This window comes from Pezoporus occidentalis, unplaced genomic scaffold, assembly GCF_034315485.1.
Source record: "Pezoporus occidentalis ecotype Australia unplaced genomic scaffold, CSIRO_AGI_Poc_V1 ctg200, whole genome shotgun sequence".
NCBI lineage: Eukaryota > Metazoa > Chordata > Aves > Psittaciformes > Psittacidae > Pezoporus > Pezoporus occidentalis.
The window spans coordinates 1-124,065 of record NW_026913857.1 but is presented as its reverse complement, the minus strand read 5'-3'; the positions used below and the strand labels follow the sequence as shown (position 1 = coordinate 124,065).

The window sequence follows — 124,065 nt, the reverse complement described above, 5'->3', positions numbered from 1 at the left end:
TATCCATCTCCTCCTCCCTTAAACACAAACCACCTCCTTCAGTTTGTAGTGGAGTTCACATCTATGGCTGAATCTCCATTCAATCTGCATGACACTAACCCCACAGGAAAGGTGCAATGACTACAGCAGCATCTACAAGCTTTAGGTGATGAGCCAACAGTTGCAAACAATGACATAAAAAGAACAGAGACAGCATCCTTGCTCAGCATACCCAGCACATCCCCCAGATTCACATTTGACCAACTTAGATGAGAGTTACTAAGCTAGAGAGCAAGGAATAATCAAACATCATTGGGCAGACAGCCTCTGAGAAAGCTGCTGCATCCTCTGGAAGACTGGTGTAAAATGGTGCTTTTTAAAAGAAGGCTGCAGCTGCTAAAACATTTCTCCAGCTGCCACATATTACTCTGTAAGAAAACCTATTCTTCTGCTCATAAATGGCCAAACGTGGTAGATCAGGACTTTCAAGATGCTCTGCATAAACAGAAAAAACACCTTAAAGTCTCTTTCAAAGAGGTGGAATGCCAAGTTTTGCTGAGAAACTCTGTGATCATACTTGGACTTGGCCAACACTTGAAACTTGCACAAGTATGAAGTACTTCAGGCTCCATGCTGACAAGGGCATGTTATGCTCCATAGGGCCAAGACTGTGCAAAGCTCACAAGGAGCAGCATCTCTGAAAGGTTAACACTACTACTCTCCAACAAAAGGAATGGAAACCCACTTCCATGCAAGAACTGGGTTAATTGCAGTCTGAACAGTTCACGCAAATATTAAAGTGCTGTATCCTTCAGGTTCAAGATTTTCAGCAACTTGCTCAACCTTCCTTTCCCTACAGGAAGGAGGTTTTAGTGGTTAGAGCCCATACTGACAGTGATACAACCTGAGCTCAGCCTCCTTCCCTCATTCCAGCTTCCTGTGGAAGTAATGCAGTGCTATGGATTCACAATCTTTACACATTTAACCACAGTGGGTTTTGTGGGTGGGTTTGGTTTCTTTCTTTGATTAGTTTTGTTTTGACTGTTACCAGCTCTGGCAATCTCCACCTTTCTGTAACTCAGGTCTCCACTTGTATTCCTCTTTCAGAACACAAGGCAAGGCAGTTAATGCATCTGTTATCCCACTAACAAGGACAACCCACACTGGCACCACTGACGCTCCACTGCCATCACATTTTGCCTCCGAGAAAAAAGCCTGTTAAAGCCTAAAACCCCCAAACCAGCACTACCCACCATCAACTTTTCTCACCCATATAAGCACCATGTGATACAGTTCAGATGGTGAGAAGTATTACTCAGCAAGACACTTTTTCCTGTGAAAAATGATGAGACAGCTATTTCATTTATGAAAATGTGGCTTGTTTTGGAGTATCTGAAATAATCCAGTTTTAAGATACAGAAAAATGAACTGTCAACTACGTTAACTGCATAAAGCTGTAACTGGGCAATAAATCTGGCAACAAAGATACCTCTAAGCAATAAAAATCTGCACTATGCCTCAAGTGCAACCTTCCTTGGGCTGATGCACACCCAAAGCAGCTAGCAAGTTTTCAGACATGCTGTTGTCTCACAGGAACAGGAGATCATAAGCAGGGCATTTCATAAGACATGTTTCAAATTAAACACCTTTCAACAAGGCCCTCAAAGGAACCATCCCATTAGTTCCCCCATGAGCTCTGCTACAACTGAGCTAATAAAGAACAAAGGAGATCAAGAAGGGTAAAAGGAAAGCTCATGGTTTTGGTTTCTCTAAGTGCCTGCAGAAGCAGGTACTCTGCAGCATGGGTGCTTCATGCTTGCTGAGAGATGGCATTAGAAGCCAGAACCAGCACAGGGTACATGCATAGGAATAAATTGTGTCTGAGGTGCTATAAATTCAAAACTGCCAAGTCCGGACCTAACAGAGACTTTTAAATAAGCAGCGACTTCAGCCTGAAGGTACAATCAACTAAGTGTTACTTTTGGAGCAAATAAAGCTGCCAGTGTGTTAAAGTATGCTTACCTGCCCACCCCCTACCCTACAGAGTTTTACTGCAGTCAGCATTTCCCTGGCAATACAGGTCAAATTAAATTTCACTGGAGTTAACAGTTGCAATCCTATCTTTCACTCCAGATATTTCTCAGAAATTATTATGCTCCTCTATTGGTTCATGTAGCTGTAATACTGATTTTGGGCACTAAGAAACAGGACACATCTTCATCTAGAACATAAGGTTCTGCAAGTCTGCTCAGGAAGTTAAGCCTGTGCCTGGTTTTCAGCACAGTTATGCACAACAGTGATGGTGCTGTATGTTACAAAATCCTCAGGCAATACTGTGGATTGTTCAGAAACAGAGAAAAAAGTTCAGACAGTCTTGAAACAGCCAAAGCAAGGTCCCAGTGCAATGACCCTTCACTGCTAAAAGAATCATAGAATGGTTCAGGTTAGAAGGGATCTTAAAGATCACTGCATGTTCTGGCTACGAAATGTATTTGCTTCTTGAAATCACCCAGAAACCCAAAAGTTTCCAAAGTAGGTCAGCAAAAAGTACTATGTTTTAAGTGACTACATGGGTCAGAGGGGTATCAGTCTCATGTTCAGGTTCCCTCTCTATTCTGGGTCAGCTTAGTGGACTTGAGGAATAGGAGTCCTTTGTGAAAGGCTGTGTCCATCTCAGTAAGAAGCTGGAAAAGCAAATTCCCAAGGGTTTTTTTCTGGTAAATCTAATACCAATGCTCACATCTCAAAGGCCAAAAACTAAAGAGACAATCAGTTTCCCTAGCCTTAAAGCATAATTAGGTACAAAGGTGCCCTGGCAAGGCAATATGAAGGAATTTTGCAAGTGATGCTGGGTTTTCACCTTCTTCACTAACAAGTGGTGGGCATCAGGCTTCAGCAGTATGAAGCCACCAACTTTCAAACATAAACAAGAAAAAGGAAGAACATTTCCACTGGATGTTGGCAACAACCCTCAGCTCTTCCAGCTCTCCTTTGTAACTCCAAAGTTCACTTTTTTTCCTGTTTACAAACTCTGAAGTGCCTCTTTAGAAGAGGTACTTTGGCCTTTCACTCAGAAATCTATCATTAGCCAGAGCCAACAGTGCAAATCTTCATCTAGCAACAATTAAGTCTTACAAAACTTGACATAGTACTAAAAAAGAGGTGCAGCTGCTTTTAATGGAGAAGACTTTGTATGCTCCACGTTATGAAAGAGTCAACAGCAACCAGGACACTGTGACATTACCTCTCCAAGACCAGAAGCTGTGACTGAGTTGCATGGTTAGCCTGCATCTAAAGCTGTAAGTAAGCTTTAGTTATCATCAACAGAACATTTGCACAACCTGGTCTTGGCTACAGAACATTTATGTATTTATCAAAGGGATGAGACAGCCTGAAAACATGGCTCCAAGCCTGATGACAGTGTCTCAGATACCTTTTCATTAGCAGAAAGTACATACATTATTATCCTAATGCCAGTAACCATGAAGACTTTAGAAGAAAGACTGCAAATAATATACAGGTGAACCACCATGCAGAAAAGCAGGGTTCTCCATCAGAAGAGGCTCTGTTCCAGGTTCAGTGCGCCAGTTCACAGGGATGATGTCACTGCCACTAGGCACCACTGAAAAGAGCACTCTCCCTTCAGGTATTTATATACACTGAAAAGATCCCCATGAGCCAGGGCTGAGCAGTCCCAGCTCTCTCAGCTTTTCTTCATAGAAGAGTTTCCCAGAACAGAAGTTGCTACTTCTGCTCAAGATCAAATTCAAGAACAGAAGCTTCTGTGTGGCCTTCAAAGGCATACACTCCACCATCAGGTGGGAGGTAGTCTTCAGTCACACCACTTACACTTCTTGTTCCTAAAGGAGCTCTGCATAGCAGTACCATTTTGAGACAATGCAGGAGCTGCTGCTCTTGCAAACAAGGTCATTTCCAGGCATGGAAAGCATCTGAGATACATCAGGATTTACAGTTCTACATCAGCCTAAGCAAATACTGTACAGGCACAACATCATCTGTATCACAAACTATGATTATCCCAGAAAGAAACCTCACATATAAAAAGAAACTGGAAAGATTAAATATTGTAAAGCATTTTGTAAAGCTCTAGATAATTAGGATTCATTAATAAAAAGGACTAATAATAACTAAATAAAAAAATAGCTTGAGGAGGGAGTGTGTTTGCTCATTTCAAAGATGGTCTCAAGTTTTCACACTCAGACTTCAGACCAGCTAGTCACGCCTACAGTTGTCCCTGCACCTTCCATCATGCTCATAAATGAGACATTTTCCAAACAAAATACTTTAAAAAAATTAAACCAGGGTATAGAATATTTTCTTTTAGAGGAGGGAGAGCCGCTTTGCTCCTTTTTGTAAGCCTCATCAAGTCAGCATGTCAGAAATTCACACTGAAGTTTCACATAAATAGCTGTGAAATCCTAGTGACAGCATCATCTTTTCAGATCAGCTATGATAGGAAGAGTTTTAGAAATGGGAAGAAATGACAACTTGAAAGAAAACTGGTCTCAGCAGGAAAAGAAACTTGATCAGCACAGCTGAGAAATGCCAAAAAAAAATTATAGCAATACTTATTAAGTTACCAAATAGACTAACACCCATTTACTGCAGGTAAAGAACTAGGGAGTAAATACCCTTTGCTTGGACATAGAATATTTCAATTCATCATAGGGCATTTCTCACCCACCAGATACTCCCATCCTTAACGTCCTTAATAAGCCAATCTCTTGCTTATCTTACAGCAAAAACAAATAGCTTTTTTCTTTTTTCTCTTTTTTCTTTTACCATGCTCTCCTTTTTAAATTAGATATGGGAACATAAGTCCAGATGCCACTGCTAGCAAGATGACACACTAATGATAAAGTTTCATCAAAAGGATGATGATGTAAAGGAGCTCTGCTGACATAAATACATCAGGCCAACCTTTGTAACACAGGTCAGTCCATAGCACAACATGGCATAGGTTCAAAAGAGCAGAGTGTAGGTAAGATAGACCAACCCTCCCTCATCTCATAGGGTGGAAAAAGAAGTGCAAGAAGACTTGAGCCATTTGTGTATGGCTATAGAAGGAACTGGTCAGAGTTGCAAATGAAAACTGAGTCTCTTGAAATCCAGCTTAGTGCCTGAGCTACAAGACAGTCTACTTTTAATATGAAAGCATATATTTAGTAAGTGTGTCATGAAAAACATCTCAGGAATACCCAGAAATACCTCCTGTGGGATTTTTCTTTTCTGAAGGACAGGGGCAAAAGGAGTGTTCCTATAACATATATCACATACAAACCAAGAATAACCAATAGTTAAGATCCAGAGGATTATGTACATTGAGAAGTGAGGAAGGGAAGAGATAGCACAAACACATGAAATAGCCTCTTCTCCAATTAATGGCTTGCCTGACCTTAAATGGATCCCAAATATTTCCATTCAACCAGTTTGCATTGATAACACTTCTACCTTTATAGAATCATAGAATAGTTAGCGTTGGAAAGGACCTTAAGATCATCCAGTTCCAACTGGGACTGTGAGGGACACCTCACACTAAACCATGTCACCCAAGGCTCTGTCCAACCTGGCCTTGAACACCGCCAGGGATGGAGCATTCACAACTAGGGATGAATTTTGCCCTCACCCATCTGCTCAGTTTCTGCCAACTTCCACAAATTTTCACTTTACCAATGGACTTGTTTCACAGCAGTTTCAAATCTGTCCAGAGGGAGCAAAAGAAAAATAATAATTTTGAGTGTGGAAACTTACCAGGCAAACCCTTGTAATTGTTTTCTCACTGCCAGGACTTACTGCACCTTTAGGGGACACAAAAGCCAGTAAAAGCCTGGGTACAGTAGGACAAGAGCTGAAAGCATTAAAAAAAAAAAAAAAAAATAATTTAAATATTGTTGTATGCAACCAGAGAGCCACTTCTCTGATACAGTCAAAGTATTTTCACAAAGAGATGGAAGAGTGGAAAGGTTTATCCTTTTTAATACAGAGAAGCCAAACAAAAAAAGACAGAGAAGAAAACTCCACAAAATAACATGTTCTGTCCTATTGAAATTAAATTAAATCCTGCTGTCCACACACAAGTTGTACTGGGGTTTAACTTAAGTGGATTTAAACCCAAATTTAGTTAGCGCTGCAAAGTCTCCTCAAGCCAAACAAATACAAATCCAACACAAATAAATAAGCAAAATTCAATGCTAATGTCATCAAATCCCTTTTTTCTACCCCCCCCCCCCCTTTTTTAATATATATATTTAAAACAAATTTAAACACCAGTGCATATTCCCTGTCTGACATATCCGCCCAAGTGTTTTGCTGAATTATTGCTTAGGCAGTTCTCCATCCTGGTACCAAGTCAGCTGGAGCTCAGGGAAGACAATCCCACTGCCCTCCTGAACAGTGTGGTGGTTTAAATACAGCCAGCAACCAAGTACCACGCACAGGAGGAGCTGTGCTTCAGTGCCAATCACTTCTGAAGCAGCTTGAACCCCTTCATAGGCTGCCAGTATCTCTTTTTCAGATGGGGTACAGCTGGCCTCAGATTCTTTGTATCCCCAAATCCAAAAGCCGAGGGGTCAACCTCGAGTCTCCCCTGGAGCTTTCTGCCAGAGGCTCCAGGTAGGACCGTTCTCCCCAGCTGCAGTGTACAGTACATTCTTTACATCTGGCCCGGTCCGGACTGGACCAAGGGCTACTGCATGAACCATCTCTCCTTTAATTTGCTCAAAGGCTGCTTGTTGCTCAGGGCCCCATTTGAAATCATTCTTATTCCAAGTCTGTAATCCAGGATGTGCATTCTCCAGAACCCCACAATACTTAACAAAGAAATACAAGCTTTCTTATTAGTTGGTGAAAACATTGCTGTTATCTTGTTGATCACATCTGTGGGGATCTGTCTATGTCCATCTTGCCATTTTATGCCCCAAAATTGAATCTCCTGTGCAGGTCCCTTGACCTTACTCCATTTTATGGCAAAACTGGCTTTCAGCAAGATTTGGATGATTTTCCTCCCTTTCTCAAAGACTTCTTCCACTGTATCGCCCCACACAATAATGTTGTCAATGTACTGCAGGTGTTCTGGAGCTTGCCCCTGTTCCAGTGCAGTCTGGATCAGTCCGTGGCAAATGGTAGGGCTGTGTTTCCACCCCTGGGGCAGTCAGTTCCAAGTGAACTGGACACCCCTCCAAGTAAAAGCAAACTGTGGCCTGCGCTCTGCTGCCAAAGGAATTGAGAAAAAGGCATTGGCAACATCAGGCGTGGCATACCACTTGGCTGCCTTTGACTCCAGTTCATACTGAAGCTCTAGCATGTCCAGTACAGCAGCACTCAATGGTGGTGTGACTTCATTCAGGCCACGATAGTCTACTGTTAGTCTCCATTCTCCATTAGACTTTCACACTGGCCATATGGGGCTATTAAAGGGCGAGCGGGTCCTGCTGATCACCCCCTGACTCTCCAGTCTACGGATCAGCTGATGGATGGGAATCAGGGAGTCTCAGCTGGTATGATACTGCCGCCGGTGCACTGTTGTGGTCGAGACTGGCACTTGTTCTTTGACTTTCAGCAACCCCACAACAGAAAGATCCTCTGAGAGACCAGGCAAGGTGGACAGCTGCGCAATTTCCAAGGCAGTAATACCAAAAGCCCATCAGTACCCTTTTGAGTCCTTCAAGTAAACTCTCCTGAGACAATCTATGCCAATGACACAAGAAGCCTCTGGACCACTCACAATGGGGTGCTTTTGCCACTCCTTCCCAGTCTGGCTGATTTCAGTACAGTCAACTGTTGTGATCCCCTGTTACTCCAGAAATACAAACAGGATTTGCCTCTTGATGGCATCAGGGTACACTGTGCACCGGTGTCTACTAGAGCTTTATACTCCTGCGGGACTGATGTGTCAGGCCATCTGAGCCACACAGTCCACTAAGCCTGGCTGTCCTTTTCCTCCACCTAGCTGGAGGCAGGGGCCCTTTAATAATGGCCATATGATTTTTCACTTACTTCTTGTACAAAGGGATTGTAATCCCTTTGCATAGGAGCTGGAGCAAAAAAATCAGCTTTTCCACTCCATCTAGAAAAGTGCCCACCAGAGACTGGAACAGCACTCATCACAGGAATTAAAGTGGCTGCAGTGCCTGTTGCCAAAGTCTGAACAGCTACCATAGTTGTCGCTGGAGTTTGAGTGGCTGCAGTGTTTCTTATGGGGGTAAAAGTAGCTGCGGTGCCCGTTGCTGGAGTCTGAGTAGCCACAGTACTGGTCATCAGAGTATGGGTAGCTACAGTGCTTGTTGTGAAGACTGAAGAGGCTGCAGTGCTTGTCGCCAGGGTTTGAGTAGCCACAGCATGTGCTGCAGGGGTTGAAGTAGCCAAATTCCTTGCCACTGGGGCTTGAGTAGCCACAGTGCCTGTCAGTAGAGTCTCGAGTCCTGCTCCTGCAAGTTGCAGTGTTTTTCATGAGGGTTGCAGTAGCCACAGGCAGCTATTTAACCCTGAGCAGGATCTGAACTATATTCAGCAACATGCTGGTTCCTAGCAAAAGAACCAGGCTGGTTTCAAGAGTTCAAAGAATATTCAAAAGTTTTAAACTTCTCAGATACTACTGTAATTATCCTGGAGAAGAATGAGGATATTGGATGGAAAGTAGTGGTAGGAAGAGGTTTCTGTTACCAGCCGGCTCCCCCAGAAAAGGCCAAAGGTGCAATTGTTCACAGTTGTCACCAGATGGCTCTCGAGGAACAACGGTGACGACAACACCGAGCACACAGACCAGATGAGTCGCATGACCTGCAAGTCTATCATATCATAACCCAGCTCCCAAGTACAACAGAATGACAACCTTAGCCCAAGTCCCACAGATGAACACCACCACAGGGAACACATACCATAGAACTACAGAATGCTATGGGCTGGAAGGGACCTTAAAGATCATCTATTTCCAACCCCCCTGCTACTGGCAGAGACACCTTTCACTAGATCAGGTTGGTCAAAGACCCATTGAACCTGGCCTTGAACACTGCCAGGAATGGCAGACATGACGAGAACCGTAGCCACTGCACAGCAGCTGAGGCTCTACCTGCAAATGCCAGTGAATTGACAGAAGCTTTCTCCTCTGTCTTTTCCAATGTGTAACGGCTCTTGCTATTAGAAGTTTGCATAAAACACAAAGCAACAATTAAAATGCAAGAATAATCTAAACATAAAACTGACATTAACAGTGCCTGAACACTCCTGTATGTGGGGTCCAGCAATGAGAACAGAACCAGGTCGAAGCAGATGAATCTGAGCTGTTCAGCACACACATGCAGGCAATGTACAAAATCTCCATATAGAGATGAGGGCTGCAAGGAAACACGTGTGCATGACACGCAGCTATGTGCACCACTGCTCTGAGCCGTAAACCCAGCATCAATCAGAACATGCATGTCAGCCGGGATGAAGAAGCCACTGCAATATACCTGGTTTGCGGGTAAAAGTGGAGCAAAAAGTTCATTCCTCCTACATCTTGCTACACTGCAATTATGGTGGCATAAAGTCTTGCTTGACCTGCTTGAAGGCACTTTCAGATTATAAAACCGTGTTAAAGCTTGGATAATGACGTGCTCAGTTAACATTGTGTATTAGAGCATAGGGAGACATCAGCAGAACTGTATACTAAAAGCTTCATGGAGTTTAATCCATGTCTTAAAAATAAATCAAAACCAATAAAACAAAAAGAGGCAAGAAACTCTACCCAAACAAATCAATTCTTCATGGTTTCTTCAAGCAAAGTTTTGGACATTTCGAGCATGCACTGCTTTAAACAAACATCCCCATTACTTAATGTCTCTGCAACATTTTCTCTTGCAAATTTAGTCACTGAAAAAGCTACCACATTTAAAAGCAGGTACATTACCTAAGCCTGTAATTCAGGGTATGCAGGCAGACATTTCAAATACATTACCAGGTCTTCAGAACGAATGTTTTTCACTACTAAAGCTTGAAATTTTGCTTGCACATTATTCCCATTGCCTTGGAGAAGTGTGTGCCAGGAGACTTCCCTTAGAAGGCAGAGGCTGCAGGGTTGCATGGATGTGCCAATTAGAATTTCAAGAGAAAATAACCAGATACAAAGTCTGTTTTCTGGCAGATGGGTTTATAAATCCAGCAGCGAATTTGCCATTAAAACAAAAAACAAAGAGGTCTGCACCAGTGTGTTAAGAGGCATGTAATCTTGAATTTATCCCTGAAACTTACTAAAATAATACACGCATGTATACATACATTATGTTTATATACATATAAACTAGAACCAAGCAGTAAACATGCACAGCAAGAGCATTAATCTAGTACAGATGTAAAAGCTAATAAAAATGTATAGATTCCTTCTAAATTAGCCACTATCATGCAATGGCCTGCATTAACACGTATAGTAGTGGATAATTACAGTAGATAAGTAAGATTAACACAGAAATTCATGCACTTTTTTGAGACAGACACTGCATCAATATGCATCTTACAGCCTAGTTTTCAAAGGTACTGATCAACCACAAACCCTGTGAGGTCTAAAGGGCACGAACTGCTCACTATCAGTGAGTTTACCTCACTCAGCAAGGCTGGAACTTGGCTCAATGTGCAGAAAATTAATATTTCTATGGGTTTGCCCCTCCAGTAAGCAGTCATTTGACTCACTTTATCAGGAAACAGGAGTGCTGTTGCATGACCAAGCCTGGTAGTGATTCAGTCAGCTAACATGTAGGACATCAAGGCACCTTACTTAGCAGGATTTTAATTTGCCAATCCTAGAAGACAAAGTTTGGGAGACAGCAGAAGGGAAAGTTAAGGGATTTGATGAATCCACCAGAACAAGATCCACTGTGATAGGATATCCCTACAGTTTGCCGTATTCAAGAGCCTGAGCAAAGGACAGTACTTATTCTTCCCACCAACTTCCAGATTCTAGCTGACACCTTGCTAACATTGCCCAGGGTACAGCGAGACCTACTGGTACGATGCGACAGATTTCACTCTTTCCACTTACGCTCCATTTACAAAGGTGATCTCAACTGTACGCATTTGGCATTATTTATTCAGACACAAGTTATGTGTACACATCTGTGATGCCATGCATAAGGGTGATCTGCTACCAGGCACCGTATTTCTGAGGTGGCCCATAGGGCCTAAAAATGCTACATTTCAGGCAAAGAATTACTTGCTGAGTCAATTAGCTTTCCTCCCCACAACGAAACCGAGTTTCCTCCCCAAGAACACGATCACCTACGAGCACACACACATCGCACTGCGGGCGAGCAGCGGGTGAGCGCAAACCACCACTGCCACGACTGCTATGGGGAGGGGAGTTGCAACTTTATTAGCAACTTCCGTGGGGCATTCATGGGAGAGACTGCCGAGCCCCTGCTCCCCTCCCAGGCCATGGTCACGACCCGCAACGCTTCAAACCGACACTCGCTCCGCGAAACCCCTACCTCCGAGACCCGACCCCGCCGCTCCTCCGCCCATCTCCCTCAGGCCCAGGACAAACCACAGCCCGCCCACCCGCAGCCACTCCGTCACGACGCGGCTCACCCCGGCGCAAACCACGGCCTGGGCCAGCGGGACGGAAGCGGCGCTTACCCCGGCAGAGGCGGCACGCCCCGCGCCTGGGCGGCCCCACGAGAACGGCGGCAGACTGCACCCCGCGCCGCGCCACATGCCACGGCCAAGCCCCGCCCCAGACACGCCCCCTCCGTCGCTCATTGGTCCATGCTCACATATCCCCGCCCCAACGCTGAGGCCCCTCCCCCTCCCCTCTAGCCCCGCCCCTCCGAAGCGTTCCCGCCGCGCAGGCAGCTTTTCACCCCGGAAACACCGGTGGGGATGGTGACGTAAACGCGGAAGTGAGGTGGGGTTTGAACGGGGCGGAAGTGGTTCGAGGGTGATGGCGGTGGGATGCAGCTGCCCTGTCTCCGCGGTGTCAAAGCCGGGCTCGTGTGGCGGCTGGTCCCGCCAGGTGGCACTGCGAGCTCAGCGCTGACCGTCCGTCACCAGCTGCCACCTGCCCGAGGTACGGTATGGGCCGCCCGTGCACCAGGGGGAGCGTCGCAGCCTTCGCCTGGCTCCGAGCGGCACGGCTGGCTGTGCTGCGCTGCGCTGTGCTTTCTCTGCCCTTACATCAGGCCGCCAGTGGGCCCGGCTACTGTCACAGTGTATTTAGAGGTTTGCGACGAGTTCGGTCTGGGATATGAGTCTGAGCAGCTGTAGGCCGATGAAGTATATTCATTGTCCGTTGTCCATTATCTAGAATATTCATTGTCCTGAATGTTCACAACGCGGCCTCCAGCAGGCACCATCTCCTGCAAGTTGCGGTGTAGCAGTGGAGTGTTCCAGCAAAGCTCAATTTAAGACTAACGCGTTTCACCCATGTTGTCTGCAGTAAACCTAACAGGATTTCTTGGTATGAGTAGAGGAACAGTGGCTAAATTAGTTGGGTCCAAACTTCAATACTTGCCACCAAGGAGGAAAAATGCACAGGCTAACAGCTTCTTGCTACCCTGGACTGTGAAAAACACATATTCCACCGTAATCTAGGAATAACTTTTCTTGTGTAATCCTTAAAATATGCAAATCTCTGGTTTACTAGATGTAGTAAAACATCTAGTGAAACAGTCCACTGGCAACAGCATTGTGTGAGTAGAGACTGCTGCTGAACTAAGTACTGAATCAAATAGTCAAAAATCAGCTCCTTGTTGATTGTTTTGCTATTTCTAGTGCTGCTGCATCTACTAAAAGGTTGCACATCAGCAGCTCACAGCTGCTTGGGCAGACCCTAGCAGCAGTGGAGCTTTGAAGCTTTTATATACCACACTGTGTACCTGTATATACACTCGTATATATTCAAGCTGCATTCTGAAGTGTGGAGCCAGCCCCATGAAACAGCAGCAGGTGCAGGATTTCCTTTAAGCCATGGGTGCCTATTTTAGAACAAGCACATTATCTCCTGAATGCAGCTCCTCTGGGTTATTTCCAGATCACCCAAAGAAGAGTCATCAAAAAAATCACTTCAGGATTTCAGGTGATAACTGCTAATCTGGCCATAGGTGAAAGTGATGCTGAAATCATTCACACATCCCAGTGTAATTTTAGAACACACAGACCTGCTTTTTAAATGAGCAATGAGGAGGAGGAGTTGATACACTGGTCCATCAGTTGATTAAAAGCAGACAAAATCCAGAGCTGACCAATACTCCACGTTAAGGACTCAAAGCATGTCTGTATTGTATTATAATACATTAATATATTACCTGTAATAATGTATATTACATTAATAGAATACCTTAATATATTACATTAATAGAATACATGTCATATATTGTATTGATGTATCATTCCATCTTTCATGTAGGATAGTGACATTTACTGAAATATTCCCTCCTTTCCAGAGATGGAGGAAGGAAGAAGGAAACTCTGCAATTTAAGAGAATTAGAAGAGACAGTTAAAGGAGGGAGGAGAACTGTGCTGTAGAACAGATTATCTGGTAGGACCAAGCACAAAGATGGAGGAAATATTGTGAAGCTATTCAGTAAGGCAGGCGGCCCTAGGATTGGCATAGCAGGGAACATGTGCATTTCTGGGAAAAACGGCCTCAGGAGATAAAAAAGAAAATGCTCATGGAGAAGTCTGGGTGTAGGATGGGAAGATACAGGCACTGAAAGAAATAAAGCTGTGATCAGGCAAACAGAATATGGGATGTCATGAATGTTCCCTCTCATTTCATTCCCTGTGATGCACAGGGAATGTCAGTCAGGCTGTTTCCTCTGAGAATCCCAGAGGACGTAATTTTGAAGTGTTAAGAGTTCTCTGCACTTTTGCATACCTCGTGTAAAAAGCTGGGTGCTAAGTCATGCTTGCAATAGCAGAATTTTCACAGAATATAAATGAGGGCTAAGCCACCATTGAGCTTTCAGTTGGTTTGTATTTATGCCAGGTTGTCAGGGGAGCAGAGGTTATGGGAAGTAATGAAATTCTATCAAGGGGGATTGGGCTGGAAGTTCAGGAAAGGGGATTTTAGGATATTAGTTTAAACAGAATGGCTCCAATATTGTCAAGCTATGTCCCAGACATTAACCCATTCAGGGATTTTGCACTGACTGAGCTAGAGACCAAAAGGTAGGTCTGCATTTAAGAAATAATACATTTCTGTTTCAAGAACAGATTGGGGTAGGGAATATTTGCTCTTCTGGACTATTCAAATAAAAGTAGCTAGTTGATTCAATGAAGAGAATAGCCACAGGTTTCCTGTCCATTATGTTCAAGAAAAGATGGAACTACATCTTTTAAAACATGGAAAGTTTAAACTCCCTGCCATGCACTGTAATCACCCTTTCATCCAGTGCCAAGAGAGGTTTCCAGTGTGTCTGGTAGAGCTGTCATCCTAGAAGCATCACCTCTCCAACTCTTCATGTGTTAGGTACAAGCTCCTATAAGAGTGCTTTAACTTGATGTAGGCCAGATTCACCTGTGGTATAATTCACGTCTACTTAAGCCAAGAAGCTATTTAGCCTGTTATCATTTTTCTCCATAACCATCCTTTCACAGAGGACGTGCCTCTGCCAACTCTGAGGCTGTGATTAGGGAAGAGTCTGTATGGAACTGTTGACAGTATGTTTGCAGAGTACTAAATACCAGTGAATGTGATCTGTAAATATTTACACTTGGAGGAAGAGATTTGCTCTTTGCATAGTTTGCATGCTGGCATCTGCTAGGCTGAGTAAATTACTAATAAAAATCACATTGTGAAAATAACATAGCCCATATTGATTCTTTGGAAATATTTTATTAAAGACATGGAACTATTTTATTAAAGACAATGGCATGATAAGGAAATAACACTCCTTGGAAATTATATTCTCTCCAAGATTTCAATGCTGGAATAGGCACTATTGTTCTGTGCAGCTGAGGCAGCACATGCTGCAGGAGGGCAGGTTTTCCTAGTGAGGAACCCTAGCAAGGCTGACACAAGGGACATTTTGGCTGAGGAAGTACAGCCCTTCTCCTTCACTAGTCCTTCAGCAGGACTAGTGCCTGCACCTAACTGTACAATGGGCAGACAGGCTTTGTCTCCCCTAATGGGGATGGAAAAGGAGAAGGGACATGTTTCCAGGGCATTAACTGATGAATTTTTCCTAACAGAAAGTGAAACATACTCTGACTGGTCAAACACAAAGATTTTAAGCACACTTCTGGCATAGTTGTGGCCATAGAGGAAGTAGAAGGGTCGGGAGAAAGATCAGAAGTGCCATGCCAGGGATATAGGTAAATTCTCATGAGAGCTAGTGTTGACTTTGTTTCTGCTCTGCTGCATTTAGCTCATCCATAAGGATTTCTGACTCACACCAGAATGCACTCCAGTGGCTGCTTCCCCTTTTGAAGGACAACCCAAGCTGATGTAAAGGATCTGGGGATGAGAGAGAACCCTTTCAGAAAGTAAAGGTGGAAAAACAACATAAGCAAGAATCCAAATAGTGGAAAAAGTGGGTTCCTGAGCAGGATGGAAGAGAACGAGGAACTGCCATCATGAAAAAAAGAGTAGTCACCAAATCCCATCTTTGCCTAGAGCTGTGTCAGAAGGATTTTTAAGTGAGAGATTACGAGTGCTTAAAAATAATCACCTGGAACCTAACCCTGTATCCTTTATTCTGAAATCAGAGTTTGTCATGCTTGAAGAGATCAGCCACAATAAGGAATCAAGCTCAAATGCTATTCCGAATCAAATAGGCAGCACTTTGCACCACACCTCATTTTGAGTGTAATGTATTCAAATCAAATACAGGGCTTCCTGCTTCAGTCCTCCTCCCTTCCTCCTCACACCATAAACCAGGACTTTGATCCTATGCCAAGAACACCTGACAACTATATGCAGCTGAAGCCGGAACTGACCAAATGCTCTGCAAATGTTGCTGTCGATTTGCTTTTCAGCCTCTGTGTGTGTGCAACAATGGATTTGCCAATGGATTTTGCATTGTTTTATCTGTACTTGCTGCCTTAACAGTAGCATCCATTGAACCATCACCTTTCTGGCCTTCAATAGGAACAGAGGGAAGTGGCTGTAGCTATTTACACAACTCAAAGAAACAAGGATCATTACATCAGTGCTTGGCAGTGCTGCTGTCAGCCTCCTGCCTGGTGGCATTTCTGAAAGACAGCATTCTGCCCACCACCTTTCCACTCCAGGATTTATAGCTTTGATATTAAAATATGAGGTGAACAGAAACCTGCACAAATGGACTCAGCATGGAGCAGACATGATTTTTGTTTGTTGTGATACAAAACCCAAGCTAGTTATTTTAAAAGAAAGCCTTCTGCCTGGATTCAGACAAGTTCTGAGGCATCCATATGTAGAAAGAGGCACTGTATCATTAAGAAGCCATCAGAGTCCACACTTGTAGATGTCTTTAAAAAAAAAACAAACAATCAAGTCACATAAGTCTTAACAGTGGAAGCACTGGTGGAAGAACATGGTAGCTGCTCTTACAGTACAGCATGTGCACAAATGCCTACATCTTTTCAAATAGGGGTTGATGCAGTATCCACAGAAGCTGGAGGACAGCAATATGTGGTGCCATTCTGAGATCAGGTACAGCCAGGGCAAGAGAGGTCAGTTAACCAGTAACATGCTTTCTGGTGCTTAGTTTCCTAAATAACTATCTGTTTAACATTAACTGAGCTGATTATGGATTTCTTTTTCTTTCCATGTGGGGGGGGCATACCTCAGCCAAGGGATTCAGAAACTTCATCAGGGCTGGCAGGGGAAAGGGCAGCAAGAGGCAGCAGTCTCGGGGGGGAAACTCTTGGTGGTATATCAGAGTTTCTTCTTGAGCCTGTTCAGGTCACTGTAAGTTTTCCAGCCTCCACCCAGGAAACCCCAGGACTGCCAAAACCCTCAAAGGAATGTGGTGGTGAAAGGTGATTGCCCGAACGCCACTGGAGAGTGGGACTGACTGGAAAGACAAAAAAGTGCATCCTTACACCCAAGGATGGCTTAGGATCTGCCTCCCCTTTCCAGAGCCTGCAAAGAAGCAAAGATGGGTTAAAGCTTCTTTTCTTCACTACTTTTCCTGTTTGATTAACTTACTGCCATCCTGTCAGCCAAAATGAATGGTTTTGATATAAACACATCCTCATGCCACTTCAGCCACAGAGCAGCAGTCACTCTGTAAAGGCCCAAGATCAGCGCTCAGCCAGATCCTTTCAGGCTTTCTTTGACATTCTTTTCTGGACTTGACCCCATCCCAGAAGCAGAGCAACCACGTTCGATCATGCGCATGTCACCCCACACTCCACAAGCACACTCATCAGCTGGCTAAGAAGCATTTGCCTTCACACCAGCATCCATTGGCAGGAAATACGCCCTCTGCCAGGCAGTAAAGCTACAACACTCTGCGTGCTCCAGGCTGGAGCTGAGCCTCCCCAACACACGCACACGCACATGCACACAAACACAGGCGGGAAGGTGTACACTGGATGCGGTAGAAATGAGCAGCAGAAATGATGGAGCAGGGCTCCACACCACCACCATCTCCTCCCACTACACGAAGTCTCCTGCACAGATTGGGAAAGCAGCTGCTAAGGAACACCAGGATGTCAGAGGGAACAGTATAATGCGGGAGCATGCTGGCAGGGGAGCCTTGCTTCATTACCCCATGAACTGTTGCACATATCTGTGTGCATAAGCTGGGATGTTTTGTGCACGTCCAACCCCAGCTCTGCAACAGTTGCAAAGCAATCCCACTTTCAGACTGCAAGCTGGGCTTTTTGTGATGTTCCCCAGCCCACTCCTGTCATCTGTTACAGACCACCTGATCAAGGAGAACCCGTGGATGAAACACTCTGTAGACAGGTAGAAAAAGCCTCACGCTCACAGGCCCTTGTTCTCATGGGTGACTTCAACCACCCTCATGTCTGTTGGAATGATGGTATGGCCCAGCACAAGCAATCCAGGAGGTTCCTCAATTGTGTGGAAGACAACTTCCTTCTGCAAGTAATAGAGGAGCCAACAAGGAGAGGTGCCATGCTTGACCTCGTGCTCACCAACAGGGAAGGGCTCGTTGGAAATGTGACGCCCCAGGGCAGCCTTGGATGCAGCGATCATGAGATGGTCGAGTTTGAGATCCTCAGGACAGTCAGAAGAGCGTGCAGCAAGCTCACTGCCCTGGACTTCAAAAGAGCAGACTTTGGCCTCTTCAGGAACCTGCTTAGGAAGGTTCCATGGGATATAGCCCTAGAGGGCAGGGGGGCCCAAGACTCTTGGTTGATACTCAAGGATCACCTGCTACAAGCTCAGGAGTGTTGCATCCCAACTAAAAGGAAGTGCAGCAGGAGGGCCAGGAGACCTCCTTGGATGGATAAGGGGCTGCTGAGGAAAATTCAAATGAAAAAAGAGGCTTATAAAAAGTGGAAGCAAGGACAGGCAGCCTGGGAAGAATACAGGGATGTTGTCCAGGAAGCTAGGGACCAGGTTAGGAAAGCTAAGGCCCAGTTAGAATTAAACTTGGCTAGGGATGTTAAGGATAACAGGAAGGGATTCTACAGGTACATAGCAAATAAAAAAACAGACTAGGGAGAACGTAGGCCCCCTCAGGAAGCTCTCGGAAGAACTGGCTACACAGGATTTGGAGAAGGCTGAGGTTCTGAATGACTTCTTTGCCTCGGTCTTCACTGGCAAAGGCTCTGACCAAACCACCCAAGTCTTGGAAGGCAGACGCAGGGACTGTGAGAATGAAGACCTTGGGCCCACTGTAGGGGAGGATCTGGTTCGAGACCATCTTAAAAATCTGAATGTGCACAAGTCCGTGGGACCTGATGAAATCCATCTGTGGGTCCTGAAGGAGCTGGCGAATGAATTTGCTAAGCCGCTGGCCATCATATTTGAGAAATCATGGCAGTCGGGTGAAGTTCCTGATGACTGGAAAAGGGGAAATATAACCCCCATTTTCAAGAAGGGGAAAATGGATGACCCGGGGAATTACAGACCAGTCAGTCTCACCTCTGTGCCTGGCAAAATCTTGGAGCAGATTCTCCTGGATGGCATGCTAAGGCACATGGAAATCAACAAGGTGCTTGGTGACAGCCAGCATGGCTTCACTAAGGGGAAATCCTGCCTGACCAATGTGGTGGCCTTCTATGATGGGGCTACAGAACTGATGGACAGGGGTAGAGCAGTTGATGTCATCTACCTGGACTTGTGTAAAGCGTTCGACACTGTCCCACACAACATCCTTGTCTCTAAATTGGAGAGACATCAATTTGATGGATGGACCACTCGGTGGATAAAGAACTGGCTGGATGGCTGCACACAAAGAGTTGCGGTCAATGGCTCAATGTCCATTTGGAGACCAGTAATGAGTGGTGTCCCTCAGGGATCAGTGTTGGGACCGGTCTTACTTAACATCTTTGTCAGTGACATGGACAGGGATTGAGTGCACCCTCAGCAAGTTTGCTGATGACATCAGGCTGTGTGGTTCGGTTGGTACCCTGGAGGGAAGGAATGCCATCCAGAGGGACCTCGACATTCTTGTGAGGTGGGCTGATGCCAACCCTATGAAGTTTAACCATGCCAAGTGCAAGGTCCTACACCTGGGTTGGAACAATCCCAGGCACAGCTACAGGTTGGGCAGAGAAGAGATTCAGAGCAGCCCTGAGGACAAGGACTTGGGGGTGTTGGTTGATGAGAAAATGAACGTGGGCCGGCTTCAGTGTGTGCTTGCAGCCCAGAAAGCCAACTGTATCCTGGGCTGCATCAAAAGGAGCGTGACCAGCAGGTCGAAGGAGGTGATCCTGCCCCTCTACTCTGCTCTCGTGAGACCTCACCTGGAGTATTGTGTGCAGTTCTGGTGTCCTCATCATAAAAAGGACATGGAACTGTTGGAACAAGTCCAGAGGAGGGCCACGCGGATGATCAGGGGACTGGAGCAGCTCCCGTATGAAGATAAGCTGAGGAAGTTGGGGCTGTCCAGCCTGGAGAAGAGAAGGCTGCGTGGAGACCTCATAGCAGCCTTCCAGTATCTGAAGGGGGCCTATAGAGATGCTGGGGAGGGACTCTTCATTAGAGACTGTAGTGATAGGACAAGTGGTAATGGGTTAAAACTTAAACAGGGCAAGTTTAGATTGGATATAAGGAGGAAATTCTTTCCTGTTAGGGTGGTGAGGCACTGGAATGGGTTGCCCAGGGAGGTTGTGAATGTTCCACTCCTGGCAGTGTTCAAGACCAGGCTGGACGAGGCCTTGGGTGATATGATTTAACGTAAGGTGTCCCTGCCCACAGGAGGGGGGTTGGAACTAGATGATCTTAAGGTCCTTTCCAACCCTAACTATTCTATGATTCTATGGCAAATGGACCTCCCTTGATGTGTATGCCCCCAAAGACCACTTCACAAAGTGCAGGCAACACACTGTCATAAGCTGCTGCTTGTATCCATTACCTTTCCTTCAGCTCTGGTATGTCCTTCTGCTCCTGTGCTCCACCATGATGCCTTACAAACTAGTGAAGTGCTTTTCAATTGACTTCAAAGTGCTCTTCAGATTACTTAGTCTTACAGCTTCACTATTATCTCTGATGATAGCAGTGTCTCTTATGCCTCTTTAAGGCTGGCAGGTGTGCATTGCCTCCATCCTTAGAACTGCATCGTGTTAACTCTGAAACCTGATGATAATCACTTTAAAGTATCAGTTGTTTACAGGTAGCGCCCTGCTGCTCAAACCTAAAAAGTCACTACTCTTCCCTTCCCGTGTAAATGCACACCTACATAGTAAGGGGAGAAATAGAAGTGTCTTCAAAAATATATAGACACAAAAATACATCCATGTCCCTGAATCGTCAGTGTACAGATATTTGCTTTCCCTGGCTGCACATGCTTTACTTTCTTTAAGATGATAGTCCAAATGTGAATGCGAACAGAAAAAACACCAAACAACAAAATCAAACCCCAACAGCCCTCTATTTTATCATACTGCATTGCTGTTACAATCCTTCATGGCAGGCTGTTGCTGCACTGGTAACTGCTTTCTACACAATGCTGGCAGATTTCTTGCTACATATTAGGTTTGCAGCCATGGCCTGTGAACAAGAATTGTTATAATTACCCTGCCCAGGGAGTCAAAATGTATGTTTTTCATAAAAGTATGCTATCCAATATTCAGGTCACTGAGGATAAAGCGCCATATTCATCCAAACTACACTGAGGGGAGGGAGCCTTCTGCATTTATTGTTTCTAAAAGCAGCAGGACTTGCAGAACTATGTAATTTTTCCACTAAAAAAGGCAAAACTACTCCCAACCATGTGAATGCAGTGCCCACACACACATAAATGCTGGTAAGTTACAGACTGGTAGCCAAGAATTAATGTACACTATTCACAGAACAGGAAACCCTTCACCAGTAGCCAGGAACTAAAGGCTGGCCTGGCTGAGGTTTTCTGAGGCATGCTGCTGAATCTTTGAGGAGGATGACACTAATTTCTTTAGTAGCATTATTAAAAGGTAGAATGATCCTTTAACCTCTCTTTAACCACCTTGAAATTTGCTTACTTTTTATAAACCAATTATATATATGGAAAAAGAGACATGAGTTACACAAACAGAAACCATACCATCCTGGCTGCTGCTTTTGTCTTCCTCCCTGAGTTTTTATCCGTAAGTGCACCTGGGTTGTTTAGATTTTCCTCTAATATGCACAGGTACTTAGGGTAGAATCACGGAATGATTTGGGTTGGAAAGGACCTTAATGCTCATCCAGTTCCACCCTCCTGACACAGGCAGGGACACCTTCCCTAGAGCAGGTTGCTCCAAGCCCCATCCAACCTAGCCTTGAATGCTGCCATGGATAGGGCAGGCACAGCTTCTCTGGGCACCCTGTGCCAGGGCCTCACCACCCTCAAAGGGAAGAGCTTCTTCCTTATATCTAACCTAAATCTCCTTATTTAAGTTTGAACCCATTGATACGCCGATAGACTCCACAGCTCATTAAAGTTGTAAAGTAGGTATGCTTTGTTCAGCACTGAGGTGCATGGGGGATTGCTCCTCCAAAGGCATGCACACCTTTCCTTCTCCACTCAGTTTGTTTGTATTACATATAATGATTATATAAACATGAAGATTGCTTCACACCTAATACATATGCAAAACCTATTCCCCTCTAGTATTATAATTAGTTTTCTGGCATTTGTCCCATTGATGTGCTTGCATGCCTCCTGGTGGTGGTCATTAGGGGGTCGTGAGGATGAAGGCCTGTAGTTCCTCTTCATCACCGCGAGTAACCTCTTGCTTTCACACACACTCAATATGGTTTCAGCTCCTATCCAAACCTCAGGTTTGGTACAAGCCAGTTTTATGTATCTTAAAGTAGAAACTTGTCAAGTTTGCAAATTTTGTTACTCTGATTATCTTTTGTTCCTTTTCTTTCTATGGATACTATTTAAACAAGAATGTCTTAAATGTTAAGCTATGAATCTTATCTACTACAATTCTGCCTAGCAGCTGTAACTCCTACAATTCTGCTTCACCATTCTAGCAACTTTGACTCCTATGGTTCTGCTTCACCAAGCACAGTGACGGCTTAAGCAAGCAGGCATAATATTAACCTTTTATTCCCAGTTATCACCATTATCCCTTGTCCTACCACTAAAGTCCCTAATGAAGATAATTTTGTTTCATTCCTTTGACTTTATTCATTGTTTCTAACCTCAACTATTCGAAAAGTTATGCCTCACCTATCACTTTGCTCACAACTGTAACTATAACTTATCAACTGGTTTAACTCAAATCCTTTCCATTTACTCAGACGCATACGTTATCAGACGATCAGATCTGTTGAAAAGCTAATGTCAGACAAACGCATGAGCAGCGTTTTAAAGCCAAAACACCACTCCGCCTCCCCTCACTCCTCCCCGGGAGCACAGCAAGGCTCTTCCTGCAGCTCCCTACAAGCGTGGCAGGCGGCCGCACCGTCCCTCTCCTCCCCCAGTCACCAGGAATGAATCGCCTGTTGTTGCGACACCAATGCGGACCATCCCCGTAGTGCACCGGCCTCACACTGCCCCACAGCGTCCGACGGGGCCTGCGCCCTGCCACCTCCCGTCGTGCACCGGAGGGCGCCGGCCCCGGCAGCAGGCCGCTCGCCCCGCCGGGGTGGGGCCTGGCCCCGGCCGCGCCTCCTTCCTGGCGCCAGTGCATTCCCTGCGGTGCTCGCCAGCAGAGGGACCTCCAAGGCCACCATATGGCCCCTCAGGAGGCTCGGACCCCGCTCCTCCCCACGGGCCCTCGGGCCCGGTTCGGCGATTCCGGCGGGGGCCGGGTCTGCCGCCACATGGCTCCTGCGGCGCGGCAACGTGCGCGGGAAGCCGGGTTCCGATCGCTGCGGTGCCGGCTGCGCGCCCCGGGGCGCGTCTGGAGCGGGAGTCGGTTTGGGCAGAGCCGGGCTGCGTTTTCCTTCAGTGTTATTCCCTATCCCAACCGCAGCGGCCCTCAAAACACCTTCCCAAAACAAAGCTGGCTGCAACACTAATGGACAGTCTGTGTCTGGGATTTATAGCCGGTAGGCGTTCATTCCTGCTAGCAGTTAAAAGTGCAGTGCTATCCACTCGCACACCGCTGAGCGGCAGCCACATGCACAGCGGTGGAGCACTGACATGCTAGAGGTAAGGGCACATACTCTCCAGGCATGGGCGGCGATGTTTTCACGTGTTACGATAGCGAAAGGTTCTGCCACGTTCAGGTAGCCTGTGGCAATAGCTGTGAGAAAAAGTGCTTTTAAATGCTTCCTGAGTCACTACAGCCTTTGCACAACCCAAACCATTGCTTGATGGGGAGCACAGCAAGGACAGAGTGGAACAGGGCACCAGCTGCCTCAAGATAGTGATTTTAAACCATTTGAAAATGAAACACAATAACTTGCTTTGGTTTTCTCCATTAATCGCATTGAAGAATTGGTGGAGGTACTTTACTTTAAGCCACCACTGACATACAAACTAAAATGAGCAAATCAAACACATATAATAAGGATAAGCTAACATTATTGCAATCCAGTGGCCACTAACTTGTTCTGAGAGCCTCTTCAGGGTAGAGACAAATAAGCAGAACTGAAGCAGGAAATGACTGCTTCTTGAGTTCATCAGTAGCACGAAGGCAACATCAGTCTGAATTCCAGTAACACAAACTCTCAGCTGGGAGTATTGAGAGCAAGAGAATAGTTCTGTGTCCATCCCCACGCTGTGCTGAGACTAGAAATGACCTCACCACAGAGCACAGGCTCATTGCTGGGGAACCTGCTCACCCAGAGCCTCTGAAAGAGCAAATGCCCCTTTTAAACTTTGTTTGGAAGATATACACCTCAAATCACAGACTCCGGAAGAGGAGACCAAGAATAATGGCCTGAAATTGAGAGCTGCTATTATAGAAAGAAGTGGTGAATGCTCCAACCCTGGCAGTGTTCAAGGCCAGGCTGGACAGCACCTTGGGTGACATGGTGTAGTGTGAGGTGTCGCTGCCCATGGCAGGGGGGTTGGAACTGGGTGATCTTAAGGTCCTTTCCAATCCAAACCACTCTATGTTTCCATACAGATGTGCTCAGAAGAGAGGTTCTCACTTCTCTCTTAACCCACCGCTGCTGATGCCCATGTACAGAGTTGGTGTCATCTCTTTCTAACTTTCAAAACAGCATCAGAAGTCCTGGCAGTAAGAAGAAGGGTTAAGAGTTTGTGCCAGTGCCATGGGGTGCTCTTGCTAATGTTCATAAACTGCTCTTTTGTTTTCATTGATAAGTGATAACTTATCAATAACCTAAAACTTTCCCCATTGTGTTATGCTCAAAAACAGCAAGAGAACGTGTAACTAAATACAAATATGATATAATCATATAACAACAATTACTTTGTAATAATTGGAAGTGTAAGAAAAGTGCCTAAAATAAGCATGCTGTGCCAGAGATGAATGGTAAGTTAGGCTTTTAAAATGTCTTCATGTTTAATAATCTAAAATGCTGTTAAATTACAGAGGTAAAGCTTTCATCAATATATATTTTATTTCCACAGTGTCCCTTTGTTCTTGTCATTGTTGGTTGGTCACTTTGAACAGGGAGGAGTGGGGAGAAATGCTTTTGAAGTTTGGAATATATTCTGGTTTTGATTTACAGCAGAGGTTTGATGCCTCCTTGATGTGACCCCTACTGCCATAAACAGACAGACAAGCGTAACAGTAGATGAACAAACATCTGGGGTGTATGACATTGCCAGCTTGCCCAAGTGTTCTTCCCAGTACTTCAAGCACATATTCATGTCCCTAAGGATGCTGAATGTAGCTTTCTTGTCCAGGTTACCATACAGTGAGTTAAGCATTTTTTACTTTGGGAAATACGGTGAGAAGGTTTTCCATGTGGAACATGCCCCTGGAGCCCTAGTTGTCTCCTAGATATATGCATGGTACTTTATCTAGAGCTCAGGGTGAGGGCTGGCTGGCTTTTGTCACATCAGGAACTGGATGTTTCTGACTGCAGTTTCCCTGACCTGGACAAAAACTCACTTTTCTCCAGGGAAGGACCTAAAAGGAGATATTAAAATTCACTGCACGTAATGTGCTGTTGGCTATTGGCAGGCACCCTGGGAACTTCAGACAAATGAAGCCTGCACTGCTGGTTTAGGCAGCAATGACCATGACTTCAGGGAATACAGAGTGCAACAGTACATTGTGTAATGTGGTTTCCAGTCAGCAGGATGGAAATCTTATTAAATATCCCTGGACAAGCAAGGGTAATCAAGATTGGTGCTGGACTGAATACCAGGAGCTGCAGAATTGCTCACAATTTAGTACTGGCTGTGAATAACTAAGGTTAATAAAAAACATGACTTCAGTTCAGTACAGAACTTGCAGCAATTTGTTCAGAGGATGAAAATGAGAGGCATATTGTAAAGGTTTTGTTGCCCAAATGTGCATCACTTCGGGAGGCAGTGAAGTGAGGCCATCCTGTGAGTTATATTTCCATCCATGCATCTCTCCACAGCCCTCTGCTGTGGAGAGTGTGAACATGCAACAACCATTAAGCACTTTCTGTGCAGACATGATGTACATCATAGCCAAGACCATCAGCCCTGAAAGCACACACTTCTGTATACCTGAGCTAAAGAAACAGCTGGTTGGACTTAGCATGCTATTGCGACCAATAAAAGGAAACAGCCACCCATTTTAAGAGCTTGCAGTTCTTTCTTGGTGGAGGATGGAAGCCCTGACTTGGTAATAGCTGTTGAAAACAGGATTTCTAAAATGGCAACCCCCTTTCAACACTGTGCCTGTTCCTTTTTCATCCTCCTTTGTGTAGCCAAGAGGAGTTGCAAGGGGGAGAACGAGGCCTGGATTTCCTCTTTGATTCTCTCATCCATCTTGTGACTAGAACTCCTAGTGAGGTAACTGAGTGGAAGAGTTGGGATACTTGTCCTTTCCTCCTCCTCTGCTTTCTCATCAGCTGTCAGAGTGAACATAAATATATGCAAGGACCAGATTATTGTCAAGAGCCAGCCTGGAGAGGCCAGTGCCCATTTTCCATGCCACTGAAATAGTGCACACATGGAAAGCACCATGGTGCCCCATGCATTGGAAGGGTCATCCATGCTTTCCAGATGTGCCCTTAAGTTTCCCCCTCCACCTCCAAAAAGGGAGGAGAAGGAAACAGTTGACATTCTTTGGGTTCACTGCTTTTATTTTATCTTCTTGGGTTGGCTCGAAAATAGACTAGGGAAGGGTGGTTCTGAGACAAGTTTTAGGTCTGTGGGTGCAGGAGGAAAAGCTGAAGGAAATACTTTCCCAACAGATACTCTCTCCTCCTCTGGCCCAAGGACAGCCAGCATATGTCAGCTAGAAGAGAGATTCCCCAGGGAATCTGGGGGGAAATTCTGCCTAGAATTAGGGGAAATGAGAGGAGTCTGTGCCAGAAAGCACCAATATGGTCAAAAGTCATCTCTGCAAGTATTTAGTAGCTGCCTCTAAGCACTAGCCCCATCCTCTTTTTGAACCCAAAGAAAAGCCATGGTAACGCATTCATTTTCTAGGTTCTTTGTTATTATTTTCAAGAGCAGGACAGTCATTCAAGCTCTTAAACTTGAGTACTGAAAACTGGTGGCTGTAGAACAGCAGCACCTTCCATTTGTCCTTCACATGAGTTAGAAACCTGATAATTACAAAGTGGATGGGGCTGAGTGGAGCTTGTTGCTGGTCTAAGAGATGAGCAGGTAGAGTTCTGGCTCTGCTTCCTTCACTGGGTGTGGGCAGGAGATTTGTCATAAGGGAATGGCAAGCCCAGCCAAAACAGGGAGGAGGCTGCTGGGCTCACATGGGTGGGGAAAGACATAAAAAGATAAAACAGTTCCAGAGAAGGAACATCACAGTATGGTGCCCCCTTGCCCGTATGCATGCCTTTATGCCCAAGAGAGCCAGCAGTTCTCTGTTGATCAAGGAGCATGATCAAGGAACGCTGGGAAGAGAATCCAGTTTAGTTGCCATGCTCCTCAGTTCAGCACTGGGGTTCACAGTCATTTTGCTGAGCAACTATAGTGGAAACCCTTGGAAAAGGGACTGAAGCTTCACCTCCATAATAGAAAGGGTCTTCCCACTCCTGTGTTGTCCGTTGGAGAAGAGAGAAACCAAGGTGTGCAAAAGGGTGTGAGAAAGAAATAGTACAAGAGAAAGAAGGGTGTTAATTTGAGGGCATATGGGGCACAGTTTAGACCCGGGTATGTCTACAGGTTCTCGATGTGCCTGAGGCTGAGGGGGCTGTGGAGGTGGAGGGGGACTCCTCATCCGTTGTGTCTTCCTGCTCCTCCTTATGGAGGCCGAGGCTGATGTGGCTCTGCAGGGCTGCTGGGGTCAGCCACTCCTTGGGGAGGCAGCTCTGGAGGAAGGGGATGCACGAGCTGAAGTAGGCCAGGCGGTTCACCCAGCGGGGGATCTCTTTCCCGCATAGTATCTGTGGAGCAAGCCAAAAAGGACCATGGTTAATAGTACCACAGCACATGCATAGTGGGAGGGCCATCCCCATCTGCACCAGTAGCTCAGCAGGAATTCCCTGTTGCTCAGAAGAGAGCTATTTGAAACATAGGGAGCACCTTCTGCAGTCAGAAACATGCACATCTGCAAGTGACTACACAACTGCTTGACAAGCACAAAGAGCCCTGCTAGACATAACCCTTGTCAGCGTCATAGCAGAGAACAGGGAAGACATTCATAGCCCTCAAAGGCTTTGACCGTTCTGTTCTCCAGGCAGTCCTTGGGTAAATGGACAGGCCTGCTGGTGCTTTTCTACCAAGACCTCCTCATATGGCATTTCCTAAATGTGGGAAAGCAAGCAGCAAACAAAAATACTAACTTCTCACTAGGCCTGTATTTCATTGTAGATTCTTATGGCATACTTGGATTATGCTCTGCTAGCGCAGATGCTGTTTTTCCAAGGTCGTATCATATTCAGCACAATGAAGCAACCTTGCTATGTACAGCAGACCCTTTCTTCTGTAGCATTTGACCACACATACATTCAGGTGCCAGGTTTTAATGGCGGTATCTGGCTTAGGTTGCATAAGGAAAGTTTCTGTTTTACCATTTCCCTTACCAGACACAGAAAAGCCACATGGACCTGACTAACTGAGGTGCCTCAAGAGCTTGTCTTTAGTAAATATAATGTCGGTGTGACCCCACACCAGTGTACTTGAGCCTGAAGGCTGTAGCAGGTACAGTAGTCATAGTACCCAAATTCTCCTTCCCTCCCAGCGCCATCTCCCATGGAGCAAGACAGGCAGGGACAAACTCCTCCCCACAGACCTTGTCTCACAATTTATGTGAATTAGTGGTTCCAGGGTTGTCCATACTGAACCTTCTGCCAATACTAAATTCCTCTGGTCTTCCTCCTACCCTCTTCTCATCTAAAACTACACTGAATTTAATACTAATTACTGCAAAAACTAAGAGGGTGTTTGTCTGTAATCCAGTAAGGAGATTATTTGGCGAGATGTCTGTTGCTGACAAGGGAAATGCAGTACTTAAGAGTTTTGAGAGATTTTCAGGGAACATGTCTGGAGCAGTTGCTAGAGGATGGGCTGTGCTGCGTTATAGTTCTAATAGCTGATGACCAGCTGGTACTTCATATGTGTGTCGTGGGCAGAGTGATCTAAGCCCCATTGCAACAGTCACCTTGAGGATAATGGAATTAGCTTGCTCCAAGAGTGTGGAGTTTCCAATGAGGTGTAGAGAAGGTGGCAGATCTGTGACTGTGCTAATTTGACTACGGAACTCACTTTATTTTGACATGCATTGTTTAAAAATCAGTGTGTGAAATTGAAGACATTATCATTAGGTATTAGAGAATGAGCTGAGCCATTTAACTGCTAAAACTAGTTGCAAGCATAGACTGTTCTTCCTAATACACCCCAAGGACTTTTATTTCAGTTCTTACCAGTGCTGCATTCTACTTAACCTCAAATACAGCAATATGAATCTGTATTTTCCAAATTTTTAATGTGGGGTCAATTACTTTGTTAGTAATTCTTTGTTTCCATCCAGATCCCTGGTTTCCATTGCTAGAGCTATTGGCTGAGCTTATAAACAGATGACCTCTCCAGCTGCACTTAAGAGTCATTCATAGAACATTTGCTGATCCATTTGATTTTCTTACCAGACATATCTGACCATTTTCACAAGAATACTGCTCGATTTTTTTAATTGTATTCCATATGTTCTACTCAAACACTGAACCTGGGCCAAAACCAAAAAGTGCAGCACAATTGCCTCTAGATTTTGTAGCGGTTCTCTTTCTTCCTCTCCAGGAACTTAGGCAACATATTGACTCAGTTTGGGCTCCTTGTGGTATATGCATGCATCCAAGTTCAGTTCTCAAGCAGTCTTAAGTCCCAATAAAGGCTTCCCCTCAATATTAATAGAAAAACAAAACCAGGGTATGATTCTTCAGAAAATTAGGTGAAACAACATATAAGAACAAGGTAAGACTGTTTGAAATGGAAATGCCATTCTTAAGAGTTGGCTTTATTTTCTAAGCAGATCCCCTAGCAACTGAAATAGCACTTCCCAATGTGCAAGCAATGCTGAGATGTATGCCTTTTGTATATGGGAGGTTCTTCACCCAGAATGAATCAGCAAGGCAAGACAGAGCCAGAAAAAGAACAGAGATGAGTGGCATCAGGTCATCAGTCAGCAAAGAGCAGTTTGTGGAGCTTAAGGATATGAAGTCAAAGCGGTTTCCCTATCCTCAGTCATGCTTGTCCTCGCCTCTTGTCAGTGAAGGCTTGTTACTATTCCACAGAAAAACAGAATGCTCAATAGGAGCAAAAGGGCAATGGTGGGGAATACTGCTAATGCTACAGCCTGCTCCTGTGGTTTTCATTCCTTACCATAAAGCATATTGTGCTGGAGCATCCAGCAGTGCTTAGCTAATAAAGAAACATTAAATAAACCTGACTGCAATGGGACTAAGCTAACTGAATTTAAATAAAGCAGCACAAGCAAGATGAAGTGTGTTTTCCAATTGTGTATGGAGCCACAGGAAAATCTACCTACTGCAGCTCATTAGGGCAATTCTGAACTCAAAACCACACACTGGAATGATAAACTCACAGAACCCTGTTACCACCCATTGCTTCCACCAACAGAACTCTTTTTTAGATGTTTTTAGAGTTTAGGATTTTGCTGGATTTTTTTCTTCCTTGCCAAAGTGGGGTTTCTCTTTTGAAGAGAGTAAATTTCTCTGTGATGGGTCACGTACTTGTTCTGTCAGAATTAAACTGTTATGGATCAGAAATACTGGTCCTGACCATCATACCAAATTGTCCTGCTACCATCCCTTCAGGAAACTTGACATACCTGTAGTGGAGCCTGAGCTTGACATTGGACAAGAAAGTAGCTGAGGCTTTTGATATGTAACTGACCAGAGAGGAACTTCAAAGGAACAGTCACAGAAGGGCTAAGCCTATACAGGATACAAGCCTGAGATGTAAGTTCAGTGGCTAGTTACAGTTTATCTGAGGCATAAGAGTGGGATGGGAAACCCTTTGGAGTACATACTGGCAGCAATGCCTGGAAAACCTCAGCCCATGTAGGGCTTCCCTAACCTTTGCAAACCTCTTGTGAACAGTGCCCAGCTATCATTGCTGAGCATAGCACTTCACCTTTTTCTCACTGTCAGGTCCTTGAAGGTATGAGTTATTCTCAACTCACAGAGGCTGCCAGTGCCTGTCACAGACTGAAATCCAGCACTTGGGATAGCAAGTGCAGCTTCTGATTGCCCACCAAGAAACCAGTCCTCCTTTCAGATAGAAGCTTCATCAAGGGCTGCATGTACTTGCAGCTTCCACTGACCGGCACCTTGTGATAGAAGCCAAGTCTTCCATAGCTGCAGCTGCTTCTGGGGACTCTGTAAGAACTGCAAACGACTCAGCTGGCATCTGCAGAGTCAAATGGAAACAGTAGTATAGACATCCATGGCTGAAGCCAAACCTACAGGAGAAATGGGACCTGACAGTTCGGGTGCTATTTCTAGGCAACTGTCAAATCCACACTGGGTTTTAAGCTCATCGAGAAGCAAGTAATCTGGGATACAGAAGGATCCTCTGGACATCTTAAGCTGTGTCAATTTGCTCTAAACAGTCCCTGGTTAAAATGTACAGACTGCCCTGAGAGAGAGGACTGCACCCCATTACTCTTCCCTCGTCTATGTGCCCTAAGAACTAGGTGTTGCTGCTCAGCAAAGCCTTAGTGCTTCCCTGTAAGGCCTTACTGTGGGCACGGGAGCAGCCTAGCAGCTAGGAAACAGGGGTTTAAATGCCATCCAGCGATGGAAGCAGCAGTCTCCTGCCTTCTAGAGGACAATGCTATGAACATGCTGCATTTTCTGAGGGCTTTGGGTCTTTAGGCATATACTAGACAACATCTGAGATAGGCTAACAGGCTGAGCACCTTTCAAAATGAAGTGAAGGTCTGGTTAGTTGTAGATCCTAAAAGAAAGCTCTCAAATGCAATAGGTTCTGTGATGTGCTGAATGGTGTAATTGGGGCAATTCAGGCTATGCAATGAAGTATAACTCAAGGCACTCAGGAGTTTTTCCAGAGTGAGCCCTCCCAAAGGCACCATGTAGTGCTCTGATCCATGAAAATGAAGATAAGCAGAGGCAACATTACATTCTTCAAACAATACATGCTAATTCAATTCTTGTCTTCAAACTGTGGCTTGAAGAGTTCAGCATTGAACATCTGCTGAACCACCCACTGCCACTTCCACTTAGCCTTGCTAGAAATACGGTGGTATCCCCATGGGGCATGTATCCGTTTGAGCTGCTCTACAGTATTCCCCTTGGAGTGTCTGAGAGAATTCAAAGGGCTTTTATTGGTGCCTGAGGATTATAACACACACCCCAGAGCACTTCAGGAGCAAAGCCTTTAGATCCTAAGGGGAATCTTTACAGTGTTCACAGAAGCTGGCTCCTATAAGGCCTAAACATTATAGCATAGATGATGCTTATCAGAATTTCAGAATAAAGCAATTAGATACAAACCAGCACATCTGCCCAGGCAAAGCTTTCAGGCTGTGCTAGGGCAGCCAAAGATCCAATGCAGAAAGAGAAATGTGGCAATGCAATGAATATTTAGACACATCTGGAATAAACCATTAACCCAATGACAGGGACATCTTTTTTGCCACCTTGAATAAACTAAAGTGCTAGCATACCTATAGGAGTTTGAGCGCATCAACAAGGAACATACTTCTAGCTCTGCATTCCTGATCTGCTGCTGCACATGGTGCATATACTGAAAAGAACATTGCTGAAAGAGAATGGAGGTACAGCCTTCACAACACACCTAGCACAACATGTGGTGCTAGGATTGATTGCTTGAAACAGATTTATTGTAGAAGTCATCATTTGTACACAGTAACTATACTCTAGGGAATATAACTAGCCTGTGGGAATCAAGAGAATAGATGAGGGGGCACTAGGCCAGGAAGCTGCATGCAGCACACATTCAGCAGAGCCAGAAACAGCCTGCATCTTGCAGAGGAAAGGGTACAGCTGAGAAACTGTAGATAAGGATGAATGAGCTCAGTGAGGCTGCTTTCTAGGAGGCATCAACCTGAGTCAAAGGCAAGAAGGGAAAAACCTTTTAAATGAATTTAAGCAACTGTCTAAAATGTCCCCATTCTTCTATGCAATTCCTTTTTGTCCCACAGCAGCCACTCCTATAGGTCCTCTCCAGGGCTGCAGGTGTTTCCCTCATGTAAAGCAAAAGAAGAATCTGTACTGTCTGCCTGAGTCTAGCCAGGAGTTTCATCAGGAGATGAAAAAGGAACACACTGAAAGGAGGGACTGATACCCAGAGTCTTGCTTACTCCATATGATGCTAGCTGGGACATGTCAGTCACCTCAGTGGTCCTGTGGTGGAAGGACAGAGTTGCCTCTATGCAGGAGTTTGCATGCAGAGAGATGCTAAGAACAGACGCAATGGGGTCTCTGGGAGTTTGACCCAGCTCTAAGTCAAATGAGACAGCTGGCGTCAGAACTCACAGCACTCTTCCAGCTTCACTGGCCAGGCAACAGTGGAGTGGCATGGTGGCTGCAAATGTGGCATCTTGATGAACAACATTCAGAGCTGAATTCTGAGGGGCATTGCTGTTTAGTTATGTACCAACAATGGAGCATGGCAATACCCGCTTTGAGGATGAAGGTCCTTGTATGCAGCACTTACAAGTGCAGCCAGCAGCTGCAGGGTAACAAGATAGACAGCAAGTGGCCTTGTAACAGAGGACCATTTTGGGAATTCAAAGTATAATTAAGTCTGGGCTTGTTTGCATTTAAAATAATGAATCTCCCACCAAATGAACGAACTGCAATTAATTTGCATTATCATGATCTCATGAAGAGGAACTACTTTCTGTCAGGTGCTGTTTTGAGACCATTGTCTGAGAGCAGCTGTTGCCTAATAGGGTCTTCTTTTCAAGTGTTATGAAATGCTGAACATGACCAGGCCAACCCACATCAAGAGCATCTTTTTTTTTTTTCCTGAATAGCTACCCAAGAAAATCCTGTGTTTCAGTCTCAAACCTTGTTTATTACCATTAGGAAGCAGCAGGTTACTACGGATTCTCTCAGAAGAGAGAATACAAGAACTCATAGGAACAGGTTAAGACCACCTGTCTCTCAGTGTTGGCAGGACTCCTAAACAAAAGGTTCCAGTCTTATGGGTATCAACACACTTAACTCCTGACACTTTATCAACAGGCAGTGGTGAAAAGGACAGGGATTTTCCTTACTGTCTTCATCTGTGGAAAGGTTGCATCTGTTCTCAGCCATTTGCACACACAAAGGCTCAAAGGTTCCATGATGGTCTGTCTAGAGATGAATTCCCCAGATAGTGTGAACCAACTTAGCTCCAAGGTGTTATGCTTATTTATAACAGATAAGGAAACTGGGGTTTTGGTTTGGTAAGACGGATGCAGAAATCAGATAAAATCTTTTTGGCTAGATAGATCACATTAATGGGAAAACCTGAAATAAGTGCAGAGGCACACGTGACAAAATCAACCCTTTCTAAAAAATGATTGAAATTATGTGCTAAGAGCTTGCCATTTAGAGGTGGTTGATTTTGGTTTAAATTACTTGCCATCTCCTACCATTTCCCTGCACAAGCAGGTAGATAAGGAAAACAAAATGGACTGAGAGCTGGAAGGTGCTTGTAAGAGTTATCCCACTAATCATTTTTGTTGGGCTAGAGGACTCATTCAGAATAGCAAGGCTAGAAAGTTTAACAATGGAAAAAGAAGTTTACACTTCTGTAGCAGCCTTCATTCTAAGTACATACCAAACACTTCATAGATTTAAACTAACATGCAAAGTACATCTAGAAATATCATTTAATGTTGGTTCTCTGCATTGGCAGAGAAGCCACAGCCGGAATGCAATGTAGCGGTTTATTAACTCCATGCAGTCAAAATTGTGCATGCATACAGAAAAAAGACAAAAAAATTACATCCCTCTGAAACCGTGAGGATAAATTTATGGGTGCAGGATGTCTTTATTAGTAAGCTTTTTCTAAATGTACAGAAAACAAAGACAGCCTGTTCCCCATAGAGCTAACAACGTTCAAAGGCTGCTGTAATGAAGCAAGTCGTTCCATCAGCTTCAGCGAGAAGTGGCTCAGGTGCCAGGACATAAAACCTTCCTAATGTTCTTTCATGTCCTGTGGTTGGTTGTCTGCTTGTTTCTTCATTTCCTTCTCTCCCTTCTGTCTGTTGGGAGCATTGTGCCCCCTGCCATTAACAATTGCATGTAGGCTTTTATGCAACAAAACACTGATATCCTCCTCCACAACAGAAGAAACTGAAAAGCAATTTTTGACTAAGGAAAACATGAGTATTACTTGTCTACTTAGGATCTGCTGAAGACTCATTTATTATAAAGCAAAAGATTTGCACTTTTGACAGTGACTCAAATGCCACCTGAAGCTCCTTTCTCTGGTGTTTAATCCTTTCTGATAGCTTTAAGGCTAAGGGGAGCTTCCTAGTTTTTAATAATATTTTTATGAGAACTCATATGTGCCTGGGGATGGACCCAAAAAGCTTTAGGCTTGAATTATTCACTGTCAGAAAAAAATGCCCTCATTTGGTCCTCGATTCAGCAAACCTGCCTTTTTCAGAGAATTTGCTGAAAGTCAAGCTCCTCTATGGAAAGCAGGATTCTGATGTAAGTTTGCTACATGCGTCAGCTATGCCTTGGCTTGCGAAAGGATGAGTAAATAGCCAGAGAAAATAATATGTGCTGACTGCCATCTCCTGTCACTTCAACACAACTCCACACCCTCTAATCAGCAGAGTAAGATCCCTCTGTTTACCAGAGCTTCAGCCATGTTGACAAAGGACAACCAAGACAGCTACACTGTCAGGGAAGTATACATCAGACATAGCTCTAAAGCCAATCACAGAGATATTTTATGCTGCTATTCAGCCACGAGATGTATGTATTCCCTCTATCACACTGATATGCAATGACAAAGCCCCTCTCTGCTACTAGAAGTAGGACAGAGCTTTACCAATAATACAAAGAAAAAGGGAGAGAAGCCCCAGCATCCAGCCTAGAGGTGATCTGCATGCAAGCAAGATCATTGTGAGATCATCCACTGCCTCCCAAGGAGATTCAGATTGTGTGACTTCACCAAGCGTTTCCATCCCATCTGGAATGCAGGTTTAATATCACTGTGATATCAGCATCAATAGTGGGTAAGCTAGGTGCCTACTTAATCCTCTGTAACCATTAGGTTGCAGGATTCACTGTGCAGGCTCCATCTGTTAATCTTCAAGGTAATTCCTATTGGAGACCATCCTTCTAGGCTGATCTGAGAGTCCTACTGACTTCAGGAGACTGAGAGCTATTTACCACCCAAGTTGAGCACTGAAGTCCTGCAGCTCTGAAACTCTGACTGCAAAGCATTCAATTGTGATAGGGGCCATAATCCCTGCCCTGTAGGAGCCAGCTTCACCTAGGATGCTAACAGATTTTCCAAGGCTGATCTAAGCCACCTCAGATGCTTAGGAGACTCTTTCCTGTGTCAACAAAGAATGAGCCAAGCTCACCTCATTAAGCTCCAGCTGCATTTTCCAAGGCTTCTTCAGCCCAAGAAAAAGACTCCCAGTTCCCCAAGGAACTCTCTCTCTGGAAACTTCTGCAAATTCCACAACTTCAAAATGAGCTTCTAAAACCACAAGCACACAAATTCTGATTTAGGCCTCTCTCTTCTCCTGCTGAAATGTGTTATTTCCTTGTTTACATAAATAATTAAAGTAGGACAGTTCCCACAGGAGAGGCTGAGTGTCTCCCTGCTCCAGAACATCTTGTGGCTGATATTCAGGAGAACTTATCATGGAATCACAGAATGGTTTGGGTTGGAAAGGCCCTTAAAGCTCATCCAGTTCCAACCCCCTGCCACAGGCAGGGACACCTTCCACTAGAGCAGGTTGCTCCAAGCCCCATCCAACCGGCCTTGAACACTTCCAGGGATGTGGCACCCACAGCTTCTCTGGGCAGCCTGTGCCAGTGCCTCACCACCCTCTAAGGGAAGAATTTCTTACTTAGATCTAATCTAAATCGCCCCTCTGTCAGTTTAAAGCCTGTCACTACAGGCCCTTTTAAAAAAATTGCTGAAATATCAGAGAAAAGGTAAATAAATCTTTAGTCCACCTTGCTCTCCCAGACATCAGGAAGCTTCTCTCTACCCAGGAAGCCCTCAGTTAGTGGGTATGTCTCTCTTGAAGTTCTCTTTGAACCTACAAATTGTCCTAGCAAAAGTTTTACTAAAACTATCAGATCCCTCTAAAAGGCTCTGCTTTTGATGACGTAGTTTAATCCGAAAATCCTGGTTTAACTCAAATAATTAGTTAAAATTTTAGCTGTTTATCCAGATGGCATCTCTGAGCATTCTCCCCTGGATCTAATCCTTTGGATCAGGAAATCCTGAGCAATAAGGAAACAGATTCTCTAATATTTAAAGGAATAAAGGGGTGGGAAGGATCAGTGGGTGCTCAAAAGAAGGCTGGATAATGAGTTACCAATCTGTTTTCCTGAATGGTTTTTAATTCCTCAAATCCAAATGACCTTAAAGAGCCTTCTGAAGAATGAATGGTCACATGGATGTGAACTATGGATACTAACTTCACAGTTGGTTCTAGTCTTCAATAAATTTCTCTATTTTGAGAATAGCAGGGAAACTGCTACAAAATACACATGGTATTGATATTTTCCGGTCCTTACAATAAATTACACATATAAATCAGAAAGAAATCACTCCTTGTCGAGAAGAGGGAGAAAAGACAGAAATGAATAAGATCTTCTGTCACTGCTGTTCTCAGGTAAAGTTCCAATATAAACAATTTTTAAGGTAAATCAAATCAATACCTCTCAGTTAATTTCCTAATTATGAAGATCAACTTCATATCTTACCAAAAGGGACCATAAGATCCACTGATTTTGTTACTGTTCCACCACTGGTATGGAACAGTATGGAACACTACTGGGGAATAAAAGGGACTATCTTCCCTGCTGCTACAAAGCCACACTTCTTCATTAATTGTATGTCATACGTCCTATAGCAAAATGCTAAAGAGTTTCCTTAAATAGGGATCATTCCGGTTGCTTGGCAGTAATCACACTGTTGAAAGGAGGAATGGTTTCCTTGAGTCATTCCACTTATCTTCCAGTTCTGGTGCTGATTCAAAACTGTTTTCTCCCTTCCCGTGGTGGTTTGCCCTTTTCTGAGACATGCTGTAGCAACTCTCATCACTCTGGTAAGAACAGAGCTCCATAGCTTATCTTAGGAAACTTCAGAAGCACAGAAAATTGCTGGTGGGAAGTCAAATAAGTCATCTTCTGTTTGTGAATGGGCTAAGCAGCAAAAGCTTTTTCGGAGTCTTTAAGGTGCAGTGACGTGGTGTGATCCTTATACTCAACACTGAGACATATCGCCAGACTGGAGAAGAATCTTAAAGCAGAAAACCTTCACCCTCCCTCTGGCCATCTAGTTACTGCTGTCTTCTCTGAAGAAGCTGCCCTCAGGCACTGTACACTCACCATATGGCTACACATCAAGCAGGACTCCTATTCTTACATGGCCACATTTGAACCCATGGCAGCCAACCTTGTACCTTTACGTGTGTTTGGGGAACAAGCAAAGTATGCTTTTGCCTTGTCTAGTATCTGCCTTCCACAGTCCAAATCATATTGCAGACTTGCAGGGCAGCAGCAAGCCATGCTGTCACATTGAAAAGAGCCCTCTGACAGCAATTTCACAATTCCCTGTAATCTGCATGCACCTACCTTTATCTATGGCCAAAGAACAGTCTTGGTGACAAAGTGACTGCATGTATGTCTTGGCACCTCATGGCATACTTTCTTGTGGCCCACTGCTGCAGTGACAAGTGCTCCTGCAAAGCAATGGCATGGCTGGGACCTCAAACCTGCAGGTCTTTGTAGGGGAACTTACAGCCCAGGAATTACTTTGAGTTTGGCTTTTTCCTGAAACCACAGATTGTGTTCCTCTTTTTTTATGTCTGCTTTACAGCAATTTGTAACGTCTGTCATTTTGCTATCTCACATGTCCTTGTTCTGAAATATCAGGAAATTCAATAAATCACACTGTGGAAAGAACTATTTTAGCCTTTCTTTCTGTTTTAAAAGGTTTTTCTAATGTTCATCTTCCGAAGTTTAAATATCCTTTTTCATCAGCCAGAACAACTCAAAGACCAAATGTTTTGCAATTCCTTGAAGGGCCATTTGAACGTATTGCTGTAACTATACATGGGGGATTGTTAGGAACACAATGACTTAACAACAGATGATCAAACAGATGGGCTTTACCCAATATCAACGTGGTCCTAACTGAATTCCCCACACATGCGTAACCTCATCAGAATGATAGAATCTCCCTGCTGTGTGCCAGCAGTATTACCTGCCTGGAGTACTGGCATGCAGAAAGGCACATAACCTCAGAATAGGACAGGAAGTTTGGACCTGGTGCTGATGGCCTGACTGGCTTTTCCTTGTGGAAATTGCAAGCATAAATCTCTCTGAAATGATAACCCATCCTCCTGGACAGTATCTTCAGAGAGTATGGTATTGATACTACTTGATTTTGGGCACTGTCAGCACAAGCAGTCTGAAAGGAATAAGGTTCTTGCAGCAAATCTCTAATCCCAGTTTGATGAACCTTGGCATTTTAACCCACAAACAAATTAAATGGTTTATAAATACAGGAACCATGGGACCATGTTGCAGGAGTCAGAGTGGTTAAGGCAGTCCTAACCAGGTTTTCTCTGCTCAGATCAAGCTCACCTCACTTTCCCACACTGATGGTAAGGGAGACCACGAAGGGATATTAAGTGGTATGTGTACCAACCTTAAATTGAAGCTGGGCAAATGCACAGGGAGTGCATCCAGTTTCTTTCTCATGACTATCAGCTAGGAAATCCTGTTCTGCTTTACATCAGAACTTCCTTCAAAACAACTAAAATAGTGTGCGAGATTTACTAGGCAGAGACTTACGCTCTGTGGTAGTTCTTCATTTCTTAAATAACCCAAAGCTCCCTGATGAAGAATTTCTCAGGAAATCCACAAGAAGAGACTACTGATCATGCAGCATATGCACTGAATCACTTACTGAGAAGGCTGCCATGAAATGGCATTGGAGAAGATGAAGTCTGAACTGCTGCTGCTGCTGAAACCAGGGCATTCTCTGTTTTCTTCCCACAGGAGCTGCTTTGTGAGTAGACCCAGCTAAGCCTCTTTGATCCAGTAGCTGCTTGTTAGAAGTCCGTAGGGAACTGGCAAAGCAGGGAGAGATCTAAGTTTTGAGCAATTGCGATTATGCTTGGCAATCTGCAGGTAGGGAGTAATGAAAATTCAGAGCTAAGTGCCATTGAGGAAGTAATAAAACCCCTTGCAGCTTACAGGTGAACACGGGCAGGAAGATCAGAGGACTCAGAAGAGATGCATGGCATTGTAGGGAGATGCTCAGTGCCACAGCATTACGGAATTAAGCTGCAGTCTCACTGCAAAAGGAGTTTTTCCAGAGGTATGTAGCAGGTCAAAGGCATACCCAGTGGTTAAGTAGAGCTTATCTGCCTGTGCTGGACAGATAGACCAGGGATTTTTCAAGATGCATGGGCAAATGCAGAGTCATAAATATAGGCCTGGACATGCCCCTAACCATCAGAAGTCAGCCTTTTAAAAGTAACAGTTATGAATCATTATAGAAAGACCTGAGGCATCACCGTATGAAACAGGAATTTGAGAGAAAAATCATTCATAAACAGATGTAGACGGACAATTTCTGAATGGATGTTCTATTCGGTGAGAACACTCTGGTAAAAGACAGGAAAACAAAATTTGGAAAATAAAGCATGACTCCTGTGGCTTCAGCAACCCTTCTGAGGATGGGGAACCTTGCTTACAAGTCCTGGCAATTGGACGTGCGGCCATTGTCTCACAGTGTGACCTCAAGAAAGCTGATCTGGGAGGGAGAGCCAGCCTTATACCTCCTTCCCATTCCCCCTGCAGAATCGTGACCTCAGCCAGCAGGACACAAGCCTGAAGGGCAATACAAACACTAAACAGACTCATCACAGAATTAGTTTTAGGGTACAAATACCAGTTTTGTTTTCTGCCTTCTATGGTGACACGTATCTACACAGTCTTGAGAGCCACTCATCATGTAGACAGCACATTCTGCATGCTATAGGGCTGCACCTTATAGCTGTATATGATAGCGCTTGACGCTTCCTTTTTGGTTTAGTTTTAGTGGAAATTACAGCAAGATAAAATAAAAAAGACACTAAATCTGTAAAGCTAAGCAAGTATTCAAATATTGAATAGAAAGTTTCATTGCTTTCAGGTTCTATCTCAAAAGATTTCAGGCAGTCTTTCCTCAAAGAGGTCAGAAGTGTCCTGAGATAAGCTGTGCTTCCTCTCAGCTCCAAAATGCAGTGATTAACAAATCATTCTCTTTACGAGAAGTGATGGAGACATTTGTCTTAAGGAAGCCACACGTATTCCTCATGTTGCTGACTGAGGAACGTTGACACTAAACTTTTGTTTAGTGTCTTAAGACCAGCTATTTATTTAAGAATCTCAGCTCCCATTTTCTGTATCTTGATGCTAGAGACCATCAAGGGCTTTCTGCCCCTGGGCCTGAAGAGCACCTGTTCTGGGTTTGCATTTGTAATACTTTCAAGAGGAGCAATAAACACAGGTATAAGTGAAGAGCAACAACCAAAAAAATTCTGCTTGCCTATGAATAGTTTATCTAAACTGATCAAAATTCTGAGTAAATTCTGCTCCTGGGAGAACTAGCCATTTAGGCTTTTGTTTTATTACCTGGCCAGGTTATAGGACAGTGAATGAGCACACAGAATCCACCAAGAAAGCTCTTGCAGCAAACTTAACCCTAAACTCCACTGTTGTTAAGATGTTCATTGAAGGCATATTGAAAGCAAAATTTAAAATACCTTATTTGACTTGTGTTTGGAAGGTTGGACAAGGAAGGGACACTGAAGGGTTCACTGATATATAGCAGCAGAATCAAGGAAGGATGACTTATGGCTTGGACACGAGAGAAAAATTTACATATCAAAGTATGTAATAAGCAATGACCTTATTTTACTGCTGCAGGAAAGGGGAGGAAGGGGGGAGTTAGCTTTTGCTAATAATCACACAGCTTTCTCCTGGGTTTCCTTCATAATTTTTAAAGATCCCATTTTCTGTCATAGTAATTTGTTTATCTAACACCAAAACAGTAGCATGGGTAACATTGATTTGATCACTGTACCACTTCAAACTTCATCATACAATTCCTTCCTGCTTACTTTTTTTTGCTAACATTACTTTTATTTGCTAACATTACTTTTATTTGCTAACATTACTTTTATTTGCTAACATTGACAAGAACTCATTTTCTGTTTCTGTAATTAGCAAGGATGAAACTAATAGAGAACGGGTTTTCCCAAGAGTCTAAGCAGCTACCTTGTAAGCAAATTCCTGGTTCTTGGATTCACTAGGAATTTTCTTACAAAATCATACAGTATGTTTTGTACAGAATCTCATCTCACTCAGGATCCATGATGGGCCTGTTTGGGGATGAACAGACACTTGTGGCAAAAGAGGTCGTTGGCGTAGGACTCTCGTCCCATAGTATGAAGAGAGGTGAGAGGCATATAATGAATGAGGATGAGGGCTCCAGAAAGAGAAATGAAAGTTTCACTATTAAAGCAGTTGAACTCAGTTGTGAAGAATTATATTCTCTCCTTATGTTTGCCGTAAACACCTACTGGAAAGCACAGAAACAGTTTTTAGCAGCAAAATACACAATGGCAACAAAACAACTGTGCCCACCTCAGCCAGAGCAGCAGAGAAGTGATTACAGTTCTTGTGCATCAGGTGGTATGCATTTCCCTTGTACTCCTTGCCCAGCTCTTCCATTATCTTATCCACATCCTCTTCTGTGAAGTCTGTGGTGCCCAAGGCAATGGATTCTCTAGTTAAAAACAAAACACACAACAGGAAACATGGGAAGATACAGTGACGAGAGTGATACATACCCAGGGAGAAGGAAATTGTCAGACACTGGGAAGAGGACAGGCTTAAAACATGGACATGCATACCTGGGTTTATCAGAGACTCTCACTAACAAAATGGCACAGTAATACTCCCACCTTATCCACAAAACAGGTTACAGCACAGGCAACAGCCCTGAAAGCTTCCTGCTCACCACCAGGGAAGTTTCAGCTCTGGGGGTCTTATCCCACTCTGCCCATCATCCCACGACAGAAGTTTCTAATAGGAGAGAACAGATGCTTCTTTCATGTTTGAGAAGGTTTCCATAACGTGGGCCAGGAAGGAGCAGACTGAAAACTTGATGCAGAAACCTACTGCCTTTCCCAGTATTCACTCAGTAGAGCTCGTTCTTCTAAGAGTCTCCAATGACCCTCAATGTAGACTGGCAGTTTGGGAAGGTCAAGCCCCATCTGCCATGGGCAGTTCCTTGACCCACAGCCCCACAGCCTGAGCACCTTGAAGTAGGCATCAATGCAGCATCCTATCAGACTCCTCTAGCAGCTGCTCTGTCCATTCTGACAGAGCAGCAATAAACACAGGAGATAACTTCTGGTACTCTGTACAGTATCCACAAATAGGTGATACTCATTTTATCCACCTCCAAAATCTCTGCAGGGCTGCCTTTACACCAGGAGCATGTGAAGGATGCAGTGACAGTGCTTGTGAGGAGAGAGAAAGGGAGACCCAGAGGACAGGACTTTCCCTGCTTCCCCTACACCAATGGCTTCTGGGGCAGAGAGGAAGATGTAGAAAAGGGCCCTTACTTGAACTTAAAGGTCTCGCCAAGTTCTACCGCACTGCCAGGTGTGATCTCAAAAATCCCACTGAAAGGGTAGGGATGCCCTCCATAGGCAAACTCTGACAAGGAAAGAAACAGACTGTGAGTAATTGAATGAATGCAATGTCAGGAAAAAGTCTATGGCAGCTGTCTGCCCAGCTCAACATCAGCACCAGGGGCTGGGCTATTGCCAAAATCTCCAACCAGACTGAAAGGCATTTTCTCTATCTGGTTACCTATCAGCCTGAGGATGCCCTTAAAGCCACCCTCCATGCTAACACTACTGCTTTGCCACAGTGCCAGGAGAGCTCTCAGACTCTGTGCCCATCCAGATGGCTTCCTCTCAGTGGGAAGTTTTGGGGTGGAGGCAACTAGATAAACTATGAGAGGCTGTCAGTGGTGAGCTGGAAGAAGTCTTCTCTAGAGTAGGGAGAAAACAAGCCTTCTTCCAGAGGGATTTACAAGCAGTGAGTGGGAATTCTTTGCAGAAAGCCAAGCTGATTGCACTCAGCATGCGGGTCAAGCCACAAGGTCCTTCCATGTCATACATGCGATCTTGCATAGCCTGTGAAAGGTGCTGTGCTCAAAATCGAACATGGCACCCCAGGGATTTTGTCTACTGCATAGCACTGAATAAAAATACCATGAGTAGCCTGAGACAATCCCATTTAATGCTGAAGAAGGAAAGGGAAAGTGTGATGCTGATCTGTCCTTCACTGCTCTACAGATGTTTTCCCAGATCCCTTGACTGCACTTTTTGCAATGAGTGCTCTATCACCTTCATCCCCATCCAGACCTTGTAACTCTGCTGTTTTCAAAGAACAGTTTCCAAGATTTCCAGACCATAGATATTCATAAAGAATTACTGCAAAACAAATATACCCTACCAGGAAATTAGCACAAGCACAGATATGAAGGTCTCAAGACAACCACTGGTCCACTTCTCTTCCTTCTCTCCTGCTTCTCCCATTCTCTCTTCCCCTCCTTCACTGCAGAACAGCTTTCTAACATTGCTTGGCCCTTCCTATCTGCCATCTTGCTGCATACCTGTGCAAGCTATAGAGGCTACAATTACACGGCAGAAATATGAAGGGCTACGTGGCTCATGACAGAGCTGCTCAAGTTCCTGCTAGATTCCACAATGGACTCTAAAAAGAGAACCGGTCAAGCTGTTCATTTCTCAAAATATTCCTTGCCCAAGCCTGTAAGTTTGGGGTGCTTTCTATATCAGGCTAACTACAGTTGTCACCATGTTCTGCAGGTAGTGGAAAAGAAATACTTCATACCTCTGCCGTAGATCTCGATGCCAGAGTGGAAGACACCAATCCCCAAGGTGGAGGTGTATTCATTTATCCAGTACTATAGGAAGAGAAAAGCCACATTTGGAAGCATTAGTGAAGAAGAAACACATAATATTGGTCTAGGGTATATCCCCCATCTCCCATCCTCAGATCAACCTCTCTTAAGTAGAAGAATGATTTTGAAATTAACTTGAGACAAACAAATTGAGACTCCTTATAGGCCATCAGAAGGGGGTACTGCTTATACAGCTGGATTGGATTAGGTCTCCAAAAGATGCTCATCTAATCCTTTCCATGTAAAGCATTAACCTGTATTGGGATATAACTGGACTTCAGCACCATTTAGTCATTATCTTGATAACTAAAGAAAAAAAAAAAAAAGAAACTCAGAGCACGTTAACATTTTGCTCAGAGGCACAACATACTATCAAGAGACGAGAGCTTGCTGTAGCCAAATTAGGTCCAAGATGACCAAAACATCACCCAAGTAAAATTTTCCAGAGGAGCTGTTAAATGACTTCATTGTTCTGGTCAGAGTCCCACACCTCCCCAGTACATTAAGAGAAGAATAATATAGCAGTTTGGCGCTTGCATGTGATGCTTCTCCACCAAGCATTGCTCAGAGCCTGTTTCCACCATACCATGAAGGACAGTGCAGACACCCAAACAAGTCGCAGCTAAGCTAATTGTGGAGCAGGAAGCCGTACAGTTATGCCAGGGTAGTGCTGCATTGGAGATAATTAGTCCTGCTCAGCACCAGTATTTATTAGGTCAGCTGCAGGGCTGTGCTGCTACAGAAATGGTTTCAGGCACTGAGTGGAAAATGCCCACGCCTGGTGTATTTACAGTTCACTTAGGTCTACTGTGCAGTGAAGATGAATCTCTAGCAACTTAGAGCTACTAAATTCTTACTTTAATCAAGCACTGCAAAGGAAATGAGTGTTGTTCACTTGTCCCTGTACAAGGACATGACAGGTTCATTAGGCTAAAATTCTTTTTTGGGGTCTGATAGCTGCTTCTGGTGAAGTCAGAAAAAGCTGCACCTCCCCTGCTGTCTGGCGTCACTGAGCTGCCATGGTATGAGTTAGAACCCTCTGCTGTCAGGTAACCAGAGGTCTGGCATACTCCACACACTCTGCCCACACTGCTTCCTCATGAAATTTTGATGACTGCAGTAGCTCTGTATATCATAGAATCATAGAATCAGAGAATAGTTAGGGTTGGAAAGGACCTGGAAATACTTGCTGTGAGACCACTGCTACTGTTAGAAAACACAATGGCTCTCATATGAAAATACAGTCCCAAGCCTGATATAATGTATAGATACCTACAGATATAAGTCTTGATACCTTAAACCATGTCCCCAAAAATTCCTGCTTCTGGCAGTACAGCAGTTCCCTTTCCCTTCAGAAAATGCTGCAATGCTTCTTGTTCTTTGCGTGTTTTGGTATCACAAATGTTCTATTACTGCAGAAGAACAGCAAACAACCTGACCCCAGCTGGATGCCTGCCCACTGCTCTCTTCAGACCTTGTATAATCTGTATTTACCTCTTCATTTGAGTTATGCAAACTCCTGTTTTTAGGATACATCAGAACACTGGACTGGAGGTAGATCAGGTAGCTCTCCTCTGCCAGCTGAAACAGTGCATTAGCAATGAACCCTCTGTTGAACACCATGCCTGGTATTTAGGACATGATGTGCCCTTGCCTTCTGCTGCTCTTCTCCACAGTTCTCTGCTGCAGGAATATCCCTGCACTGACTGGGGAAGATGATACAGAGGTGGAGGCTGCATACAGAAGCCCATATGACACCAGCCACATCTGCAGAAGAGACCAAAGCCTATGTCCCATGGACACATAACCCTCAGTTCAATTCTTTGATCTCCCAAATCTCATGGGTTAACTCCTCAGTTAGATAGTCTCAGATCGCCTCAGTAAGCTTCAGAGAAATACTGGTTTCTAGAGTCCCACTGTAACAGCTCCCACAGGATATGATAAGTAGGTTGTTTTCTTCCCTCAGGCTGAGCTATTGTGTAGCAGCAACAATACAAGCACAACATGCCCAGGTCATGCCAGCTGCTTTGCTTAGAGGAGTAACTAATAGGAAGAGAAGGGAAACTTTAAATTAGATTTGCTCTTGCTAGTTATCAAAGTCAGGGCTATCTGATCTGCAGAGGCTAATCTGCATCAGGCTTTGTACTTCAAGAAAGTTAACCTGAAAGCCCCTCTCAGCTATAGCTTTTTTTCTTCCACTTGAAAATTTATGTTGGATCTGAACAATAAGTAAGCAAACAAGCAGCAAAAAAAACCCAAACAAACAAATCTTTCTCCTTGATTGATACGTTAGAGTAATGCACTGAGACCTGATCACCTCATACATGCAGAGGACTGTCAGATCACAAGCCCTCCCTGCCCCGCATCAACTCTTGCTCTCAGCACTGAGCCACAGCCCCCAAAACCCGCCCTGTCCAACTCCTGCAGGCAAGAGCCAAGTTAAAGGGCAGTTCTGAAAACACAGGTGATGGGGAGGCTCCACCAGAGATAAAGAAGAGAGGAGCAGAAGTGTTTCTCTGTCTGATGTCAGGTGTTGCAGGATTACAGCTGTCACTTGGACGTTTCTGTGTTTAAATGGCATATTTTCCAGTATGAATTCCTTTAATGAACCATTATGGACTGAACTGCAACAACCTCAGCCGTATCTGAACTTGAACTGAATAGAAGCTATACTGGTTTATTTCTTTGAAATAACCTCAATAACACAAGGGTGTTACTGAAGCGGGATCTGATCTGCATCTTGGTTCTACTGGTATGATCTATTAGCAAGACCAAAATGCAAAGCAACTCTGAATCATGGCTGCTACTGTCCTCATCTCACCCCTGTCTCCAGGGTGCTGCAGAATCTGCCTCCAGTGTGTGACTGAACACACAGTGAACGCCTCATGGCACTTTGGCACAGCCCATGGCTTGTCTCGGGAGGAACCTATGCTTAGAGTGAACATGTCAGTCACTATCTGAGCTGGAAGAGAGAATCCAAGCCAGATTTGAAACCAGGTTTCTACACACATGCATGAGCTGGCCTCATTTTCCAAGGGGTTTGCAATTCTGAGCATAAGAACAGCAGCAGCAGTCAGCAAATGCTCATCTCTGGGGTAAATTGACTATTGCTTAGATTAAAAACAAAAATGTGCAGCCTGTTCCATCAGATAAAAAAGGTTGGGTATTGAATACAACAGTATTTTAAAGAGAGATGTGATTCATGCCTGCATTGCATATTGCCTGCAAAATTATGCTGTAAACCCTACACAGAGGGACTTGGAGCATCCTGTCTCATTTTCATCTTCAGCAGAGGCAGAGAACAGCTTAGAAGTGAAGAGATGCAGGGAGGAAAGCTAACCAGACTGTAGCTGTTTCACAAAAGCAGCATATAGCACAGGACGCAAAATCTAAACAAGAGAGAAAGGAAGCTCTTCACATTTACAGTTTGCAGTGTATCACTTAAAAGCTTTTAATGCAGGTCCCTGATGAAGTAGAATTTGAAATTTTCCAGTTTTTACTCAAATCTTTCCTTATTTCCTGTTGGTCTGGTTTAGCGATCAGAATACTTGGTAAGGTAATTCAGATTCCAGGAGATAGTCTGAGTGAGTTGTGTTACTCCATTTATCTTTTACACAGAGGTAGACTTGAGAGCCTCACCAGGACAGTAAACCATGCTCTAACTTTCCATAAAGGAAAGAAACTGAACAGCTTCATTATATTGCTACACTTCTGGTCGGTCTAGGATGGAGAAGCAGATGGCATAATACTAGCAGATTATGTCATCCCGGAACTTCACAGAGCAGGACTTCCTGGGAACTTCTACCAGAAACAGGTTTCAAAATAGAAGAGGCCCATCCTTGTAACCATGACTTCTACCATCAATTAATAGCATATTGTAACATTGAAGTTGCTGTCACTAACTTTCTCTTTACCATCCTACTTCAGGCCATTATTTCCCGTGGTGTGACACCAAAATCTGTCATGCTTCAATGTGTAGAGCAGTTTAAATAAACAGCTCCCTAGGGGCTGGAGACAAGACCACCTCTGTGAGTATCTGTTCCTTTTATCACCCCAGTACAGATTGGATGTTCCACTCCACCAGCTCCATCCACTACTGAAGATACACTAACCCATCCTTTTTTATGATTTGTATGAACATATAGAAAAGAAATACACTGGAAGATGCTAAATAAATCTGGCTTCAGCAAATAAATGAAAGCTCTGAGTGCTCAGTGTCATTGATCCTTGACATGCTCTTCTACTCTTCACTAAGTACCACACAATCATTATCTGAACCAGGATACAAGGCTAGATAAAGCTTTGTTCTGACTTAGTCTGGTTACGTGGACATCAGAGCAACCAAAGTCAGAGCAAAGCTTTATCTACCCTTGTATTCCGATCTTTGAACAAGACACCTTTAACAAGGATGGGTGCAGACGATGAATGAGTAGCTAACTTAACCATATCTCCTCTCAAAGCACCATCTACATATGTAGTATTACCTCCTTTTCCCTATGATTCCACTGGCAAAGCTTTGCTTCTAGGAGGAAGGATAAAAAAATATCAGTGAAGATTAGATGAGATACAGATGATATTCTGACATTGCTAGAGAGCAAGGAGCATGTCAAGAGACTGAAGGAAATGGCAAAATCACCTCACTCTCTGCTAGTCTTCATGGAGCACTCCTGCCAAGACAAGTCCAATAACAGACTGCCCTACCACTGGGGTTTCCTCTTTGAGGACCAAGACACACACTGTAACACCAAGCTCTCTCTTGCAGAGATGCCTCCTCTCTGTAGGATATGGGAGCTGGCTCAATGCAGAAGATACCCTTAGCTCAGCAAATGCAGGGGAAGACATCCAGGGCTCCAGTTGCTAATCAGTGTGCTGCATGAAAGGGGTAAACTGTCAAGGAGCATTTCTTCATACCTCTGCCTTTACACACTGCATAAAGTCTTTCCCTAGAGGCTTTGTCCTGGGCTTAGCAGTGCTTGGCCCTTGTATACACCTAGGCAGCCTCATGAAAACATGCAGAGGAGTGTGTGTGCTAATAAATGCAGTGATCAGTCATAGCTCAAATACCAGGAGAATCCTCGTTGATATTAAAGCTCAACACAAAAGCCAGTATTTTAAAGACATCAGATTGATGCAGGAGATTAGTCAGAGAACATCAAAGTAATATTTCAGCATTATTTTCTGAGATGAGTTGATCCAGATATGAAATATGAGAGCACAAAAGACAAAACTTAGAGAACATCACTTCAGGAAACCGGTGAGTAAAATACCAGCCCTGTATGGTCAGAAACTTCAGAAGTTTCAGTTGTGGGGTTTGGATTGTTTTTTTTTTTTTCATTTTTTTCATTTTTCGAAACTGAGATCCAGAACCTTGGGCCCACAGAGGCAGATGGAGAGAGCCCAAAACAGATCACAGGCTTTATTCTCCGAGTAATGCTTCCAGGGATGAAGAAGCATTGAAGATTGAACCGCAACTGCAGACACACAGGACAGGAGGCTTTCTGCAAGTCTTTGCCAAAGCACTTCAGCCATATTGCAGTACTGCTCACTTATGTTCCACAGCCCTAGGCATGCATACAGTTCTGTCAAAGTGTCTCAGTCCTTCTGCTGTTCACCACTTCTGGCCTGGAGCTCTAGTAATAAAATCTCACTATCATATGGGATGACATGAAATTATACAGCATGACAGCTATTAGAAAGGTTTCTTTAGCAATTGGATGAGACCCAAGCTCATTTTAGTGTGACCTGTGTCTCTCATGCTCAGTTCTCCAGAGGTCCAAGGCTTGTTTATTCACCAAGCCTAAAATGCTATTTTCCTAACATACTATGAACACAGATTAAGCAGGAAAGGATTTAAATGTATGTTGCTAGAACAGCAACTAAAAAAGAAGCTTAACAGAGTATTGAGAACTGATGACACAGATTTACCTTTGCTACTTCATACCCAAGAAAAGTTATCATCTGGTGGGTCCTTGCTCCAGCACATGCTGAATGTGACTCTTCCTAGCTGGAGGATCACCTCCTGTGTCAGGTCCTCTTTGCCGCTGGCAAAAGCTATCAGTCTGCAAGTCATGGACCACAGTGCGACAGCCCACCAGGTCACTCGAAATCCAATTAGCCAGAAGCACCCTCTTTAATCAGGTATGCGAGTTTTCACTTAAAATGCCAGGTAGGGTTAAAGAAACAGAATACTGAAGTAAGCAGGTCTCTGTTTACAGGCAGGCTCAGCTTCTGCTGCAATAGGCTATAAACTTGCAAGTCCCCAGAAAAAGAGTTCCCACAGTGTGGCCTGTTTACAAAATCCCAACTGGCAGAACTGATCAAAGCTTGAGGAGCTACAGGTTTTCTTCCAGGAGAGCATCCAAGTACTGATAAATCTACAGCTTCAATGCTGCCAGAGAGCTTGATGTAGCTCTGATAAAGTGGGGATACAGAGTTATACAAGGACCCCACTCAAGGACCCCTCTTCAGTCTTGGACTGGGATATGAGAACAGACATCTGAGGGGCAGAGACACATTACAGAAAGAAAAAAAAAGACAAAGGCATCTCTTGGCAACTGACTGCTGTGCTGCATTTTGAATGAAGGGAGCTTCTGCCAAGGATAGTTCTCAACCCTTCAGGTTAACACACAGTAATAGAAAGTGATTTCCTGGGAAATGACATAACTTGCACTGCTGAACATATTCCCTCATGCAAACTCAAAAATGCTGAGAGACATAAGGCAGGATGCTCAACTGCTCCCTTGAGAGGAGCAACAGGCCAAGCCTCTGTAGGACTGCGACAGCCAACTCTGCCTCAGCAGCTCTTCTATCTCAGCCAGGTTCTGCTCTACAAAGGATCTTTTCCTCTCAGGTCGGGCTAAAATACATTACTTAGCTGCCTCTTTAGGAGGCATTTCTTTAGAGGTTGCAACGGGTTTTCAGACATTATAATATGCTTCTGAATTGCCTGATGCGTGAGCCAACACTAAAATCTTTGCAATCACGAAGCATAAAGAGCTTATTTCAGTGGCTTCTAAAATGCTGTATGTGGATTAAAAACTGATGCTGCTGCTGAGGGAGAGTTGGAAATCTACTTACGCTTCAATGCCGTGATGAAATGAGATTTTACTGGAGGAATAGCAGGACAAAAGGAAATACTAATCATGCTGCAGCAAGCAAACAACATGCATTTTAGCAGACAACTTTTGGGTGTATTCTAATTTTTAATTTAAAATCATAAACAAGATTTAGCTGAGAGAATAGGATACCTTCAGTGTTTCCACTTTAGCCTCATCCTACAAAAGGGCAGGCACAAGTCTGGCTCAATATACTGGTATTACTTGAAGTCTCTTATAATTTTCTACCTTCCCTAATTCTGTTCTACTTTCTGCCCTCTTGCACTGACAGCAAGTGTTATCCTGAGCAGAGCTTCCTTCCTGCAGCCACATCTGGGAGGAAGTTTACCACTGTGTGTCTTTTGCCTCAAGCCATACACATTTGTAGCCTGTATTTGGGAGGTAGTGGATCCAGCGTGCTCTGAATTAAATACAGTTGACTCTTGCTGAGGACGCATCTTGCTGGGATGAGTGAACACTCATCCAACCTATGTTTTAGAGCTCAAGTGGGAACCTGCATTACCAACGAAGAGACAAGGCAACTAGCTGGTTAAATTAAGTGACTATTTTCTGCCCTTGAAGAACAAACATCCCTCTCTCTTCCATTTGCAAGTTCACACAGAAGCCAGCAGAAGCTAATCCACCTGCCCAAGGGTTTGCCACACCAGTCATGACACTAATGGCCCAGCCTGAGTGTCTGTGCACACAACATGGTATTTGTAATAGGCTGTTTGTGCCATATGAGAAGCAATATGCTTTTTTTTTCATCGTCCACCTGCTTCCCTTAACCTTAGTCCTGACTGTGTCTGAAGGAGTCATCTGAAGGGGCTGAGGTGGGACCGGAGACATCAAACAGAAATCATGAGGGGCAATTGCTGCAGATGGGTGCAGCATGTGCCAGTGCCAAGAACCTGTCCCAGAGTGGTCCCACAAACAGCCCTGCAGAAGGACTATCCATGCTATTACACACCACTTCACATGCTGTATCTCCTTGTATCTCCTTAGTTTTGACTACTTTCATGTACAATCTTATCCCCAAGTATATCAAGTCAGAAGAAAAAAAAAAGAAAAAAAATGTCCATTTGCAGGATTACACTGAAGTGTATTTACTCAGGGAGTGTGCCTGAGAAACCTGGATGTGTTATAAACTTAGCAAAGTGATAATGCCTTTGCCTTAGATGCATTCACAATGACAAATTGAGAAGTATTCAAAAAAGAACAGCATCAAAATGGTCAGAGAAATGGTATGACTGACTTAGAATTAATTTGGAAGAGTTAATAGCTTGGCAAAGCAACAACTACAGATGACAAATTTGCAAACATTTGAAAGGCTGACATGAGTTGTGGGAGAAGAGTTCTTAAGAACAATGCAAAAGGATTCAAGTAGGAGTAAGATACTCAGCTTAAAAAGAAGAGAGACTTTGGCTAGGCATTTAGAAGTTTCCTAGCAGTAAGAAAGCACAAGAAAACATTTGGATGCCTGAAAGCCATGTATCAAAACCGCCTCCATGTGCCTGCCCAAGACACAGTATTGAATAGTCCAAAATGTTTTCCTCTGCTGATGTCTGTGAGGTTGTTAGCAGCCTTATTTGAGCATACCTCAGACCCTGCACACCTACATGCACTGTGAGCCCTCATCCTAGTTTTCAGCGCATGTTAAGAAGCAGGCATCCAATTAAAAAGGATTCAGGTGATTTGAAAACATAAAAACATAGGCAGAGAAATACCCTATACCCCAGTTCACCAGCAGATATATGAAGCACGGCGTAGGTGGTTTGGCTCTGAAACTAGCTTGGTCCATACACGCCTGGTTGGGTCAGCAATATGGCCTCAGGGCTCTCTGTCCTTCATCTTGCCAGAAAGATGTAACCTAGAATTGTAATAATAAATAGGGCTCTTAAATGATTTCTCAGATGAGGAGTAATGCTGTGGCTAGGCCAGCTCAGAAAAGATACATTAATACCTTTTTCTGCTTGTTGGTAAGGACCCTTGCTCTCTGTGGTGGACCTTCTCCAGTCTTTCTTTCCAAAGAAGAGACTAGCCCTGTCTTGATGTCCAGCATAACAGAGGGAAAACAGACATTTAGTGCATCTTTTGAAAATGCATTCCAGTCTACATATCAATCTTGCCTAGGCCAAAGCACCTGCATTTGTTCAGAGAACTGGGCTGCAGTTTGCATACACCCCAAGCCCTCCATAGAATGGCTGATGGCCTAACAGCTGTAGCATGTCCCTGAAGTGCCAAAAAGTAGTTTATCTCTCTGCTTTGGCAGATTGGTAGCAGGGATTTGAACTTCAGCCTTTCATATCCAAGATGAACACCCTAATCACCAACTATAGCTTCTCTGTCAAAGTGATGCATGGACAGGTAAACAGCTCCAGCAGAAGAGATTGAGAGATCCATGATATCAAATAAACTGGCAGTTAAGACTTTTCTACCAAGGGCTCATCTAGATCCTTGCTCAGGTTCAGAGATTTCTCTCCCATAATAGCAAAATGCTAAAGAGACACTGATTCTTCCTTATTGGCTTGTTCTCTCTTGGAGAGTCCCTGCCTGGCCAAACAAAAATATATACTTTTTGGCCAGCTCAGGCATATCAGCAGTCCATGGCTGACCACCTAGGGTAGATTTCTTGGGATCCTTTGTTGGGTTTCTAAGAACAACCAAAACACTAATGTCTTTCAAGCTTCAGCATAGTTTGAAGCACAGTAATTGAAACACCCTCTACTATGCTGTCTCCATTCATATGTAGTTCAGGAATGAAATATTGCTCAGCAGGATCCAATCCATAGGTACAGCTATCAGATCCTTTGGGAGAGAAAATTAATACCTATGACCAAAAAAGTTTGTCTGCTTATCCTTTTAACAAGGCTCAGAGCTCTATAGCTTGGTGGACTGGAGTGCCTGTTCTTCTTCCTGTATGGTGTTTCTTTCAGTTGTCCTCTGACAGCTACTCAGACCCACCAGGTGATAGAGACAAAAATACTTAATTCATATTTCATATCATAAGGCTTGCTTACCTGCCAAGGTAAGCCTGCCTTTTCTCAAAACCATATCTAGTCAGTGGTAGGGGAAGGGAGAATCATCTCCAAAGTGCCAGGCTGTGACCATCCTGAAGGGGTGGGATGCAATAGAGTAACAATAAAGCCCCTATTGCCAGATATATGACCTTGAAAATCTCGATTGACTACATGCAAGCCACTTTCATCTTTATTTTGGCAGGAACATTCCCCTAAAGTGATGCCATCTGAAGGAATTGTGCCAAGGTAGGACAGGAGTGGGGAGCAAAACCTCTCAGTGATGACTACCAAGTGTCAGGTATCAGGAGCCAAACTTGACTCAGAGCTAGAAATTTCTGTAAAGATGAAGAGACTAAAACCCAAAAAGAACAAAAGCAAGAGAGGAGGTGGGGAGAGAGAGAGTATGCGTGCAGGTTCATCATCATCTGGCTCATTGCCTATCCCTGGAGAAATAAACCTCTCTGATGTAATGCTAGAGGGGAAGGTCACTCAGGAATTGGTACTCTGGGAACCATGAGGCTGAAGACTGTTCCTATGCATGGCAGAGGAGGCAACTATTGAGGTATATTCTTGTGACATATTTAAAGTATACTCAGAGGTTTTAGGGTTTTTTTAATGGTCTCAGGTCAGGTGATTCAACAACACTCTACTTCTCTACTTCACAGTTCTTCCTAGGATTTCAAAATACTCTAAAAGCATTAAATTTTTAAGCCTCACAGTATTTATTTTAAAGCCAGAAGACCTTCTTCAGTTTAAAGGTAGGGGAAGAAAATACCATACATGACGTACCTTCACCACCAGGTTCTGCACCCGGGCAGCAATATCTTTCCACAGTGCAGCAGCCCAGATGGGTTTACCTCTGCGTTGCCAGTTGCTCTGCTTCCATTGCTTCAACCACCCCCACAGGGCATTTGCCACCATCCATGAGTCAGTATAGAGATAAAGTACTGGCCACTTTTCTCGTTCAGCAATGTCCAGGGCCAGCTGGATGGCTTTCACCTCGGCAAACTGACTCGATTCACCCTCTCCTCAGCAGTTTCTGCAAGTTGTCGTCCAGGACTCCATACAGCTGCCTTCCATCTCCGATGCTTTCCCACAATAAGGCAAGAGCCATCAGTAAAGAAGGCATACTGCTTTTCACTTTCTGACAGTTTATTATATGGTGGGGCCTCTTCAGCACGCACCACCTCCTCCTTTGGTGACATTCCGAAATCTTTGCCCTCTGGCCAGTCCATGATGACTTCTAGAATGCCTGGACGACTGGGATTTCCTATTCGAGTTCGTTGTGTAATTAGTGCAGCCCATTGTATTACAAGTCATTACCATAAAGTACAATGGGACAAAAACCTTAGCCCAAGCCCCACACTTGAAAAACACTAATACAGCAAATACCGGATGGACGTAAGATACGATATACTGAAACTGTGAGATCAAGAGGAACAACCTTGAGAGCCAATAAATCAGCATTGTGATGAGTGACTATCAATCCAGTCAGATCTGTTCTTATCTCAACCCCTCGTGCCCCACGTTGGGCGCCAAAAAGAACTGTCGTGGTTTAAACCCAGTCAGGTAACTTGTTCACTCACTCCCAGTGAGTGGTGCCGAGCTGACAACAATCGAGGTCCGTGTCCCCCCCACCGGGGTTCTCCCCTTCCCCACTCCCGGAGGAACGGGGAGGAGGATCGAAAGAGTGCAACTCCCACGGGTTGAGACAAGAACAGTCCAGCAACCAATGTACAACACAAATCACCACCGCTACCACCAACTACAACAATGATAAGGGAAAATAACAAGGGAAGAGAATACGATACCACTGGCCAAGAAAACGAGTTCCACTCGGAAGCCCGTGTCCTTCCGGGTAACTCCCAGTCACCCCCCACCCCGGGCATGACGTGCTGTGGTATGGAATACCTCCCTGGCTAGCCCGGGTCAGGCGCCCCATCTCTGCTTCCTCACAGCTTCCCCTCCTCCCTGGCAGAGCATGAGCCTCACAAAGTCCTTGGTCAGGGGAAACATCACTTAGCAACAACTGAAAACATCGGCTTCACCAACACTGTTCTCAGGCTGGAAGTCAAAACACAGCACTGCACCAGCTAACACAAAGGAAAAACATGACTGCTACTGCTGAACCCAGGACAACATAGCAAATCAGGAGCAGAAATGAGCTCAACGTCCTGGCTCAAAGCTTAACAATCTAACTCTTCCATACTGCCTACCAAAAATAACTGATCTACAGAACTGTCACGAGGTTTGTTGAAGTGGGAAGGAGTGAAGTTGATCTACCACAGCTCCTCTTCTGAAAAGGGATATCACGGTGGCTTCCTTTTCCAAGGACACTATAACCTACTGAAAAGCTAGCATCCTATTTAGCAAACAGAATTAGAGAAGAAGACTATGGAGGAAGCTTTATAAAAGTTTTAGCTTGAACTGTCTCCTGAGGAACTCTAGCCTGAAAAGTCAATTAATTGACAACACTGCACTCATATTTGCCTGGAAACCCAAATCACTGATGCTTTCATCAAGGATGACATCCTCCTATATATAAAAGGCAGGAACATTTACTGTTTTTATACCAAGAAAGTATAAGAAACTAGTTAAAACAACTTCTGACTTCTGCCAACTTCCTACGTGGATAACTACTTGCAGAAGACAGAGGAAATAAGAAAGTCATCATAATTGCGGCTGTTACAAAGGGATAAGAAGTCCCTTTATGATATCACAGAAAGACCAAGAACACCACAGGCATGGAATAAATACTTCATTTTGTTCCATCCTATTAATGCAGAGCACAATAACATATTGTTTTCAACCTGCTGTGCAGAGACCCAAGGGAGACAGCGAACTATTTCAAAGGCAGCTGCAGGCTGGCAGGCTTACATTTGCTAGACAAAAGCTGACATCTCCAGAAGAAGAAAAAACAAAATTAAAAATGAGAGGCACACAGACATTAAAGGAAATAAAATTATTGCCCAAAAGAAAGCAGAGAAAAAAATCTTGGGTTTAAACAGGAGGTGGAAGCATACTTGAACATCCACAGACAAACTGGTGAAGCATAGTCCCATAGCTAGGATGTCAAACAAGGACTTGAGAAGTTCCTATTCTCTGCTCTGCTATGGACAATTTATTTCAGACCAGGTCAAAACTAAAATCTCATTAGCATTGATACTACATTCAAATTCAAAACTCTCATGGTCCAAATACTTCTCAAAATTCCCATTTACCCTGAAATGTTAAACACCATCAGTATCAGCAATCTGAATGCAAGACCATTACAGCTAAAACAGGTGGGCTCTACACTCAGATAATGGGAATCCCCAGCAGAGATGGGGATCCCAGCTCTTCTTTCCAGCATTGATTTGTTGCTGTTCAAGTCCACAGAGCCTCACCCTGGGATTCCTAATGGCAGCAGCAGCACCTCATAGCCAGGAGTTAAATCTGCCTACAGGCAAATCTGGATCCCTACAGAAAGTAAAAAAGAAATTAACATGCCCTAGATCTCCTCTTCATGCAAGTGCCACGTAAGGCCAAAATCCAGTCTGACACTCATGTCATATAGGCCTGTAAATTCTCACTCCCTGTCTCATTCACACTTACTTGCCAAAACCAGTTGTGCCTGTCCTGTGAGCCAACAGCAGCAGAATCAGAAAAGAGCAGGGTAAGGAGTGTTTGCACGTAAGGAACCTATACTCCATGCTGGCTTTGGTACCTCAAAATACCTTATGGTGCCTATGACAGAAATTGCCTGTGTGCCATTAACATTAATTTGCTATTGTAAAAAAAAAAACCAACAAAAACCAAAAACCAAAATTAAAAATCAGTATTTCTGGCTAAGCTGCTGAGAAAGGAATATCTTCTCCAGCATGGATAGGGGAAACCCTTTTACAATGCGAGCTGAGATTTTTTTTTTCCTGGAGATGTTCCAGGGGCCATGCTGGCTGGCAGTGTGCCTAACCAGCTTAGCTTAGAAAAATACAGGGAAATAGATCCCTGCAGCTAGTGACTTGTCCTTTTTCCCTAAAGTGCTTTGTCCTGTCTTGGATAAAACTCTCCAAATATACTGCCAGTTTCATACAGTGTCTCATCTCTCTGCATTATCTTTTCCTACAAATATAAAGGATATGGGTGCATTTTTGCCGTAACCATAATCTCTCTCTCTCTCTCTCTCTGCTATTCCAGCACAATTACTGAAGAATCGCATTGCAGTGCTGTCTCTACATTAGAATTTAAGAGATAAAAGCCAGGAACCTGAATACAGCAATGATAAAATGCTGTAGTACCATGGAGATTCAAATTCACGTTCCCCCCAGAACTGTTTCTGCTGGTCTGAAGAAGAAAAAAAACAAAAAAGAGTAGGCCAAAAACCATTTCCTTGAGAAAGGAGCTGTCTCAAGACTAGAAGGGCAGCTGTAAGACCTAGCCCAATGCCAAACTGGGTTGTTGCAGTAATAACTTCTACAAAGCACAAAACTGATACAAAACCAGTGACTGCGGAAGTTCAGATAGAAACTTGTTTATAATCCATGACCCAAGGGCTTCTATGCTGAATGGTTTTAGCACTGTTTAAAATGACCAAAGATACTAGCCACTAATAGTTTAGGAAATGAGTAATCTTTTCTGATTGTTGGCATTTAGCTACTGGATTCCGACAAACTGCTTTAAGCATACTTTTACCCCCCTCTCCCCATACTGAGAGGATTAATATGCGCAGCATACCATGATGGCTGGGAAAAAGTTAAAAAGCTGTGGGAGTATCTTAATGACTCTGATGTGATGTGATGTAACATGCTGTGCTCTGGTTTGTCTGGAGGCTACACGGGAATTTTTGGTTTTTTCTTTCCCTCCCCCCCCACCCCAAAGGTTCCCACTGTCTTTAGTGAACACCACTGGACATGCAGCTCTGTAATACCATTTAATAGCTATCCCTTGCTGAAAGATGGAGATGACAGCAGCAGTGCCTGACAACAAATCATCAGTGTTCAGTACTATGAAGATACTTTTTAGGGTGAAAACCATTTCAGACTAAGAAGTGGGTGCTTGTCCCTTCAAAGGGATAGCCTCTGTGCATGCTTCTCCCAAAAGTCATACATCCCCTGCGCTGGCGATGCACAAACATGCTAGTGCAGCTTCTTTGGATAACACTAAGTTATCCTTTCTTTCTTTCTTCTCCTGCCCCCACCTCCTAAATAACACAGCATGTGTTGGACTAGCATTCAGGCTGCCCTAAATATTTCCCTTCTGCTTGGGCACAGTATAATTTTACACTTATGCTAAAGCAGATTTTCTCTGCTAGTTGCTGTGTGTTGCATACATCCAGAAACAGACCTGAAATGACCTTAGTGATTTAGCCAACTGGTCTCCTCATGAATATGTATCTTTGATAACTCCATATCTCAAATGTACCAAATGAGATCGGGGATTGAAAGGGAAGAAGGAAGATAAGGAAATACTTCAGTAAGATCAAAGAGGAGAATTTGCCTTATGTAGCAGCTACCCTTCTAGTCTTAAGACAGATCCTTTCTCAAGGAAATGTTCTTTGGTCTACTCTTTTTTTCCTTTACTCTTTTTCAGTGGGAAAGTTCTTTTCCCTTCCTCCCTCCATTTATTTCTACAAAAATCCATTAGAAACTGCAAGTACATCTTGTCTCCTATCTATTTTAGTGGAAAGAGAAATGGTTGTATATTTGCACCGCGCACACAAATGGTGTTGTCTGCCAGATCCCTCAGAGACCTGCCAGAAAATTCTCCTCCATGCAGAATAGACATCTAACCTGAACAGTGGCCAGGCTAATGTAGGAGAAAGAGGTAAGCACTGTAAATGTCTCATCTGGCTTACAACATCCTCTAATATCAAATACATCCACTCTCAGATTAAACTATCCCCCCTACCTTGGCCCTTTTAAGAAGCTTGTAGATGCCCAGATATATATTGTGGGGAAACAAGGCCTTATTCACCCCTACCTGACAATGGCCCAACACCTTTCTCAGAAGCAGATTGTAACTCATTTCTTTCCATCACTTCTTTCTAGGAGTGAAGAAGCACACTCCAAGCACATCCCCATTTTTATTAATACCAAAAATAAGAGCTCATGTTCTTAAAGGAACACTACACACGAGTCTCATTCCACATTCACCCAAAAATGCTTCCCAGGGAACCAGAGACATAAAAAAAATAATACACTCTTTCCAGAATGATCTGTGGGTCAGGAAAACAAGAGCAGAACTCTGTATGATCAGGCTCAGCTTAGATATGGACACAATATCCACAAGAGATGAAGGGTATTCTCCAACAGATGTGGATCTTGGTTTTCCTGAGTTGCTTTTCTTTAAATTTGTTCATGCAAGCTAGGGAATACAAATGGTCATAAACCTATAAATTAAGCTAATTATCATTAAGACCAAGAGAAACGGAGTATTTCTAGTCCTATATAACAGGGGAGTATCTGGACTTTCCAGCACTGAAAGCCATGCAAGTGATGCATCATGCAAGTAATGAATGCTTGGGTTTGAGACCATTCAGTTCCCACTCCATGTATCTGTCTTCTCCCAGGTTAGGTGGATGCATGCAAGAGGTGAATAGATTCATCAAAGAAAGATCAACAGCCCAGCCGGGTATATTTCATCTGCTCTATGAAGTACATGTTTGGTAGCATTTCTATAATTCATTTTACTGTGCTTCCCTTTAACACCTGAAAAATCTTGCTCAGCCTTTCTAACTGGAAAAGGTCAAAAAGAGACAAAAAATAAATTAATCAGTATAAAACTTCATAGAGGGAACAAAGTTGTACTTGACAGGGCATTATGACCAAAGGAATGTTTGCATCAGTGGGAGATCTCACCTTGGAAGTGGTTAGGGGTGTCAGACAGAGCTAATAAACCAGTTGCTGTTTGTATGTATCCTACCAGATCTAAATAAAAAGTAGCTTGTAATCTCTTTGGAGCCAGAACTCTGTCTCTTGTTCCCATTCATACAGTGTCTTCCTGAAGTATGATGGAATCCCAGTTCATGGCTTAGGCCCATATTTGGTATCATAAATACTTTATTACCAGCAGGACAAGGCAAACACCAGCATGCTGTAAGCAGGGGAGTGTTACCTCATTCCACAGGACAATACAGATAAAACTTGCACAAGCAAATAGGAGATCTTTGTTCATGCATCATGTGTGCAAACATAAATACAGACTGTACATATACAGCAAAGTCTCAGAGAACAGCAGTGTTTTAACTCTCTGGTTTACACGAGGTGTTCAGCTAGCAATTAGCAAACATGTCCAAGAGTGTGTGCAAAGCCAACCATGGGCAGTCTGATAATTAGCCTCCTTTTATATATGCCATTTTATTGTTCAAGCCTAGAAAGAAGCCTAGTATTGCACCAAAGGTGCAGCACTATAGGGTTGTCCTTGGCAAGTCTCCTTACAGGAGCTGTTTTCTTCTAACCACCCTCTTCCAGAACAGTCACTTGCACAGGAGTACTGCTGGATCCCTAGAAATGACTATGATTTCTGTGGCAATAGTGAGCCTGCTCAGAGAACAGCGGCCTTCAGTAAGTAAATTACAGAAGATGCAAGTTTTTTAACTCTCCTATCTCACTTTATTCTCCAAGGTGCATTTGTACATTCTGAATAATGAGAATAAATACACGGTTTGGTTTGCCACCTTGCAGCAGCAGCAGCTTCTAAGTAACCAATACTGGATATATACATACAAGCCACCAGTACATCTTTTTCCTCACTCCTTGTAAAAAAAAAAAACACAACACACCACACTCTGTGACATGAGCTTCATTTCTATTTCATGTAATCATGTAGTCATGGTTTCTACCTCACTTGAATGCTAATACCATAGCAGTTTCTGCACCCGTGCTTGTAAATACCTTCCTTACTTTCCCTTCCAACTCAGTCCTAGCAAGGCACAGGCTCCTTTTCATCTGTTTAATGAGATCGCAACACACAACAGATGTGAGCAAGACCAGCCTGATGCTGAATTGCTGTGTTGGTGCCAGTTCTAAAGAAAAACACTCCCTAAGTGAGAAAGAATACCAACCAGGTTCAGCAGAGAGATGGGATGGAAAATAACATGCTTCACATTACAAGTGAGCCTTTGGAAGCTGGATGAAGTAAACAGGAATCAATTATAAGTTTTAAAGCCTTAAGAAAACGGAAGCTTTTGGAAGCACCCAGATGCTCCATTTCTTTGGAGTGTGGAACTACTTGGCATTGCAGCACTCAAACCTTCGTTCAAGTGCAGTCACATAGAAGATTTAGACAACATGAACCCACAAACTGGGGTGGGAAAGACCCAAGGTATCCAGCAGAAAGGACTTAAGACATAGAGCTCTCTTTCTGATCACTCCTCATCCAAATAGTCTCAGGACCCTGTGCTTTGAAAGCAGATGAAAACATTGTCACTTTTAGCTTCTAGACAGACCTTAAAAAGACAAGGATAGTGCCCCTCCAGTAACATTTAGATATCTTCACTCCTTCCTCCAACACATCAGAAAACACAAGTCTGTAGGGCCAAGTGATAGCAAAGCTGTAAAAGGAGAACTCAGACTTGACACGGCTGTTACAGAGAAAATAAATGAAATCTTTACATCAGAGCTTTCTTGTTTCCACCAGAAGAAAATCAGTGAGATTCCCATGCCTGAACCTCTCACTTATATTTTTGTAGAAAGAGTAGGAAGAGTGAGGAAATCGGAAAAGGCTCTGTTTAAAGAGGACATGGATGGTACAGACGGACAGAATTGGCCCTGGAGGATCCCAGGGGCAGAAGAACACTTGTCCAAGAGAAACAGAGGAACCACATGGACAGAATAGCTGAATTGCTAATGATCATGGGCAGCCTCTCATGTAAAATGTCTCTGGGACATAAGCACCAGAAGATAGCAACTGTAATGCTAATCTTCAAACAGAGGTCCACATGAGAGTCAAGGAATTACAAGTGTGAAAGCCTGACATCTAGACTGGATTAATTAGTGGAAGTGATAACAAAAATATAGCATTAACAGACAAAAAAATACGATGTTTTGTGTCAACATGATCAACATGAGTCAACAAGGATCAACATGACTTCTGCAAGGGGAGATGCTGTGACATCCACCTCTTGGTATTCTGTGGAGAAGGCACTGATATTGATATGGCTAATTTAAGAATGATTTTTATTACATTCTTTAGAAAATGTCTTTTAGGATGTAACTAGTCATGAGACAGATATGGTGGGGTTCTGCAGGTGGCATCAAAAAAGTAGATAGGAATTGACTATTTTGTCATGTATAAAACCTATCAAAAGGGAGTCATTTTAAAAAGGTGAAAGAGACTTTGCTTTTCTCCACTAGGTAGTAGACCTGCAAGCTCTCTGGCAAGGCATGTTGATACAAAAGGTCACATTTGTTCAGGACATCTGAATGGAAGGAAGAGTCATTGAGGATTAGTAAAGAGACAGCTCAGAGAAGCCCCAAAGCTGAAAATGTTTGGATACTGTGAAAGTGTTAGAAGGAAATGTCATATATGCTCATGCTGCTCTGTCTCCCACAGTGGCCACAAGCAGGCACTGAATGGGAAAGAGTAATAATATTGGATTAGATGGACCCTTGCTCTGAGCCAGTTTGGTCATTCTTATGTTTGTGTGCTCTGTGTAAAAAAGATTGAAAACATTGAAAGGAAGCCTTGGAAATGAGTTCTTCCATCATAGCACAGTGATTTAAAAGAAAAATAATATATATATATATATATATATAAAAGAGGTTTTATTTCTCAGAAGAGAGGGAAATATAAAGTGGGGAGCTATTTCAAACGCCCATCTGAAAGACTCTGGAACCACTGGAAGAGAATCTGCCTCCGCTTTGATAGTCAAGATACAGTTTAAGCACAGGTTTTGATATTACACTGTAATTGCACAATTAGCTCTTGAGTGCAAAAGGGATTCTCTTGCATTTATCCATATCCAACAGGGCAGAAATCCAAAGGTTTCTGCCCACTGTGGATTTGCTCTTCCAATTCATTAGGATTAATTTCTTCACCACCCACACAATTCTCTGAATCTCTTCCTCCCCTCCTGCCCCATTGCCACCTGTCAATGTTATAAAGATGATTGCTGTTTCTTAAAAGCAGCACAGAGAATCTTTATCCATCTATTTACTGACAGATGCTTTTTCTCCCCTCCTTTGCTAGACTATTTTTTCCCAAAAGCCTGCAGTCTGCCAAGCTGTCCCCAGAGCACATATGTGAGGGCAGTGTTTAACCACATGACCTCCTGTAACCCTAGTGTGTAAGACAACTGTGTTGCTATCCCTCCAGAATCCTAGGTACCACTGTATTTTGACAAGTCCCAAGGAAAACACAAAAATATATCCAAATCAGTTTGCCATCAAATTAAATTATAACCTGTACAAATTGACCAGCACAAAGACTTCAGGCTGGTCCACAACAATAGTTTTTATTTCTAAAGTGAAGGATAAATTCTGGTAGATTAACGTGAATGCAATCCTGTTGTTGAGTCACTGGGCAGAACTAGGAATGACTGTTTCTCCTTACCTCTTCCTATCTCAGTCCAAGACTTGTACATGGTCATGGTAAACAAGTGTGGCATTAATCTTTCATGTTCTGGCTCATTTACCCCTGCTGACTAAGTGACATCTTTCCAGAAAGCCTCTTGAATTATATTACCAGAGCTGCTCTGTAAATTAATTGGTTTGGGAAAAACCATCTCTGATCCTATTGGTGTCACAGTCTGACATGAAATCCTAGGAGTTTTCCTTCAAATTGGAAATCATGATAGTAACAGAAAGCCTGCACTTTCATTTTAAAAAGACTGAGTGCTGGAAGAGTGCTTCTGACCCACAGTTCCCTCCAGGGCTGGAAGCTATCTGAACTCCATCAAAGGGCATCACAGGTAAACTGGGAACCTCAATAAAAGCTTTTGCTTTGAAATATCTATCAAAGTCCTTGAAAAGGTATCAGAGCATTTTCAGCACCCAGAGCTGGAGAAGAGGAAGAACAGTCTCACAAACTTAACTCCACGTAAAAACCCAAGAGACAGGGCAGCAACAAGGTACCTCGTCACAGAATATCTCACCTTGGAAGGAACCCATAAGGATCATCAAGTCCAACTCCATGCTCCTGAGAGGACTACCTAAAACTAAACCATAATGACCTGAACTCTGACAGACTTAGTGCCATTACCCTGGGGAGGCTGATCCAGTGACCAACCACCCTCCCCGTGAAGAAATTTTTCCTAATGTCTAATATGAACTTCCCCTGGTGCAGCTTCATTCATTTTCCTCAAGTCCTAGAATCGGACAAGTCAGCCTCTCTGCATGCCAGCACCTTAGCTGCAGGGTGGAAATAACAGCCTTTTCCTTCTCCAGAGAAATACTGGGAAGTATCCTAAAGAAGGCTGAGAAAGGATGATGTGCTGGAGAGGAGAAGGCTAAGTGGATGTCTTGGGTACCCTCTTGTTCCAGCACCTGCAATGGCATCACAACATGGAGATACTCATGTTGACTTTCAACTGGCAAATACCATCAGCAGGCTCCAAAGCAGAGAGCTGTTCAGTGGTAGCTAATATATCCTGGCAAGAAGCATGTCACACAGCCCTTGGTGCTGCATTGTTTTCTTACCCTATTTCTTCATCCTCAGTCCCTTGAACAATATCCACCATACTGCAACATGCGTGTCTGCAATTTGCATTCCATCATCTTGAGTTGCTTGGGCTCTCCTGACAGAATTAAATGAATAGTGAACTGAGTGCTGTCTTTCCCTCCCCCTTACTTCAGTCTCCCCCGGTTGTTATGCATGCTGAAGTAAAAAGCTTCCTCTGAATCAGATTTCAGCTGTCACAAAGCCAGCAGTTTCCTCCTAGGAAGTCTGGGTGCCAATGACAGAAATAGCAGCTGCCTCTGAATACTTCTGCTATATGTGGTCAAAGGGCAGCAAAAGCCAAGGCCAGGAGCAGGTGTGGGAGCTGACTGCTTGCAGAACCTCCCCAGGCAGGCTATGGTGGGGAAAGGAGGGGGACCACCACCTCCTGATGGATGGAAGGTCTAGGGCCAGCCACCAAGGCAGCAGGAGCGAGGTTGCAAGAGGGCACATACTCATCTGGGCACAGTCAGGCAGGTGCTACCCCTCAGCCCACCACCCAGGAACCCTGCTGCTGCCTCCCATTTCTATGGGAGTCACACCAATCCAGGCAGTTTTATCTCAGATGCCAAAAGGCAGGCAGCATTTTAACCTCCCAAGTATCCCACAAACGCACTCCAACAAGAGCACTCTTTCCCTTCTCACAAGTGAGACATCCCCAGGCAAAGAGATTGAAATGACTTGCTACAAGTATGGCTGACGTGGGAACAAGGACTAAAGCTTTGGCTTTTCTCTTTCTCAACATCCAGTGCTTTACTCAAAATGAAGGTTTGGTTGTTCTCGGCTAGGGTCCAAGGACATGCTTTGTTGGCAGCATTACACAGGCTGTTTGGAGCTTTTTGATTCCCACATGTTCAAAGCACTTGTATTTTTCACAAAACATTGTGGTATCATTGAACACAATATTATGTTTGAACAGAAAGGAGGAAAAACCATCTCCTTCTATTATTACGTGTAAACAAGAGATGGTCTCCTATAACCATGCAATCTTAGTAGAGAATGAAATAAAAGTGAGCTTGATCCTAGCTGTGCTAATTAGTGATGTGCTATCATCAACTGACTGAGACAAAAAAGCATCCTGTCAGATCATTTCTGGAAGGGTGGAGGAAAACACTAAAGTAACTGAGGACCTAATCATGTCATGGGAACCCAAAAGAGCAGTTTAAGTCACATGTCCTGTTTTAATGGGTTCACTTACCTGCATCACCTAAGACTTCCCACAGTAGGATTTTAAATGGTGGCAAGAAAGTAAAATTGCCTCCAGTTGTCAGCTTCTGCAGCCTATTAGAAATATGCTCATACTGGAGAGAGCCTTTGGGAACTCCAGGGAACTTTTACAAAGGGCACAGAGGCTGTCAGTGTTTAGAGAGCCGCCACTGAGACAAGTGCCAGCTGCAGGCTTCACGAGATAGTTTAGTGAAGGTATCTTGTGCCACACTGCTAAGAGAGACTCAGTACGTACTTTTTTATCTGGGTGATCCTGAGAGCATGACATTACCTACAATGCTGCTTCTGCAGATAGGCAGAAGGACACAGATTTATTCCTCATACAAACTGCCCTACAGATGAGTGGAAAATAGCCAGGATTTTGGTTTGTTTTCAGATCTGCTTCAATGTATGTTATCAAAACTAACCCAGAACTAAAGTGCCAGTGCCATTCCATTTCCACTAGAATAGTCCCAGCTAGAAGGTGCCAGGGGTCAGGTCCGCATATGAATACTCCCAATAGCAAGAAGTGCCTTAGTACAAGCTGAGTGATTTTCTTTTTTCATGACTATTCTCTGGTCTCTGTCTCTCTCTCATACAAGCTAAACAGAGAGAACAGGCAAGTCCTAGTGCCCCACACAAGCTCACACCTCTCTGTTTCCAGAGAAGCAGCAGCATCCCAAAGAGAGGCACAACAGCCAGCCAGCCAGCCAGCCTACAATCACAGAAAATTGGCTGTGCCCCCCCAGGATTTAAGAACCCCCAGGTATCTTTCAAGGGAACAAAATGCCTACATGTTTTTCCTAGTAGGTGCTCATAATGGGCAAGAGGACACCAGAACTGCACACAGTACTCCAAGTGAAGTCTATGCAAGCTCTGGGAGCTGAGGCTGCACTTTGCAGGATGCAGAGAAGAGAGCTGGTAGGGCGAGAAGGTGGCAAGGTTGGAGTGCCCCTGGAAGTCAGCAGCCTTTTCTAGACACTTTGCCTTTTGTCCCCCAATGCAGAAAGAGGAGGTATTATCCTGCAATTCTCCAGTGGCTTTCGCTATCCTAGCCACCAAGGGACCAGAGCAGCAATGATCCCTGCCAATTCCTAGTGACAGCTCACCTAAATGAGATGCATCATTAGAGTCTACGTTCAGGTATTTAATAGGCTTTAACATCAGCTTTAATGAGACACCTCAGAGACCTCAGGAGAGGTAATAGACAGCTGGAAGCATGCTTCAAAGTCCTGTGGGTACAAGAAGTAGAATTCAAGTTCTGAGGTACCAAGTACAGGATTTTTTAGCACCTGGTGTGTTAGAGAGCATTAAATTGTTCTTTAATCTAACTTTAAAATCTCCATCTGCATAAATTTGTTTAATCCAGCCACAGCTTTAACTGTATCAAGATTATCCAAAACAGCAGCTGCAGTAGGCACTGAACTGCCTATCTCAGAGTAATTACACATTACAAAAGGAATCCTTGAAGCATTTCAGTAACATGCCATTGTACAAACAGCACTTAAAAAAAACACAGATGAATGTATGAGCTTCCTAGCATACTGCTGAGATGGGTTTGGAAGACAGAATGTCACTTTTACTCCAGCTAGCTCTTCCTGTTTCCTTGCCTTTCTCTTAGAATTAGTGAGTGTTTTAAAGAGAAAAGTTCATATCGTGGTTAATCCTGTTGGATTGAAGACTGTGAAAAAGACAAGTATAAGGAGTCTCTCCCTCCTTATCCCCTTTTTCTTTTACATCCCAGTTCAGCTCTCAGATGAAGTGTTCCATTATTCTGCCTGAATACAAGTGACAGAAGAGTATTCTCAGCAGTCAGGGGGACGTATGACCAACCCAATTAACAGGGGGTTTGGAGGAATCCCTTTCTGTCTCCTCTTTCACACCCAGTGATGTCCTGCCTGTTTGCATGGCTTTGCTAGGGCCTCTGGCTACCATGATGCAGAGCATCTCCTGCCAGCAGCACTCTGCCCAAAGGGGGAGACAGGAGACAGAATTTGACCCAGACAATAAAAACAACTGAAATGTTCATGGATTTGTGTGGCTTGCATTAATTTACCCTTCCAGAGGCCTTTGCTCAGCAGAAACCACAGCTCTTTTGCTTAGAATATGAGACGCATTGGGGGGGGGGGGGAAGGATTTGTAGTACTTCCTTTCTTCTGGTTCCAAGAACACCTGAGTTTGAAACGGGTCCATTTACTTTGCCCTTGTTTATTTCTGGCTTACACTGGAATTAACCTGTTCTGTTTCAGTTCCGTACAACCTATTCCTCAATGCATTGGCCCTCAGTAGTCTCGCAGTAGCGAGCACAGAGCAAGGCATAGTGCTCCAACAGCAGAAAATAGGTCTACTCCACATCCCAAAGAGCTGCCAAAGAGAAGATAGCCAGCTGTCTTGGATAACAAACAGCCATAAAAAATTAGAGTGAACAAGGGTACAGCAAATGGCAGTGCAATCAAGAACAATGGATGTTAGAACTGGAGACAGATGGTGGGTGGATTTCAGCTCAGGACATGCATTTTTAGCTCTGGCCTCCACAGATTTGGAAGCCTCCAAGCACTGCCTTCCCACCTTTCCACAATGTCTCCATCACAGGGATACTCTAAAGATGTACTGGACTGTGTATCCTTTGTGCTGGGACAGACTCAGAAGAAAAGGATCCACATGCACTCTCTGGGTTAGGTAGCCGGTTAAGGGAGAAAGGGCAGAAAAGATACAAATCCACTCAGGGCAACAAAGCCTGGCATCTGGCTAAAAATACCCTGAATGGAAACAAAGCAATAAGAGGGAAGAGCAAGGTTGGCCTCTACTTACCAGGATTAGCAGCAAGTGTTTTCTGCTTGTACCTCATAACTAAGAGTCCAGACACTTGTGCAGGAGGGTATAGACCAACTTTCTAACCACCTCAGCCTGCCAAAAGGGACTTGATTCTCTACCTGCCTCAAAGGGAAGCAGGTCCCTTTCACAGGTCACCCTCTCACAGTGTATCTGGAGTCAGGCCTTCTCACTTCTTCATGGTGAAGCAGTTTTGTTTCATACAAAATAAAGAATAGATTCCTTTCATATGAAAAAACAAGAAAACAAGTATGAGTAACACTATAGCCTGGCTCCAGCCTGGACACCCTTCTGGAACAGTTAGGATCCACTGGATAGAGCCACTCTCCTGATAAATGAATATTTCAGACAAAACCTAAGTGATTTGAAACAAGAGACCCAGAACAACCAAATCCAGAGTTTTCTGCTGTCTACTTCTATGGCAGACTTGCATGAAGGGCAGTTGTTTGAGTCCCTTTGGGATTTTAACCAGGTCTCTGTCACTCCAGATGGATCAGCATACTAGATGGCAGGATGGTAGAAGTCAAATGCAGAACCACTACTGATCCTCTTACAGCATATAAGTAGTGCTCATGTCAGAACCTCTGGGCATGTCATGCCATCTGAAATACCCTAAAATATTCATGATGTCTCTACAAAGTGGATAGCTGTGAAACAGGATTCATGAAGGAAGAGATCTGGACCTTTCCTGAGAGGAAGCCAGAAGTCAGATGGATATCCTAAAATGGCTCTTTATGTCTGTGAACAGTTAGGCAGTTGAATGGAGCCTTTCATTTTCTAGATAAGTGATCTGCTAAGAAAGCGCTTGGAAATACTGACAACCTTGGCATTCTATGCAACTAGAAGCAGGCTGCTGTGGCACTTGCCCAACTTCTGCCCAAGAGTGCAGGTTAATGACAAAGATAACCTATTCATAACCTCTTGGTCTTCTTTTTCTGCCACTTCTCACATTCACCAAGCTAATCCAGAGCTGGGAGAAATGACAAATACAGGGCAACTATAGAGTTAACTGCTTCAAGTAGTCCCAAACAGAACAAGAGAAACAGATGAGCCAAGAACGTCATGTACCATGGGAAAGCTAACTTATGGCAAAGCCTATAATTCACTCTATAAGGTAACATTGGTCTCCTCATGCACTCTAAACCCTGAGGCAGCAATCAGCACCTAAGAAGCTTTTTTTCTTGCATCAGTATCTGGTATAAATCAATCACTAGCAGAAGAGAACAGTAAAGAGGTTGACAGTTACTTGTGGGTTTAAATAAGACTGCATGGAAAGCACAGTAATAGATCCGTGTTGAAGGTTCAGCAAACCATGTTACCAACAGAGCTTACACTGTGCCAGGTCCTCCATCTCCCAGATATGGGGATCTATCACTAGTCACATGGCATTCGACTCATGTTGACCCACATGATGAAGGCACTTATTAAACAGGCTGAAATGCTTTCAGCATTTCTAGCATTTGACACTTGCTTTTGTAGGTAAGCATGCCTACCTATCAGATATCATTTATAATCCACAGCATTTCTTCTTCCCTTGTCATTGCTTTTCCAGCCACCTTATGATTCATTGCTGAAAAACTAAGTTACCAATTAAAACAATTTTTCACTTTAGGATATAGCTTATATTTTGCTCTGAGAGGAGAAGTCTCATAGATTCACATGCTGATTAGGTAAAGCTCTGAAGTAAGGAGGTATCTACTCTAGATCTTGCATACTCAATAATATCCAGTGTTTACCTAGAACAGTATCAAACACTGTTTTCTTTCCTAACAGTATGAGTCCGTTTGCTAGGGAAAGTATCATCAGACTTGGTGAATTTTGCTTCTTTTCTTCCCTAACACAAATATAGATTTTATGTATTGATTGATCTCTGCCTTCCTCCCCAGCTTCAGCTATGTCATCTTGGCATAATCACAGGAACAAGACAGACTGAAACAGAGAATTAGAATAAGGGCAGCCCAGGTCACTAACATAGCTTTTGGCCCTAGGACACCATTTAAATTCAGTTCATTGCAGTAATGCACAACTATATATACCTGTCATTCACCACACTTAGAAATGGATCTGACAGCTGTTCCAACTTAGTAGCTCTACACTAATGCTCAGCCCTCCCCAGCAGAAGCTCCCACCACTTGTGTAACTGGTCCCTCTGGGCTGCCTCAGTAGGAAGCTGGATGACCAGCTGAGCCGTGACACTAGAGCAGTTCAACCTATAAACGAGAGATAAGGTACAAAAGGCAGAAGGGTCTGCTTTACTACTGCCAATGTAAAGTTATTTGGTAGGAGAGTGACAACCTCCAGTCCATCAGCTTTAATCAGTTCTAAGAGGGTTTTGTTTGGTTTTGGGGTTGGTTTGTTTGTCTCAAAGAACAGCAAAGTGACATTAGGAATCTTGACAGCCTAATGAGCCAGAGACTTAATCTTGCTGACAGAAATGCCCTGTTCTAAAAGGAGTCTGCCTTGCTGTTTGGGGAAACCCCAAAAAGCACCAGAGAATATTTTTTTTCCATATGGTTATAAGAAGAATCAGAGCTCCCAGAGCTGGTCAGAGACAGGACAGTGGCCTGTGACTTTGCCTGCAGATGGGGTTAAAGGGCAGCTTCCAGTAGAAGTAAGTTTTCTGTATCTCTAGGTTAGAGCTGACCTTACCTTAAGATGCTGGTCTTACACTCAAAATCCTGCCCATAATACTCCTGACTCCACAAGAGCTCAAGCTTCTTTGAAACGTGTAAAGACAGTAAATCAGATTCTTACCTGCAGGAACCAACCTAAGAGCACTTCACAACAGGACCTGTGAAGCTTTGCTCCAGAAGCAGAGATTCCCACATTTTTTACATTGTGTTAGCTTTCCTAGGTTCTCCTCACTTATAATGGTTTCTTATACTTGCTGATGTAAAGGAGAGCATATTGTGGAGCAGTTTTCCTAGCCCATGCATGACTAGCATAAGTGAGAACTCCCATGTTGCCCTGGATGAATCAGTTCAAGTCAGTCCACTGGGCAACAGAGCACTGGATCGATAAGCTTGCTGGTGGGATGACTGCCATAGCTCTCATCAAGCTCTTAAGACATCTCATGCATAAGGATAGAGTAGTCAGCTAAAGAACTGCTGTGCTGGAGAAGATCAGCAGTAACATGGACAGGTAGCCAGCTTGTCACCCTGACAATGTCAAAACAGACTGTTCCCCTGATGGATAACACATCTCCAGGCTGTTGCTAAGACAACAAAAATCCATTTATTATGCATAAATGGGCACACTTCATCACTGGACTTATTAACCAAGGCCATGCCACTTACTCTTTAGCTACTTAAGTGGTTTAGGCCAGATGCCACGTTTCAATTCCTTCTTCTTGAAGGAACAGATTCAGCTGCAACTCAGTGTATCCATTTTTTAATCTTTTCTTCCTACAATTGATTTCCTCTCTCCAAAGATACAAGAAAGAAGGGATGTCTAGTTGCTTCCCATCATTTTCTCACAAGGTTGAACCAGGCGTTGACTGCATCACAATGCTTTGAATCACCAAACTGTTTTCCTTTCCACTCTGCTTCTGAGCTCAAGCAGGGCAAGGCAACAGCCCCACTCCATGACTGGCCTGCCTGAGGTCAGCCTGATGTCACTCAAACTAAATAGATGCAGGCTAGGAGGAAAACAGAAGCAGAAATAAAGCTTAGTTTTCCTCACCTGCACACACTGCCAGGCTGCTCAGCCTGATTTATTTGAAAACTTTAACGTACTGCCTTCAGATTTCCCATAAAATAATATTTTTTTTTAAAGGTGTTAATTTTTTAAAGTCAAGAGCGTTTGCAGTGCAAAATGTTGCATCCAAGAAAAGCAAAGGAGTCTGGATAGCCCTCTCATATGTTGGGCTCAGGACTCTGCTGACATCCAGTAAGAGCAGCTTTCTCTGCCTCCTGTCTTATTCACAGCAATGGGCTATCTGGTCTCTCTGGCCTCTAGGGAAGAGTCTTCCAAGAGAGTTTTTGGGCCCATAATAACAAGTATCATGGTATCACACTACAGTTACAGGTGTTGCAGTGTTGCAGTAAGACCATCACTTTACCTCAGTGATTATGAACCCCGGACCTACTATGCAGCATAATTTAATACTCTAAACTCAGTCCTACCAAAAAAGCCCCAAACAAAACACCTGAACAAAAAACGCACCCGTGTACACACACAACAAACCCAAACAGAAACAAACAAAAACCAACAAAACAATTAAAAATGGTAAAGAAGGACAACTAAAAGCTCTAGGAAGGCACAGAAAACAAGCATCTGAGGTCTGCCTGATCCCTCACACTACTGTCTGTGACTAGCACTATGTTCAGCTACTCTTAGAGACAAAAATAGTTCTGCACTTATGTAGGACATGTTATAGTACTGTGGGGAACCCATCACCAGACACCAGGCATCTGCTATCTCACCATTCTGTTTTGTTATCCATTACACTGTACTTCATATGGTTTGAAGACAGCAGAATGAATATGGCACTGGAAAAATAAACAGCCAGGGATAAATAAGGCAAATATCTTTTTCTGTCAGGAATTTAAGGGTTTACCTTTGATCTTACCCTCAACAACAAGCCAGTGAAGAAGATAAAACACCCCGGATCTTCCTTAGCCACAGCTTATTCATAGAAGAGGGAATTCTTATGAGCTTTGAGAGTGGCCACAAAGTAAGAATGATACACCTACTGAGCACTTCCAAGAACATGGCAAACTTTTGAGTGAACACTGTGTTGCAGAGAACTGAAGTGATTCAGATTTGGCAGGTTTGGCCAGAGATGACTGGGAAATATTTTAAGGAATAGTCAAAACATCTCATTTAATGTGTTTTAAAAAGTGATGATTTTGTTTCAGAACAACCTTTTATATATAAAGCTGTTATATATATATAAAAAGTTGTTCTGAAATGTAATATATATATAATGATATAATATATATTAAGAGTTGCCAGAGTTACGTTAAAAAATCCCAAATGCAATATTTCACATTTTGCTCTTCTTTTGTTAAATAAATTCTGTTTGGCCAACATATGAAGGATGAAAAGGAAAGAAGAGAGCCTAGTAACTATCACTTGATTTTTTTGAGGCCACAAGTTGCTCTATTGACTTAGAGCATCTCTTCAGCTCATTGCAGCAAGAAACTCCGCAGCTATCAACCTGCTTGATGAAGAAGTCCCCTTGCTTTCCATGTGGCTTCCTCCAAGTAGAGTCAGGTGATGCTGCACATCTCCACACATAGCAACTCACAAACAAGTAATGAGTAGTGCAGAAATGAGATGATACCTCCAATAGCATTTCTCACTCTTCTAAGTCAGCTGGGAGCTGAGACCTCTACTAACAGTAATCAAGAGCATGTTGACATTTTTCTGAGTAACTAGACTTATTCTTTCCTCCAGAGAGAGAATAAAATGTTCCATGATTTAGTCATAGCCTAAAACAAACATGCCACAGAATGAAGTGCTTTGCTTGCAATCCCATTGCTTTTTCTAAAACAGACTCAAAGGCCTCTTTTCTGCTCAAGGTAGAGGTACAAATCATCTCTATTCCTTCAGTCCCAAAGTATTTAATTATAGTGGCCATGTCTCTCTCTTTTCCACTTGCCTAGGAAGCCAAGAAGGGATGACAGGATGGTAAATCTGCTGGTTTTCAAGGGTACAAAGAGGTCATCACCTCCAAATCATATGTGAGCAATGGATTTCAGTAAAATACTGAAAAGAACAGAGCTGAAAAGTGAAAAAGGAAAAGCAGCTCCCACCTCTGCAATATGATTTTGCATCACAGAATTTGGCTTAAGGCAGTAAAGTTTTATGCATTTATTCTATGGCCATACAGACCCTTTCTGCCTTTCCTCACAGATAGCTGACATGCCCTCTTCATGCAGGGACTCTCACAAGCCTTTTCTCAGAGTACATAAACAAAACCCAGTTTTAACCCCATCCCTGCAGAATCACACATACAGGCTCCCACACCACAACTTTTCATCTAGCTCATCTTGACCCAGTAACCTCCTGCCAGCCTTCACTCCCTGAACCTAGCAGTATGTAGAAGCAACTGTAAGATGACAGACATTCATAAAGCCAGGTGGAAACAACCTCACTAGAGCTCCTCTCCCTACCTAGGCCACTCTCAGGCTGTGGTCATCTCTGATCAGTTTATGCTGGGAAACCACAAGCTGGTTGGCCACACAGAGCATGATCACCGTTTCTTGGTGGTACAACTGAAACTACGGAGAAAAGTCATTACAAACTGTTATCGTTTGTAACACCACCTTCCTCCTTCTCTCCCTCCCCAGAAATGCTGCCTCCTGTGCACATGCAGCCTCCCAGGATGCTCTGTTCCACTGCATCAATAAAAAGCAGGAGTGAGATTCACGTCCTGGAACTCTTAGAAACTACATGCATGTCTATAAACTTTTACATCCTCAACCCAATGTACCACCCCTACTTCAACACGGGCTGCTTGCCCTAAGATCACAAAATGGAGATGTGAGATGCCCTAAGATCACAAAATGGAGATGGAGATCACTGCTGTGGAGACAAGAATGCTACTGTGTTTGTTTCTCTGTCAGGGCCACTTGGATGATCCACTTACTGGTGTGATGGAGAATTCAAATTGATGACACCATGACCCACTTGCTGATCAGTGAAGCAAGAGAGACCCCAGTCAGAGACCTACAGGGACATTCTTTGCCATCAGCCATTGGCCTTCAGCCATTTAGCTGGTAAATTATATAAATTATATAAAGAACTGAAAGAACATGGAAGGACCATTATGAATAATTACATTTTGGCTACTTCTCTGAAGTTAGAAGTCACAGGGAAAAACCTCAGAGTTAGTGCATCTATGGTGACCTGAATCTTGTTTCCCACTCATTCACTTCAGAGAGGATGACAAGAAATGTCAGTGGAATCAATGAAATAACAGTGGGACAAGGACGAGAAAGAGACTCACCCCTCTCATCCAAACAGACCCTGTAACACTGCTCCCTGGCTCCCTGTTGACTAGGGCTCACATTCTTCTCTGCAGCACATCTCAGGGACTCATTCTCCCCAGCATAAAGAGTAAGCAAAATACCAGTAGATCGAAATCACAGTTTTGAATGCTATCAGTTGCAAAGACAGTGGAAATTCAGGACAACCATATCTGTGACAGAAGAGGGACAGCAGTGATATGAATATCTTTGCTTTTAATTTGATAGCATAAATGTGTCATGCAATAAGCTGAAAATATTTTGAGAGCCCCCAGCTTGAATCTCCGCCAAGAGAACTATTTTTAGTGGAATGTGTTTAGCTCGCTTGTTAAAGATTTAAACCTAGGCAGTAATTGCAGTTACTCTTCTGTCTGATTTAAGTAGGCAACATTTATTAATGTACAGTGATTAAGTCAACTATTCCAAAGTAAGCCACAAGGACTTAAAGCAATCAGGAAACAGTATAATATCCTGGCTGAAAGAAGTCGGCCCTGTGACCTAAAGTATGATCTGATCCATGAGAAATAGCCTATTAAGGCAGACTGGAGGGACTAGAACTGTAAGTTATGAAGGAGAATTTGATTTATCCCTCTAAAAGCAAAGTGATAACTGACTGATCAGAGCAAACTCTGTCATAGATTTTATAGACCAGTTAGTTCATGCAGGTCTCCGAACAGCTCTTGTTTTAGAGTAAGTCCATGTGAGAGCTGGATTCAGATTAGGAAAGAGGCTCATCTATGATCAAATCCTGATCCATATTATTATTCTGTGTTCACACACCTTAAATCTGAGTACAGTATCCTGCATACTCACTCTTTAAAATGTCCTGATTGAGCAGCATAGTTCTCCTGCCCTGTCTCTTTTGCCAGTGTTCATGTGTGTACAAGCTCTTTAGGAACAGATAAAACAAGATATAATTACCCTGCAACCTGGGGGTGAGGGAAATTGCTTTTGATGATGATATTCTGAATGTCCAGTGATTTTTGCTGAGTTGTTTTATGCGGAAGAAACTAAGTCTACAAATTATCTGCTTCAGCTGTTTGTGAAAAACACCTCATTAACAGAAGCACTTTTTTCCTAAAGAAGCCTGGTACATATCTACTGGGTAAAAGGACAAATGGCTATAATCTTTGAATACACAAGACTACATAGAGTAGGTATTTCATAGCTGCACAAACCCCATAATTGAACTTCTGCCCTAGGGGTAAGTTTTCCTGCAGTGTAAGTGCTTCCAGATGCCATAAAGGGGTCATGTTCCTTGTCAGGAAAGCAGAGCTTTACATCCAGTTCATTGTTATCCCCAGCTGTCTTTCCCCACGCCACCCTCCCACCCCCACCCCCACCCCCCCCCCCCCAATGAGGCTCATTTTCCAACAGTCATTCAAGCAAATGTGCTCATTTCCCAGTTCCCCCGCAATTCCCCACCACAGTATAACAAAGTGCAGATTTTGCATGGCTACATTCCAAACTCTGTGGTGTTAAAAATCATAGCAGCAATGGAAAAGCATATAGCCTCAATAAACATAATGTAAGACTTGAACTAGAGGTGACTCAGTGGTAGTCAAACAGATGCTATATGAAAATAGAATGGTTTCTATGTACTCAGCGATTAACCCATAGAGCTAGTACCTTCACACTAGGTTTTCATGGTTTGCAAAGCAGCAAAAATTACTCAGTCTGAATTAAACTGGTGACCTCATCTCAGTACACTGATTCTGGGTGTCCATCTCTGAACACAGTAACCATAAACAGCAAGTCCCTTCTCCTATAATTACTTTGGAATTCATCTTTGGTGTCAGTCACACGAAAAAAGGCAACAACCATGCCCATCCAGTATTTGGACCTCTTCAGCTCAGTAGCAAAACATTCACTGATTCAGGACAGCTCAACAATGGCTGAGAAAGGAAAGTTCAGACCACAACTTGCTGCAGAAAAAAAAAAAAAACTAAAAAAATTGAAAGGAAAACAGTGGACATAACAAAAGGACAACACAATCCCTTTATCTTCCTCAAAGTATTAATGAGAAACTCTTGTGTGTGCATTTGCAATGCCTGTCCCTTGTTACCAAGCACTAGCTGTCACTTGCTTGGGTTACCAGACCTGTTGATTGAAGAACAGCTTGGGAGACTTCACAGTTCAGGCTGACAAGCAGCTGACCCTAAAACACTCAGGCCCAAAGTCTAGGGAAGGATTTTATACCAACTTACTCAATTTTACCAATAATAGCTCTGGGAGAGACAGCTTCAAGCCACTGTAGTTGCGGTTTTCAGACTGTCTTTCAATACAGATACAGTCCTACCTAAATAGCCCTTACCAGTCCCTCTTCCCTCAGAAAACAACCCATTTTTTTAGTCAAAAAAAAGATCAGTTGATCTTTGTAATAAGAAGGTGTTGGACGTTTACAGCAACCCACTCCTAATCTCTTTAGTGTCTATTCTGTGAATTCCCCCAGCAGGGAAACCCACACTATTCTGTGGGCTTCCTGTTGAATGTTGTCACTGCCTGATGACAAAAAAGCAAATGTATGTATAGTCTTAAAGGTCTGGAGCTAGATATTTAGAGCTCAGTCAGCACCTGGGCCTCATAAGGCTGTATTTTCCCCAGTAAAGTTCACTAAATATTTGGAAGATCTGAAAACTACTGAATTGTTAGTTCATAAACAAAAAAGAGAGGGGAAGTGCACCATGCCTCTCCTAAGCTTCTGTTGGACCAGAAAGCAAACATGTTGTGCCAAGCCTTCTTCTCTTTGGGGGCTTATGCCAAGGCTAGGATTTCGATCTGATGTGTTAGCACAGATAATTCCAAGTCACATCCCACCCTTACAAGAGGAGGGCAAGGAAAGCCACTTGCTACACTGTGAACTTTCCAGGAAACATTGCCAAACAGCACATCCCTGTGCCCCTCCCTGTGTTGAAACTTCACCAGTTCAGACAATTTCTTACTCCTGTTGTTGCAATTAACCTTCAGAGAAAATTCTTAACTACAATCTTATACCTATGAGGAACTGATGCAGATGATTAGCCTAGAAATGGTGTCCTTATTGCAATTCGACAGTTCTTTCTCCTCCCTGGATGATATCCTGACCCCTTCCCCACAGCCTGGGAGTCCTTGCTCACTTAAAATTGAAGGACAATTATCTCCAACAGAGAGGTGTTCAAATCTTCTTCCTTAACTGGGACACTGGAAATTAAAAAGTCCTCCCCTCACCCAGTGCTGCACTTGAGAGATCCTGCAGAAAATCAGGCACAGTTTTACCTGTAATCTGTGCCAATATGCTAAACGTTTCAAAGAAAAAAGCCTGGGTCAGTATTATCTCTGACAGCCAGAACATGATATGCTTGGATGAGGAGTTTGGGGGGAAGGAGAGGGAGGGATCAGCCTCTCTTGGATCTGTGCTTGGCTCCTCTTCACACAACACCTGCCTCCAAGCACAGACTCCCACCCGACCCCACTGTTCCACACAGCACTCACCCCACCCCCAAATCAGTACTGTTTCGTACTCACCATGTCATAAACATTCAGAATCACTGGTTCATTTGCCATTGTTGATTGCAGTAGAGGCTGGATTAAAACCTTTCAGTCCCTGCCAGATGTGTGTTGCTGCCCCCAGGGTATGCTTTTACCCTGAGCCAGATAGAAGGAAATGCCTCATCCTACAGTCTCTGAAGGAAGGAGCATGGAGGGAGGATGAAAGGAGGGAATTCTTGTGGTTGAGGGGGTAAAGTTGGTTGCAGGGAGGCTGGAAGGCTTGGGCTGGTTTTGCTGGTTGTATAGGGTTTTTCTGACCCCTCCACAGCACGACAGATCCGAGGTTTCTTTCTAACTCTGTAGTGCACCTCAGGGTCTGTAGACTCACATACCACTGTAACCAGGCACCGTCCACACTCGTAAATCCCGATCCACAGAAGACAAACAGACTGAGCCCAAAGATAAGCCCTCTTCTGGCACCGTGAGAGAGGTGGGTGGTCGCAATGAACCTGTGCGCTAAGGCACGGAGCAGCTCCCGAGCAGGGCCCTTCTCGACAGACCGACCGCCGGCAGCGCGCCCTGGCCTGCCGGGAGCTCTCCGCGGTGCTGGGGCTCGTCGCGCCGGTGGACGGGAGCTGTCCGCCGTGCTGGGGTTCGGTCCGCGCTCAGGCGCTCCGGGGAGGGCTCTCCCCCCCTGGCAGGACATGGCGAAGAGGCTGTGCCAGAGGGGCTCCAGCGCCGGGCTCGGCGGTGGGAGGAGGAAGAGGAGGGGGCTGGCTGCCCCCGGGGCAGAGGGGGGATGCTGCAACCCCCATCCTGCCGCAACCGTGCCGGCAGACCCGGCGTCGGCGCCGAAGTTAGTGGGCAGTTCTCCGCAGGAGATAACGCGGGATTACCCGGCGCCGGAACCGGAGGGAGGAGGATGAGGAGCAGGTGCTGCTTCTAGGCACGGCGCGGGGCCGGGGCAGGGGACCCTCAGCTGTGCGCGTTCTGCTCTCAGCCAGGGTCAGTCCTTATTTCGGGATCAGCTCGTCCCGAGCCGGGCAACCCCTACTGACAGCCGGTGAAACCTACCCCGTCCTCTACTGGCTGGACGCATCTCTGCATGGCACACAGTGGGAAGGCGGGGAAGGGACGAAGCGACTGGGCAGAGCGAGTAGTTTCACTTCAGGCAGCGGCAGGGTCTGGAGCTTCTTCTGTCCTGGAGCTAGTTTACACTCGTGTTAGGTCCGGGCAGCTCTGCAATGCCTTGCCAGCAAACACTTCCCTCTGACCTGAATGAGAGAGTCATTTACAAAATCCACTGCGGTAAATGCATCTTCCCTGTGCTCCTCCTCTTTCTTTAAAGGGAAAGCAGAGTCTGTGGTGGCGCTGAGAAAGGGTGCAGTTGAGAGGGGAAAGAAGAGGGCTCCTGCACCCAGAAATCTACAGTGGTGGAGGAATTCACATGTTGACCTTAAGCGTTCTGACACCACAGACTTTCTGAAGCAGCTCCCCCTACTCCCCCCAAAAGAGGCAGGGATGACCTCATCTGAGTTGGAGGCGTATCTAAGGCTTTCTGCCAGCTCACAGCCAACCAGATCTCAACGAAAATTGCAGGGAGCCCGTTACATCATCAAAGCCCAGCATGCCCCAGCCCTTCCCGATACTGTCGTTATCCACATGGGAACCATCCTGTCTGGGAGAAGGGCTCACCTCCCTTTGTCAGGAGCAGAAGGACAAGACCATAGAGCTGCAGCCTTGTAAATAGTTGTTACACAGTGTGTAGGGTGATTTGTGGTGAAGGCAGGCAGCATGAAAGGAGAGCGAGTCCACATCCTGCATAGCTAAATGTCAGCCCAGAAGAGTCAGATATGAAACTTTTCCTCCAGCCAGTGCCTGAGGAGACCCAGAACTGCTTTGCCCTAACAGTATGCATTTGCATTTTGAAAGAGCAAAGCCATGGCTCAAGCCTGGCCATGATGGCATGCAATGGGGCAGAGACTCCAGCACAGTAATTTCTAACAGGCTAGTAAGTCCAAGGGTGGGCTAGGCAATACCACACATGGCACAGCGGGTGGGGCCAGCACCCCAACCACCCTGTAACCCATCAACTCCAACTTCTCTGTTAGGTGCCATTAACCATCTGGCTCAGCAGCCTGGGCCTGCAGGAGCAGTTTGTGCAGGTCAGAAAAGGGGCCTCCTCGTCCCCACTACTAGACTCCAGCTTCTGCTCAGAGAACAGACTGAGCCCCATCAGCATTTTAAAGACCATGAAGCAATGAAAAGCTCCCTCTGCAAGGGGTTGCCATTACTTATGCCCTAACTTATAAAACAAACCTTCTACTGAATCACACAGGGCTTGTGCCAAACTGTCAAAGATCCTGAGACTGTCACTTTGGGCACGTGTCTTGTCCTGGTGATGGTGATGTTTTAAGGAGACGTGAAAGAGAGGGAATAGCTGATATTAGACCAACTGATGTAATTGGAAAAGTGGCACACAAGCTCTTTCCACGCTTGTCCACATGGTTACTTGCTAAATTAACTGCAATGTCGGCTGTGCCTAGAGTTCACCAAGATAAATTGAGAGACATAAACCAGATCCATGCTCCAGAGACAAATATCTACAAATATCTAGGACTGGGAGAGGTGACAGGCAGCCACAGTCTTAGATGCTTGGTCCTGTAAACATTTCTAAAATAATAACTGTGGGGAGGGGAAGCTATAAATTAAGAGCAGAATTCCACTTCTAAATTTTAGAGATACAAGCAGGGAAAAAAAATTAAACCAAAAGCTTGTCTTTAAATTCACCTTCTTGCTTTAAGAGATCAAAGCCAGTCTAAATGTGCAATTGTTATTTAAAGGACTTCTGCTGTAGGACAGACAGCAAATGTCACTTGCACATTAAGACCTGGATTCACTCCCCCCAACTTGAAATGTAACTGCAAGAGCTACATTATGAATACCATTGCTCTAGGCTCCCTTTTCTTCCCCTTCATAGAAGGGAGTTGCTCCACGTGGTGACTTAGCCTCATCGGTGATCCTTTGAAAGTTCCTTCTTCTACCCCATTCTATTCTAGGCGACTTATTCTAACTCCAGACAGAAGGGATCAGTATGAATACAAATGTCCTGACATTAATATAAGCTGTTTAACAATCCCATAAACTCTTTACAAGGCTTGCCTTGGGCTGTGTTGAAGTGTTTCATCAGCAGCTCAGACTGACACCAGCCAAGAAACTGAACTGTTCTATTTCAGGTGTGCGAGTATGAACCTGCAGACAGCCCCGCTGCCAACAGGCACCAGAATCCACGTCTTGCCCTGTAAAAGAATCAAAATTTAAATAAATGGCAAATACAGAGGAAAAGATTCTTCTTACTACTTGCTAGAGCAGCTGGAACTTTGAGATCTGTTTTGAATTTTTCCTTAAACCACTTATGCTACTTTTAGGACAGAGCAGAAACACATTTTTTGTATGCATATGCTTAAAGTTGGACAACACCTCAATTCACATTTAAGCAGTTTGTTGCAAGGCCTGATTTTCTCAGATTCTTCACATCACTAGCACTCCCTTCCAAGGGATTAATGTATACAGTTTAGCTGTGGTCATCCACACTCACTATTCATGGCATAAGTAAGTGTGCATCTTAAAGGATCACTCTCTAAAGCAGACAATGTGGACTTACATGTCTTCTTACGTTAAAAAAGAGGCAAAAAGGGTTAAAAGGAAAATAATGCCACCATCCAACATGGGTTAGAAAACCAAGAATCAGGTACAGACTTCAGTAATTACCTGGTACATTTTTCAAGGAGGTAACTGAGAGCTTCGGCCACCTCCTCCAGGTCCCAGTCACAAAAGTGACAACGCTGGGCACTGTGAACAGTGCTGTGACATTTCACCAGGGAGAAGAACAAAAGAACAGCAGTACAAAAAAGAACTAATGGTTGTATTAGAGGTGAGAGTGGTATCTGAGGGTCTGCTTGTGTTACTATTCAGAAGTTGCACTTTAACATTTTTTCTTAATTTACACTCATGTACTTTCAAAGGCTCCTTAGCAATCTACTAGGGGCTTTCAAGCATGTTTCACAGTGGGGCTGCTCAGTTTAAACTTCAAGATACTTAATGGTCTGGTCTCTACATCAGCTACATCACTGCTGGCTGTCCATTATACTTTTTGACAACTTCTCATTTTGGATTACATATAATGTTTTTGCCCATGTCAAGCTGTCATTATTATTCCATTATGAGTACATCAGCCAAGACTATCCTTTTTAAAGGAAGTATAAAATAGTCTTCTAAAAACTAGAAATAGTATTTTTTTCAGGTCCCTGAGAATGGTGAAGAGTATTCAAGAATGTAAAGAGTTGCAGTGCCCTTCTTTCATTTACAACAATAAATCACATCCTGGGTAGGTGCTGGAGCTTTGTAGCCTTATTCCGGGACTGTCAGAGGAGGTACTTAGATTGAAACCTGGGCTTTGTTAGTCCTGCAGATTTAAAGTCCACCCATCAAGGAAAGCACCCAAACCTTCAAATTACAGAGCTCATGTACGCACCTTACATCTTTCCACCACACAACAAAGGATGACTTGGGCTCCATTCCCAAAGCAATTTATGTATTTTACACCGGGGGAAGACAATCCACAGAAAAGATGGAAGTTCCAGTACTTGCTCTTAGACATGTTCCCTAGCTACTAAGCTGCACTCCTTCAGCACCTTCAAAATCCCTATTGGTTAGAGTCCAGCCATTAGATGCCCAGGAATTATGTGTCTCTTTTTAGTCAAGCTGAGTATCCTATTCTGCAGCAATATCTTTCTAGAAAAGTTAGCAAAGGTAGTGGTAAGGATGTTGATTAAAGAGATGCATAAAGGCATCCCAACTTATTCACAGAATTTAGGTATCCTTTATTATCCCTTATCCCTGCCTTTCTTTGCAATCCTTTCATAGAACCTGAACACAAAGGAAATAAAGAAACCACAAAAATATTGAAAGGTGTCTCAAAATTAGTCCTAATTTTTAACTTTTCCATTGAGATTTTTGATTGTATGTGTAAGGTAGGGTAAAATACAACTAGCTAGGCTTACAGCTTGGTAACAGTAGTTAGTAACTACAAGTGCTCTACCATCTTTACTTTGGTTGTATTAACTTATTTACAAATCACTGTGGTTGGTTGGTGGATTGTTTTTCGGAGTTGTTGTTGGGCTCCCCCCCCCACCTCCAGAATAGTAAAACTTAATTCCCTTTTCTTATTTATTTGCTGTTTTACCTGCATGTTGGATGATTAGCCAGCAGATACAATAGCATGCTGTGATTCTCCAGGGCTATTATAGAATCCAGACAACACAAGGAACCTTTTAGTTTCTGAAATAAACACACCAAACACCACATCGGATGACAGGTATATCCACAAGTGCCTTCTGATAGTTTCAAGGCTACTGTGCTCTACTGACCAGCACCACATATAGGTATTACAATGCCAGTTTCACTTGATTCATTTTACTCTGTCACTCAAAAATCTCTGTTATTTTAAAGAGTGAGATATCCATTTATGCCTAAGCAAATATGGTAGCTCTCTAACTCCCCGGGAGAAGCTTGTCTCTTGTTTGATTAAATACAGAGGGTGGGCAGCTCATTTGCTCTGAGCAAAAAGAGCTTCAGCGTTAGACTCTGAAAGTTGATTTGTTTGATCTCTGAATGCAGATAGCATTTTACAGCTTTCCAAGGTTTAGTGACGGGTTTTGTTTAACCCAATATGTTCTGTAAGATATACCTGGAGGGCTCTAACAGGCCCCTGCACATAATCTGTATGAGCAAACAGGCTGTGGCTAACCATTAGACATGTGTACACTACTCGGACAATTCTTAATTCAAGCCAAAACCCACTGTAGTGCTTTCTCAAACAAAATTGTTCATATATAAAAAGATCAAATAGTGAAGAAACATCTGCAGGTAAAGAAAAAATATCTATCAGGATTTGGAGATGCAACTCTATATTTTTCCCCTCATTCCTCCCACCCCCAAATTTTCATAACCCTGCTGTGGTACACACACATGGCATAATCTGGCTACCAATGTTTTTGAATACTGCTATAATGTAAACTGAAATGCATGCCAAAGAAACCAGTGACAGTGTCCCATCCCACTCACATTCCCTGAGCTTAGTTTGAGGTCTTACTTGGCAATGGCAAATGAATTGAAAGTACTCATTGCACAAAGGCAGCCTGCAGCAGTGCACATTTCCCATTTTCCACCTATTTTTGTTGACACTATAAGAGCAGCTGCAGCTTTAGTCAGTATTTACAGCCTTTCACAAAGGACCTACGTGCTAATCTCTTTCAAGTCTAAATGCAGGAAGATGCTGGTTAACAGTGCCAAAGCAAAAAGCTGTGTTTGTTTCTGCAGAGCTACTGAAACCCAAAGCTTCAGATTAAATACATTTGTCATTGAGGAAGGCAGAAGCTACCACAGATGTCTTGGAAGTGTATTGGTCAGAAGCAGATTATCTAAATTTATTTTCTCCATCGCTTATGAACAATCCTGTAACACAGAAGTCAAATCATCGTCTGAACAGCAAGCAAAAAATGTGAACCCAGACACTCAAAGGGTGAGGAAAAAACAATTCTGTCTTGCAACAGTGATGGAGAAAGTTCAAGGCCAGGTAGGGCAGAAAGACTGCAAGAGGTACAAAGGCCTCTTGCAAAGCTGGTGAAGCACACATGTAAGGACGTGTTTCTTACCCTTCACTAACCTCCTGAATCCAACCTGATTTTGGGATGCTGTTCCCACACTGCACCCTTGCTAATGTCTCAGTCTCTTCCTCCAATTCCAGGACAACAGCTCCCCATTAAACACAGTCAAATGGCTATCCTGTGGTACCAAATACACCAACACCCAGTGAAGAATCAGGGAAGAAAGAGGAATGGGAGAGCAGCAGTCCTGGCTCCACAAGGCACTCATGGGCATTGTAGGCAGCAGAGCCTTGGTTCCCCTTTCAAAGGGCTGTTTTTCCCTTCAGCAGCCTGCCCTGGAAAACAACCATCGACAGAAGCCAGTTTTGCATGACTTCTTCAGGTAGTAGAGATGTTAATATCAGCATCCCAACAGAACTCCATTTGCTGCATTCATTTCCGCACAGACTTTTAACTCATGAATGCTATAAAATGCCACAAAGCACTAGTAGTATGTCACTAATTTCACCACAGAGATGGCAACTCCTGATAGGACTTCTATCAATAGTCTGTGAATCAGTTTGAGATGAATCAGACTGTTAAAATAATTAATAGTCATGCACCAGCTTGGCTGCTTCCTTACCAAGCTCAGACCTTACAAATTATGAGTAATATTGGCACTGAACAAGGAGCTAACATTTTGAAGAAAAATAATCTCTATTTTTCCTCTCTCCTGCCACCCCACTGGTCAATAGCAGGGCAACGATTTTCAGACAGCTGATGAAAATCTTCTGATAAGACTGAACTATTGTATCTTGAAACAAGAGGGGAAAAAGATCATTTACATGAATGTTTTCAAAGTACTTCTCATCTTCCTAAATATTCATACCCTACTTCCTGCTCTCCAAAGCATGAAGAGGCTAGATAGCACTGCAGGCTAATGGTCTAGCTTATTATAACAGAAACTAATTAAGCGCATTTGGTCATCTTACCATCAAGCTCCATGGCTAATATAGATTTCTTCAACTTTCAATCACTGAAAAATGGAAGGCAACAAGCCTAAGTACGAAATTTTGCAAGGTCAGTCCTGGACTGAATAACCAATAGAAGCCCTCTTTTCCTGAAGTACTGCTCATCCTCATAACTTTGCGTGGAGTAATGGAGTAAATATACAAAAATGTCAATATTATTTCAGACATATATCAGAGTTTGCCTGTTCTATCAGTTCCTCACTGTAAGTGTCATGAACACTAAAGCACACACATTCCCACCTATACAGCTTAAGAGCGATATATGCTTCTTTCTGGTTACAGCTCTGAAATAATAATAAAAACAAAATAAACCCAGCTTAACAGTGATATCTGCTTCTTTCTGGTTGCAGCTCTGAAATAATAATAAAAACAAAGAAAAAGTCATCATTTTTCCTGCCTGCTTACTCTGTCTAAACAGTATTCCAGAATTGGCGGCCTATCTATTTTCCTATTAGGAAAAAAAAGAGATTGTATCAGTGAAGGTGTTATGCAGGTACAGTCCTGCTGGCTCACAAAAAGATACACATGGTCCCATTTCCACCAACAAAGCAAAAACCCCTAGCAGGCTTCCTCACCCAGTGAACTCTGTGCTTGCTCCATCAGCATCATTCCTGACATTTCTCTCACTCTCACACCCTTCCATGCACACACACACATGCATCTGTGGTTCTCTGCATTCTCAAATGCTCCCAGACCACATGCTTTAGCCTTGCTCAGGCCCCACCTTGGAATCTACTGCCCGTTAATCTCTCCCACTGTCTCCAGTTATTTTATTACACAAAGAGATTTCATTGATCTTTCTGTGTGTCTCGAACAAACACATTGCCTGCCTTGCCCTTACATACATCATTGCATGGCAGGAAACACAGTCACCTTCTATAACAATATTCTTATGTAAAAGTAACTGCAAGGAAGGCTCTCCAGCTCTGAATTGGGTGAAGATGTTAGTTTGAAGGACAGGTTTTTCTAGAATAAAAGATTTGAAGGACAGGTTTTTCTAGAATAAAAGATCTTGCATGTTCATTACTAAGAAAATTACTTCTTATTGAAAAGCAAAATGCACCTTCAGCGGTATTCTAAAAGAGGCAGGGTAAGTACAAAACACAGCACTTGGAAGGACAACAATAGACTGAGATAGCAAAATCTTCAACAAATGTGACTTCTCACATTTGACACTCCTATTTGTATAATGTGTGCGCTGGCTTGCACACACTGGCCTGCTAGTGCCTGGGACACAACTCAAGTGCAAACCAAGAGAGACTGCAATTAACGTATTTATACTGAGGGGAAACATTGCTATCTGGGAGAGAAAGCAGACAGTTCTCCCAGTTCCAAAGCAGCAGAGTTCATGCAAAGCTCTGCTGTAACACAAGGCTATGTGCCTAATATTTAAAGCACTATTCAATGACTAAGCCAAGGGTACAGCCTAAATAGGAAGAAAAAAAGAAGGAAAAAGAAAAATAATTCAAAAGATACAATGTGAAGATCTGCTGTGCTGAATTTGCTTGGTGGAGGGTAATGAAGAAGCAGCACATGATTTGAACTCATCAGCCCTCTCCATCCTGCCCCAGAATGGCCACCTGTAATGTTCTGGAGGCCCCTCTGGGATGGCAGAGACTGTACCAGTTTTAGCCCAACACATCATCAGAGAACAAGGGAGAGGAAGGACTGGGCAATGAACAAGCTTGATCCAACATAGAAGACTGAAGCCAACTGAAAGGTGAAGTCACAGCTGCAGATACTGACCACCCACAAAGGAATCCAGATTATTAGAACCGAAAAGGAAAATACGATGACACTGCAAATACAGGCATGGACATTTTTCCACAAACATGTTCAGGATCTCATTAAATACAAACGCACATGGGTGTATATTTGTATTGACACATAGATAATACATAAACTTAGCTTTTGATAAGAGTTCACTACTGTCCTGGGTTCAGCAGTAGCAGTCATGTTTCTCCTTCTTGGTAGCTGGTGCAGTGCAGTGTTTTGACTTTCAGCCTGCGAACAGAGCTGATAACAAGGATGTTTTGGTTTGGCCAAGGACTTTGTGAGCCTCATGCTCTGCCAGGGAGGAGGGGAAGCCAGGAGGAAGCAGAGACAGGACACCTGACCCAAACTGACCAAAGAGGTATTCCATACCACAGCACGTCATGATCAGGATGTAACTGGGAGTTAGCCGGAAGGGCTGGGGGACTGCAGGGTTGGAGGAGGTATGGGTCGGTGCTTGGTCGGGCTGAGGGGGGCAAGTTATTGGTCGACTGGTGCTGAGGTGCTGTATTCTTTTCCCTTGTTATTTCCTTTATCATTATTATTATTGGTGGTAGCAGTAGTGATTTGTGTTATACCTTAGTTACTAAACTGTTCTTATCTCAACCCGTGGGAGTTGCATTCTTTTCGATTCTCCTCTCTGTCCCTCCGGGAGCAGGGGGAGGGCAAGAAAGGGGGGGGGAAGTGAGCGAACGAATTACCTGACTGGGTTTAAACCACGACAACTACTGTTTTCATTTTGCTAAAATTCCTTCATCTGCTCCCCAGAGTCTCTCTGTGGACAACAAAGAAGGGAATTAGCATCTTTTGGTAAATCCCACTGAGACTGAGTGGGAAATCAATGTTTCCTGAAAGATGAACCCAGCCTCACCTTTTGAACGAAAAAGCCAGTTTTTACTAAAAACACATTGCAGCAGAACAACTCCTGTCATTATAAAGAACCACTTGCAAAACATAATCCCAGCAGGCACTCAAGCTTTCTCCTTCTCCAGCTTAAAAACATCCCAGCCTCATCACGTACCAAGACCTCATTGAATTTATCCTTCGAATTTAAGCAGCACAGCTCCACCTTTAGCCACCAAGTAACACACATACACATCATCTCTCTTCCACTCATGGAGCTGTCATGCTAATAAATACAAGTGGGTTAGCTGTTTTGTATTCCAGGCATAATCCAAAGGGGCTCTTGAGATCTCACTATGCTGATGGAATTCAGCTTTGCTTCATTTGCAGCTGTTACTGGGATCTCAAATGGAATCAGATACAGGTCAGGTGTTTTCCATTCTATTGAACTGCATTGCTTTTGAAATCCTTCTGTTAATCACATCTCTTGTACATTGTATGGGAAGAGAGATTCAGATGCCAGATTCCAAAAATGTTAGTTTAAAAGAAAGTTCTTAAATTTTGTGTAGCAGCATCCCCTGTCTCTGTCACTCATTTAAACTCATCCAAACCAGAAATGCATCCTGGCCACAGCAGCTGAGGGTCAACAATATCTTTTGCACCAGTTCAGCTATGTTTCTGCCGTGATACACCTGTAACAACTCAGAATGCCCACATTTTCCATCTATTGAACTCACTGCTAGCAGTAAGGAGACTTTCATGAATGAGGTCTTTTTTAGATATGCATAGGGTGTGTAACAGCAGGGGAATAACCCAGCCTTCCATGCCAACAAGGTTTTCATCAGGCCTACATCCCCATCTCCCTTGTACCTAACTCCACTACTCATCACTGCCCAAAACTCAGCATACCTAAGATGGAACTACAATGCAAGACAGGATCAATCATTTCTATAGGAAATAAAGACTTCACAACAGATAAAATCTGAAGAATTCCTTATAAACTACCTCAAGTTGTTTCACCACAGCGTAGGAACCTACAAGGGAGGCAGCATTCAGAAAGAAGAAAGTAGGATATTTAAAAAATACCATCCAGCAGAGTGCCTGAAGTTAAAGAGATTGGCTCAGGACCATGACTTCTTTGTGGTACACAGCAGCAGAGCAGTAGCAATCAATAGCTGTAAGTAAAGCAGATAGGCAAAACGCAAGGATCTAGGGGAAAGAGACAGAACATGGATCTACAGGAAAAAAGGTGCAGCCATCAGAGGTATGTTTCACATGTGCACAAATGGCACCCCCATCCATCCAAGACTACTAGGGACACATGTTTGTACAGATGCTTGCCTCATCTTGTAGCTCCACTTTTGTTTGACTTGTGTTCTACTGGAACAGTTACAGAGTCAAAATAGTTTGGTAATATCATCTTTAGATGTACTCAACAAGGGTGGTATCCTATCCAAAGTCTGACTTGCCGAGGCCAACCTATAAGGAAACCAATATGTTTATTCTCAATCATACCAATCCTGTCCTTCCATCATGCCTGGCCTAAAGCATACTTTTTTCTTTCATACAGTCAGTAAAAAAACAGCCTTATGCAGGTCTTAGAGTTATGATGGTCCATGTACCTGGACTCTCCCAGTCTCACTGAGATACACTAGTTTCTCAGGTGAAGGGAGAAAATACACAGGAAAGTACGAAACATTCTGTGCTGTGTTTCTGGTGGATACAGCATATTCTCTGGAGGGTGCTCCACTCGCAGTGCTGCAAGCATGATGCTGTTTTCCATCATCTTACTACTTCCCCTCTGACCAGCTTTCATTCACACAGACACTTCCAGACAAGAACAGTGTTCACATTCAAGCAAAGTTTGCAGACTGCAACTGTCACTGTCCAGAAAGATGGAAGGGACAAGCATTTGTCCTGCTCCCCTTTCAAAAGTCAGCACCAGGGCTATTACATTTATCCCCAGAATAAGCTCTGTGTTGATAGCTAAAACAGACCAGGAGATATGGAAACTCTCCAGGGAACCTCTCTGAGCCAAGTCTTCTAGGAAAGCTTTTGCCTCTCTCAGAGAAGCCCTGGAAGGTCAGGAAATAAAAGCTTTGCATCAGGTATTCTTTGCTCAGCCCGAATGTCTGAAGCCTCTTTTATTTGCTGGAAAAAGGCCAAGCCAGAGCTCTGAGCACTGACAGGAGGAATCACCTCCTGCTCAGGTGGGAAGTCAAAGTCAGCAAGAGCAGAGGACACAGCCACAAATGCTTTGCCTTCTGGCAACTCAGTTCTAACCCAGCTCACGTTGTGCTTCCAAACCGCATAGGTGACAGATGTATTCTGCATATTGCTTATTAGAAAAGTGTCAAAGAGAAAGGATTCACTGATCATACCCTCTCCCTTCTCTGCTACCAAAGAAAATTTACCTACATGAGGAAGAGGCAATTCAGCCACACAAGATAGCTACAGGATGGGTGCTCAAGGAACTGATACACTCAATTGAGACATGTAGAGTGTGCATATATGAAACAGAAGCCTATTTGCTGAATAAGCCATACCTGCCATGCAAAATATCTTGTCCTAACACACAGTGTCTTTGACATTTACCTTCGGTCATGAGGAGACTTACAATTCACAAGTGCCATAACCATGTATGATTCATCAGTTGTCTCCATAGGATTTAAAATAACTCAGATTGAAACCACCATCTATTTAATAAATGCTTATCAACACGTTATTTAATGTGCCAAGTTTAGTTTCTTTTTCTCAGTTGAAGGTTTCTTTCAGGATTTTTATTTTATATACAGCTCAAAAGCACTTTTCTGTAAAATTAATTACACCTTAAAAGTGCTTCCTGGTTCAGAATTCATATTGTTTGCTTTGTTTTTTAAAAACAATGTCACTCTCCTAATATATAGAAACTGTGGACAGAAGCTCCAGTGAATTCAGAAGCAAAAGGAGAATCATAGAATCAGCTAGGTTGGAAAAGACCAGTAAGGTCATCAAGTCCAACCATTATCCCAGGATGCCAAGACCACCACTAAAGCTTACCACTGAGGGCCTCATCTACATGGTTTTTGAACACTTAAAAATACTTGACACAGGGAACAGAACAGACTTCAGTGCTAAGAAACAGCAACAGTTTTGTGGGTCTAGGAAGCATGGCATGAAGGAAAGACGAAGTGTCCTACCAGACTTAGAGAGCAACACAATGTATAGGGAAAGAAGGAAGACCCCAGGTGCCAGTTGAATGTGGGCAATGAGGTACATCTGAATTCTGCAAGGTCTGAGGGCCTCAGACAGTGATGAGAACATCTAGGGACAGGACAGAACAGGCCCTGGCAGCAGCAACACAGACTGCATTACCATGCACATGCTCCTACATGTGATGTAGGAGGTGATCCCTGCCAGTGCCCCTGCTGATCCTCAAACTGCAAACATGCATCCCATGAGGCTTTGACTCACAGGCTGTAAGTAAGCAGCACTACTATACTTTGTAGATGATCTCATACAGACTGTAATTTCTTTTCATGTCCTGAAAACTTGGAGTACAGTGACAGCTTGCTCTGAGCACTGCAGAAACTCCATTCAGTAAAATTTCACTGGCATGCAGATCCAGCCCCAGCCTCCATCTCCTCTACCCTTCCAATACCAGAGTGCTGTCAAGGCTCCAATCCCTTCTGCTTCATTTCTAGATGACCAAGTACCAAAACCAAGGGGCATGAGGTGTCATCCACAGGACTGGCATTGCGTGGCCGCTCCATTACAGGGGAGTAATAGAGGATCTCAGGAGCAGAAGCCAAAGTAAAGCCCTTAGAGTCCCAGTGCAGGCAGCAGCAGCTGCAATATTCTGAGATGCCCCTGCACTAAATGTAGTTGTGACTGTAGAAAAGCTGTTTTGTTGACACATGCCACCATACAATTTGACACATGCTGAGCTGGCCTTACCCCTACTGCTTACAACAGTCGCATACGTAGCTGCAACCTGGAAGGTATTTTAGGATTAATCCTGAAGTCTGTCACCAAACACAGACACACACTCATAACTTGCACATATAAACAGATAGTTCTCAGACAAAGGGATGCTGTGGGTAGTCCAAACATGCAGAATTACGTACATTTTAGCTGAACCTTTGCAGAGGATGCTTACAACATAAAGCTGAGTGCATGAAAATGGAGATGAAGAAGCTGTCAGCCAGAAGTGACAGCCTTCAAATACTATCAGTCCTGGTTTAACTTTCATGAAAAATGACAGGATAAAATGGCTTACACAACATAAAATGGCTTACAACAAGTGTCACTATGAGAAGGAACCACTTCCAGTGCAGGTATCTCCTAATAGCAATATTCTAAAAAATGAACTCAGATTATCATACTCATGTTGCCCTATTTCTCTTAATTAAAATGAATAATTAGGTAACCCCACTGCTTCCCTCCTTCCTCCTCATCCTCCCCCTCCTGAATCCTCATTCAGATTTGAGCTGCCCTGAAACGTGTAGGGTGTTTCAACTCTGGATTCATTTTAAACAAGTAGGCAGAAAAAGCCAAGCAATGGAGTTTGGATTGAAACTGCAATCAAAACTTCTTTAAAGTTCAGATGAGTTGGACTGAGATCTGAAATTTGAAGTATTCGCCTCCATTCACAGATAACTAAGGACATCCTCAGCCTTTCAATCACACCAAGAATGAATCTGTGCAATTAGACAATTGTGCAATTTGTGCATATAATAAATTGCAATAAATCTGCACAATTTAAATCTGGGGACAAATTAAGGTAACAGTTACCAAACAGTTTCACCTTGCTGGCATATCAACTGCAAAACATCATTTTTAATCCTGTAACTGGGAACAATCTGAGCAAAGGAAACTCACAGCAGTCAAAAACAAACAAGAAGAATGGATTGAAGTATAATACAGATGTCAGAGAAACAGTCTGCATAGTCTGCAGAGTAAAGACCCAATGGCAGATATTAAAAAACAAACCCTGTAACAGTAGTATCTATCCCCATAATTGTTAAACCTACTTTGTTACCTGCTCTCACTCTCCCTTATTTGTGGAAAAATTGCTAGGCTAACAGAAGGACACTGCATTAAAGCCAGATAAAAGAGACAACCATGATGTCTCTCTATTTTTCTTCTTGAAATAAGCCAGAATCAGCAACTAAGCAGCTCTTTCAGTCCTAGTTTTGCAATCCAGACCATTTTTACAATTTTGTTCTGGGAAAGAAAGGAAGGAGGGAGGGAAGGAAGGAAAGCCATTTTAAAACCTCAGACTACGTTTCCAGCATTTGTATGCATCACATTGTTTAGCTCTGGTAGATTTAGCATAAGCAATATCTCACCTCATTAAATTCAGCTACCCTGTGAGCTCAAAATGTGCTCTGTGCCACTCTTAGCAGTGCTACTGTGATTCAGGAAAGACTCCAGCCTATCTCCATTAGGAAGACTGCCAGCTACCTATTTGCCTCCAACCTTCCTGTTGCCATAACTGTTGATGTTTGAAAGAGGGAACAATAAAGACAAGGAAAGGAGAGGGCATTTTGTGGATAAAAGAAGCTTGTCTGCCAATATTCTTTAGCAATCTCCAGTTCTGAACACGATACAGGGGTGGAATAACCTGAAGATGGAAAGGAGCTGTTAGAACACCACTAATTACTTGGCTCTCCACAGAAATAAGATTACTACCTGTAAGCAATGTATTACTCCCCCATGTATTACATCCCCAATGCTGAAGGGTTGCTATAGCTTTATTAAATTGTCCCAGAAGACAAAGCACTACCTGTTGGGAGCTCTTCCACTTGCTTCACTGCAATATTATTAGATCACTCCTTCCTGAATCTTTCTGGGTATTGCCATCTGTAAAGGGTTGGCTTTGACTGCTATAACATTTCAGAGCTTGTGGGAGTCACAAAAACCCAGTCAGTGACTTTTTGAAGAGCTGAGCACTGACAACTGCCCAGAGGAGTCCCTTAAAAAGAAACACAGCTCCTTCCAGAGAGAGTCTTTTGAGTTGGTACTCTTCCAACCTGCAAAACATCAGCAAAAACACTAGAGCATTAGTACAGCTTTCCTCTGGCATCTCAACCAAAAATCATATTTTCTCTTAAGATCAGCTTCTGTTCTGGAGGACGGGAACATAGAAAACACTGTATGAGGTTCCAAAAGGGCACAGGGAGTTACCTGGAGAATTGTAAACAGAAAGTGTTTCACTTCTCCTGGTAAATCTGGGTGGTGAGAGAAGAGGAAAAACTGAAGTTCATGGAGCAGTGAAGCAATTAAGAGGCTCTACCCAGAGCTCGCTTGCAGAAGGAAGCACTGGATCCCTCTCTTTGGAAAAACCTTTGCATTTAATGACACGTGTCCAGCTACATCAGCACCCTGCAGCACATCTCCATGCCTGGAGGCTTAGCTGACGAATCTTGATAAATAAAGGTAAGAACCTATCAGGAGAAGCACCACAGAAACCAGCACAGAATAGGAGAAGAAAGTAAAAAGCCTGAGAGGACAAGCAGAACATGGCTTGGAGAACAATTCAGCAAGAGAGTTTTGGGGTGAGAGCTGGGTATCTCCTTGAGACAACGAGAGAGCAGAGATACTTCTTGTGGTAGGAAACAAGGAAAGAACATTGAATATTTTTGTAAGTTGGAAGCTAATATCACGGATTCCTAATTCTACCAACAATCTTTTTGGTATAAAGAACCCAAAGGGATTTGGACTGTGAGCAGCAAAAGACAAGACCTAGAAGACAAACTTCCAAGTGACTGGATATATAATAAAAACATGCAGCCTTAGTAAGACCAGCACTTCCTCCAGAAAACTGGAGAACAAGTTTGTTTTATCTAAACAAGGCATTACCTAAAAGGCTCAGATAATAATCTGAGCAAGTTAGACCTTGCTCACTGTCATGGTTTAAACAAAGTCAGCCATAAATCATGCAGTTGCTCTCTCACTCCCCCCCCCTTTTTTGCCCTCCCCCTGCTCCCGGAGGGATGGGAAGGAGAATCAAAAGAATGCAACTCCCATGGGTTGAGATAAGAACAGTTTAGTAACTAAGGTATAACACAAATCACTACTGCTACCACCAATAATAATAATGATAAAGGAAATAACAAGGGAAGAGAATACAACACCTCAGCACCCGCCAACTGATAACTCGCCCCACCCCATCCGACCGAGCACCGACCAATACCTTGTCCAACCCCGCAGTTCCCTAACCCTTCCAGGTAACTCTCAGTTACCTCCTGGGCATGACATGCTGTGGTATGGAATACCCCTTTGGCTAGTTTGGGTCAGGTGTCCTGTCTCTGCTTCCTCCCAGCTTCCCCTCCTCCCTGGCAGAGCATGAGGCTCAGAAAGTCCTTGGCCAGACTAAAACATTTGAGTGGTAAATAAAAACATCAGTGTTATCAGCACCATTCCCAGGCCGAAAGTCAAAAACACAGCACTGCACCAGCTACTAAGAAGGAGAAAAAATGACTGCTACTGCTGAACCCAGGACACTCACCTTCTTAATAAATCAGATTAATAGCTCCTGGAAAGCAGAATCCTAAACACACCCTTGCATGATTACAGTGCAAAGAAAAAGCATCCTCTATTCTCTATTGTACTGCTTTGATTGTATCAATATAACAGCAGGAGAGAACTAATGACCAACATCTATTTTTGGAAGGCATCTACTAAAGCTCCCCATGATGAGTAATTATTGTTTGAGCTGCAAGAAGTACAATTTGACCATTCTGGTTTATGATTGAGGGCAGAAAAATGGGAATAAATTAGCAATCTTCCTCAATGACAGAAGGTCAACAGCAAGATCCAACAACTTTCAACACTTGGATGTATTTTGTTTAAAGTATGTGTTAATGAAGTGGAAGAGAAGACAATAAGATAATAGTATTTCAAGTAATACCATTACACATAAAAGCAAATTTTATACAGGTGCTTAGAGAGCTGTGGCACTGTCCACTTAGATAAGCTATTCAAAGTCTCCACTCTGAAGAAACACTTGGTCCAGTTATGTCTATTTGACACAAAAGGAGAAAACTGCAGTTTAGACAGGGAAGGAAGTAAAAGGTGAAAAGAACAGCCCCCCCTCTGATACAGACAACTCCACTGACAGGCAGATTTTCCTCCTGGTGTGTATAACTAGACACTGCCAATGTGCCACTAATTCTGGTTAACAAAGATGAAGATGTGCTGGGTAAAATATTGCAGCTCTCTATTCTTCTGCTCTCTTCCTACTTTTTAAAGGTTATTTCAATAATTTATATGTATCCCCTTAGCCAAGGGAAAACAACACAGTCAGTCACTGATTCTAGCACAGACCATTGTACTGCAGACCCTCTCCATGCAGCCATGTGTGCAAACAGCTGTGAACAAGAGGCCATGAGCACCAGTTCTTGAACAGTCTGTGTTGTTAAAGTCTAGGGATAAACACACAGACACCCAAATGAGAAGCTTAAACCATACTAACAACTGTTTGAGAAAGAGTTCCTTTATCAATAACAGCTATTAGAACATCCAAGTCTGCCTCATCTCTTTCACCAACTGTGACAACATGTCATTCGCATTAATCCGTCATTTTCCTTGCTCCACATTCTTCTTAGCATTCATGCTTCTCAATTTGCAGGAACATTTGTCTGACCCTTCCCCATAAAACAGCCACCATCAACACATGTATTTAGATGAGCCACTGATCATAACCCAGAGCACTGAACTGACTTAATATTGACATCTTGGGAACCAATTAATTGAGAATTGCTAATGAATCACTAATGCTCAGTGACTGTATCTTCAACACGCAGTGATTATATAGATGGGTCATTTCTGTGTGTACACAGTATTACTTCATTCTTTTTTTTATCCCTACTCTACTACACACTCAAAAATATATTCAGATAAAGAAGGTATATCAAGCACCCTCATGAAAAGTCTAGGAACTAACCACAAATACTATGCATCAGAAAGAATTTACCAGGGCAGTTGTTAAATGACAGAAATACACCATTACTGGTGGTTTCACAAAACAAGCATCCTACTTTCAACATGTTAGATTTAAACCACAAAGGAGAGGTGCAGAGTAGCGTTAAAAGGCAAGTCAAGGAATTAAAAATTCATCTCTGAATCAAGGGGACAGCATTGGGACACACTAGGATTTCCCTCCTGCTACTCCTTCCCTATCCCACAGATGATAATTGCTTCTATGCCTCTCAGTAAGGGCAATAGAGATCTCACGATGAAAACCCCATTTTTCTCTCTCAAGTTGCGTATCTGATTAACACAGTAAAGCTAAATTCACAGAAAAAAAATGCATCTGCCTGTATTTAGCCTCATGTTTGTGGTTTCCATTTCAGCCTGAAAAAGTTCTTGTGTCCCTCCAGTACACAGAGAAGCTGGTGATGGGCAGAAAACTTTCAGAGTTAGGTGCACAAAGGTCACAATGTTTTCTTGATGGCCCAACAAAAAAAAAAAAAGCCATGTACTTCAGGCACTGAAGTCACTAGAAGGCTACAACAAAGCAAAAGAGAACAGTTTCTAGTTTTGTGCTCTTAAAGTAAATCAGCATTTGACAAGCAAGAGAGACAACTCTGCCATCTTCTTTCTCCTCCACCTGCCCCCACTGCCAGGAGAAGCATGGTGGGAACACCAACCTTTCATTGCTTTTCTTTTCTCAGCACAAGACATTCATCCTCTGTATTCCCTGTTGTTAAACTCTGAATCAGAAATGATTGCCCCTATTAAAGGGCAGCCTACTGTCTCACCTCTAAAATGTTAAATATCATGACTGTCAGCACCTATTTCAGTCAGTTGAAGCCGATGAGAACAAATTTCTTTAACCACTTCAAATCAAGGGCATGTTGGCTTTATGCAAAAAAAATAAGCCTGCACTTCGGGAAAGTACGGGCTGCTTCTCTAAGAATCAGCAAAGATACTCGCAAAGCACTGACAGAAGCACACACAAACAGTGCCACAAGGTGGGCCACATCTCGTCCTTTAGCAAAAACTGTGGGGTCTTCGGGATTATCCAAAGCTTTCTCCCTCCCTAGCACTTTCATAGTCAGTGCCTTTCACGTCCAGCCCACATCTCCATAATGCCGTGTTCACCTGGAACAGCAGCATACACGTTCTGACACCAGCACTTAAAATTACAGTTAGAGACGGCAGTAGCAGAGTAAAGTGGTTTCCCTAAAGCAGCATTTTGAATAAGTTGTTTGGGTTTTTTTCATCACAGCCACAGAAATCTGTGTGCTGCATTGTGTTTGGTTTTATTTTTCAGCTTCACATCCCAGCTTCAGAACGAGGTGTTCTCATTCAGGGCTCTTACTTATAAAAATCCTAAACAGATGATGTATTTATGCACTACTGACAAATTCAGTAGCTAAAATGGGACATACCAGCAGTTCAAGGAAAGATTAATTAAAGCTTGCCAAGCAAGCAGAACTTGAACATAGAATGGGGAAGGCTTTTTCTTTCTCACCCCTGCATATCTGAATGCTCACACAAGAACATCTGAAGTCCTGTTTCAACCTCCAAGTGAAATGCAGTGGACCCCAAAACCACTGCACTGTGTAATTTCACTAGAGATTCAAACACTCCCTTCTAATTACTATGAGAAGAAAGTCAACAGTTTGATCAGATTTGTTGGCAATGTCTACACAACACTTCCTCGGTGGTTTATAGTTAACTGGCACAGCTGGTACCACTGCTAGGGAAAAAACAGATCCAGCAATTCAAGAAACAGGACTCAAGACTGAAATTTCTTTGCAGAACTGTGATCTTCAAGTGCTGGGCTGGCAGACAAACTGGCTTTTTGTGGCATTCTTGCTGCAATTCAGCTATGTGGTGTGCGACAGCTCAGCCCCACACTGCTGCAGGGACTTGGGTGAAGGGGACAAGAAGCTTGGTCTCTGCAGAGAAGCTCCCAGCACAGAGGATGGGAGATGGTGGAATTCAGGATTCCACCGAGATGGTGGAATTCAGGATCTTGTGTGGTAGGACCAGTAGAATAGCAAGTAGAATTGCAACCCTGGACTTCAGCAGGGCAAACTTTGGCCTTTTCAAGCAATTGCTAGGGGAAATCCCATGGGCAAGGCTGTTTGAAGGTAAAGGGACCCAAGATAGTTGGCTGGCATTCAAGGATTGCTTTTTCTGAGCTCAAGATCGGAGCATCCCGACACGTAGGAAGTCAAGGAAGAGGGCCAAGAGACCTGCGTGGCTAAATAGGGAATTGCTGGGTATGCTCAAGTGGAAGAGGAGAGTTTACAGGTCATGGAAGGAGGGGCTGGCCGCTTGGGAGGAATATAAGGCTGCTGCTAGAGGATGTAGGAAGGCAGCTAGGATGACTAAGGCATCCTTAGAATTAAACCTGGCGAGAAGGGTCAAGGACAGCAAAAAGAGCTTTTTCAAATACATGGCAGACAAAACTAACACCAGAGGCAATGTAGGCCCACTGATGAACGGGATGGGTGCCCTGGTGACAGAAGATACAGAGATGGCAGAGTTACTGAATGCCTTCTTTGTCTCTGTCTACTCTGCTGCAGGCAGTCCTGAAGAGCCCTGTACCCCTGAGACCTTAGATGAAGTCAGGTCAACAGAGCGGTTTGCCTTAGTCGATGAGGAATGGGTTAGAGACCAGTTGAGCAATCTGGACATCCATAAATCCATGGGTCCAGATGGGATGCACCCGCGGGTGCTGAGGGAACTGGCGGAAGTCATTGCTAGACCACTCGCCATCATCTTTACCAAGTCTTGGGAAATGGGAGAGGTGCCTGAGGACTGGAGGAAAGCAAATGTCACTCCAGTCTTCAAAAAGGGCAAGAAGGAGGACCCGGGTAACTATAGACCGGTCAGCCTCACCTCCATCCCTGGAAAAGTGATGGAACACCTTATCCTTGGTGCCATCTTAAGGCATATCAAGGATAAGAGGGTTATGAAGGGCAGTCAACATGGCTTCACCAAGGGGAAATCATATTTGACCAATCTCTTAGCCTTTTATGAAGAAATAACACGGTGGATGGATGATGGCAGAGCGGTGGATGTGCTCTACCTTGACTTCAGCAAAGCATTTGACACAGTCTCCCACAGCATCCTCACAGCTAAATTGAGGAAGTGTGGTCTGGATGATCAGGTAGTGAGGTGGACTGCGAACTAGCTGAAGGAGAGAAGCCAGAGAGTTGTAGTCTATGGGGCTGAGTCTAGTTGGAGGCCTGTAACTAGTGGAGTGCCTCAAGGGTCAGTACTGGGACCGGTATTATTTAATATATTCATCAACGATTTAGATGAGGGAATTGAGTGTACTATCAGCAAGTTTGCTGATGACACTAAGCTGGGAGGAGTGGCTGACATGCCAGAAGGCTGTGCTGCCATCCAGCGAGACCCGGACAGGCTGGAGAGTTGGGCAGGGAATAACTTGATGAAACATAACAAGGGAAAGTGTAGAGTCCTGCATCTGGGCAGGAACAACCCCAGGTTCCAGTATAGGTTGGGAAATGACCTGTTAGAGAGCAGTGTAGGGGAGAGGGACCTGGGGGTCCTAGTGGATGACAGGATGACCATGAGCCAACACTGTGCCCTTGTGGCCAAGAAGGCCAATGGCATCCTGGGGTGTATTAGAAGGGGGGTGGTTAGTAGGTCAAGAGAGGTCCTCCTTCCCCTCTCCTCTGCCCTAGTGAGACCGCACCTGGAATATTGTGTCCAGTTCTGGGCCCCTCAGTTCAAGAAGGACAGGGACCTGCTGGAGAGAGTCCAGCGCAGGGCAACTAAGATGATTAAGGGAGTGGAGCATCTCCCTTATGAGGAAAGACTGAGGGAGCTGGGTCTGTATAGTTTAAAGAGGAGACTGAGGAGTGACCTTATTAGTGTCTATAAATATATAAAGGGGGAGTGTCACGAGGATGGAGCCAGGCTCTACTCAGTGGCAAACAATGATAGGACAAGGGGTAATGGGTACAAACTGGAACACAAGAGGTTCCACTTAAACTTGAGAAGAAACTTCTTCTCAGTGAGGGTGACAGAACACTGGAACAGGCTGCCCAGGGAGGTTGTGGAGCCTCCTTCCCTGGAGACATTCAAAACTCGCCTGACACATTCCTGTGTAACATTATCTAGGTGTTCCTGCTCTGGCAGGGGGATTGGACTAGATGATCTTTTGAGGTCCCTTCCAATCTCTAGCATACTGTGATACTGTGATGACTGCTGTGCCAAGCAGACTGCACCTGCGCCTGTGTCCCACTGATACCCACCCTGCTTCTGCAGGAACTCTGCACCTTTTCTGGCCTTCCTCCTTACATGATTTCTGCTCTCTTCCCGTGGATTCCAACACAGCAAAGCCAAGAATATGTGAGTACTTCCCTTGTACAATAGCAGCCAAAGCTATTCTATTTGCAATTAGAGTGCATGACCAGCGTGCCTTTTTGTGCATCAGCTGACAACAGCGGAGGAGCACAAGCAGACCTGCAACAAGTTTTCTCAAGGTCACTAGAAACCCTTCTGAAGAGTATTATATACACAATGAAAGAAGAAAAAAATCCACTACTACTGACCTTTTATAATTAAATTTCTGAAGTGTATTTCCAAACTCTGTACTATAGTTGCTATATTTAGAAAGAAAAAAGTGAAAGAAGCCCTAAATATTACAATTCCTTTATCTCTTTTCCTTCCACGTTTTACTGTTCAAATAATCTAGAAGTTTACTAGAACACACTGAGAAGCAACAAATGCAAAAGACCATTTGGGGTGACTGTGAACCCGCTATTACATTTGTTGCATTTGGACACCCTTATACCCTATGTATTTAATTGAGACACAAGTTATATCTTTCATACACTCTCCAGTTCCACCTGGGAATCCCCATGCTAACAACTTTTCACATGAAATTGCTAGTATCTCAATCATTCTATATTTGAAAAATACCCATAAGAACCCAAGTATTCTCCTGAACTAATGAATATTAAATTCATTCAAACCACAGAACCATCTATCTCAGACTATTTCCCATTTCACAGTTAATGTCAGCAATCTACCTTGAAAATTATCTCCAAATTTTAAGTGATTCAGGGAAAGAGAGCTTCTAGTCTATTTGCATGAATGTTATTAACATCCAAAGTAGCTCTAATAGTTCATCGAGTGCTTATTACTGGCTAGACTGAAGTAGATGAAACAAGTGGCTGTATCAAAGATGAAAAACGCGCATGGCTTATACCTTACACTGCTACTTCTCCATTCCCAGAAAACACTGTTTAATGAGCCAGCCCCAGCCATGTTCCCTGACTTCCCCCTGCCCCAGCAGTCATACTGAACTAGGTTCAGCCCTTTCTTTAGGTTCTCCTTTTCTTTAGATGGACACTTCCCTCATGCACTCGCTATGGATAAGAACAAATATGTTTTCTTCAGCCCTTCTTTTCTCATCCACTCTAGGTCTTCCCCTAAAACTCTTCCCAGAGGTGTAGTCAGCCATGGATATAGGCAACCCTGCTCTCAAGCACAAGTACAGCTGTTTTTCTAAAACTCTGCTTGCCTTTGCTAAACTTCTTTCTCTTTTCTTTCTCTGGAAGTACTCTGCCCCAGCAGAAGAATGATGTGCTGAGCATAAATTGCACATCTGCTCCACTTTCCCAAGGAGTGAATACATAGTCATGGGGCTGGTGAGCCCGAAGATCTCCCTATCTGCCCACCCAACCCACAGCAACAAATGAAGTACAGGTCTAACGTGGACTGCCAGACTAGCAGCTGGAAACATCTTCTCATCCAACACCACCATGATCAACAACATGGAAAGGCGAGACAGAGCAAAAAGCGCAGGCCTGGAGCTTGGAGTTCTCATGACATCAACACAGGTCTTCAGAGGCATTCCTAAAACTGGAATCCAGCTGTTACTGCTTTAGAGACTGGAGCATCCTGCTTAAAATACTGGTACTCAACAAGAGCTTTGTGTGTCTGCTTAATCTGAGTGAAGCTCTTAGGGCTTCTTTGGGCTCAGTTCAGAGCTTCTTATTTCTCCAGCTGCACAGCCTCCACTACCTCAGAGTACACACCTGTACCTGGTGTTCTGACAATCTGCCCTCCAACACCTGACAAAATAGCCAGGGGGAAGGCAGTCACAGAACTAAATCACATCATTCATTTCCAAAGGGAAGGGAAAAGGAGTAAATAACACCAAGTCCAATAGAGCTAGCTCAGAGCAACTAAGGGGACACAGCTGAATTAACATAGCAGTACCTGCTGACACAGAGCAAAAGCAGCAGATTTTCTTTGCGTCACGGAAAAAAATACAGGCTAGGCACAAACGCGAGGCTGCTGAGAGGTCATGAAAAGCGACGAGGGAAGAAAACATTACCAAAGAGAAATGTGGATGGAAGAGCCAGACACAAAAACAAGCATGAAAGCTTAATGAATGATCTCAGATCATTCACATGCCACTTTGAGTAACTATCTTGCATACTAGACACAGTTACTCTTCTTTACTAAGACTGCCAGCCTAGGAAAGCTGGTTTTGGCAGCCAGGTAGTAGATAAACAGCTCACTCTACAGTGAAGCTTGCCTGTGATCAGTTACAGCTGCAGCAGGAAGGACAAAAGCTTTCAAATTTGACAAGGAAAGTTGTTTGAGTCTGCACAACATTGCTTTTCATTTAAACTCATGAACATTCTCATCATATGTGGATCCTTCTTCAAGGAAGCTTTGAAAGACCTGGAGTCCGCCTCAGCTGCACATGGGGAAGAGACACAGCAGAGCTCCATAGATGACATACACCAAGCACAGCAGCACAGATGCATCATGAGTCTGCCAGAAGCTAATCATGAGGAAAACCCTGAGGACAAGAGTACAGTTAAGGCTCTCCTTCAGACTTCACCACATAACCCTTTCCTTGGGCCCCCAGCTGGTGGGACACTGTAAAGCTATCTGCTCTTTCCTTCAACCTGAGTAGAGGAAAATGACTACTAGATGCAAAATCCACATCAATAAATTAGGAAAGAGCATGGGAGGAAGACTGCCCCATAAAGATCACCTGACCTGCATCAGCTTCTTCCAGGAAGAGAACAGATGAAGCTCACTGACCACTCAGCTGTAATCTACTTCACATTCTGATAAATGGATTTATTTTTTCTTTGTATCAGTGCTATACACTAAAAGAATGCATCCGTTAGACAAAGAATCCAATAACCAGGAGATACCAGCAGTTACTGAAAAATCATAAACACGGGGAAAGTTGCCTCTCTACCAAACTCCAGTGTTTTCACCAATGATCTGGTAAAAGAGAAAACCAGTCAGGATAAGGGAGTGGTAAATATTACAGCAGACAAGGCAGAGAGAAGAGTCATCTGGGCCCATAAGTGCGCACAGCTGACACAAACAGGAGATGCAAGTCATTCAACAAAATACAAAGTCAGACACCTTCACCCACACCATGGAGGTCACACTGGGTCTGGACAAGGATTCAGAAGTTAGAATATACAGGCACTTAACACTCATTTCTCATGTCACACTATTACAGAAAGGGATTGCTCTTTTGATCTACTACCTGGAATTAAGAGAATTTGCCTCTCATGTGGCAATGGTATTTATTTTGTGGTTTACAGGTTCCTTAGGGCACTTGGGGGAAAGCTGTATAGCACTTCTAAGCAGAGGGGAAAGCTGTATAGCACTTCTAAGAGATTTCTAAGTTGAAAAAAGACAGCTTTTAGGAGCTGACTTAAATTCACTTTGCACATGTCTGCACCTTCACCAAAAGAAGACGGAAGGGTCTGCAGATAAAAATTAAATGGAAAACTCTATATGGCATTGGCATGCTCAATAGCAAGATTCCACACATGGCTGGGGTGTCTGGATTTTACAAAGTAATACAGAAACACTGGAAAGGGTGCAGAAACTTCTCACAAAGTATATTATACTGAGAATCTAGGGGCTCAGTTGGCTTCATTTCTTAAAAATAATGTGAGAGGTAGACAATTACAACACACAAACCCTCTCACAGGGAGAGACTATCTGTTATTAGAGGTCTCTTTAATCTAGCACAGAACAACTTAACAAACCAGTTGTTGGAACCTAAAGGCAAACTGAAAGCAAGGCACCATTCCCTCCCACCCACTCCTTTCTAGTTTGTTTTAATAAAATGTGCCAGAAGTGGTGCATCTTCCTATCTCCAGATCAAGTCTGGCCGTTCTTACTGCTATGCTTAAATCAAATATGCATTATTAGCACATATAATTCAGGAGACTCTGAGAGACAGAAATGTCTATAATATACAGGAGGTCAACCTAGATGGATTTGCCTTTAAACCACACACATGTAAATCCAGGCTTCTGCAGGTCAGTAAGTTCACAATAAGGTTGAGGGAACAGATGAAAATAGGAGAGAAACATGGGGATTTAAGAGTTCCAGCTGTGCTCAGTATTAATGGCAAATGAGCTCTTTAAAAAAAACCAAGCTTACGAATTACAGTCAGAATGCTTTTTATGTTTGTCTTCAAAATTTCTACTTACCTTTTTCCCTAAAACCCAGATTTAAGTTTTAACAAAAGCTAAAACTCACTTGCATTTACCAGCTGTCCTGGCTAGATTTATTTTTAATTCACTTCTTTCACAGTTGCAGACAATATATCTACACTGTTCAGCGTGAAGATGAAACTCAAGGCTACAGAAACTTCATAGTTGAAAAGATTCTGGAAACACACAAAGTTCAGGTGAGACTGTGCCGCTGCTGAGAGTAATATGAGCCACAGCTCACAGCAAAGTTTGTGGTTCAGGTATATTTTCAGCAAAGACTTTGTCAGTAACTGGGACAAGAGGTGGCTGGGGACTGGTGGCTGAGCATTGAGTGCTGGTACTCAGGCACTGGTTTGAAGGCGGCAGATGCAGAAAGGTGCTCCTGAGGGTCAGACTGGATGGTTTAAATTCTGAGTAAAAACTACTATTCAGACTTCTGGAAAAGACACTGAGTTTATGCTGTGATATTAAAAGTACTCAGTAACTGTGAAAAGAAATCCAAAGGAACACTATGCGGCAGAAGGGCCTTTTCTTGCTCAATAAGCTATGCCAATTATCTGGCCATTGGATACCCTGCCTCTGTAATAAACTGCCTGCAGCATAGATGGCAATCATGTCTGAACAGTATCAAAATCTCAAAGCTGAAAATAAAAGCCCAAAACACAAAATCACTCAAAGGCTTTGCTTTCTCTGCTTACTTCCATTGGAAATGCATGAGACTAACTACTCCCTTCTGCGAATCCTCATCCTACTAGCCTGTTCCACATATTCCCTTACAGAGAAACTCAGCTTAGACAAGGGCTAGCCAAAGGCTTGTCTCAGACAGACCTTCTTCATACTTTCTGTATCTTTATTCTGATGGCTGACACGACAGCATTGACTTGTAATCATTTATCTTAATCCACACAGGTGCTCCATGTGGTCACCACAGCCAAACATTCAGAGCAGGCCACAGACAAGCAAGTTGGTTCATGCGGCATCTGCAAAGATCTGTCTGAACAACAGCCCTTCTGCTATCGGGCATAACTAGTTTGACAGCCAAGGCAAGTCACTGCATGCACCAGCCCAGGCCATCCAACACCAGTATACATTCACCAAACCTCAAGTCTGTTCCCGTAAGTTTCATCTCTCCCTTACATTAGAGCAGTTTATAGGCCAAAACAAAATTTCATGTGGTCTAAGTGCTCCGAAACTCCATGGTGATTTAGGAATGTCATGTGTAACAGCGTACCATTTTTTTCTCTAGCAGACAACAGGAATACAGCCCTGAGCGATCACACAATTTCAAATACATCAGCAACGTCCTGCTAGAATAACAAAGAACAGAGACACCAGATTTTCTTTGTTTGAATATATATATTGCATATGGGATTTTCTTCTTTTTGGCATCATACTTTTCTTTTACAAAAAACAACAAAACACATTGATATCTTGGAAACAAGGGAAACAGGTCTTCCCCACAAACCTCATGTCAGCTGGGGCATTTAAAAGCATCCGTATCACAGTGATGAGACCCTGCAGGTAAATTCAGCTACGTGCTTTCCAGAGCAAGGGTCTCTCCCTTTGGTTTTATTCACTAAGCCTTACTCTGGCACACATCTGCCAGTCTATCTCCCAAATATCACATCAGTCTTCACAAACAAGCAACAGCCAAGATGATCCCACTCTCTCTTGGCTTCTCCCTTTCAATCATCATAAGATTCTCTGACTGCAGAGAGCAAGTTAGCTGCTACAGGAAACTTTTTTGAAGTATTCTCCACACAAAAAATAATCCCCAAAACCGACCTTTAACCTGAGCAATGCAGACTTCAACCCACTTGATGGAGGGAGGGAATACTGCTCATTACTAATTTAAGGATTCTTCTGCAGCTTCAGCATGCCCAAATCTCTTGCCACTGCTTACCCTTGTGCTTCAATTGTCTGCCGGTCTCTCTCCAGTATGCTAGCATTTTGTGGAAAGTTTTCTCTTACAGCTCTGACCCAACAGTGAGAAGTCGATCAGCAGGCTATCTTTTGTCTTCCTAGAACTGGTGGAATACCTCATCAATACAGAACATTGCTGTTAAATCAGTAGCTACACTGATGATTTTAACTGTGAAGCCACACATTGGATTTTGTACATTTTTCCTAAGGTATTCATTTAGCAACAACCAACAAAAATTCAGTGAAAAAGATAATATACCCTCTGTGTTGCTTCTCTTTATTCATAGTTCAGACAGGGTTCATTAGTTTCAAGAAAAATACAGTGGAAACAAGGCAAAGCCTCTAGTAAATGTTTGTGATTTAAAACCACCCCAACCCCCATGCTGTTTAACCAAATCACATCTTAAAACATGATATAGATGAGTGTTTGAAAGTTCATGGTGCAAAATAGAGGGAGATGTCAAAACCTCCTCAGATAGTCAAAAAAACTGCTATCTCACCCTATATGTGAACAGAGTGATCTCCCTTCCCCTTTTCCTCTCTGCTTCCATTCACCCTGCAACAAAATCAATATATAGAGAACATCAGCAGCAGCTTTATGATAGGCAGTGATCCTCTTTGACATCAGTCTGTGATAAGATCGTTGATTCTCTATCTTTAAATTACGTCATAGCTGTGTAAATATGCAGTGATATCCAAAACGTGAACTCTTCACATCCGCTGTCGATACCTCAGCAAGATCCAGACTGCTGCCGCAGCAAGCGCCAGGCCTGGCACAAGAACGGCTGCTAGAGGAAGCCCACCTGATTCTCCATCACCTTGATGACCCACAGGGCCATTCTGTGGCCGCAACTACAAGGAAAGAAAAGTATTTGCGTCAGAGCCCATCACAGGAGAGCACCCACTTTTGTGCCAGGACCAGGTGGTTCTGTGAGGATGTGCATGATGTTTTCCCCACATACCTGTACATTCCACACATGCGAGGGCTAGAATGGCTTTGGATTGACTGAGCTTTACTGCAGGGCTCCCAGTCACTACCAGGCACCTCATGTTTCTCTGCCACTTGGTAAACTAGCACTCTACAGCTGGAGCTGGGTACATTTAATACAGCAGAAGCAATGACATATATTCCCAGTCATCCCTTGATGCACATCCCACCACACCATTTCCTGATGTCTTTACAAGGAAAAGGACATCACTAATTCAGTTTTTTTATTCGTACTTGCCCTGTATGCTAGTCCAGAACACTTACTCCTTTACTAAGGGAGCAGAAAAGGGGCCTCAATGCACCTCTCCCCACCAGCATCCTTCAGGCTTTGTCAGCTTCTGTGCTAGCTCCAAGTTACAACAGTGCATTAAGGATTCCTCTCTTTCTATATCCAAAATGATGCCAGTATATTCAAACTATAGAAGCCCACATTTCATAGAATCATTTAGACTGGAAAAGACTTCAAAGATCATGGAATCCAACTGTTAACCGAGCACTGCCAGGTCCACTGTTAAACCATGTCCCTAAGTGCCCCATCTACCCATCTTTTAATTACCTCCAGGGGTGGTGACTCGACCATTCCCAGGGCAGCCCATTTCAATGCCTGACAACCCTTTTCGGGAAGAAACTTTTTCTAATACCCAATCTAAACCCCCCTGGTGCAACCTGAGGCCATTTCCTCTTGTCCTATTGCTTGTTACTTGGGAGAAAAGACTGACAAACCCCTTTCTCCATCCTCCTTTCAGGAAGTTGTAAAGAGAGATAAGGCTCCCCCTGAGCCTTTTCTTCTCCAGAGTAAACAACCCCTATTCCCCCAGCCACTCCTCATGAGGCTTGTCTCTAGACCAGCTTCACTGCCCTTCTTTGGACATGCTCCAGCACCTTAATGTCTTTCTTGTACTAGTGGGCTGCACACACATCTCGACACTAACCTAAGTGATGACTACTGAAACAATGGGGAGTTCTGCCTCCAGTAAGATTTTGGCCTCTGAAACAAAACTGGAAAACTGGAGAACCTGAGATTTTGCCTTCACAGACAAACCTTTGCCTCTGAGTAAGGAGATGTCTGAGAAAACACATCATACTCCAGCAAAACAAAGACCTGGGGAGTTCTCCAAACTCACCTCTTCCATGATATTGACACAAACAAGTAATGCATGGATGATTACAGCTGTGGTCAACTAGAGAGGCTACAGTTCAAATAAAATGGCAGTCAGGTGAAGTTCCTGATGACTGGGAGAAGGGAAATATAACCCCCATTTTCAAGAAGGGCAAAATGGATGACCCTGGGAATTACAGACCAGTCAGTCTCACCTCTGTGCCTGGCAAAATCTTGGAGCAGATTCTCCTGGAAGGCATGCTAAGGCACATGAAAAACTACAAGGTGCTTGGTGACAGCCAGCATGGCTTCACTAAGGGGAAATCCTGCCTGACCAATTTGGTGGCCGCCTATGATGGGGCTACAGAACTGATGGACAGGGGTAGAGCAGTTGATGTCATCTACCTGGACTTGTGCAAAGCATTCAACACTGTCCCACACAACATCCTTGTCTCTAAATTGGAGAGACGTCAATTTGATGGATGGACCACTCGGTGGATAAAGAACTGGCTGGATGGCGGCACGCAAACAGTTGTGGTCAATGGCTCAGTGTCCAGCTGGAGACCAGTAATGAGTGGTGTCCCTCAGGGATCGGTGTTGGGACCGGTCTTGTTCAACATCTTTGTTGGTGACATGGACAGGGATTGAGTGAACCCTCAGAAAGTTTGCCGATGACACCAAGCTGTGCGGTTTGTTTGATACGCTAGAGGGAAGGAATGCCATCCAGAGGGACCTTGACATGCTTGTGAGGTGGGCTGATGCCAGCCTCATGAAGTTTAACCATGCCAAGTGCAAGGTCCTGCACCTGGGTCGGAGCAATCCCAGGCACAGCTACAGGTTGGGCAGAGAAGAGATTCAGAGCAGCCCTGTGGGGAAGGATTTGGGGGTGCTGGTCGATTAGAAAATTAACATGAGGTGGCAGCCTGCGCTTGCAGCCCAGAAAACCAACTGTATCCTGGGCTGCATCAAAAGGAGTGTGACCAGCAGGTTGAAGGAGGTGATCCTGCCCCTTTACTCTCTCTCGTGAGACCTCACCTGGAGTATTGTGTGCAGTTCTGGTGTCCTCAACATAAAAAGGACATGGAACTGTTGGAGCAAGTCCAGAGAAGGGCCACGAGGATGATCAGGGGACTGGAGCACCTCCCGTATGAAGAGAGGCTGAGGAAGTTGGGGCTGTCCAGCCTGGAGAAGAGAAGGCTGCGTGGAGACCTCATAGCAGCCTTCCAGTATCTGAAGGGGGTCTATAGGGATGCTGGGGAGGGACTCTTCACTAGGGACTGTAGTGATAGGACAAGGGGTAACAGGTTAAAACTTAAACAGGGGAAGTTTAGATTGGATATAAGGAGGAAATTCTTTACTGTAAGTGTGGTAAGGCACTAGAATAGGCTGCCCAGAGAGGCTGTGAATGGTCCATCCCTGGCAGTGTTTAAGACCAGGCTGGATGAAGCCTTGGGTGATATGGTTTAGCGTGAGGTGTCCCTGCCCATGGCAGGGGGGTTGGAACTTGATGATCTTAAGGTCCTTTCCAACCCTAACTATTCTATGATTCTATAAAATCCTTGTACGTATAATTCACATTGAGCACCTGGACATATTTTTCTGCTTCATGATATAGAAACCTATCAGTCATAGAAACCAGTCTAAGCTGAGACAGAAATAACCCTAAGAAACACGTAAAGCATACCCTGCGCTGAATTTTCAAAGACACGTCACAGCCTGCACTCCTGAACAGTTCCACAGCATCCTTGTGCCGCAAATCCTTCAAGTCTCTGCCATTGACCTAGCAAAAAAAGAAAAGGAAAACCAGTTGCTGAAGGGCAAAAAGCAAATTTTTAATGATGCAGGCTAGCACAAGAAGGAGATATAATTCTTCCTTTTTCATAAAATGATACATTTGGGACATGATACTATAATCAGCAAGATTCATCCATTCATATTATAGATGTATTTTTATATGTTGAGAGATTACATGAGAAACCCCAAGCCACAACACAGAAGTACTGAAAATAACTACCTAGAAGCAAAATCAGAATAGAAGATGACAGCTGTGCCAACAGCAAGCTCTCATACTGTTGCTTTACTGGCAATAAATCAAAGGTGTAATTCTGACAGCTAATGAAAATAAAAAAGCAGCTACAGCAAAATTATTATTATGAGGGTCTTTCCCGCATTGTTCCTTCTGCTGCTCTCCCTTTGAAACCCTTATGTTTGAAATAGCATGGTAAACATACATTTAAAAGCACAGTGACATAACGGGAAAACAAAAAAAGGCTTACATACATTTTGGCAGTCACTTGAAAGTGTTAGCATTTTTCTTTATTTAAAATAATATGGCAATAGGTTTTATAACCTATTTGATTTCATTCACTAACTGATGACATCTATCCTAATTTTATTTTTTCATCCCCACTACCCCTAACTATATCCCCTGAGATCATACCCAGTGCCTCCTTTCTCTTGGTATTTAGACTCCCCAAACACAAGTACATAAATATTAAGCTGTCAAGAAAAGATAGGATAATATTCTCTATTTAACTTAGTATCACTTTCTGGATCAATAACAGGCTCCAACTACTGCAAGGCACTCTGTAGAGGCTAAATGATTACATGTGGAACATAGTAAGTATAAAATAAAATTAAGCAGTATTAAAAGACTATGCATCACACTAGGAGAGACTACATCTTCACCCAATCACTTTGTAAATCATATTGTCTTGTATGATTGCCAACTGTTTGAAGAACGAGCGGGACTGAACCTCAGCCACTTTAAAACATTTTTCTAAAAGGGGAACCAGCCTGTATTATTCCTGATCAGCTGAAATGAAGAGTTTTATGGCCTAGAAGTTTTATAGCCTAAAAATCCCGCTGAGCAAAAGGATAAGTAAAAAAATCGGAATCTTAAGAGATGGAAGACCTTTATTTACATGTGTATCAATGACAATCTATTGTGAGCAAGAGAAGGTCTGATGGAATCTAAAACTTCCAGGAACCAAGTCAGAGGAAACATAAATGCAGCACCAAGGAGTGAGACAAATCAAGAATGCAGAAGAGATGGGCCCATGTGTAGAGGCACTCATCTCCCTAGTGTTCAAAGTTCTATCCAGACCCCCAAGATAGCTCCTCCACAGAGGAGCATCACCTAACTGTATTCATCAAACCTTCCCTCTCTGTGCACTGCAATAGCAAACCCACATCTCATATCACATCACTGATCATCTCTGATCACAGCACTTCAAGAACACATGGGGCGACAGAAGAAAGGGCTTACCGATAAAATTTTATCTCCTTCTTGTAATCGGCCATCAAGGTAAGCTGCCCCATCCTTTTTGATCCGGCTGACATAGATGCTGCTGTCATTGGAAATGTACTGCTGATCTGTCCCACCAACAATGTTGAAGCCCAGCCCTAAGGTAAGCCAAAGAGAAAGCTGATGAGAAAAAGCTCAAAGCTTCAGACATTCTTGCTCTTGTTGGAGACTGCACCCTCCCAGTTGTCCTTTTCTCTCCACCATACTAAAACTCACAGCACACAAATCTGCATCATCCTTGCCAGCCATCACTGTCCAGAAAAGTTATTTTCATGAAGCTTATCTTGAAAGTAGAAAAGAGACCCTGAATGCTTGAGGGCCCAGATGCTTCATTCCATAAAGCACCAATGAGCCATTTTGAGATGGGTGTTGGAGAATACTGAGGGACACGCCATTGTTTTTGAGATGCTGATTCAGCCCTCAGCAGGAATATACCTCTTCAGCACAAAAGGAAATGAAAAGAATGAATTCGACATTTCACAGGAGGCTATGGTAAATTATTACCTTTGAGCAACAAGAAATCATGCCTGACAAGCATGTCATGAGCTGGAAAACAGAGTTAGGAAAGGCAAGGAGCATTAGATCCTGTCTACAGATAAGGAAGCAGGCAAGCAGAGCTGCGCTACCAGCTTGAGGTCACTGAGAGCTCAGAAAGATCCCCTTCCACATCTCAGGAGCTGGGACTGGCATCCTTCACCTCCGTGAATAAGATTAGCTTAGATGCACTACTTCACATTGTATATAATCACTTTGTTCTGTTTCAGGGATTCAAAACATGAAAGGAAATAAAGACAAAGTTCTCAGATTTAAAGCAAAAGAAAGAATACGCACACATTAAACAGAACTGATGTCCACATTTCTGTTATGTTTCATATTGTTCTTTAAAGTAAGCCTTGATTACAGATTTCTAACTGGAACCAGCTGCTGGATTAAAGTGCAGTTAAGATTAAGACTTCTTGTTTCATCAAAATTGAGAAGAATAAATTGAATTAAAATTGAAAAACCACAGGGAATGAGAGCACATTACCCACTTTTCATGCAGCTAAGTCTCTCAGTAAATAATTATATATGACAAGGGATAGGAAAGATTCCCTAAGAAGAGGCTTGCAATGAAGAAAGAAAAGACAGAAAAAAATTCACCAAAACAACAAATATACAATCAAAGTAAATGGGGGACGGGGAGAGGGAACCCTCTTTTTTCTGATATAAACCAGTCATCCAAAACCTCTTGTCAAGAACAGCTGAAGGTGAATTCTCCCCATGTTCAGCCAAGTTGATTGATTTATTTTCTCTTTCTTTTTTACTTTCTCTCAAAGTTGGGACTTGAAACTCGGAGGAGAGTTGCAAATAAAAGTAAAACCACCTGGTGCCTTGCTGGGAAGCAGCACTTTAAATCAGTCATAAGAGATCAAAGGATGTACTAGATGAGTCATGCTATTTTAAGCATGCATCTAAAGCTGGGAAGTAAAGAAATATTAGCAGCAATTATTGCCACACCTCCCCCTCTCTCCCCCACCTCCTTCCTGGAAGCTTCAAATAAGGAAGAAAATAGAAGAGGCAGCAGACTTAAGAAACACTGACATTTCAGGTAGATATTATCTATTCCAAGAAGGGACAGCTGTGCACAATAACACACCCTTGGGTGGGAATTAAAAAATAAATCTGAAAATCCACAAACATAAAATTATTTGCCATAAAACCAATAATCTGGGAAGAGGGGGAAATCAATACTGCAGAAAGTATGCAGTTTAATCAACACTTACGAAAAAGCCAGAAAGAAGGAAACAGTTTTAGAATACATTCTCTCTTGCATATATTAAAAAAAAACATATATATACACATATGAATTACAGAATCATAGAAGGGTTTCGGTGGGAAAAGACCTTAAGATCATTTAGTTCCAACCCCCCTGCCATAGGCAGGGACACCTCACACTCAACCATGTCACCCAAGGCTCTGTCCAACCTGGACTTAACACCGCCAGGGATGGAGCATTCACAACTTCCCTGGGCAACCTGTGCCAGTGCCTCACCACCCTCACAGTAAAGAACTTCTTCCTAATACCTAACCTGAACTTCTCCTGTTTATATTTAAACCCACTGCCCCTTGAAAACATATATATATTGCAAGTTTTCACCCACAGTTGGATAAATAATTAAAAGTCACAGCATTGATCAGAAGAGGCACCCTGAGATAGAAGTAGATCTTCATGACAAAAAGAAGCAGCAGCTCATGCTAGACTAAGTTAAGTATTCACAGGGCTTGTTCGCTGTGTATTTCCTTTCCAGCACTTAAACTTCCAGTCTGGCTAAAAATATCTCCCCTTGAGTGCTCTGCTCTCCCCTAAAAATATAATTCCTTGAGTGCTCTGCTATTCTTCTCCTTCCAGTTCATGCACCTATAAAAGCAATATAGCAGAACTAGGAGAAAAGCAACAAGAGGAAGAAGAGAGCACACAGTGCTAAATCCCTACAAGGGATTTAAATGCTTACAAGGGGCGAGAAGTGAAACAGCAGAGTTTTTAAAAGCAGGCTCTGGGCCAAACTGACCCTCCCTGAGGCTACAGACCTCCCTATGCCTCATTTTAACCCCTTAAACTTAAAAAAAATCCCTCAAAAACAGAAATTTACAAAATTATGATTGGCAGGATTAGGGAACGAGATTACAAATTGAACCAATGAAGTTACTTAGTTTTCCATAAAACCAGAGTTTTCTGCCTAGTTTCAGCCTAGTACTTCAGAAAAAGTCTGAAACAGAGAACAGACATGCACACATTGCCTTGCCATTGTACATACATTCACCTCCTCAGCAAACTTTTGCCAGGGATATTTAGTATCAGACCTATTCTGAAAAACTGTAGTCAAAACTCCAATTAGAGAGATTCTGGGATTACGCTGTACTTTACAACCAACAGTGTTGTGTTTCTTCACAGAAAGGAAATATAGCTCACACAGTAAAAGTATCAAGGTTTTAAGGGGCTGTAGGACCTTCAAATCAAGTAACATAGCTAGAAACCTAACTAAAAAGACACAGCCCATCTTGATGATGGGACAAATGGTACTCCTGGTAATAAGATTTCAATTGCTATGGCTGCATTCAAGACTTCTCAACCCATGACCCTTCAACACCACTTTTCAACTAGCTCAAAATTTTAGGCTCCAAAATGTATGGAAACAGCTTTCCCATCACAACCAGCTTCATTTAGCATAGAATTTTCATTGACAAGCATAGCTTCAATGGCTTGAGCTCAAGGCTGTGCAGGCAGTGCTACGCAGCCTTCAGACAGGTGCCTACTGCCGTGAGCAGAGAAGGCAGAGGGCTGCCCGCCAGGCTCACCCTTTGGGTGTTATTGCTGGCACGGGGGCCAGGACCGATCCCAGCCCTGCACAGAACTACCTGCACTCCCGAGAGAGGAAAATGCCACATACACCAACAATGTGGGTGCTGCAGGTCCCCGGCGACCCGCAGAGCCAAGGCCAGCCAGCAGCCGCGCCCAGGAGTGGTGCAGACAGTAGCGCTGCCACATTTTCTCTCATGCTCATTTTAATTAAGCAGGCCTCACGCACCGATGTGCAGCTCTAGCTCCAAAACCTCGCTGGAGCCTGCGGTTCTTTGGAGCCAGGTTTTTGCTCCGGAGCTGTACACTTGGTGCTAACTTGTTGCACTTCTGGAAATGCCATTCGAATGGCATCATAAATCCTGTGAAAATACAAGTGTGGACAGGCTCCCCCAGGCTTCCGTGAGAGCACACGCTGCTGTGACAGGAAAAGCAAAGCCAAAAACATGCCCCACACACTGCCCTATCCCCTCTCCCTTCCAGCCTGCACTTCTCTCACTCAGTGCCCTGAAGCCCTCCCTAATGCTACCCCAAACCCCACAACGCTGAAAGCATAGGGTATGATCACTTTCACTCATGCTTTTCAAAACGCCCCCTTATTTCGGGTGTCCACAAGGCTGAGCGCCTGCCACCTCACTTGAGAGCAACAGGAGCTGCCCCGGAGATGGCAGGTCCCGGGAAACCCAGCCGTGAGCTGCTCCTCCGCAGACACCGCTCGCAGAAGACAAAAGCCTGCCCCAGCCAGCTCTCTCCACGCACGTCACGGCTCTCCCCGCAGCGGTGTTTCCGCCACGGGCCGTTTCCACGGGCACGCAGCGGCAGGAGAGGCCGCTGGGACCGGGACCGTCCGGGCTGCCGCGCTGGTGCCGGAGAACGGGCACTGTACGCACCGCCGGGACCCTCCGGCCACCGCCGTTCCAACGGGGCTAATGCTCCCCCAGCCCCACTGCCGCCGCGCTCTCAAAGCGGCCTCCCCGCCCCGCCGGGGGCTGCGCAGGCCTCGGCGCGGCTGATCCGGCCCGGGCGTTGCCGAGGCCCCGGCGAGGGGCAGCTGCCCCCGGCTTACCGGAGGATCTGCGGGTGAGGTTGATGATCTCCTCGGAGAAGCCGCCGCCGTCGCCCGCCACGCTGCCGTTCATGCTGCGGCCTGAAGGTGAAGTCGGCTCCTGGGGCGGCCGCTTTCGTTTCCTCGGCCGCCGCCGGAGGGCCACGCCGCGGAGCGCTGGGAGTTGTAGTCCGCAGCCGGCCGTGCCGCCCGCTGACGGGATCCTACTGCCAGCCAGCGCCCGGCTCGCTGCGGGCACGCGGCGCGGAACCCCGGGGCTCAGCACCCGCCTCTGCCCACCGGGCCCGGCCCTCCGAACCAGCCGGGCTGCCGCGGCGGCTGCGCCATCGGGAGCGGTGCCGGGTGCGCGCCCGGGGAGAGGCACATCCTGAGGGCGGAGGGCCGGGGATGGCCTGTGGAACGGGGCTTCTCCTTCCAGAGCCCGTGATGGGTCTCCCGGCAGAGGCGGGAGAGGGCCGTGCCCTGGGGAGCCCTCCCTGCCTACCGGGGAGCACGGCACAGCGACTTCCTGCCCCATACATCACTTTTGCCCGGCACCGCTTTGCTCCCCACACCAGGGTGGGCTGCTTGCACAGGTTAAGGAGCAGGAGAGATGTGCCCTGCTCCCAGACCTCTTAACTGGCCACACAGCAAACAGAATCATAGAATCAAATAGGTTGGAAAGACCACCAAGATCACCAAGTCCAACCTTTACCTCACCACTGCCAAGTGCATCACTAAACCGTGCCACTAGAGCTTTATCTACATGTTTCTTGAACATTTCCATAGATGGTTATTCCACTACATCAGATCAGTTACAGGCAGAAGCAAAAGCCCAATGCAGACAGGTATCATGGACAGCATCTATGCCAACTCCTAGTTATCCTGCAGTGCAATGCAGTAGTAGCCCTGTATTCAGAACCACAAATAGCACTTGAACTGCTGTACTGACCACCAATGCTGGAAACAATACATACTTAACTATGTCTTGCAGAAGGTGCTCACTTTGAGGATTTGGGAAATTTCCTCAAAACTCTACAGAACAGGGAGTTACCTACATATAAATGGCAAAGTAGTTCAACTTTAACAGAGGAACCACTTTAACCAGAGGCTCCTTAAACCAGGACTCCTGTATCTCAGGGAATTCTTAGGAAAAAGATAGCAAGGCAAAACTTAGCCTGTTTTTTTTCCTTATTAAACTTTATCCTCCTCTATTTCAGCATAAGCTGCAAGTGTAGCAATACAGATAATGACAACAGGAAGCAATGAAGAGGGCCTGGTTCAGTTTAATCACCTAACTGCTTGGTGCTATTAGGACAGCCACATCTACACAGGAACTTTTCTGATGAAAATGAGGACCAGGTGCTCTGATCGTCAGTGTAACCCTAGCAGTTTGTTTGTTCTATATTGTAGAGCGGATAAACAAATATTTTTTGACTGCATTCATTCCAAGATTCTTTGCACTTACGGACTCCTGAATTTAACAGGGAGAGACAGCCTGGGTGCTATGGTGAAATCAGATACAACAATATTTCAATGGGAAAAACTTAGGGAGGGAACTCGCACATTTTATACAACACACGCTAGGTTTGTTGGGACTCATGCTCATCTTGCTCACATGGCCCTAAGCAGAAAAAGCAACAAAATGCACAGAAATACTTCTGTCCAGAGCTTGCTGAAAGCCTCCTCCCATTTAAGTCCTGGTTTTTTAGATCAGTCATTAAACATAGAGAAAAATGTAAATTGTGGCGTTTTATTGCTTTGTCTCTTTCAAAACTGCATTTGCAAGTAAGCTTTTATAAGCTAAACTGTGCTTTTATTTACACCTTTGTCTCTTCAGTATGCAGGTCTGTAAATAAGAACTCTCTCTTAAATGTTTCTCTGATCTCAGCATAGACCTGTGCTCAGCAATTTATGGTATACTATCAATGAGCAAGAGCAGGCCATCAAGGTGGCAGCCTGAGACTTCAACCACTGATGTTTATGTATTTAAAAAGCAAAATAAAATAAGTCTGCCAGTCTTTACTAGTTGTGCATAACTACAGTTGGAAGGTGCTGGCTGTAGTGCTTGCAGTACTTTTTACTTTCTCCATCTTTCCCCTCATCCGCATCCCCCTTGTTTGTCACATTGCTTTCAACATTGTTAGTTTGACGGTTAGTTTTTGGAGGAACAACCACCACCCCACCCAAAAAAAAACCAAAAAGTCTCTGGTTATAAGGAATACATTTGGGGAGTGAGTCAAGGGACAGTTATCCTGTCTTTTGAATAAACACAGGATTAAGTTTTTTTCATCTAATGGAAGCCATCCACATTGTTTCAGGACAATAAGGGTAGCCTGATGAAGAAAGAATGTGTTACCTCATTTCCCCAGACAATATAGATAACAATTTAAAGACCCATTCCCTTTAGACAGAAAGCCATGAAGAACTGTAAATCACATCCTTTGTATTTTGTATCCAGTCATAATGTAACCAGCCCTTTTTGGATGCAGAACAGAATCATAGAATCATAGAATAGTTAAGGTTGAAAAGGACCTTAAGATCATCAAGTTCCAACCCCCCTGCCATGGGCAGGGACACCTCACGCTAAACCATATCACCCAAGGCTTCATCCAGCCTGGTCTTAAACACTGCCAGGGATGGACCATTCACAACCTTTCTGGGCAGCCTATTCCAGTGCCTCACCACACTTACAGTAAAGAATTTCCTCCTTATATCCAATCTAAACTTCCCCTGTTTAAGTTTTAACCTGTTACCCCTTGTCCTATCACTACAGTCCCTAGTGAAGAGTCCCTCCCCAGCATCCCTATAGGCCCCCTTCAGATACTGGAAGGCTGCTAGGAGGTCTCCACGCAGCCTTCTCTTCTCCAGGCTGGACAGCCCCAACTTCCTCAGCCTCTCTTCATACGGGAGGTGCTCCAGTTCCCTGATCATCCTCATGGCCCTTCTCTGGACTTGTTCCAACAGTTCCATGTCCTTTTTATGTTGAGGACACCAGAACTGCACACAATACTCCAGGTGAGGTCTCACGAGAGAGAGTAAAGGGGCAGGATCACCTCCTTCAACCTGCTGGTCACACTGCTTTTGA

At 43.9% G+C, this 124,065-nt stretch overlaps 3 protein-coding genes across 7 annotated transcripts in view; all 3 read right to left on the bottom strand.

Moving 5' to 3' along the window:
- Positions 1 to 11,472, bottom strand: part of LOC134163515 (uncharacterized protein C11orf24-like) — a 24,295-nt gene extending 12,823 nt beyond the window's left edge. Inside the window, exons 1-3 of one of the 4 annotated variants that reach the window (XM_062618384.1) lie at positions 11,457 to 11,472; positions 10,663 to 10,772; positions 5,752 to 5,848 (exon numbers count right to left, since the gene is read on the bottom strand). The gene's annotated coding sequence lies outside the window, so the exon portion shown is untranslated. Of the gene's footprint in view, positions 1 to 5,751; positions 5,849 to 9,886; positions 9,906 to 10,662; positions 10,848 to 11,456 lie in introns of those variants that run through there. The other 3 variants (XM_062618383.1, XM_062618385.1, XM_062618386.1) reach the window with 3 other exon arrangements.
- Positions 11,473 to 24,960: 13,488 nt separating this feature from the next.
- LOC134163514 (deubiquitinase DESI2-like) lies at positions 24,961 to 86,297 on the bottom strand. 2 transcript variants are annotated; one of them, XM_062618382.1, is made up of 5 exons: positions 81,553 to 86,297; positions 45,219 to 45,291; positions 43,919 to 44,012; positions 42,933 to 43,074; positions 24,961 to 27,974 (listed from the first exon to the last, which is right to left on the bottom strand). In XM_062618382.1, exons 1-5 carry the CDS (start codon positions 81,589 to 81,591, stop codon positions 27,732 to 27,734), a joined length of 591 nt encoding a protein of 196 aa, XP_062474366.1. In that variant the 5' UTR covers positions 81,592 to 86,297; the 3' UTR covers positions 24,961 to 27,731. The 2 variants fall into 2 exon arrangements, with proteins under 2 accessions (XP_062474366.1, XP_062474365.1); XM_062618381.1 differs by lacking the exon at positions 81,553 to 86,297 and adding an exon at positions 46,783 to 47,065.
- Positions 86,298 to 111,457: 25,160 nt separating this feature from the next.
- Positions 111,458 to 121,285, bottom strand: SYNJ2BP (synaptojanin 2 binding protein). Its single transcript, XM_062618380.1, has 4 exons — positions 120,999 to 121,285; positions 116,557 to 116,693; positions 114,973 to 115,068; positions 111,458 to 112,053 (listed from the first exon to the last, which is right to left on the bottom strand). Exons 1-4 carry the CDS (start codon positions 121,069 to 121,071, stop codon positions 111,913 to 111,915), a joined length of 447 nt encoding a protein of 148 aa, XP_062474364.1. The 5' UTR covers positions 121,072 to 121,285; the 3' UTR covers positions 111,458 to 111,912.
- Positions 121,286 to 124,065: the final 2,780 nt, after the last annotated feature.

Excerpts from the sequence above, each read along its gene's own strand:
- SYNJ2BP (XM_062618380.1), bottom strand. The coding sequence starts at position 121,071 with ATGAACGGCAGCGTGGCGGGCGACGGCGGCGGCTTCTCCGAGGAGATC. Across the intron at positions 115,069-116,556 it reads AAGGAGATAAAATTTTATCG|GTCAATGGCAGAGACTTGAA; the intron begins GTAAGCCCTTTC and ends TTTTTTTGCTAG. Across the intron at positions 112,054-114,972 it reads CTTTGAAAATTCAGCGCAGG|TTGCGGCCACAGAATGGCCC; the intron begins GTATGCTTTACG and ends CTTTCCTTGTAG.
- LOC134163514 (XM_062618381.1), bottom strand. The coding sequence starts at position 46,911 with ATGGTGTTCAACAGAGGGTTCATTGCTAATGCACTGTTTCAGCTGGCA. Across the intron at positions 45,292-46,782 it reads TGCATAACTCAAATGAAGAG|TACTGGATAAATGAATACAC; the intron begins GTAAATACAGAT and ends CTCTTCCTATAG. Across the intron at positions 27,975-42,932 it reads TCTCTGCTGCTCTGGCTGAG|ATACTATGCGGGAAAGAGAT; the intron begins GTGGGCACAGTT and ends CTTGCTCCACAG.